Below are 112,217 nucleotides of genomic sequence, written 5' to 3' on the forward strand. Positions count from 1 at the left end.
CATTTTAGTCCTTCTCTAATTTTGGCCATATTGTCCATTACTTTTCCTGAGTGGTCGCGGTAAAAGCAACATTCCTCTTTGAGGGCGGCACTGCCTGATGTAAAAATAATAGATCTAACCCCATACCATTCTGGAGGGCGACTTCTGTCAGGGAGCTCAGTGAGTCCTGCAAATGGGAGATGGAAACCTGTACCCGCCGGAGTAGGCCTGCTGCTATTGTATGAGAGCTGTGGTCCCCATACCTACCCCTGCAGCAATCCCAACTCCCAAGAGGAGAGTAAGAGTCAGCGTGCTTAGTGGTTCCCTCTTCTGCCCGATCGACTTAGAGTAGAGGGACAGGAACTAATCCTCAGAGTGATAGGTTAAGCAAGGTAGGAGTCTGACTAGAACGCAGAACTCTTTGGACGCATTAAGGACCTGCTGGTGGACACATGCAGTTAGGCCCGTGGAGCATGCCCACCAGATTGTGGGGCACAAGGTGAGAGGTCCCATTTATGGGATTAGTGTGGTTACACAGACGCTGGTAGTGTGAGGGTACTTAGCGCACACATGTCCCCTGTGATTGATTGGAGCATCAGGGAGATTTTAGATTGCCATCTACAGACTGTAGGTTCCTCAGAAGTTGTATAGGACCCCAGGAGAGCTCCTCCTTCATAATAGGGTGGGGCAATCATGTAGCATACCCAGCAGGATTCGGTGACATTGGTGCTGGTGGTATTTAGGAATAAGAATGACTTCGGGAGCAGTTGCATGTGGCTGTCCCTGGGTCCTATAACCTTGAGTGGCATGGGGGTGGGTCCAGGGGAAGAGGAGGACATACTCTGGACCGGCCGCAAAGTGGGCCTTGGAGGAGGGGGTGGTCACACCGGGGATGGGGCAGGCCCTGGCAGCATGGGATTAGGTCCTATTGGCCAGGTTGGGGGATCCACAATTAGGAGGCTAACAGTGAACAGGAAGCCTGGGTCATATGCAGAGGCATAAAACCAGATTCCCCTTTGTACTCACGAGAGCCAGGGTGGTTGTTGCTCCTTACCTGCCTCCATAAACTGAAGCCTCAGTGGGGTGCACCATACATCACATCCGGGCACGTCCCTGCCTGTCCCTTGACTGACCGTGTAATTGGCAGTTACCCTAAGCCAATCGGTTGAGGGAGTGGGTTTCCAGTATACATTTCCAGAAGTCTCGCAGCCCCAGGACGCACAGTAGTAGTCATTTTCCCACACACACACAATAGGATTTGCCTCTCGGTCGATGGTATCCTGGGAAGGTATAGAAAAGGGTTTTATATAGCCTGGATCTCCAGAATTTATTACAACTTCCCAGCCATCCTGCATGCCCTGTACAGGCAGGGACCTGCTGTAAATCCAAGTGGGCTTCAACGTCCCATCCTGCTGCTCTGACTGCCATCTTGCAAACCTCTGGGTACAGGTCAGGCCACCATGTCTATGGGGGGGGGCATTCCTTTCGGATACTCCAGGCAACATCCCCAACTTGTGAGGAAACCTGCCAAGTCAGTTTCTTGGGGGTGTGAGGGTTGGTAAAGGGTATGGAGTCACCTGGTTAAAGAAGCAGGGCCCATACGACGAATCTTAAGCTTAAGGGGATTTTCAGTCTTCGGCTCTCCATTCAGGATGGGGATGGTGGTGGTGGCAATGGTTTGACATGGGAGGCATGGATCCAGGAGGGGATTCCTTCCACCTTCATTACCATTGGTGTGATCAGGAGCACTAGCTATGGGCCTTTCCACTGAGTCTCACGGTTTCCTGCGTGGTGATGTCTGACATAGACCGAATCTCCAACCTGGAAGCGATGTGGGAATTGCAAGTCTCCTTCCAGCGAGTAGGCCTCCTGGAGCTGCTTCCATGCTCGATTTTTGTTGTAAAGAAAAAAATCTAGAAAATGGAGGCTCCTACAAGATCTCTGAGTTGTTAATGATTGTATGCAAATTATGGGAGCCACACAACCTGGCTTAACTTCCCCTGTAGTTATTCCTCAAGACTATCATTTATTAGTTATAGACCTAGAAGATTGCTTTTTTAGCATTCCCTTGCATCCTCAGGATAGTGAGCGATTTGCACTTAGCATTCCTTCTGTTAATTTTAAAGAGACCTATAAGAGATATCAATGGGTCGCGTTGCTTCAAGGAATGGCCAATAGTCCCACTATTTGTCAAATTTACGTATCTTTGGCCATTGCCCCCATTAGAGAGAAATTTCAATCCCTGTATATTACACATTATATGGATGATATTCTTTCAGCCGGCCCAGATCCTAAGGAAGTGAATGAGGCTTTTGGGGAGTTGTGACATAATCTTCAACTAGCTGGCTTAAGAATAGCCCCAGAAAAGGTGCAACAAGAATTTCCCTATTAATACCTGGGTCATCAATTGTTATATTCTGGTATCTGTCCTCAATAGATTACTTTAAGGCTGGATAGACTGATCACCCTTAATGATTTTCAAAAATTATTGGGAGATATAAATTGGGTTCGATTTAGTTTGGCCCTAGACACTGGGAAGCTTAGAGCCTTATTTGATATTTTACAAGGCGATTCTGATCCCACTTCTCCATGCACCTTAACATCTGCTGCGCGAGAATGCATACAGCTTGTGCAAAAATGCCCCAATCTGCACATTTAAATTATATAGACTATTCTCAGAACTTGATGTTATTAGTTTTTGCTTCAGCATATTCCCCTACCGCGGTGTTTTGGCAAACTGGTCCTAAATTATGGGTGCATGAATGTGCATCCCCAGGAAAGACAGTTAGATCTTATCCACAGGTAATGCTTTCCATTATACAAAAGGCATACTGTAGTGAGATATTCACTTTGTCTCCTTCTGTGGCACTGACCACGCCCATTGGGGGGTGGAGCCATGGGCGGAAGTGACCTGTGGAAGGAGGGCTGAGGAAGAGCCTGGGAACACTCTCTTGTTGGCGGGACTCGGACAGGAGAGCATCCGGTGGAACTTGCTGGTGTTCATCTGTCTAGGTTGTAAGTTATTTCTCCCTGAATAAACATCTATTAGGCCTATTTGTTTATCCTGATCCTTATTTAACCGCAATAGCATACAAAATGAGTCTTCACGTTTTTGGCAAGATGCCAGATATAATTGTTGCTCCCTATACTCAACAACAGATACAGTGGCTTCAACAGTTTGATGAGGATTGGGCACATTTCTTGTGTTCCACACCCTGCCACTTTGATAGTCATTTTCCTTCCAATAAATTAGCTCATTTTTTTAAAAAAAAATCACCCCGTGTGTTTCCCCAGGATTATTTCACAAAATCCTTTGAAGGGAGCCAGAGATGTATTTACAGACGGCTCTTTAAATGGTTGAGCAGTAGTTGTTTCCTTTCCCATTATTAAACACTCTACACTTAAAGTGAAGTCTGCACAATTGCTGAACTAGCTGCAGTAAAATTAGCCCTTCAATATTTTTCTTTTTTTTTCTTCAACATTTTTCTGATGAGCCATTTAACTTATACACTGACAGTAAATATGTGTATCATATTGCATATATTGGCCTCCTTAGAAACTGCTGCCTATACAGCTCTGGTTTCTCGTGTATAGGAACACTTACTAGCCATACAAAGCCTACTATGGAGGAGCTCTCATCCAATTTTTGAAAGACATCTCTGAGCGCATTCTGATTTGCCCGGCCCTTTAAGTGAAGGAAATGATGTTGCTAATTTTAATACTAAAACAGATAGTGCCATCATTATGATGAGAGAGTCTGGTTATAAGGCAACCTGCAAAGCTCATACAACCTTCCACCTTAATGCAGGGTCACTTAAATCCCATTTAAAATTACTAGAGACCAAGCTATTGATATAGTTAAGAATTGTCCCGTATGTGCAGAGTTCTTACCTGTTCCACACCTTGGAGTTAACCCCCAGGGTGTCACACCTAATGATATCTGGCAGATGGATGTTACTCATGTTCCTTCCTTTGGTCGACTACAATTTGTTCATGTATCTGTGGATACCCATTCTCATCTCATATTTGCCTCTGCTCATACTGGAAAAAGGCTTAAGGATGTTAAGAGCCATTGCTTACAAGCCTTTGCTTATATGGGGATGTCCAGGCAATTAAAAATGGATAATGACCCTGCTTATACTAGTCAGGGTTTCAACTCACTTTACAAAAAAATTTTTTTTTATCTCACGTAAGACGGGCATCCCTTACAATCATCTGGGTCAGGCCATGGTGGAGCGTGCACATCACACAATTAACGCCTATCTTCATACAACAAAAAAGGGGGAATTTACAGGGTCTCCTCATAATCACCTTTCTCTTGTCCTTTATATTTAATTTTTTTTTTAACTATTGATGGTGCTGCTCAATCTGCGGCCATTTTCCCGAACGAGTGATCTCGTAGGCACCATCTGCTTTGGGACGATCGCTCTCCCACCTTAAACTCTCACTGATATTTGTCCTTGGTATCAGAGTTTCCTCCTGTCTTCCCATGTGTACTGAGGGTTCTTGGGGATGACGGGAATCAGTAAAACATACAGAGAGGGCATTTATCCCCTAACAACTTCCTCCTGGAGGGCCACCTGTTCCGTTGGTTGGTCGGTCAAGTGGTTTGTTCCCGTTTGAAAGTATGGGTTTGACAGCGGACTATACACTGTGACTTTTGGAGCCCAGCCAGCTTCTAATTATTAGAGCATTCTCTGTTTTGATCTCTTTTTCCAGGTAGGTAGAGACTTCTCGTATGTTGTCAAGCGCTATTGCCTTGCCTGCAAGAACGACGCTCAACAACAGGATTCTTCTGCAGCTATGTTTATTGCACGGCTCATTATAGCAAGTTGAGGGAAGACCCTGAGGAGGAAAAAGGGCTCTGCTTATATAGAGGAGCTGTGTCCGTTACTGATAGTTGCAGAGGAGCTGTGTCCGTTACTGACAGTTGCAGCCTGCAACGGTTGTAACGGTCACCCCATGACGTGGATCGCACATCCGCGCCTTGCTGGCTTATGGACAAGAAACTGGCACCATCTTCGGGAATGGCACTGGTGGCTCTCTACAGTATGTGTAGAGTCCCAAAGGCATATCTTGAGCCTTTGTAAAAGGTGTCCAAATCAATCATTATCTCTTCACCCCTGTTTCTGGATCTTCTTACTGGGAGTGGAGGTGCTTTTTAGAGGCACTGAACTTCCCATAGAATCTTTTCATCTCCTAAAGTTTTATTTGGTGAGCAACGCCTATCTATCTATCTATCTATATATAGAGAGAGGAGACAGAGAGATTCATTCTATAAGTTCTGCTACTCTAGAGAACCTGACTAGTACAGGGGGTATATTTCTGCTAGTTGGGCTACCTCCCCTGTCCCATACCTGCATAAACTGCTGCATGAACTGCTGTATTGGTTATTCGATCGGAGGCTTCCAAGTGAAGCTGCCATTCTTCATCTGGATGCAGTTGAAGCATCAGAACAAGACTCCCTGGGCGGCACCTGGGTTCAGATGAGTCCTCGGAGTGTTTCCCAAACTTGACATAAATCTCTCCATAGAAGGAGCTAAAGACCTCTGGCATGCATAAAAGTCTGTGCCTAACACGATGGCCTCCCACTGAGCAGTCCCATGGCTTGCAGAATCAGTGTTTCTTAGTGGCCTTGATAGTTCCAACAATGGTCAGTGGTGAGCATCCTCTGGTAAAGGTTACCATGGAGATGGCTGCTCTCCTGTCCAAGATGAAGTGCATTGCTTGGCCCTGATATCTGCTTTGGCCATGAACTCATGGCTGATCTTGACTGAGCCCACTTACTCTCAATATGAGTCTGGTCTCCTAGGTGAAAAGCCGCAGACCACAGTGGGGATTTCTTTCACTGCGGCCACTTAGACGCCTTCTTTCCTTTGGGGGTTTATCTTCCTTGGGTTTTGGTGCCCTCTTCCTGGGACATTCATTAAAGTGTCCTTTACCTTGCAGTAGGTACATGGATCCCTGTTTAATGGCCTCTGTCATCCTCCCCGCTTTTGGGTTTCTGGATGCCTAAATTTTCCCCAGCCCACAATGCGAGTGCCATCAATCCTGCCTTTTTCTCTTCCTTTTCTTTCTTTGCAGCATTATCCCGGTAAGCAATCGCTTTGCTGGTGAGGTCTACATGCTGGCCAGTATTCATGCCTGTGGCCTTATACAGTTATTAGAACATTCAGTAAACATCAGGTTCAGACTGTTGGAACAAAAGCAGCATCGGCCACTGACTGAGCCTCTGGGTATGATCTCTGTGGACAACACAAAGCCATTCGGCCAGGTTTGTGGCTCCACAAACCCCATTCCAAACTCCCTCCAGGATAGCTAGCCTCTCTCTGAGAATATCCTGGAGGTTCAGGCGTGCTGGGGTCCCATGTGGAATGTTCATCAGGAAAGGTGGTGTCAAAAGATTGCTCCAGGTTATTATTGTATGGGGGACACTTGAGTGATCATCCATTGCTGTCTAGGAAATCCTGTGCTGTCGTGGATAAATATGAATCTGGGAAATGATAGGCTGAATAGATGATTATTCGGGGAGAAATCACCTACAACAGAGACAGATGACCGCCAGCAGGTTCCCGTCCCAAGGATGCCTCCAAATGCTATCTGTCTCCGACCAGGAAGTAAGAGGGAGCTTGGTCAGTGCAACAGGTGTGGATGGGTGGGCATCTCACTACACTGTGCCATCTATTTGAGGTGAAAAGGGCAGTCAGGAGCAGTCAACGGTCTTCTCCACATGGGCGGGTGGCTATGTATAATGGTGGTCAGAAGGTCGATCATAGCTTGTAGATGCTCTGAGTATGGTGAGATACGATGCCTCTAGCTTAAGAGATCATTAGTAGAATGAGCCCGTCTGAACATTTTGTTCTCCTGGATAGTGGCTGGCCCTGGAGTTAAACACAATCAGCACAGGGATACTGGATAAGGCAGTGAGCAGCCTTCAAGGGACCTGGAACATTAGCCGCTCAAGATAGATCTTCCCCAGTGGTCTTCGGGCAAAGGGTTCTACAGAGGCACTGATATAGGTAAGTTCTCAGGTGGCGAGGGAGGATATAAGGCAGGTGTTGGGAGCGTGGGGTCCTTGACTCTATAGAGGTGGCGGTGTGCAGGAGGGGGTATCGTGGGAGGTTCAGGTCTTGATCCTCCGCCTGCATGATGGGTGACTTTTCCAGAGTGGAGACAGTCTTAAGAGATCAGGACTGCCACAGAATCTCAAGGGGGTATGGAAACAGGCAGTCTGGCAAAGTGGAGGGCCGATCCAAGAATCAATGTAAAGAAACTAGTTGGGTGGCTAGGGTCTCCAGGGCAGGAGTCCCATATTCTGCACATGGTGACCAGGGCCAGGGTCCTTTCTGTTGACATCAAAGGAGGGACCTCACTCTGGAGGGCTTCATTACTTAGTCTGTGGAGAATTCTGCTTTGAAGTTTGCCAATACCATCTGGAGCACCATAATTTGCTTTGACTGAGAGGAACCCATGGTTTGGTTTTATGTCTGAAGCACCCTGGTATCACGGTTAAATAAGGATCAGGATAAACAAATAGGCCTAATAGATGTTTATTCAGGGAGAAATAACTCACAGCCTAGACAGATGAACACCAGCAATTTCCACCGGATGCTCTCCTGTCCGAGTCCCGCCAGCAAGAGAGTGTTCCCCGGCTCTTCCTCAGACCTCCTTCCCCAGGTCACTTCCGCCCATGGCTCCACCCCCAATGGGCGTGGTCAGTGCCATAGAAGAATATCTCACTACACCTTGGGACATTTAAGATCCAGGTCCCTTGAAGGCTGTCCAGCACCCTATTGTCCAGTGCTACTGTACCCATCTTGTCAAACTCCGAGGCCAACCACTATCCAAGAGGGGGAGGCTTTCAGATCAGGCCCAGTGTCGGGAGTATATGCAGTACATTCATAGGGAGGAGTGGGAGCCCAGAGGACCCCCCCCCCCCGCTCAGTCTGGTTCCTGCCTGGTCAGCCACCTCATAGAAACCTAAGAGATTTCACCTTGGGACCTGATTTATAAATCCTTTCTTTGGAATCAAGTCCTACTTTAGAGAAGGGAATTGAATATATCTGTCCAGGTTAAGCAACCTCAACAGAACTGTTCAATGGGCTACTCTCAGACTCACAGGCTCAGAGTTTTGAGGCCGTTCTTAAGAGTATGTTTTTCCTGTTGGCCTGGTCCCACCAACACGCCAACCCCAAATACCATATTGAGTCGCTGTATTAGATATAATTCTGTTGGCCTGTTACTAGTTTCTTATCAGCTAGCTCTGTCTTAAATATTAACCCATTTCTATTAATCTAAGTATTTCCATGTGGTCTTATCTTACCGGAGAGAGGGGCTGGCTTCTTCTGTCCGTCCTCCATCTTGACTCCTCCCTACTCCTTCCTCTCTCCTCCTAGTCTCCTAGTCCCGCCTATCTTGCTTTCCTATTGGCCAACAGTGCTTTATTCATTAACCAATAAGAGAGGCATATTTACAGAATGACATCTCCCATCAGGCCGTTTCAAATGAACACACATTCCTCCAGAGTTTAACCAGTTAGTCCTCAATTTATTCCTACCGATTCCTGTTCTAGCTGGAAATCCAGAGTTCAAGATGGAAGGGATGTTGAAGCAACCTTGCAGAGTCGCTCTACCTAGGTAGGGTAAACCTTTTAGAGTGAGCGGTTGTTTTCTAGAGGTACTTTGGCCTTGAAGAATCACTGTGGAAAGCAGTGACGTGGAATTGTCTTTCTGAGGGGGAGTTGCAGCCTCCAAACGACTTTGCTTACAAGACGCCTCCCTCTGGCACACCTGGGGCTCTTGTATTATTGTGTATTGCAAGCGATACACAGTAAAGGACTGGAGTCCTGCGGGCATGGGATGCCTTCCTTTAGAGAGATATGTCGATTAGATAGGACGCCAGGAAGAGGAAATACTTTACCCCCAAAACAACTTTATATAGCAATCAATAAATATACCTTTATAGAGCTGTTTGGGGTTCAGCTCATCAGAAGCTTCAACTAGGAGTGGCCTCTTTCTTCAACGAAACCAGGCAACACAGAACACCCTGACAAAGGAGGGCTTGTTCCTGTTCCCTGAGAACTCTCCAAGGTCCATGAGCGCTTTCCCTGGGGACTGGGGATCTGCCTACATCAGGCTGTCTTACCTGGTTCTGTTGTCTGCTCCCAGATGTCATCCTCATAGTACTGAATTCCTTGGTCACAGGCTCCATAGTTCTCTTTGGCTCCCGGGAAGGAGGACCCCTGGTGCCTGAGGCTGTGGTAGGTTCTGGCACTGGAGAGGAAAGCTTATTGCACAGGCAGGCAGGACACAGCTGAAACACTTGTGCTGAGGCCTCAGGCTCAGGTTAGAGGAAGTAAGGACGGAAGCACGCAGCCATAAAGGACAGTTGCTGGGCAGTGTGAACATTTGATTACTTCCCTTCCTCTGTGCCTTGAGCTTCTGGAGATTGTGAAAGTGAGTGAAGAGCAGCCAAACAGAGCTGTCTCAACCCTGGGGAACTCTGACGGTTTTAACATGGCCGTTTGGGGGTTCTCTGCCACAGTATGCCCTTCCCTCATTCCAGCACTGTAAAACCTCAGGCTCCCACACCACAGTGCACAGTCTCTCTTCCCCATTCCCATGGTGAGATTTCCCTCCTCCCTCTTCCCATTTCAGGACAGCCTGCTTCAGTGTCAGGGGCTAGATAGGGTTAAAGGCCCTTTGGAGCCCTGTGGGTAGAACAAGGAATACTGGCTATGTCCTCTGCCGGGGTCATGTTTAGCAAGGCCAGCGATGGACTGGAGCCGGGGGCCGGGGCCTGGAGCTTGACCGTTCTCCTGTGAAGCTGAGGACAGGTGATCCAGAACTGAGATGTGAAATGTTTTTCCCACTGTGCCAGCATCTATCTTGTAATAGGAGGTTCCCCATGTCTCCCACTGTTCTGCTGTCCTATGAACTTTGCTGACTCACTTTCTGTTCCCCATCTGAGGGGACATAGGGAGCTGAATGACTAATAAATTTGTTGGCTGGGATTCTCGGCCCTTGGGGCACTTTCGAACCCAGCTAGTGTCTCTTCCCTTTCTTGCCCCTGGTCCTTTCCCTCAGAGTCCCAGCATGAACCCGGGAAGACATCCTGCATCCATTCCAAAGCCTCACAATCTAGTTAATCCTAACTTTTTAATCTAGTTGGCTTTCTTATAAATCCACTCAAGAAAATTACAGATCACCGTACTTATTAAGCAAATTAAGAATAGAGATAGTCCTTTATTACCTAGTGTCCTAGTTAGGGTTTCTATTGCTGTGAAGACGTGCCAGGACCATGGTGCGTCTTATGAATGAAAACATTTAAGTGGTGGCTGGCTTACAGTCAGAGAGAGGTCTGCCATCTTGGCAGGTAGCATGGCAGCATGCAGGCAGACGTGGAGTTGGAGAGGTGGCTGAGAGTTATGTATACATCCGTATCCAAAGGCAGCAAAAGAGATTGTAGGCCACTAGACCTGGCTTGAGCTTCTGAACCTTAAAGCCACCCCCAGTGAGAATTTCCTACAACAAGACCACACTTACTCCAATAAGGCCACACCTCCTAATAGTGCCATTTCATGCAATCTCTTAGCTGTAATCCCTGTGGGGTCATAATGAAAAAGCAGATCTCTGTAGAGTGAGGAGAAAGCAAGCAGACAACAGTCTTTGGAGAGGATAGCCAGACATGTAAGGATGGAAAAGTACAGCCTAACTCTCCAATGACCACAGGAAGCTAGAAGTTTAATTACTAAATACCTTAAATTCCAGACCCTGTCCTCAGCCAGTAAACAGGCGAAAGGTCACACTCCTTGCCGCTTATCTGACTTTGTAAACTGCTTGTGAAACCCCGCCCCAGTGACCCAACCTAACTGCTATTTGCCACCCCATCTAGGAGTCTGTGCAAATGTGGACCTCCAGGGCTATAGAAAACTGACTGGTCTATAAAAGCGCCGGGATTGGATGGTTTAAATTGATTGTCCTGCACCGCTCGGACTCTTGATGCTATGAGATGATTGATGTATGATGCGCAGGCTTTGTTGTAAACCCTATAAAAGCTGTCTCAATGCTGCACTGGGATCCTCAGGCTTCTACCCCTGCGTGGCACATGACTGTGGACCCCAGTGCACTTGGAATAAACAAGACCTCATGCATTTTGCATCAAGACTGCTTCTTGTGAGTGATTTGGGGCATCGCCTTTCCTGAGTTGGAGCGTGAAGGTCCACACGTCTTTCAGACACACCAAAGAAAATGAACTGTGGGGGCTGGAGAGATGGCTCAGCGGTTAAGAGCACTGGCTGCTCTTCCAGAGGACATGAGTTCAATTCCCAACCACCACATGGTGACTCACAACCATCTGTAATTATATCTGGTGCCCTCTTCTGGCCTGTAGGCCATTATTATGTATTATGTATACAGTACATAATAAATAAATAAATAAATAAATAAATCTTTTAAAAAAAAGAACATGTTTAAAAAAGAAAGAAAGAAAGAAAAGAAAAGAAAATGAACTGTGGTTTGAAGAGGAGGCATCTTCCTGTGACCAGCATTCCCAGAAGCATTCATAAGCATTCATACGTTCACCTGCTTGTGTAGCCCTGTCAAGGAAGTTCAGAGTCCTATAGGAAAATGGAAAACCTCGGTAAAGTTTAGTAAGCAAGTATTTTCTTCCACTGGATCAATGGGACTGAGCAGGTAGGTAAATAATGAGGAATTTTGGGGGGGGGTTCTTTGTTACTCAGAAGGCTGGGGGGGGGATGTGGCTCTTTGTAGAAAGCCATTTTTTGAAACAAAGGAGAACAAGAAGCTTTTGTTGTTGCTATGTGGAGGTTTGTTTCTTTGGGGGGTAAGTTTTGTTTTCAGAGTCTCATTTAGACTAGCTTGGCCTCTAATTTCCATATAGCTGAGCTCTGGCTGTCCTGGAACTCTCTATGTACTCAAGGCTGGCCTCGATCTCACAGAGACACGCCTGCCTCTGCCTCCTTAGTGCTGGCATTAAAGGCGGTGTGCTGCGGTGCCTGGCACACTTTGTATGTTTTATCTCATCTGATCTTCACCGTAACTCTACATTCAGGTACTATTTTAACGTTCATATATTATAGATGAGAAAATTTTTGCACAGAGCAGCTAAGTAACTGATAGTCACTCAGGTAATGAATTTAACATCTGCAGCCTATAGTGGGCCCAGTGGCATTCACTTGTAGTAAGTAACAGAAATTGGGCTCTAAGTGAAGATAGGACACCATCAGGTCAGGCTCCTGGCTGTCAAAATCTGTTTGGTGGAAAGGATTGGTTTTGCTTTTTTTATTATTATTATTTTTATTATTTGTATTAGGCCTTTTTGTGTCCATAGTGGCGCCCCTGGATTCTGAGTGGAGCGAAGTAAAGCAATGATGCCCGCTTGTGCCCTAGATGCGCCTGCCTGGACAAGGTCCTGGGCATCCAAAAAAAAAGAAAAAGAAAAAGTCTTAATCACCTTGGCAACCGACACTTCCGGAAATCCAGGCGATGCCGGAAACGACTCTTGCGCGCTTCCGGTGCCGCCGTCGTTGCCTGGCGGTGTTGGGGTGGGTGGGCCGTCCTGCACGAGGTCGCGACGGGCGGAGAGGTGCGGGCAGCACGCGGGGCGCGAGGCCGGGGTCCCTGTCCGCGGCTGCACGGCCCGGGCTCGGCCGGGGTTGCAGGGGGCGGACCCGCCGGGTGAGCGGCGCCCTCTGGACCCGGCCCCACCTGAGCTCGCACAGGCTCAGCCAGGCAGTGATGGCGAGCTCCTTTAACCCCGGCACTCCAGAGGCAGAGGCAGGATAGGCAGGGCTACACACAGAATCCCCGTCTCGGAAAAACACAAGCAACCAACCTGACAAACCAACCCTGGGGCCTCCACTGCCTGGTGTCTGGAAATACAGCACACACCCCCGTTACCCCCGAGGGTCTGGCTTTCAGATGGCATGCATAGACGGCAAAACATTTTGCACAAGCATTGTCAGCTAAGTTAACCCATCCGTCCGTTCGTTGACCATATACCTCTGTCCCCGTGTGACACATGTCGTGTGCGCACGTCTGCAAGCCAGTCCTGCCTTTTGAGTCTTCCCAGAGAGAACGGAGCGCACATCTGTGTAAACGGCAAGGAGTCCCGTTAAGAGAAGTGATCCCGAAGAGGTATGGGTGGGAAATGGTCCGTGGGATTACTGAAGGGTTACCACTGCTATCTATACCTGGAGAGACCAGAAAGACTTAAGATCTCCAAAGTTTTTATGCTGGGTGGCCCTCCAGCAGCTTGGAGGCCACGAGTAGTGAGTACACTGTTACTATGAGATACAGCAAGGAAAACAAATCCGCTGTTGTCTGGGGCAACCAGGAATACTACCTCCAAAACAAGTGACAGACCAGTAAACATAGGTCAGAAATGAAGAAAAAAGGCGGGGGGGGGGGGTGTGAGGGGGAGGGGGGAGTCCAAACAGGTAAAGTGTGTGTGTTGCTATTTTGTAGGGTGGCAGTCCCAAACTTGTACATTTCTACTAGTTGAAGTTTCGAGCCCCCACTCCCAGCGTAAGTTGATTAAAAAAATTAACACTATGTGCTACTTGAATTTCAGTACGTGCACACTACAGAACGTATTAAATAGAGGTTAAATGTGCTTTAACATCCTGTTTTCTTCACACCCTACACTGGAGGCCATCGCTATCCTTTTAACTTGGGTACGTGGGGGGAATGGTTGGAGGTTTGTGTGAAAAGCTATGAATGCTAAACGTAGGCATTTAGCTAGGTTTTATCCTGTAGGTGGCCAGAGCCACTAAAGTTTGGGAAGGGAAGTAACTTAGAGTGATTTCTCTGTTTGTTACTCTTTTGTTTTGAGCTGGGCAGAGTACTCCAGTCCTCTGATTGTTCTCTTTATGCTTCAGTAGGTGACACTTCCTGTCTTGAGTCTGAAAAAACAGCTCCTGAAGTTTGAAGGACAGACTCAATTTCAATGTGCCCGCTTCTCCGTGGGATCAGGATGACCACGGAAGGCGGCAGGACATTAGGTCTCATCCCCAGGACAGCTGTGTATCAGAAGCAGGAGGAGGGGTGCTTGAATGTGAAGCAGGAACCAGGAAGCCAGACCTTGGGACAGAGCTGCAGTTTCCAGGAGACCTCCCCTCCTGTCTGTGAAATCTTCCGGCTGCACTTCAGGCAGCTATGTTACCACGAGATGTCTGGGCCTCAGGAGGCACTGAGCCGGCTGCGGGAGCTCTGCTCCTGGTGGCTGATGCCCGAGGTCCACACGAAGGAGCAGATCGTGGAGCTGCTGGTGTTGGAGCAGTTCATGAACATCCTGCCCAGGGAGCTCCAGATGTGGGTCCAGCTCCGACACCCTGAAACCGGCGAGGAGGCTGTGGCCGTGGTGGAAGATTTCCAGAGATACCTTAGTGGCTCACGGGAGGTGAGTCTACAATGCTACGGTAGACATTCTAGACTGTCTAGATGCTTCTAGAATCCTTCTATAGACTTGGACTCGCCTGGGAAGACAAATTCTTCATTCCCCACACTGTAGGCTGGTTTTCCTTTACGATTCCCAAGTCTGCTCCACTGGTAGGTGCGAAATATTTCTGTGCTGCACGCCATAAGCAAAACTACAAATCTCAACCGTCTTAGTCACTGTCCTGTTGTGCTGAGGAGACACCGTGACCAAAGTAACTCTTACAAAGGCATTTAATCGTGGGCTTGCTTATGGTTTCAGAGATTAATCCATTATATCAGAGAGCGTGGTCACACATGGGCATACATGGTGTTGGAGAAGTAGCTGAGAGCTCCACAGTCTGAGCTAGGGAAGGTAGAGGGGATACTGGGAAACCTCAGAGCCCATCCCTGGTGGTGCTTTCTCCAACAAGACCACACTGTCTAGTCCTTTTGATCCTGTCAAATAGTGCCACTCCCGATGACTGAGCATGCAGATCTATGGGCCTATGGGGGCTGTCCTTACTCGAACCACCGTGGTCCACTCCCTGACCACCATGGGCCTGTAGCCATATCATAGTGCAAAATGCATTCAGGCCAACTTCAAAAGTCCCCACAGTCTATCACAATCGGAACAATGTTTAAAAGTTCAGAGTCTCTTCTGAGACTCAGCAGTCTCTTAACTATAACCTCACCCTTGTAAAATCAAAATCAATATGCAGGATATGTACCGCAATTTCAAAAGGGAGCACCGTGGGGAAACACTTGACTACAGCAAGACAGAAAACCAGCTGGGCAAACCTCAGACTCCGCATCTGCATGTGTAATGCCCCAGGGCTCTTCTGGTCTCCACGGCTTTCAACCTTGCTGACCGCAGCACACTTCTGTCTCTGAAATCTCCTGACGTGGGGCTCCACGACCGATTCAAATTGTCCTTGGCGCTGTCTTCCATGGTCCTACTAGGATGGCCCACTCAGCCCCGCTTAAAGCGTCCAACTGGTTTTCTAGTCCAGAGTCCCAAAGTCTTCCATATTCCTCCCATAAGCAGCATGGTCAGACCTGTCACAGCAGTACCTGAGTCCCTGGTACCGTCTGTCCAGGTCACTGTTCTGTTGCTGTGTGTGAAGAGACACCATGACCAAGGCAACGTCTGGATCTGTAGGCAGAGAGAGACAGACTGGGCCTGGCATTGTCTTTTGAAATCTCAAAGCCCACTTCCTGTGACACAGTTCCTGTGACACACTTCCTGTAATAAGGTGAAACCTCTTAATCCTTCTCATCGTTTTAAATGTATGGGGTTCGTTCTTATTCAGACCACCACAGCAGCCAAGCTCTGAATCAGGGGTGTGTGTGTGTGTGTGTGTGTGTGTGTGTGTGTGTGTGTAGGCTAGAGAACAACCTCAGGTGTTGTTCCTCGGGTGCTGCTCACCTTGGGTTTTGAGGCAGAGTCTCCCTGACCTGGGCAGCCTAGGGGATGTGACTGTATATGCCTTTCCAGGGCTGGGATTACAAGCATGCGCTATCATGCCTGACTTTTTTACATCGGTTGTCAGGACTACATGGAAAGCCCTGTGTTGACTGAGCCATCTCCCCAGGCCTGGTTTGTTCTTGTAAGCGCAGATGAAGGCTCTTGAGTATGTGGGTATGGGCAGAAGATACACTGTAATACACGGTGGTGCCCTACTTTGTGATGACTGGCAGTTAAATACCGCTGAAGTCCTAGTGCTTTACCCAGTACTCCGGCCATGGGTTTCCTTTCCTGCAACTGCCACACTGACCATCCACAGGCAACAAACCTCCTTAGAGACATTTTTCCTGCTACGTCTGCTGTCCTGCTTGTACACGAATGAGTATGGCCACCTTGGTTTTTTTGAGGCAGGCTCTCCATTACCTGGAAATGAGTGGTTAGGCCCGCTGTCTTAGTTAGTTAGGGTTTCTATTGCTGTGAGGAAACACCGTGAGCACAGCAAGTCTTGTATAAGAAAATATTTAATTGTAGTGGCCCACTTACAGTTTCAGAGGTTTAGTCCGTTATTGTCACAGCGGAAAAACAAGGCAGTGTGCAGGCAGACATGGTGCGAGAGAAGGAGCTGAGGGTTCTTCCATCCTGACTCATGGGCAACAGGAAGTGGTCTGACACACTGGGTGTTGTTTGAGCACGTATGAGACCTCAAAGCCCGCCTCCCCAATGACACACTTCCTCCAAGGCCACACCCACTCCAGCAAAGCCACACCCCCCAATAGTGCCACCCCCTTTGGGGGCCATTTATTTCAAACCACCACACTAGGTTCCTGGTCCGTGAGCCCTAGGGAGTCTGAAGTAGGCCTAAGTAGGTCTACGTAGGCCACTAGCTCTATGATTCTTAGAAGACAGGTTTTACAATGTGGCTTAATTCCTATACATGAACATATTACACACATGCATAAAAGTGGGTGGTGCCTGAGCAAAAAAGATAGCTGAAGTTGTCCTCTAGCTCAGAGATGGCTGGCGGGGAAGATTGCGAGCTTGGCAGTTAGCTAGTCGGCTTTATGGGGAGTGCTGGAAAGAGAGCCAGGTTTGGTTCTCCATTTCCTTGGCTCTTTCCTGTGTGCGGTACCTTAGAGGTCTGGGCTCTCTACCTTTAAGTATGCACTTTCGAATCCAGTTCTGTTTCCTTATCTCTAGGTTCTGCCTCCAACACAAGAACAGATGGAATCTCTGAGTGCAGTAGAACAATCTCCTACCTCAACCTGCGGTCAGGGTTCAGACCCTGCAGCCTACTTGGATGCTCTGAGTGACGTAAGAGCACACGACCTCCCTCATGGACACTTCGGTACTTATCTCCCCCGCTCTGTCCTCAAGTCAGTCTCCTTCTGTTCCCTGGGGTCAGTTTGTTTCATCAGCCCAGCTCGTACCCCACTAAAATCCCACACTACCTTTTAGCTGCCCTCCTTCCTTAGTGGCTGTATCCGTCCCCTTTGTCTACTCTCTTATCATACATGTATTTATCAAGTTTTCCTCAAGCATGTCATTGGAAACACTACTAGGTACTGGAGATATACAACATACTGTCATTGTTTTCAAGAGTTATTATCTAGGTGGCAGGAAGTCAGTCATATCCATAAAAATAAGCAACCTCAGAAGATACATTTGGATGAAGCTGGGCATGGTTGATCACATCTGTCATTCTAATATTTGGAAAGCTAAGACAAGAGAATTTCTGAGAGCTGAAGGCTAGCCTGGGCTCCTTAGTAAGTTTTGGGCTAGCCTGTGCTTCAGATTAATACCCTGTGTCAAACAAAACCCGAAACACCAACTATCACAAACAAAAGATGCACATGAATGGCATCTGTCCCCATTGTGAAAGGGGACCATTGGATTATGAGGTAGAATAGGTATAGCACACTGGAGGAACTAGCAAGAGATTTAACAGTTAAAAAGTGGGAGATGGAGGATGGGTACCTTAGTTCACGCCTTTAATCCCAGCCCTTGGGAGGCAAAAGCAGGGAGATCTCTATGAGTTTGAAGCCAGCCTGATTTACATAGCAAGCTCCAGGCCAGCCAGTGAAATCCTGTTTAAAAAAAAAAAAAATGAAGCTTGGGGCTGGAGAGATGGCTCAGTGGTTAAGAGCGCTGGCTGTTCTTCCAGAGGTCCTGAGTTCAATTCCCAGCACCCACACGGCAGCTCACAGCTGTCTGTAACTCCAGTTCTAGGGATTCTGACAACCTCAGACAAACATGGACAAAACATCAGTGAACATAAAATAAATTGTTGAAGCAAAACAAAATAACAACAACAAATGAAAGAAAAGAAAGTGAACTGGATGTTTCTAGAAACAGTGTCCCACTTGTGGCTATGGACCGGTCTGAGAGAGCAGTGAGGACTGAGAAGTAAGATGAGAGAAGATGAGAGCCAGGAAAGAAGGACCCATGGTTGAGGGAGACGGAAGCACAGAGCAGGAGGCTGGAGACCTGCTTTCCCAGGCCCAGGGCCCAGCACCTCCGTGCTGGCTCATCACCACCAGGTCCATGGGACCCAACCCCTGCCGGTCTCCACACCAGGCACAAAACACCCATACTCATAGAATAGGTAAGAGGTTTGGTTGGTTGGTTGGTTTTTTGAGACAGGGTTTCTCTGTGTATCTTTGGAGCCTGTCCTGGCACTTGCTTTGTAGACCAGGCTGGTCTCGAACTCACAGAGATCCACCTACCTCTGACTAAAGGTGTGTGCCCCCAGTGTCTGACAAGATTTTTTTTTTTTTAAGGCAGGAGGGTAAATCAGTCTTGGAAGTGGTAAGGAAATCAAGGAATGTAGTCAGAAGTAGTCAGTCACTTAGGTTGGAGAGGGGCCTGGATGGAACCTCCACTTCTGTTTGACCGAATAATATTTGTAGCACGCTTAGATGAGGCCTCTGGGAGAAGCTGAGAGCTCCCTGGATGCTGCTCGTAAATCCCACCTCCTTGGGCATGTGGGCCTTAGGGAGCGGAGGGCAGGGCTTGACCCACTGAGTTCACCTTTCACCCCAGGGCCTGCGTTTCTTGAAGTGGAGAACACCAGAGCCCGGGTAACTGTGGGGAACTCCACAGCAGCTGCTGTGCTTGGGGTGGCCAGGCCTCCAGTGAGTGTGGCTCTCTTTTTCATGATTGCATGAAGGGTGGATGTGGATGGAGCTCACCTCCAATGTACCTCAACTGGCTCCTCTGGCTCAACTGCCCGGTGCTTCCCCTGGAGCTAGGTCCCCACCCCTGGTTGTGATGGGTCCCATTTAGCAATTTTGTTCTTTTTGATGTGTCAACCCAACTCACTGCACGTTTGTTCTCTGATGCCTGTACTCCCGGAACTCTGCTCTTCTCAACAACAGAAGCTTGTCGTTCCAGGAGATTACAGCTGATAAGGACTGTCTGCAGAAAACGTGGAAAAGCCTGGCACTCAGGCGGAGTGCCCTGTACCAGATCATGATGGAGAAAATGAGCAAAGTGCGGTCTCATCCCCAGTGATGAGCAGTCTGTCCTCTATACATCATATTCACTGTGTCCTTTTCATTTGACTTGTTTTAACTTTTTACTATGAATATTTGCAAACATAAAGTAGATGTGTATGATGAACCTCCCTGCACCCATCACACAGTTTGACAGTGGTCATCATTTTCTTTATTTAATGACGACTGGTCAATGATAGGGAGCTACCTTGGGGTTTCTTGGCCATAAGTAAGAGTCCCTTGGGTTTTGGAAGTCAGGATCTTTGTGTTTGAGGGATTACAAGAACGGGGACCCGGAACAAAGCAGTCATTTTAGGTAGTGGGAAATGACTGTGTGGGGGGACTCAGCGGTGTGAGCGTGTGAGTGTACGCCAGTGCTCTGTGTGACTGCTGGAGCTGCTCTCTGGGTGTTTGTTTTTGGCGCTTTCTTTCCACTGGCACTGATTTGTGAAATCTGGAAACATAGCTGCTTCTCAGTTTTGTTTTCAGACCTCTCTTTTTGTTGTTGTAGGTTTTTGTTTGTTTGTTTGTTTTGTTTTTCAAGACAGGGTTTCCTCTGTGTAGCTTTGGAGTCTGTCCTGGAACTCACTTTATAGACCGGGCTGGCCTCGAACTCACAGAGATGTCTGCCTCTGCCTCCCTATGATGGGACTAAAGGCATGCGCCACCACCGCCCGGCTCCTTATTTAGATCTTACTCCTATTTTGCCTGGTTTGGGGGTCAGAATTTTCTTAGAGTGGATTCTGACCGACAGTGTTTAGTCTCCTCTGCGTGTAGAAAGTCATTGGCCCAGACTACAGCAGATGCTGATGACAAGCTACAGATGAACTAGACTTGGGATTTCTGGTCCCTGGCCAGCTCTAATCACCTGCCACCCCTCGGGGCATATTGAGGATTACTTGATCCAGAGTGTAGTTGTGTGAGATTCCCTCTGCAAAGCCTGAGACCCATCCTGTGATTAGCACACCCAGGACGGTAGCCAACATAACAGGAGGTGGACATGAAAGTTACTAACCTAAATATTTTAAAGTTTCATTTGCTAAAGATGTGCTAGCCTTGGCCTCATTGCAACATGATTTAAAAGAACCAATATTTTGGTATTTGTTGATAACCATGAATGACTACTACACCTTTCCCCAGATTTTGCATTTGAATCTCCAAAACTGCAGACCAGTGCTTAACCTACTTAGTTCCTTATTAGTTCAGAGACAAGATCATAAGGACATGTATCTTTTAATTTATATGTATATAGAACCAGCTTTGCCGAGTCCTAGCTCTGCTGCCCTGCTCAGCACTGCTCTGACCCATGCACACGTTTCCACTGGCATGTCACAGAAGTCAGTTTGAACTCTTACCACGTTGTCACAGTGGAAATTCTCATCAATTCATTGCTATCTTTGCTGTCTTTCTTTCTTTCCAACCTTCCCTTCCTCCCTCCCTCCCTCACCAACTCCCCCCACTCTCTTCACAGGTCTTACTTTGTAGCTCTGTCTGGCCTGAAACTCTGTAGACCAGGCTGACCTCGATCTCACAGAGATCTACCTGCCCCACCTCCCAAGAGCTGAGATTAAAGGCACCACTACACATGGTCCAACAATGTCATGGTGGAGAGGAACCTAATTCAGCATTCACTAAGAAGACAGTATCATAATCACTTTAGAAGATGATGAGACATTGTGCTATACAATCTATCTCTTTCTTTCCAGTCTTTCTCCTACCTAGGCTGTACTAGCTCAAGTTCCCTCCACCCTGACCTTTCCTCCCTATTCTCCTGTATGGGCCCTTGTCCCTCTGTGTTTTAATATCCCTGAAGAAGAAAGGGAACTATTTTCTCTCTACTTCTCAATATGTTGCCTCATTTCTTAATGATAATGTGACTTTTTTTTTTCAGCTACAAAGCGAAAAAAAAGTGAGTGAAATTGTTTTCTTCTTTCTTTTAGCAGCAGGTAAGAACAGGATGGAAAGTTGTGAGTGCACATCAAAGCATGACATTTCTAAAGGGCCAGGTTCACCTGACACATCCTCGGATGAACTCTTTGGAGTGGCCTTGGCAGAACCAGAGTCTGGCGTTATCTGTGAAGATCCTTTAGCACAGGTGGAATGGCAGCCTTCAGGTAAAGAAGAGCATGGATGAGAATGTGATTTCTTTGAGAAGAAGGATAAGAAAAATTCCACAAAGGACAGAGACAAAGAATGTGAAGATGTAGGAGAACATGCAAATCTTCCGTCTAGTTCTTTTGAGAAGCAGCGAGGGGCAAAGAGACAAAAGTTCTATCAATGTGATAAGTGTGACAAAGTTTTTAATCAGAGCTCACTCTTCCTTGGACACCAAAGAATCCACAATGGAGAGAAACACTATGAATGTAGTGAGTGTGGGAAGACTTGTCATCACAGTTCCCATCTTACGCAGCACCAGAGTCTCCATAATGGGGAGAGGCCTTATAATTGTAATGAATGTGCAGAAGCTTCCCCTCAGAGTTCCCCTCTGCTTGACCACAAGAGAACTCACACTGGGGAGAAGCATTATCAGTGCAATGAGTGTGCGGAGGCCTTCATTCAGAGTAAAAGTCTCATCCGGCATCAGGTCCTTCACACTGGAAAGCAGCCCTATGAATGTAATGCATGTGGGAAATCCTTCTGTTCCAATAGAAACCTTATTGACCACCAGAGAATCCACACTGGGGAGAAACCGTATGAATGTATTGAGTGTGGCAAGGCCTTCAGTCGGAGTAAATGTCTTACTCAGCACCAGAGTCTCCACACTGGGGAGAAGCCACACAAATGTAGTGAGTGTGGCAAAGCCTTCAGTCAGAACTCTCAGCTTATTGACCATGAACGGATTCATACTGGAGAAAAACCTTTTGAATGCAGTGAGTGTGGCAAGAAATTCAGTTTAAGTAAATGCCTTATTCGGCACCAGAGACTTCACACGGGAGAAAAGCCCTATAATTGCATCGAGTGAGGGAAATCCTTCAATCAGAACTCTCACCTCATTATACACCAGAGAATTCACACTGGTGAGAAACCTTATGAATGTAGTGAGTGTGGGAAGGTCTTCAGTTACAGTTCCAGCCTTATGGTTCATCAAAGAACCCATACTGGTGAAAAGCCCTATAAATGTAAAGTTCGCATGAAAGCCTTTAGTGACAGTTCACAGCTTATTGTGCACCAGGGAGTCCACACTGGTGAGAAGCCTTACGAATGTAGTGAGTGTGGGAAAGCCTTCACTCAGCGTTCCACTTTTAACCACCATCAGCGAACTCACAATGTGGAGAAGCCCTCGAGGCTGTTTCAGACACCATCTTAAGGCTTGGTTCCCTAAGACAGATAATAGGGAATTCTGAGTTAGTTTTGTAGGAAGAATATTCATCATATTACCTTGGAAGTATTAATCAAATGATCATTGCGTAGTGCTTTCCATTTGGCCACTAAGGTAGGAGAGTAAAAATAAATTAGTATAGTCTTTCCTTCCTCACTATTGGAAAAGTAGGAACCACATATTTTATTTACTTCTAGCATTTTATTTTTTAAACTATCTTAAAGTAAATTTTTTTTTAGTTTTGCATTCCACAATTTGTGATTTTCTTTTTTTAAAAAATATTTTTTCTTATGAAATCTCTGGATTTTCTTTCTTTTTGTTTGTTTGTTTGGTTTGTGTGTGTGTGTGTGTGTGTGTGTTTCTAGACAGGGTTTCTCTGTATTGGAACCTGTCCTGGAACTCCCTGTGTAGACCAGGTTGGCCTAGAACTCACAGAGATACCCCTGCCTCTGTCTCCCAAGTGCTGGGATTAAAGGCTTGCACCACCAACACCTGGCAAATTTGTGATTTTCAAACACAGAGATAATATCTCTACTTCATCCTAACTTCTCAATTTTATGATTTACTCAAAGACATACAAGACTCTCTTCATTTACTTTGTCCCCTCACATTTTTAATGTATGGGTATTCTACCTACATGTACGTCTGTGTACCACTTATGTGTCTGGCGCCTACGGAGGCCAGAGTAGGTCATCAGGTCCCCTGGAACTGAATTTACAGATAGTTGCCAGCCATCATGTAGACAATGGGGATCAACCCTGAGTCCTTTGGCAGAGCGGCCAATGCTCTAACGTGGCTTTTACTTAAGTGCATCATACAGGACAAGGAACCTCATTTTCTTTACTACTGTGTGTGAGGGAAAATTACTCTCCAAGACCAAGAGTAATAGATGATTATGGGCGGCCACGTGCTTTTACCTGCCAAGTCTTCTCAAAGAGCAACCAGTGCTCTCAAAGGTTGAGCCATCTGTCTAGTTCCGTGTGTCATTATTATAGTCATTATTATTATGAGGATGTTGGTCATGGGTTTGTTTCTTTTGGGGTTTTTTGTTTGTTTGGTTTGGTTTTGGATTTTTTGCCGTTTTGTTTTAAGAAGGGGGTCTCACTTTTTAACTCTGGCTACCCTGGAACTCACAATATAGCCTACGTTAACCTGCCTCTGCCTCCCGAATGCTGCAATAAAGGTGTTTGACACAAATCAAGAGATTTTTAAGTTCTGACCTATGTGGGGGCTACTGGCTTGTGCTGCCATGGCAAAGACCGCAGTTCAGTTCCCAGCACCCACAGCAGGCAGCTCACAACCCAACCACTCCAGCTCCAAGAGATCCAGCGCCCTCTTCTGGTCTCCTGAATTCAAATGCACTCAACTACACACAGACATAGTATACATAATTAAAAATAATATAAAATCCTGACCTGTGTTGGGAGATGGCTTTTGTCTAGATATTAACTTCCAAGCTGGGTGTGGTGCATGCATGCATTTAATCCTAGCACTTGGCAGACAGACAGATTTCTGTGAGTTTGAGGCCAGCCTAGCCAGGATTATGTAAAGAGACCTGTCCCAACCCTCTTCCCCACCCTCCCAAAAGGTATCAGATATCAGATGGCTACAGGTTTCCAAAACATGCTTCATCTATGCTAACAGTTCCTTCCCTCCCTCCTTTCCCTCCCTCCTTTCCCTCCTCCCTCCCTCTTCTCCTCCCCTCTCCCTCTCTCCTTCCCTCCTTCCTTCCCCCCTCCCTTCCTCCCTCTTCACTAGGTAGTAGCTACCCTGTGTTTCTTTTATATCTGCTTTTACTTAAGTGCAGCATACAGGACCTCATTTTCTTTACTACTGTGTGTGAGGGAAAATTAATAACTAAAAGATACGGGACTCATGGCAAGATGGGAAAACCAGAAAGAACGAGTGCTTCTGCCAATAGATATAGATAGCTCCTCGGCTGGAGAGTACATTCTCCCTGCCCCCCCCCCCCCTTATCTTAAAGATGAGGCCACTGAGCCTGCTGGTCCTAGAGAAAGAAAACCCCCTAACCTTGCAGGTGGCTAAACAATCCCGCCTTGTAAAAACTGTGTACTCTGTGAAATCTCTGTAACCTTGGAAACCATATGGGCTGAGACTAGCAGTCTCAAGCCTGCCTTTCCCTTTAAAAATGCTTCTTAATTGTAAGCGGGCGCCTTACTCTTCTTATACAGTGAGGTCCCAGCCCGTTCCGTTCTTAGCAATGGAAATCTTTTGCTTTTGCAGTCAGGAATCAATTCCTTGGAGGTTGAGGAAACCCGTCTAAGCACCCACCAATACATATTTTTACACGCTGCAGTAAAAGATAGTTGATCCTGGCTGTGAGGCTGTCTCCGGAAAAGGACTTTTGCTACTTCTGGGAGCCTCAATGTTAGGCAGAGAGGCTTCTCTGACCAAGTAATTGGTTTCATAGAACCTTGCCCAGGTTCCATAGAATCGCTTGTCATTAGTTGAACTCTCCAAGTCCGTCCTGCCATCCAGAAGTGGTGCTATCTGGAGGCAGATATCGCTGCATATTTTCAGGTTCCGAGCTACAAAGGAACCTGGATAACCCAGCTCTGGGGCACAGAGATGCCGAGACCTCCGGTTGCCTAGAAGGGCGTGAGGGACAGAGGGGCAAGTCGGCTGGACCACTCAGCCAGGGGTACAGAGATGCGGAGACCTCCGGGTGCCTAGAAGGGCCGCAGGCTCAAGGAAGAGGAGCAAATCGCCGCTGCAGTTCCCGGCTTTGTTCCCAGGACTGCGTGTGGTTCCGGGAGCGGTCGGCGGCAGCCAGCTGAGCATCGGGCTCCGGCGAGCGCTGCCTCCCTGGATCCCGGGGATGCCTGCCTTTGTCTAGCATCTCCTCTGCACGCTGGAGGAATGACGGGACCCGCTCAGGCTATCCGGCCTGGTCCAGCTCGCTCCAGGCTCTCCCAGGACTACCCAGCCACTGAGCGTTTGGCTGCCTTCGCCAGTCCAAGCCCAGCTGTGTCACCAGTGAGGATACTGGGATTGGGTGGAAGGGGTAGGCTTGCCCAAGAAATTCACTGATGCATTCAGCAAACACCCATCGCTTACGAGTTTGCTGGACGCTGGGGATACAGTGTATACGAGGCAGATCACCCGAAAGGGAAGATATGGAACAAGTTTAGTGGGTGACCCTGCCCTGTTCATCAAAAGGGAAACAGCATTTCCCGAGGCATAACAGAATTAAGAAGTGAATAATTAGGAAAACATCTAGGGTCCATTTAAGACTTTATGTTTAATATCGATTATTGTTATTATTACTACTGTTATCATTTGAGATAGGCTGGCTTGAAACTTGCCCTGTAGACCGGGTTGGCCTTGAACTCACACAGATCGGCCTGCCTCTGCTTCTCAAGTGCTGGGATTAAAAGCATATGTGGCCACCATGCCCAGCTACCAGACTTTTTGAAAAAAAAAAAAAAAAAAAAAAAACAAGTGATACTATTATTGTGTAATGTGTGTGCATAGGTGCCAACACTTGCGCCACAGCCTAGTGTGAAGATCAGAGAACGTCGTGTCTCTCCCTTCCACCGTGGGAAGTGAGTGACCCAAGGTCTTGTGCAGGTATGTGGACTAAGGCCACTTGCTGAGCCAAGGCACCAACCCTCTTCTAGTCAGTCTCTCTTCTTAAAGACATCATTATTTTATTCGGTGTGTGTGTGTGTGTGTGTGTGTGTGTGTGTGTGTGTGTGTGTGCACGCACATGTAGAAGTTAGAGGACAACTTTGTGGAGAATCTTAGACCAGCTTGGCAAACAGATTCACACGCTGAGCCATATGTGATGTGGGGGTGGTATGTGCACATAAGTGCAGCCACCGTCAAAGCCTGGAAGAGGGTTGGAGTTCAGGTAGTTGTGAGCCACCATGTGCAGAGTTTCTGTCCCGCCTCGTCCCACAGCTGTTTAGCCGCAGATAGACACGCAGAGGCGTATATTAACCATAACCTGCTCGGCTGATGGCTCAGGCTTGTTATTGGCTAACTCTCTTAATTATTAACCTAAGTATTAACTTACGTATTAACCTAAGTAGTATTAATCTAAGTATTTCCATGTGGTCTTGGCTTACCAGAGAATGCCTAGGGTCCTGCCTTCCCGGTGGCTACATGGCAGCTCCTCTCTTCATCCTCTCTCCAGAATTCTCCTCCTCTGGTAGCCCACGTATACTTCCTCCTTGGCTACCGGCCAATCAGTGTTTTATTCATCCACCAATAAGAGAAACATATATACCGAGGACGGCTCCCATCAAGCCACCTGCTGGACTTCAGGGGAATTCCCAGCTGGAGTGTGTTTTGCGATATGGCTCACTTCAGTTGCCCACAGAAAAGGTGAAAAGGAGTGAGTGTTTTTGATGTGTTAGAAGGAGGATTTCTTTCAGACACACAAGGCTTGATCTAGAGCAAGTCATTCCGTCTCTGGGGACCTCATTTCTTCCTCTTTAAAATGAGGATGATGGTGCTATTGTTCAGTTCTACAGGCCAGGAGGTTAACAAAAGACGGGATGCTATGCTGAGTGAATGTTTGCATGTGAGGTCTCAGAGAACTTTCATTGTATCTGTTTACAGTGACACAAAAGCCCCTCAAGAGCTTCTGCATTGAACCCAAGGAGGCAATCAGGCAGAGTTTGTGCTGGGCAGACAGGACCTTTGGAGGGAAGCTACTGTGCATGAGGATGAGGGTGAGTTACTCTCTTCTCTCCTCAATAGGCCACAGCCAGTCAGAAAAAATGGGGATCAGGATTGGAAGGAATCCTTTCCTGTCTGCTCCTTTCAATCACACACACACACACACACACACACACACACCGCTTTGTCTGTTTTGAGATAAGGCCTCAGATACCTCAGGCCACACTCACAATTGCTATGTAGCCAGGGCTGGCTTTGAACTCTGATCCTCCCGCCTCCACCTCCCAAGTGCTGGGATTATATGCTTACACTACTGTGTCTGGCAGACAGGGGGGCTTTCTTGAGGATGTTATCAGGTAAGAGAAAACACAGAAATGAGAGGGGAAACCTCTGCACCTTGAGGGATAGAGTCTGGGTGATGGGAAAGAATGATATGAAGAGGCTCAGACTTGGGTGCCATGACACTCGGAATCGGACCCTAGTGCTCCCGTTGGGTCCTGGTGCTCCCGTTGGGTCCTGGTGCTCCCGTTGGGTCCTGGTGCTCCCATTAGGTCCTGGTGCTCCCATTAGATCCTAGTGCTCCCATTGGATCCTGGTGCTCCCGGTGGATCCTGGTGCTCCCGGTGGATCCTGGTGCTCCCGGTGGATCCTAGTGCTCCCGGTGGATCCTGGTGCTCCCGGTGGATCCTGGTGCTCCCATGAGGTCCACTTTCTCTCTGCCCATTTGGATATAAGTCTCAGAGCAATTTCCTGTGAGTTTGAGGTCAGCCTTGGCTACTTAGTAAGACCCTGTCTGAAAACAAGAAACAAAAGAAAAAAATAGTCTGGTGAGCTAATAAGTCTCTTCCAGCTTCCAACATTCTGACGGTCTGTGAATAGTGTGACTGGTCAGTTTCTTAGGAAATGTTGGCTCTTGGATGATTATATTGAGATACGGTTGCTAATACTACAAATACATTGTTGTATTTATTTAGAATGTGGAGTGTTTTTGTTTTGTTTTTAAATTATTACAGCCTGGCATGGTGGTGCATGCCTTTAATCCCAGCATTTGGGAGGCAGATCTAGGTGAGTTCCAGGCTAGCCTGGTCTACTTAACAAGTTCTAGGACAGCTAGAGCTACATGACAGAAAGGCCTTCTCTCTCTCTCTGTCTCTCTCTCTCTCTCTCTCTCTCTCTCTCTCTATGCGTGTGTATGTATGATTTTATTATATATATGTGTGTGTGTATGTATGATTTTATTATATATATGGGTGTGTATGTATGTATGATTTTATTATATATGTGTGTATGTATGATTTTATTATATGTGTGTGTGTGCATGCGTGTGTGTTCACTTACATGTATGTATGTGCGCCTTGTGCATGCCTGGTGTCCACTAAGGCCAGAAGAGGTGTCTGAGCCCCTAGAACTGGAGTTACAGAAGGTTGTGAGCTGCCATGTGGGTGCTGGGAATTGAACCCAGGTCCTCTGGAAGAGCAGTCAGTGCTCTTATCTGCTGATCTATCTCCAACTCCTACAATATGGAGTCTTAAAAGGGGAAGAAGAATGATAGTTGTGGCGTGCAGTGAACTCACCTTGCACCGTCTCTGAGAGCACTCACATTAGCTAAAATCATGACCATGTTCAACGTAGCACTGCAGATAACGTTTGCTAAGCGCTCCAGGGACGGGCAGGGTATGTCACAGGCGAGTGTGGCAAGGCCCTGTTCTCTAGGGCTGTAGAGCTTAAAGTGTGCATTTGGGAGAGGGGGACACCAGCAATTGTTCTGCAAGGCCACCTCCTGTTTATATTTCACTTTTTTTAAAGCACAGAATGTTTTATGTAGTCATATATTGTATTTTTTTCTGTTAACGGTCTCAACCTCTGTTGCAGTAAGGCCTTTGTCTCTGAGGTCAGGTAGACCCTTGATTTTTTTTTTTCAGTTTAAACATCTCCCTTGTTTGTCTCTTGAGCTTTCGATTAGTAAATTTATTATTATTATTATCATTATTATTATATCTAGGAGTGGAGTGCAGCGTCCTTGGGGAAAGCCCAGCCTTTTCAGATCTTTCAATGCTTGCCTGAGTTTGTGCTTTGGGGGCTATTTGTCTAGATACCCTTAATGCCCTACTGACACCTCAGCTTTGTATCTTTCTCTCAGACACCCTGAGGGTATTTCCTATCCAAGCAAGCACAGGGTAGCATTGGTTAGATTTCCTTCTGTTCAAACCCTCAGCGTAGCTTATAGACCAATTTTTATTAAATAAAGTAAAGAATGTAGGGTGTAAGGGCACACCTCCCGTATGTTTAACTCTTCAGCCGTCAGCCTGAAAGGCAGCAGAATAAGAGGAAAGGTAGCCATGCATAGGTGTTAATGGAGTCACCGTCACTGTGCTCTCACAGTTCAGTGACTCCGCATTTGAGGCTTGCTGAGGTTACCTACACGTGCAGAGTCTCGTGTCCAGTGGATTGGAAGATCCATGTTTATTCCGGATACCTGGTTTCAGTCCCTCTTCATGGTGCTGTCCCCGACTCTCTTCACCGTCTTTTGGGACTTTACTGTTATACCTTGCATGGTCCTGGCAGAGGCTCTCTCTTTATTCTTAAACTCTGTCTCTCAATTTAGCCTTTCAGGTTTACACAGTATCGTTTTCGTAATGAATAACATGCTGAAAAACAGACACCTGAAATTAGCATAAAGAGCTGACTTCAGCCGCAGGTAAGCCCTGGAAGCTATGCTGTGTGTAGTTCAGTGTCAGTATTAGAAGGATGATGTGACCAGCCACCAAGCATCGAGAAAGAGAGAGAGAGAGAGAGAGAGAGAGAGAGAGAGAGAGAGAGAGAGAGAGGTGGGCTGGGGTTATGAGGGATGTCCTTCTGTATATATGCTTCTCTTATTGGTTGATGAATAAAACACTGATTGGCCAGTAGCCAGGCAGGAATTATAAGTGGATCTATAAGATGAGGAGATTTCTGGGCAGAGGAGGCAGAGAGAGGCCACCAGAGAGATACCATGTAGCCTCTGAAGGAGTAACAGGTCCAGGCATTCACTGGTAAACAAAGACCACATGGAAACACTTAGATTAATAGAAATGGGTTAATAAATAAGAGACAGCTAGCCAATATGAAGCCTGAGCCATTGACCAAACAGTTTATAATTAATATAAGCCTCTGTGTGTTTATTTGAGGCTAATTGGCTGTGGGACCAGGCAAGAAGGAAATTCCATCTACACTGGGACCTGGTGCCCAGACCGCTAAAAAGAGATGAAACTTTAGTAGTACCCTAAAACAATCTTAGTTGCTGTTCTGTAGTTCTGAATGTTTGCTATGTGCCAGCCACTGCATCACTGTTGCCAAGGAAGTAGTTCAGCCAGACCAGTCTGAAAATTAGGCGGTGTTTCAACTAGTGGGGCCAAGGGACCTTTCAGGGTACTTTTTCTTGGTACGAGATTATATACTTCACCCTGCCTTCCAGGTACTTTGCTTCCATTTTAGAGAGTTGGGCAAGAAGAAAGAGTAGGTTTTATATTGTTGATTGCATGTTTCGAGACTGGACCTGCTGTGTTCTTCTTCAACCCTGTCTTTAACTTTTTATTACCTTTTGTCTAACTTTTGTCACTTTTTATCATTTTGACCAGCTCTCTGCCTTTGAACACTTGCCTTTCTACGTGAGACACTGGTCTACTACATCTTGTCTTTCTTGAATAGTTCTTACAGAGAAACTAGGACTTGTACGCTTCCTCTTTCTCCAGTCAGACGGTGATATAGACTGAGGATGGTATTGATTCAAAAGAGACATTCCTGGAAAACCAGGATCACGTTTAACCCTTGAGAATTCCACATAGGTGTTGCCAAGGAAGTAAAAAAGTTAAAAGGAAACGGTAAGAGCCATTGGAATGCTCTCCAGCAGGAGAAGATGAGAAGAAAGACAAGAAAGTTCGAACATAAGGCGTCCGAAGACAGTCAATCACCCACAGAAGGGAGTGAGCGAGAATGTGAAAACGATGGTAGTCAGGGTTGTGACTCTCCGGCACATGAGAGAGCTCACAGTGAAAAGAGACGGTATGTGTGTACAGAGTGTGGGAAAGCCTTTAGTCAGAGTGCCAACCTCACCGTGCATGAGAGAATCCACACAGGAGAGAAACCGTATAAGTGTAAGGAATGCGGGAAAGCTTTCAGTCATAGCTCCAACCTTGTGGTTCATCGGAGAATCCACACTGGACTGAAGCCATACACATGTAGTGAGTGTGGCAAGTCATTCAGTGGTATGTCACATCTCAGCCGGCACCGGGGCATCCACAGCGGAGAGAAGACATTTGAATGTAAAGAGTGTGGGAAAGCCTTCAGTCGGAGTTCAGGACTTATCTCCCACCACAGAGTTCACACGGGAGAGAGGCCCTACACTTGTATTGAGTGCGGGAAAGCGTTTAGCAGGAGTTCAAACCTTACTCAACATCAGAGAATGCACAGGGGCAAAACCATTTACAAATGTAAAGAGTGTGGGAAAACCTGTGGCTCTAACACGAAGATTATGGACCATCAGAGAATTCACAGTGGAGAGAAGCCGTACGAGTGTGGCGAGTGTGGGAAGGCCTTCATCTTAAGGAAGGCCCTTAGTGAACACCAGAGACTTCATCGTAGAGAGAAACCGTATAAATGTAACGAGTGCGGGAAAGCTTTTACTTCTAATCGAAACCTCATCGATCATCAGAGGGTTCACACCGGAGAGAAGCCTTATAAATGTAACGAATGTGGGAAAACCTTCAGGCAGACATCTCAAGTGATTCTACATTTGAGAACCCATACTAAAGAGAAACCGTATAAATGTAACGAGTGTGGGAAAGCCTATCGTTATAGCTCACAGCTTATTCAGCATCAAAGAAAGCATAACAAAGAGAAAGAATCCTTATTGTTTGTGGGTCAGGTTTGATGGCCTTTCATCTAAGCATTTAGGAGGCAGAGACGGGGACATCTCTGTGAGTTCTAGACCAGCCAGGGCCACACAGTGAAACCCCCGTCTTAGAAAAAAAAGAAAAATTGGCTATAAGGCTAATCACTACTTTTCTGAAAATTAGGTTTTTAGTAACATTTAAAGTCAATTCTGCTTCTAAGAATCCATACAGGGAAAATAATAAGTGGCTAAAGTTTAACAAAGACATATTCATGCCGACGTTATCCATAGCTAAGAGGGGGAGAAAAATCACCATAGATTATTACATGTGCAGGGTGACGTAAGTGATAGTCTATTGCTTTGGAAGAAGTTTTTAATGTGTGCCATGGGGGAAATTTTGAATAAAATGGAAAGTTAAAGAATTAAATATCCAGATAAAATATTTTGCCCAGGGAAAATGGGGAAAGAGAAAAAGGGCCAAACCTAAGTTCCAATGACGATTATCTCTGGGTGATGGGTTGTAGGCGATTTCTATTTTCTTCTGCATCCTTTCCTATGCTTTCTGGATTTTCTACAATGAGAGGGTTACTTTTATATATAGGAAAAAGTATAATCTATTATAATGTAATGAGCGCACCCTCATTTTTATTCAGTGGTGGTAGGAAAAGTACCTATCATGTAGTCTTAAGATGCGCGGGATGCAGCCTAATACTTTCTACTAGCAAAACCAATGCTGCCTTTTGTTCTCTGCAGTTTTAAGGTGAGCTGACTCTGTGATCACTGTTGGTTAAAAGAACACAGCAAAGGAATCTCGGGCACCTTCTCTTCCTTGATAGTAGAATAATCATCCACGATTGACAGCTCTCTGAGCTCCATCCTCCCAGAAAATGTATAGATGATTAGGAAAGAAAAATTTCTCCTAATGAACTGCAATACACACTGTAAAGATTTGTCACTCTTACTGGTTTAATGAAACACTCATTGGCCAGTAGCCAGGCGGGAAGTATGGGCGGGGCTACCAGACGAGGAGAATTCTGGGAAGAGGAAAAGGCAGAGATGCAATGGCCATCCAGATGCAGAGGAAGCAAGATGAGAGAATGCCTTACTACTGAGAAAAGGTACCAAGCCACGTGGCTGAACGTAGATAAGAATTATAGGTAAACTTAAGTTGTAAGAGTTTGTTAGTAATAAGCTTGAGCAATAGGCCAAAGAGTTTATAATTAGTACAAGCCTCTGTGTGTTCATTTGGGACAGAAACTACCTTCAGGGACAAATCTCCATTCTAAAATGTTCAGTATAAATAAAAAACAATGCTTTCACATTGTTAGTTTTTTGTTGTTGTTGTTGTTGTTGCCGTTAGCAGGCTAACTATAATCACCTCTAATCTTATAAAATCAAAGTCGAAGCATTCTTCTTGCAGGAGGTAGTGATTCCTTCAATAAATGTTGTTTCTTGAGTCATCACCTTAACCTCGCCTTTTTGCCGCATTCTGAATGGAAAGAAATCAGCTTGAGCCACTTCAAGGAGCTGGCTGTTCTTAGAACGATGAAGTGATTGCTCCAATATAACGTCACTTCTCACAGTTACCTAAGTAGAGCTCTTGAGCCATTAGACAAAACCATTTCCCCACGCTAAGACTTACGTGGCAGAGGTGACTACAGAACACTCCATAGGACATCTTTGTGTAACAAGTATACTTCAAACTACACCCCTGCCTGGGTAGCAATTATTTCCATTGTATTTTGGGCTGCTCCAGGTTAGCAGTTTCAAGAGTTGTGAAGGTGAAGTTGGTCAGTCCAGTTGGTACAGGTCAGGGTGCAAGGCCCTTTTTCCATCACAGCAGGCCGTGAGATTTTGTGGATTCTCAGCTTGTTTGTGCTAGACTGCATGCAAGCTGGCATTGTTAGAGCCTAGTTAGCCGCAGAAACTGCCCTAAGCTGCTACCCACAATTTCCCGAGACTAGGCTGCAGTGCCCCCATCCCAGGAGTAAACCACAAACATTCCTTCCCCTTCTAATCGGTTGTCCCAGAACCCCTGGGAACACCAATCCATAGTGGTTCCGATCGAGATCCCTGATAAGCTGACAGTTTGTCACCGTGGAGAGTCCCCAACCACTTCTCCCAGTATTACATTGGATAGGACTCACAAGCTATCTCTGTGATTTTTGTCCTTTAAAGGTGGCTGCTGTTGCAGGGGTGGGTGGGGGTGTTGAGGCAGAGGCAGGTGGATCTCCATGAGTTGGAATCCAGCTTGGTCTGCAGAGCTAGTTCTAGGATAACCAGGGCTACACAGAGAAAAACAAAAAAACAAAAAACAAAAACAAACCTGGCTGCTGCCCCTGCCTCTGGAATGCAGTTTGGAGTCCGAATCCTGCCCTGATATATCAGTTTTTCTAAATAAATGTTAAGCTTGCTCAAATCCGGTGTTTGGTGGTGAATTATTCCAGGATTCTTGGACCCTAACAGCATGACTTTTCCAAGACATGTTCACAGATAAACATTCACAGCAGTGAAGAGAAGATGCTCTCTGATTCAGGTCCTGGCTCTACCAACCCCCTTTCTCCCTGAGGCTGACTTTAGGGTCCTGAGTGCTCAGTTTCAGTGAGGGTAAAAGCTTATGTAGGCAGAGGAGTACTTGGATTTCAAAGCCTTGCAAGGTAGTTGGCAGAAAAAGTATTCTAGTTTATTCCTCCTTTGTTTCCAGTATTAGGACAATATTGTCTATCTTAAAGGGTTCTTGTAAAGGAGCAAAGTATGAAAAGGGCAGACACATAACAAGCGATGTTTACATTCTAGTTTTTGTGTGTTTGCTTGATACCCTAGATGTTCTGATTGGAAATTTAGCTTAATCTAAATGTGCACTTCCCTGCCTGGAAACAGCATTGCCTCTGAGCCCACGAGTCATGGAGATTCAGCTTCCGAGAATCAGGATTGGGGTAACGGGATGTCACTGTATCTGGCAGGGTCATGATTCTGGGCTTAGTTGTCTACTTCCAGTGTTATCTGTGGGCAGCCAGGCCCTGAGAGCTGGAGGGCAGGGTAGGGCAGGAAGTGGACACTGAGGGCACAGAAGGAGGGAGGGGCCTCTGGCAGTATGCCAGGCTACTGTGGACTTGTCCCCTGAGAGCTTCTGTCATCCCAACCGCAGGGATGCTGAGGCAGGAGGATCAGGAGTCCCAGGTGGGGCTTGGGTCAGGGTGGTAGGGAGAAGGCAAGCGTGAGCTCAATAGGCTGGTTCACCACATCAGGGCTGACAATGCTTCTGCAGATGGATTTGCTTTTGTGTTTAGGGATGGGTCAGTTGTCATCCAACTTTATAACTTAACGGAACTGAAAAAGCAAATCATTATCTTTACAGAGGAATACATTTTATCACAAGTACCAAGGCTGTAAACTCAGAAAAAAACAAACAAACAAACAAAACAACAAACAAAACGTCATCCTCTGCCAAAAGGCTTTGCCAATCTGGTGATGACTATAGGTCACTACTGTGTTTCAGCCTAACAGATTAAAACTTTATCTTGGACTAGTGATAGGAAACAGGTGTCACATTGAAGGACCAAAATTAAAATTAATAAAAGTTTAAAAACTTGGGCCCTAAATCTATACAGAGAAGGGGAACTTCTAATGGTAAAGGAAAATTTAACCCGTTAAATCACGGGTGCCATGGCTGGCGCCTGAGCCCCACTCTCAGAGAAGGGGAGGTGACTATCCACCACTTATGTCAAATGTTCCTGTGTCTGCTAATTGGTTGTCATAAAGGTTTCTTGCCAGATGTAAAGATCTCCTGGCCCAGGGGATAATTGACAGACCCTGTGACTCTGTAACCCTGCAACCCTGTGCTCTAATCTTGCTCAAATGTATCTTGCTTAAGATATATAGTTACTGCTTTGCTCTGTACTTTGAAAGACCTTAAATAACCATGGAAACTCTGAAACTTGTGGCCTTCAGCTGTGGTCTGTCCCTTTAAAAGTTACCCTTTATGACTGGAGTGAGATCCAAGCTGGCCAGCTTGAACAATAAAAAGAAACCTTTGTGTTTGCGTAGGAATTGTCTGGCTCCTTGGGTTGGTCTGGGGCTCTGTGAGCCCGGCACAACACCATGTCTCATCTTAAATGGTACTGTTTTGGATTTGGGGGCTTAGGATCCTTGGATTCATAGTCTGCTCCTATGCTGTAGCCCAGTGTGTGAATCACTCAGCCTCTGCACCGTTTGCTTTGGATTGCTGCCTCATACACCTTTTTTGGGGGGAAGAAAAGTGTGGGGTTTGCTTTGATCTGCCAAGTATCGAACTGTAAGGAGCAGGTGAGATAGCTCACTTGTCAATAAAGTTGATGAAAGAGGTACGTATGGTCAGAGTACACGACATGATGTGAATCTGTTTGTGTCAGAATTACTACAAAGATGCTCATTTGTGTAAGAGGAATTTTAATTTACAACTTTAAAGAATCGATTTTTAAAATAAAGCTGGGCGGGGGAGATGCTGAGGAGATTGCTCAGAGTTTAAGAGCTCTGGCTGCTCTTCCTGAGGACCTGGGTTCAATTCCCAGCACCCACATGGCAGCTCACAACCGTCTGTAATGCCAACACACGCACACAGTCATACATGCAAGCACAACACCAATGCACATAAAAAATAAAAAGGAATCATTTAAACAAACAAACAAACAAATAAACAAACAAAGCTTGGGGCTGGAGAGCAGGCTCAGCAGTTCATATGATGTGCTTCTTCAGGGATCCGAGCACAGTTCACCCATTTAATCTCGCATACCTGTACTATGGGATACTTAACCATGAGGTAGATGGTTTCAAAGTCGTGGTGACCCTCCAGCCACAGCCTTTCAAGAGCTGGGGTCCCAGGTGCTAGATACTGTAAGATTATTTAAGTGAGTGAAGAGTCCTGTCTTGTAGCCTTGCATTTTTCCTTTCAAACACACAAAATTAAAAAGCTCTAACTGTTGTGCTGCGACGTTTATTTGGGGGCAGGGAGCAATTTTGAAATGTTTGTGGGGATTTCTGGTTTTGGTTTTGGTTAGATTTGGTTTTTGGTTTTGAGACCGGGTCTCAACCTCCAGGGCACAGAGATCCACTAGACTCTGCTTCCCAGGTGCTGGGATTAAATGGTGTGTGTGCCACACCACTTTTGGCAGATTTGAAATATTTTAAGGTGGTTGAACCTGAATATGAATGGTTGTAATTTTTCTTACGGGCCATGATGGTTACTTGGAGAACATTCTTAAGGGATACATATTGAACGCTTGAAATAAAACGTTTTGATGTTTATTATTTCTAAAACTGACCTTAATCATATATGGGAATTAAGGCAAATGTCTAGATCAATGGTAAGGCTATTCACGATCATTCCTTCAATTTTTTTCTGTACCGCTCGATATTTTGAAAATAAAAGTGTTTTCTGCAACGGTTCGGCAGCTCTGGATAGGTGCGCGCCTTCCAAGATGCCCCTGCCCTGCCCGCTAATACCCGGCCTCCCCAGTCTCGGAACTCCTGGGAAAGGCACCGCAGGGGACGACATCCCACATTCCTAGAGAGGTCGGCCTGTCGACGGGGGAGCCGGAAGCCCTTCCCGAGGCACTTCCTGTCCGGTCATTGTTCTCTGCCCGGCTGTAGCAGGGAGGCTCTGCGATCTCAGTCCGCGGAAGTGGCGCTGGCGGGCTGGGCCGCCGTGGTGAGCGGGTCTCGGCGGGCGGGGAGAGGGGCAGGATCGCCCTGCGCCGACGCTCGCTTCCCCGGGCCGGGAGGTAGCTGGGGTCGGGTCCGCCGGGCGGGCGGCGGGGGCTGCTGGCGGGGTGCAGGAGGGAGGCCTGTGCAGATGGCTCCGCCGGAATACCAACTTCGCGTGCGCGCATGGGGGAACGAGACCCCGAGGCTGTCCCGACAGGGAGGCTTAGCCCGGTCACGGGCAGAATAACCCTCCAGAATTATGATTTGGTTCGGGGGTGAAAAGCGTGGCATCGCTTGAAAATTCGGTGTGTACAATTAAGTTAGAATGAGTAGGATTACTCCACAGACTGCAGAAGGGGATTTAGCAAAAATGAGCACCCGTTTTTAGTAACAGAACCAAAGAGAAATAGGACCAAACAAACAAAAGTCAATCTCTTTATATCCAGCAAAAATAAAATAGTAAGATTATTTAACTTAGTTTTTAAAAAACAAAACAAAACCCGGTTGGCTTATCTGAGATAAGAAGGTTCTGCTAATTAGTTGTGTGCCTGACTTTATATGGTGTTTTAGAAAGCAATTTAACAATAAATATAAACCCTTAAGCTAGCGACCTCACAGTTCATTCTAAAGGAATAATGGAATAATGCAACAGGACAAAGGAATGGTTTGTACAGGAAACAACCATTACCAAACTGAGCAGTAAAGCCCGTGTTTATTAAAGAAAAGGCTGTAAACAGTACGGCTTAGTAAATTTAGAATGCTCCACCAGAATGAGGTATGTGTGTGTGTGTGTGTGTGTGTGTGTGTGTGTGTGTGTGTGTGTGTATATATGTATATGCTTTATCCTGTCTATTGAAAGACTTTTAAGGCTGTGGTAAAACAGCGAGTCAAGCAGCGGTTGTGGCTGAGGGTGTTCCTCAGTGTATGCAGGAGGCCACTGCATGAGTTCCCAGCAGTGCAGGAACAAGAGCAAAAGCCACCAGTACAGAACGGTTAGCCAGGTGCAAGTTCGGCCTGAAGTGCGCACACAGGGCACGAGGCTGTCCCCAGGGTAGTCACTAGTTACTCCACTCGTGTTTATATCCGTGTACGTGTGGGACACTTAATTTTACGTGTTATATAACCGCTTCAGAAAGATGGACAATTGTAGGCTAAGGGGGCTGGAGAGATGGGCAGCGGTTAGGAGCACTGCCTGCTCTTCCTAGGGGTTAGGGGCCCTGACTGCTCTTGCTAGAGGATCTGGGTTCAATTCCAAGCATCCACGTGGCAGCTCACAACTGTCTACAAGTCCAAGATCTGACAGTCTCACACAGACATACATACATGTAGGCAAAAACACCAATGCAAATAAAATATAAATAAATACATTATTTAAAAAAGATGAGCAATGTTAACATGAATAATTTTGTTTTAAGCCAATATTTGGTCTTACAAACATTTGGAAGATATGTCAAACAGACAAAAAGAACCTCAAAAATACTTGTAACTATATCCTTTGAGATAGTCATTTTTTTTCTCTTTAGTAATTTTTGTAGTGTCCCTTCTTAAAAAAAAAAAAAAAGAAAAAGAAAAGAAAGAAATTAGTCCAGGGGTTGGGGATGTGCTTCCATAGTAAAAAAATAAGGTATAAGGAAAATAATAATCATTATCATTGTAGTTTTCCCCTAATATTTTTCTGTATTCTTAAAAGTATTTTTTGTTGTTAGTGTTTTTTGCTTTTTTGAGACAGGGTTTCTCCATAGCTTTGGAGTCTGTTCTGGAACTTGATATGTAGACCAGGTTGGTTTCAAACTCAGAGATCTATCTACCTTTGCCTCCCGAGTGCTGGGAGTAAAGTCATGTGCCACCACTGCCCAGCTATTCTTAAAGGTTTTGCAGTTAAAATATTAATTCTTCCTCACTGATTTCGATTCCATCTCACTGTGCAGCTGTGATGGCCTAAGTAGAGGAGGCTTTTGTCTCCAGGTGCTGGGATTAAAGGGTGCAGGCAGACTGTTAACTTTTAATTAGATAAAATTTTTTGTAATCATTTGTATTTACAATCTACCCCTATCATTTGAAGGAGAACAGACAGTTACTGTTCTGCTCTGGCCCCTAGCCAGGAGCCAGTAACGTCAACTAATGGGCTAAGTGTTGTCCATACCAAGCTACATTTGGGATTAACTGTGTTTTCTGATTTTGCAGCCAACAGTACTAATCTTGGCGCTGGGAAGAGACTCAGAAGCTTAGGAGACTTGAAGATTAGATGGAGAGTGACCGAAGTTGGGTCTCCCTCTGTTTTCGAAGATCCCCCATTGAACAGAGAAGATGACTGCAGAATTGGAAAAGACCATGGGCCGAGCCTCTTGGGGCCCAGTGAAGGTGGAAAAGGAAGAGGATGAAGATAGAAGTATGAGTCCGGCATCCATTCAGCAAGTGTACTCTGAGAATGCCAAGGGCCGGGGCCCAGGGGAAAGTCCTTACTTAAGCATTGATGTATCAGAAGAGGAGGAAAAGGTAATTGACGATCTGGGGGAAAGAGAGAGAAACACAGATCTCAGAGTTTCCCAGGCACTCGACTGCCAAACCCAGATTTTTTTCCTGATGAGGGCTCCCGCCTTTATTCCTTTGGAACATAGTGAGACGTTCCCTTTGACTGCTGTATACTATCCTGTAAGTACAGTTCTATACGTCTGTGGCTCCCGCCTTTATTCCTTTGGAACATAGTGAGATGTTCCCTTTGACTGCTATATACTGTCCTGTAAGTACAGTTCTATATGTCTGTGGCTCCCATCCATTGCTGCATAGAGCTTGGGGAACTTTACCACATCTTAATACCAACACTATAGTCTGTTCTAATTAGATTCTGGGGGATACGACCTAGTGAAATGTTTCATTCAGGGTTTAACAATTCTTTCCAGTGCTTTGCCGTCGTTAATGTCTGCCACGGGTTCTCATTAAAGTATAATTTTGGTTTAGAAGGTCTTGGATGTTACTACAGATACTGTTCATCTATAGACAAATAGCTCAGGCTGACTGAATTCCTGAGTCTCCTGCATTCACTACCCATGTGCTGGGAGTAAGCGCATGGATCAGCACAGTTTGGTTTACCCTTAGTGGTTTCAAACTCACTCCAGGATCATTCAGAGTTTTCTCAGAGCTCTCTGTGAGAGTTTGGTCAGAACCCTGGTTAGTTTGATTTTTGGGGCCTAGAAAATTCTGCTGAAAAATCTTTCCAAGTGCTGCCCCCAGAGTCTCTGTTACCCAAGAATGACCTTAAAATTATGATCCTCCTGAAGTGATTTCCCATAAGCTTGGGGTACAGGTCTGTGGTCAGACACCTATTTTCTGTGGTGTGAGGCAAAGCACTATATCAGCTGAGCTCAAAGCCATGCTCTCTGCCTTTCTCAGCTAGGGCTCACTAACAAATTAGGACACATGCTGTAGAATTCAGTGAGTTAAAAATAGAGGTGGTAGGTTAGGGTTGGTGGTGTTACACACCTTTAATTCCAGTGCTTGGGAAGCAGAGGCAGGTGGATCTCTGTGAGTTCAAGGCCAGCCTGGTCTACAGTGTGAGTTCCAGGACAGCCAGGGGTACACAGAGAAACCCTGTCTCCAAAACTTTACAAAAAGAAAAAACAAATACCAACAACAACAAAAAGAACCAAGCTTCTCTTCCCAGGCATTCTGGGGAGTTGGGTTAGACTCCTGCTCAGTTTTTGTGACCTCCAGGAATGAGTTCTCATCCGCAAAGCTGTGATTACCACCATGCTTCAGTCTGTCTGTAGTGCCCTCATAAACAAACTATACCCACTTGTTTCTAGGGTCAGAAAATGTTCTGGGACATGGCAGTGGTCCTAAAAGCAACACAGGAGGCTGCTGCTGCACCCCTTGGGAGCTACTCATTACCAGGGACTCTGGCCAAGCGTGAAATCCTGGAGCCTCATGGGAACCCAACCCTCCTAGGTAAAGTTCAGCTCCCTGATCTCAGTCACATTAAAATGTGTGGGTGGTGTCTGGTTTTCCTTCTGAAATCACATAGTATGAAAAGAGCTGCCCTTATAGTTGCCACAGTGTGTGGCTCTTTTTTTTAATACAGTCTAAAGACCAAACAGGTAAATTCTAAGTTCACTTTTTAATCATGTTCGTTCCTTAGCACTTTTCATGTCTCTGCACATGTGTAAACCCATGTCTTCATGTGTTTTACTGTTATTTTTAAGTTGCAAGTAAAGGATCGTGTGCTCTGCCTGTTTTATTCTTGTTTCTTTTTGAGACGCCTCATATCCCAGCCTGGCCCTAGACTCACTGTGTAACCAAGACTGACCCTGATTTGAGTTTCTAACCGTCCTGCTTTCATCTCCCAAGTGATAGGATTACGAGCCTGCCCCACCATACCTGCTGTATGTGTGTGTGCTGGGGATTAAACCCAAGGCTTCATGCATGCTAGGCAAGCAGTTTACCAACTGAGTTACATCCTCATTCTTAAGTGTCTTTCTTTTAAAGACTTAAAAGAAAATACCTTGTGCTGGACAGATAGTTGAGTAGTTAATAACACCGGCTGCTCTTCCAGAAGACCTAGATTCAGGTCCCAGCACCACGTGGCAGCTCACAACTGCCTGTAGGTCCAGTTTCAGTGTGTCAGACACTTACATAGATACACATGCAGACAAAACACCAGTGCACATAAAATAAAAATAAATCATTAAAAATCTCTAGGGCCAATAATATAGCTCAGCAGGTAAAGATGCCCTTTGGTCTAAGTTCCATCCCGTGTACGTTAGCATGCTACCTCTATCCCCCAATAAATGTAGTTTAAAAATTCTTAAAAGGTACCTTTATCTTGGTATCATGGCCTGTAATTCCATCACCCTGGAGGCAGAGGCAGTTGGATCTCTCTTAGTTTGAGGTCAGTCTGGTCTTCATACCTGGTCCAGACTATCTAGGGCTAAATAGTAAGATCCTGTCTCAAAACAAAAATTACCTCAGTGTGTAAGGAGTTATTACAGATCATTAGTATGAAGTGATTTAAAGATTTAAAAAGTTAATTCGGGGCTATCAGATGGCTTAGTGGTAAAGGCAGTGAAAAGTGATTTAAAGATTTAAAAAGTTAATTTGGGGCTATCAGATGGCTTAGTGGTAAAGGCAGCTGTTGCCATGCTTGGTGACCTGAGTTCACCCCTTGCCGTTGTCCTCCGACCTCCACGTGCACACTGCGGTATATGTGCGCACACAACACACGCAGACAGAAATGGTTGGGGGGTTGGTAATTCTCATGTACAGAAATCAAAATAAAAAAACACAAGAAGCAGATTGAAGTGTTTAGCTTTACTGACTGTTATGGACATGAGGAATGAAAACAGTAAGGTGCTAGCCTCACTTAATTAAATCATTGATTATTTTTGCTTATTTGTTGTTTTGAGACAGGGTCTCTGTACATAGCCCTGGATGTCTTGGAACTCGTTATGTAGACCAGGCTGGCCTTGAACTCACAGATCCACCTGCCTCTGCGTTCCAAGGGCTGAGATTAAAGGTTTCTGTCACTACACTGGCACAGGACCCTGAAATCAGTCTTGATGGGCTGTGACAAGATCCTGCTTGTGCAGAAATGACCCATAAATGAGGGTCAGGAATGTTTCTGTGGGTGGGGGGGATGGGATTGCATGCTTCATATCTCAAGAGCACAAAAAGCAGATTAACGGGCCAACAAAATCAAGTCTTTTTGTTTGTTTGATTGATTGACTGACTGATTGGGTGTTTTGTGTGTGTGTGTGTGTGTGTGTGTGCCTTTTGAGCCAATGTTTCATGTAGTCCAGACTGGCCTTGCACTTTGGAACTACATGCCTCTACCTCCCGGTGTTGGAATCACAGGTGTATACTGTCATGGCCACCTGAGGTTTTTATGATTAAATTTTACTTACTCATTTACTGCATGTATATGTGTGTGTGTGCATCTGCACCACAATGCACGTACAGAGGTTAGAGGACAGTTTTGTGGAGTCAGTTCTACCCTTCCACTTTAACATGGGTACCAGAGTTGTGTAGCAAGGGCTTGTACCAGCTAAGCCATCATACAGATACCAAATCTCTTTTGAAAAAAGTCAAACAGGGAGGTTTATAGTTCAAAACGTAGAGTGCATATTTAACAAATGTGATGACGTTCATACACCAAGAGAAAGAAAAAAATGTGAAAGGAAGAAAGGTAGGTATTGATATAAAAGCCTAGTGGGGTTCTGGATGCAGGTAGTTTGCTGATAGAATGCTTGGCATTCCAAGTCTTTTGGAAGAATACTGTTCTTAACTGCTGAGCCATCTCTCCAGCCTTGGTGAGTTTTGTTTGTTTGGTTGATTTGGTTTTTTAGTTAAACTGTCTCTCTGTTTAACCCTGTTGTGGAACTTGCTCTAGACCAGGCTGGCCTCAGGCTCACAGCAATTTTCCTTCCTCTGCCATCCAAATGCTGGGATTATATGTGTATGTCACCATGCCCAGATTTTATCCTTATTTTGCTACCTAGCATTCTCACACACAAAAAGCCAAAGTTGGGAGGTCTTTTGTTTATGGATAGGGATTTTCCACATTAGCTGGTCAGTTCTGTGCTAATTCACACTAGCAGCTCGAGAAAAAAAAAGGTAAGTTGAGGCAGGGCTGGTACCCTTCATAATTGGTCAGTTGTGAGTCTTATCTTCAGGTTTCCAGTATTGTCTAGAGCTTGGGCCTGTTACTTTGGGCTAAGTGGCTGTTGTTGCTGACAGATATAAGGAGGGAAAAATTTCTTTTAACTTAGAATCAAGAGGTTTCAGTTCAGAGTGTGTAGAACATGATAGTGGGATTATGTGGAAGATGAGATGGCTTACTTCATGATGAACAGGGACCAGGGCCTCAAGTTTCCATAACTTCCCCTAAAGCACCGCTAGCTAGGGGCTAGCCATTCAGCATATGAGCTTATAGTGGCGCTCATGCTGGAACATAACAGAATCTGGTGAATGGCAGGCCATAGACACAGCTGAAGAATCTGCAGAGTGTGGTCTTCCCCTCCATGAGGTCAGTTTGTGGCGTTATTTACTGTGATGCTGTTGAGCCTGTTCTTTTTCTGCGCCAGAGGGAACATTTTTATTTTCTGTTTCTTGGTACAGGTACTGACACCAAGAAGCTGCAGTTACTGGTTCCTAAAACAGAGACAGGCGATGAAGCTGAAGAGTCCCTCGTGATTTTAGGAAGAATCCAGAAAGGTGATCTTCAAGGACCTGAGCTAGGAGAATCTTGTGAAAAGGGAAATGTATTAAAAAGGCAGAGAATAAAGAAGGAAAAAAGAGATACAAGAAAAGTCACAGTGAAAGACTGCCCATTGTCTGAAAGCTTCAGAGAAGACGAAGACCAGAAGTCTAAGAAGTCTAGGAAGAAACACAGCCTTAGTTCCGGCCCAGCTAAAAATCAGAAAATGCATCCTGGGCCAAAGCCTTTTACATGCAATGAGTGTGGGAAAGGCTTTAGTCAGAGTGCAAACCTCGTTGTACATCAACGAATCCACACAGGGGAGAAACCCTTCGAGTGTCACGAGTGTGGGAAGGCCTTCATTCAGAGTGCAAACCTTGTTGTGCATCAGAGGATCCACACTGGACAGAAACCCTATGTTTGTGCAAAATGTGGGAAGGCTTTCACTCAGAGCTCCAATCTGACTGTGCATCAGAAAATCCACTCTTTAGAAAAAACCTTTAAGTGTGGTGAATGTGAGAAGGCCTTCAGTTACAGCTCACAACTTGCTCGGCACCAGAAAGTCCACATAACTGAAAAGTGCTACGAATGCAATGAGTGTGGAAAAACATTTACTAGAAGCTCTAACCTCATTGTCCATCAGAGGATCCACACTGGGGAGAAGCCTTTCGCCTGTAACGATTGTGGCAAAGCCTTTACCCAGAGTGCAAATCTTATTGTGCATCAGCGAAGCCATACTGGTGAGAAGCCATATGAGTGTAAGGATTGTGGGAAAGCCTTTAGTTGTTTTTCCCACCTTATTGTGCATCAGAGAATTCACACTGCAGAGAAACCTTATGACTGTAGTGAATGTGGAAAAGCCTTCAGTCAGCTCTCTTGCCTTATTGTCCACCAGAGGATTCACAGTGGAGATCTCCCTTATGTGTGTAATGAGTGCGGGAAGGCCTTCACTTGTAGCTCATACCTACTCATCCATCAAAGAATCCATAATGGGGAGAAACCGTATACGTGTAACGAATGTGGTAAAGCCTTCAGACAGAGGTCCAGTCTCACTGTCCACCAGCGAACTCACACAGGAGAGAAACCCTATGAATGTGCAAAGTGTGGTGCAGCTTTCATTTCTAACTCACACCTCATGCGGCACCACAGAACCCATCTTGTTGAGTAGCAAGGAGAGTAGTTGGCCATAACCTACTGCTCCCAAATAGTAGGCACCTCTGTTTAGTCTTCCTTTGTTAAAACAAAGCCTATATTCTTTAAAATTATTTTCTGTAAGGTAAAGTAAACACAAGCATTTCGGAGGTGAATTTAAAGAAAATAAAACATCTAAAAGCCAAGGATGCAGCTTCTTTTTCTTATGCACATACTCACTGGTCCTAATGGGTTTTAAGTTACATGAGCTGGTGAGAAACAATCCTAAACTATCTGCCATTCAGCATTTTATTAAACTGAGATACACATCTTCACAGTGTATAAAAATATTATTGAACATCTTAACATAAAGATTTTCACCATCAGTTTCCCAAGACAATTATGGAAGTGGTTTTCCTGGGTTTGCTTTTTGTTTTGAGGTGTAATACTCCTGTGTAGTGCAGGGTGACCTGGTAATCCCTATGTAGTTCAGGCTAGCCTTCAACTGTGATAAATCTTCCTGCTCAGCTTCTGGAATCCTTGGCTTCATCATATGCAGTGAAGAATGAGAATTTAGTTTGACCTTTTCTTCCTATATGGCAGATGCCCATCTTAGTTGTGTTCAATGTTCTCTGATATTCCACTCCACCATAATTTTCTACCACTCCTTTAGTCCCAGCATTTAGGATGTATAGATCTGAGTTCAAGATCAGCCTAGTTAACAGGGTGAGTTCCTGGACAGCCAGAGCTCTACGGAGAAATCCATCTTTAAAAAAAAAAAAAAAAAAAAGTACCCTCCCCCCAAAAGATCATCAAAATGCAATTATTCTTCCCTTTACGTGGGAAGGCACTGTTTCAGGAGCTGGGACATTGCCATTAAACCCTCAAACTTCTGGCTCCACTGGAGGAGCCAGATAAAGCCACCGGCCTCCTAGGGTGATGTGGGAGGTGGATCTTCATTTCAAGAGTCATTATAGTCATGACAGGCAGCATTCGCTATTGGTTCCCTGATTATCCAAGCCAGTTCCCATGTTGGTGACTTCAGGTTCCATCACCTGGGCTTGAAGACAGCAGAGGGAAGCCCAAGAAAAGCTGAAGCTTTTCTGAGGTTAGCTGCCCCCCCCCACACATAATTCAAAATAAAAAAAAAAATCTCTAAAAGAGTTCTATCCAAGCATGATGATGCATTCCTTTAACCCCAGCACCAGGGGTGAGGTGGGGCAGAGGCACATGGGATCTCTGAGCTCACGGCTATACTGAGTTCTAGGTCAGTCAGTGATACATAGTGAGACCCTATCACCATTTAACAAAACAGGTTTTAAATAAACTAATTGAAAAACAGTGGAGCTGTTTGTTACATGAAAATATGTTTTTTTAAAGGATGAAACTATGCTGTGGTATTAAATTTTTTTGTTTGATTCCTTGACTACTTAAGAATTAGCTGGGCAGTAGTGGCACACACCTTTAACCCCAGCACTTGGGAGGCAGAGGTAGGCAGATCTTTGAATTCCAGACCAGCCTGATCTACAAAGTGACAGCCAGGAGTACACAGAGAAATCTTGTCTCAAAACAAAACGAAGAATAAATTAAAATAATATTTTCAAAATGTTGGATTTTGAAACAATCACTGGCTCCTTGTTTCTGAACACCTTTAACAATGGGCTGAGCTGAAGCTTCAAGCAAGCCCCCAATTAAATGCTTTCTTTTATAAGAGTTGCCTTGGTCATGGTGTCTCTTTACATCAATGAAACAGTCACTAAGACATCTGTTTATAATAATTCTCTGTGAGCTATTAGTTTTATATTTTTGAAATATGTAACTTTTAGAAAAGTCTAACCATGCAATTCTAAGAAAGAAGCAGGACAAAGAACATATACAACAATCTCAGTTTTGTTTAAAAATATAATTTACATATATACAAACCCACAAGCGGGAGGTAATAAAATGTTAACAGTAGTGAATGTTGAGCATTTCCAGTCAAAGGGGCATTGTTGGGTGGGTTTTACTTCCTGTATTTTTGAAGCTTTCTGCAATGACCCTGTAGTTCTAAGGGAAAATGTCACTTTAGGATATAGGAAAATTAATGTTTTAAAAGATACCTCGCTGCCATCAAAGGAAATCAAGTCTGCAGTATTTATACTTACTCATTTTCATCTTCATTGTCAAAAGAAAGGAGACTACTGTTTCTTATTTGCTTTTGTGAGTTCTTTCTATCTGAATTCTGCTTATTTATGTCATCTTCATTTGCTTTCTTCTTTTTGGAACTTGCTGTTAAACCTGAACTCTTTTCATCTGAAGAACGCTTAACTGGTTTTCTATACATGATTCTCCCATCAGCTGGAGGTGGTTCCTCATCTGTGACCAAAAAAAAAAAAAAAAAGCCAAAAGAGTTTCTTCTCATTATTTTGCTGGTAACAGAGTCAACAGACAAGAATGTCACATACTGTACTGGAGGATGTCCTTGAATTAATTCAGTCTGCTCTATTGCTAGTTGTGCCCTACCCAGCACACACAATCAGTCAATAAAAACTCACTATTATTAGTCCCCAGCTGACCAGTAGAGATGAAGAAGGTGATGGGATCTGAATGTGGGGCCTCCTATGCTAAGAGGTTTCTCTACCACTGGGCTGCAGTTCCAGTTTATCGGGTTGTATTTTGAAATGTGTTTGGAAACACAGTTATTTCTCCCTAAAACAATGTAACGTGTCTGGGAATAATACTAGTGCACTACATAAAGTCCTACATTTCGGGCATTGATTACACAGATCTCTGTTGACTAGTTGGCTTGTTTTGTTAATAGGATACTTTAAGTAGTGCACTAAGGGAGGTCCATTTATTGTTTATATTTCACTGACAGGGAACTTGATGCACAGAGGTGATCACTTGCTCAAGGTCACACATCTGGCACCATGGCCAATGCTTGAACCAAAGACCACATTCTTCAAACAAATCACTCTATTCACTTAAAACAAAACAAAGACCCACTTTATGTTCCTTAAAGTGTTAAAAAAAAAAAAACAAAACAAACAAAAAAACCAGACAATTTCTGGACATACCTGCTTTGGCAGCCTTTATTTCTGCCTTGATTTTCATGACTTCTTCAGCTGTTAGGTCTCCCTTTTTTAAAACCACTACTTGAGGCTGTTCATCTTCTTTGTCACTGTGATCGCCATCATCATCTGGGAGCTGAGGCTGGATTTTCTACAGAAAGTGTAAGTATAATGTGTAGGTCGCTAACCTTTAACCAAGCAACTATAATTATTAAGGTGAAATGGGTAACTATCCATGAAATGAATATGAAATGAATTAACTCCAAAGAGCTTAAGTTCAGCGCTGCAGCAAGCAGGTCGTCAGCCATTCACCCCGGGCACATTCACTTCTAGCAAGCCTGCTCAGGGTAGTGCTGAACCACCTTGGCTCTTTGTTTCTAATCGGCATTTTCCATCTCTGTCTTGTCTGAATTTGACAAAAAAACAAAACACCAAGCAAACAACCCCACCTCACCAAGCCACCGAAGTGCAGAAAATCACAGTTATTTTCTCCTACCTCTGCTCACCTAATATCCTAACAGCCTCAGTTTAGTAGCTATCTTATCAGCTGCTTTTCAAAGACACACCAATAATTATGTAAAAGCTTTTGTACATAAACAGTGCTGGGTGGGCGTTGGTGGCACAAGACTTTCTTCTTTTATCCCAGCACTCAGGAGGAAGAGGCAGGCGGGTATCTGTTGAGTTTGAAGTCAGCCTGGCCTGCAGAGCAAGTTCCAGGACAGTCTCCAAAGCAATACAGAGAAACCCTGTCTCAAAAACCAAACCAAACCAAACCAAACCAAACCAAACAACAACAACAAAAAACAATGCTGCACACATTAACTTTTGAAATGTCTCAAACAGAAACCCTGTACTCACTGTATGCATGTAACAAATGTAATATTCTATTTTCAAAAGCTAGACATCATATTTTTAATTAAAAAAGTCTTTGCATAATACTTTCTGATAAATATGGAACCACCTCAATTTTCAATTACTGCCCAACCTTTAATTGGGTGCAGCCATCTGGGTATGTGGGGAAAAAAAACCCTGCTCGACGTGGCCTTAGCCCACTTTATCCCGATCACTTTCACACCCTCTAGACTCTATAAGAGAACTTAACAGTCCGCGACCATATCCACCGCTCTGCCTCCTGTCTCTCACACTGTGTCCCGGAAGACCAACTGTTACTCACGTAGCCTTCAAGCCTACAAAGTTCAGCAGAAGCGCTTGTGAAGACAACCGCACGTCTTGTGTGAAGTGTGCAACAGGGACCACACTGCGTTCACTTCTCCCTGTCCTGAGACACGCAACCTGGGCAACAGCAGGCATTCTACTTCTGATCCCTACCCCACCCAGGACTCTGATTCCGGCCATTTAAACTAGCGGCCTCCGTTTCCTCGTCCGGAAACGGGGACGCCGCTGTCAACCACCCCGTTCACGTGAAGTGAGATCGGCAAGTGAGAAAGCCGCCGGGGCAGGAAGGCCGAATTCATAGCTACCGAGGGCTCGCTCATCTTCCGATCGGGCGCCAGAGGCCGCACCTGGGGCCCGCGCGGCTCCGAGGCGCCGGAAGCGGCGAGCCGACCGCGGCGCCACTCCCGCGGACGCACTCACCTTGGTCTCCACGGTGGGGCCTTCCCTGTAGCCGACTCGCTCCTTGAAGCGGGACAGGAAGGCCGGCTCGGCGGGCCGCACGTACGACACCTGGTTCCTCTTGCTCATGATCGCTCGCCACACTCGGCGCCCCGCGCCCCCGCGCCGACTTATGACGCGCCCCTGACGTCACCGACACGCCCCATCGGGAGGCGTGGCCCGCGGGCGGCGCCAAATTCAAATCCGCGGCCATCTTGGCGGGCGGGAGGATTCTGGCGGCAGAGGCGGTGGCGGGTCCCGGCGCGCGTCGCCATGGCCCCCGGCTGCAAAGGTAAGTCGTGCCCTCGCCCCGTGAGCGCCTCGCCGCCGGCCACTGCCGGTGTCAGCGGGGGCGGCGGCGTGCACAGCGCAGGCGCCCGGGCTCGCCCGTTCCCGGTGCAGCCGACCCTGCGGCTCCCGCACCCCCTCCCCTCGCCGCTGGCTGCCTCTCGCGTCCGTCCGCGCCCTCCACTTGGTGCTTGCTCCCGCGTTTCCGACTTTCCAAGCCTTCGTGAGTTCGCGAAGCCACAGTTGCGTTGCAGAACCCTAAATGTAGACGGATAACTGCATTTAGCATGCCCGGACACACAAGCTAATACTAAAGCACAGCAGTTGTAGTGACACACAGGCTGGCTGTAAGTTATGTGAAAGTCGTCTCTGGCGTACTTTCTTGGAGTGCTCGGCTTCCCTTTTGTCATGTGAGGTGCTGCGGTGTCTGCCCCGGGGGAAGAAATGCTATGGACAGCGTGACAAGCGTTTGGTTCCAAAAGTCACTCGAACACAAGCCCTGTCAGACAGCTAGCTGATCTAATGACAAATGGTTGAGACTATTAGGGGAGTAGCCTATTATACTGTGGATAAAGAAGCCTGGCTTAAGGGGGTCGAATTGCAGGACATGCGACCGAGAATAGGCTGTTTGAGAGGCCAGCCTTTATACTGAGGCGTTGTCTCACAAAAATAAGAAGACTTGTGATTAGTTTTGAATTTTCTGGTTAGGAATTTTGGGCTGTGGGTGATGGCTGAGAAGAAAAAAAAAAACTATGGAAAAAGGAACTGCAAGATTATAAGTAGACTAATATATATTGTCAATCTGTTTTCAGTGGCGAGAGATTGATTTAATCACCCCACCGCCACTGCATGTGAGCCCCACCTCTTGTATTGCCTGATTGTCCTTCTTAAGTTCTTTCTTTTTAGTTATGATGTGTGTGGGGGTGTTTGTGTGTGTGTGTGTGTGTGTGTGTGTGTGTGTGTGTGTAGGTGCCCTTGGAGTGGCTGGATACCCTGGAGTGTGTGTGTGTGTGTGTGTAGGTGCCCTTGGAGTGGCTGGATACCCTGGAGTGTGTGTGTGTGTGTGTGTGTGTGTGTGTGTGTGTGTAGGTGCCCTTGGAGTGGCTGGATACCCTGGAGTGTGTGTGTGTGTGTGTGTGTAGGTGCCCTTGGAGTGGCTGGATACCCTGGAGTGTGTGTGTGTGTGTGTGTGTGTGTGTGTGTGTAGGTGCCCTTGGAGTGGCTGGATACCCTGGAGTGTGTGTGTGTGTGTGTGTCTGTGTGTCTGTGTGTGTAGGTGCCCTTGGAGTGGCTGGATACCCTGGAGTGTGTGTGTGTGTGTGTGTGTGTGTGTGTGTGTGTGTGTGTGTGTAGGTGCCCTTGGAGTGGCTGGATACCCTGGAGCTGGTGTGTGTGTGGGGGGGGGGCGCTGGCATGTTTTTGTTTTGTTTTGGCTGAGTATGAAATTTGAGGATGGAATGAGGAGATGCTTGAGAAAATTGTGAAATTATACATTTGAATTTTACAATACTGCTCATGCTTGTAGCTCTTTGTCAATTGTGTTTCCTGATAGTTGTTTAATGAATCCTTTAAGTCTGTTACACCATTATCTGAACAATTCAGTGTGATCTTTTTTTCTCAGTTTAGTGTCTTTCCTTTACCACTTTCACTATTAAGGGAATTTAAGCACACAAATTGGTTCTTTGTATATTTTAAATGCACATCCTGTTTTCTATATCATTGTATTTATTATAATTCTTTTTAAAAATAGGGTCTCACATACACCAGGCTGGTGTTAAGATTTCTCTGAAACCAAAGATGATGTTGAACTTGTGATCCTTCTGTCTCTACCTCCCGGTGCTGGGAATAGAGCTATTCCTACAGTCAGTAGCTCCCTCAGCAGCAACCAGTACTCTGGTTTTTATCACCACTCGTTAGTTTTATCCATGTAAATGGTAGATACATTCTTTTTCCTTGTAATGACTTGTGAAATTTGGTGCCCGTGGGCATCCACGATAGGTAGCAGCAGCTAGGTCTTTTTCATTGCTACCTGGTGTTCCAGTAGGTAAGCATATTACAATATGTTCTGTTTTTGATGGGCAATTTGTTCTGAGTAGGTTTTTCCGACGGCCTGGGCCCATTGCCGTGCCAGCCCCAAATAACACACAGAGACACTGTATTAGATACAGTGTCTGTTATTGGCTAGCTCTGTCTTAAATATTAACCTATTTCTATTAATCTAAGTATTTCCACATGGTACGCGGAGAGAGGGCCCAGCGTACTAACCTGTTGGTCCTACATCTTGAAAACTCCTCCCTACTACTTCCCGAATCCTCCTTGTCTCCTAGTCCCACCTATCTTGCTTTCCTATTAGCCAACAGTGCCAGTAGAGAAACATGTTTACAGAATGACATCTCCCATCAGCATTTTTTTCCTCTTTCTATCTCTTTGAACTTGGGTTTCTAGGTTGAATTGTCTTGAATAAAACATCTGTGCAAAACATTAGCATGTTTCTAGATAGTCACATCTATGACCTCAAAGTTGAAAAAAATTTTACAGTGAATGTATACAGAGAATTTCCTTGTAGTGTCACAATTTTATGATATCCACGTGATGAGACTATATACTTCCGTTAACCTTTGGTCAAGAGGTAGCATAACGAGGTGGGTAATTGTAGCTGGAGGTTTCTCATCCGGCCTGGTCCCGAAGCTGCTTTTAAAATGACCACTCAAAGGCTGAATATTACTACAAACTGCTTGTCCTATTAGCACAGGCTTATTATTAACCAGCTCTTACAGCTTAAATGAATCCATTTCTCTTAGTCTATATATTACCTTGAGGCTTGTTACCTTACATCTTGCTTCTTCAGCAGCCACTGGCATCTTCCCCTGATGCCACCTTCTTTCTCCCTGTATTTCTACTTGGATTTCCTGCTTGGCTCTATTCTTCCTAGCTATTGGCCAATTCAGCTTCTTTATTAACCAATGGTAGTAAAACATATTCGTAGCATATGGGATGACATCCTCCTTCAGCTAATGGTATGGAAGATGAATTCAGAATGCCTGTGTTCAAGTCCTAATACTTCTCAAAACATCTCTTCAGACTTCAGTTAGGAATTGTGTGTCCTTTTGCTATATAAACTCTGAGGTCCCTCTGCCTCTGGAGTGATGGGACTTAAGATGTGCACTACTGGCCTCTCTGAAATTCTTCCTTTTATCTCACTGTTCATTTAGCTTTGCTTTGGGTGGAGTGGGGAGGGGATGAGAATTTTCTTTTGGGGTGTGTGTAACTTACTGAAAACTTGCCTTTTGACATCTGGTCACTTAAGGAGATCTCAGGAGATTCTGAGCTTGCTCTTTTTATGAACTTCTCCAGTTTTTGTCCCAAGGAGTCTAGCTGTATTCCTGTTCCCAAACCAAACTATTTCTCCTCAGCTCAGCCAGATAAGCAAGCTCTGTTTGGATTCTCCAGCCTGCACTGTGGTTTGTGATCCAAGGGCTCACAGGGATTCCAGAGCCTTTGCTTCCTTTTCTCAGGGATGCTTTTCTATACTGTCTGTTGTCCAATGTCTGAGAACTTGTTGCATAGTTTTTGTCCAGTTTCCTAGTTACTTTCTTTATTTCTTTCTTCTTTCTTTCTTTCTTTTTCTTTCTTTCTTTTCTTCTTTCTTTCTTTCTTTCTTTCTTTCTTTCTTTCTTTCTTTCTTTCTTTCATCCCAAACCCAGTTCCTCCCCTCTCCTCCCCATCCCACCTCCGTCCAATTTCCTAGTTGCTTGCTTGCTTATTTATTTGTTTGTTTGTTATTTATTTGCAGCCCAATCCCAGTTCCTTCTCTCTCCTCCCCATCCCACCTCCCATCTGCTCCTCAGAGAGATGAGGGTAAAGGCTCCCCTAGGATGTCAACTAAGTCTGTCCCATCACCTCATTGAGACAGGACCAAGATGCCCCCACCCCCATGTCTAGGCTTGAACAAGGCATCTCTCCATAGAGAATGGGCTCCACATAGTCAGTTTATGTGTATAGTTAGATCTTGGTCCCATTGCCAGTGGCTTCATATGGTGGCCAAGCCACACCATTGTCACCTGTATTCAGAGGTCCTTGTTCAGTCCTATGCTGGTTCCCCCGTTGACAGTGAGGAGTTGGTGATCTCTCATTAGCTCTGGTCAGCTGATTCTGTGGGTTTCCCTATCATGGTCTTGACCCCTTTTTCACATTACTGCTTACCTCTGTTGTACTCGGGGGGGGGGGGTCCAATGGTTAGTTATAGACCTCTGTATCTGCTTCCATCTGTTTCTGGAAGAGGGTTCTAGCTTCTCTGAGGTTGTAGATTGTAGGCTGGGTACCTTGCCTTATGTCTGGTATCCACTTACAAGTGAGTACATACTATATTTGTCTTTCTGGATTTGGGTTACCTCACTCAGGATGGTTTTTTTCTAGTTCTGTTCATCTGCTTGCACATTTAAAGTTGTCATTGTTTCTTACCACTGAGTAGTAGTCCATTGTGTAAAGTACCACATTTTCTTTATCCATTCTTCAGTTAAGGGACATCTAGGCTGTTTCGGGTGTTTCTAAGTTCTGGCCATTACGAATAATGTTGCTATGAACATAGATGGGCAAATGTTCTTGTGGTGAGTGTGCTGCCTTTGGGTATATGCCCCAAACTGGTATTGTAGGATCTTGAAGTAGATTGACTCCTAGTTTTCTGAGAAACCACCATACTGATTTCCACAGCAGCTATTCAAGCTTGCACTCCCACCAGCAATGGAGGAGGGTTCTTCTTACTCTACATCCTCTCCAGCATGAGCTGTCATCAGGGTTTCCCAGTTACTTAAAACAGGTAAGTAAGGGAGGTGGTGGCACACACCTTTAATTACAGCACTCAGGTGACAGGTGGATCTCTGTGAGTTCCAGGCCAGTCTGGTCTACAGAGTGGGTTCTAGGACAGCCAAGGCTCCACAGAGAAACCTTGTCTCAAAAAAAAAAAGGGGGGGGGGAGAACAAGCTTAGGCTTGTTACTAACTAGCACCTACATTTTAAATTAACCCATTCTATTCCTGTACTTCCTGCCACATCGTGGCTCACGGCTTGTTACCTCATTTTGTACACATCCTGCTTCCTCTGTGTCTGGCTGCCAATTCCTGAGAATCTGTCTTTCTTCCCAGCATCCTCTCTGCCCCCAAAATCCTGCCTAGCCATCAGCCATTCAGCTCTTTATTAAGTAATGTATATTTACAGTATATAAAAAGATTGTTCCACGGCAGAAAGGAAAGTGAGGGATGAAATGGGCGGGTAGGGACAGCTGAAGAGCTGGCCGTCTGTGTCTTTGTGCTCTGTATCTGCTCATCTGTGAATAGAGCAATACAATTACATACCTGATAACATTTATACTGTATACAAGTAATCCTGAGATCTTTTAAACTATACAAGAGGATGTGTATAGCTTATATGTAGTGACAATCATTTTAGATAAGAGACTTAAGTCATTTTGGATAAGAGACTTAAAACATCCACAGATTTGTTTGGTATCCCAGGTCCTGGAGTAAATCTCCTGTTGCTTACAAAGGAAGATTATATATGCTGTTACATGGTGTGATTGTGGTTATATTTAAGAGCTGGAAAGATAGTTTATTGGATTAAGGCACTTACCGTGAAGTTTGACCACTTAGTTCCATGTCCAGAACCCATGTGATGGAACGAAAGAACTGAGTCTTATAATTAGTCCTCTAACCCTACACACACACACACACACATGCACACACATACACACACACACAGAGATAAAAATTAAAGAAAAAATTAATAGATTAAAATTAATGTCTATGGATGTTTTGCCTTCATGTATGTATGTGCATCATGTGTGTGCAGTATCCATGGAGGCCAGAAGTGGGTATTGGATCCTTTGGGACTGTAGTCATAGACAACTGTCAGCGAACCCAGCCAGATCCTCTGGAAGAGCAGTCAGTGCTCTTAGCCACTGAGCCATCTCTCTAGCTCCCTAGTGTTAAAAGAATAAAAATTAATTAGTTAAAGGTTTTATTTGAGAAAACACAGGAAGAAATTGAGGATGCATAGTAAGAAGACGTCACAGCCAGTACAAAAGTACTAAAGTAAAGCATGTTTGAGGGGCAGCAGGAGCTGCTGAGTTGAGGAGGAGTAGGAGTTGTGGAGAAGGGTGGGAGAGCAAGGTGATGACGCTAAAACAAGTCAGGTCACACAGGTAACGGTAAGGACTGTGCCTCGTCTCTGAATGAGGTGGGATACCACTATAAGCTTTGTTCAGTTTGGAACTTTTGAGATAGGCCTTTTCCGTGTAGCTCAGGTTGGGCTCATGTTTGTAATTCTTCAGTCCCATCCTTAGGGCACAAGGTTAGAGGAGTGACTTCCTATGACACATAACAGTTGAAAGTTTATATTTTGCTATAATTTAAACATAGAGGGAAACGGAAGAATAGAACAAGTCCCCTAGGGTATAACTACAATTCAGTTGTTCACTTTAAGGACAAGATCTGAGGTATGAGTTTGGTATTTGTTACAACCAGTTTAAACCCCTAGTGGATTTACTTCCCATTTGCTCCTTCATAAAGCAGTTTAACTGATATCTTGAGTCTTTTTCCTTTTAACACAATATATAGAGGGTTTGGGGGGGTGCGGTAGGGTTTGAGACAGGGTTTCTCTGTAGCTTTGGAGCCTATCCTCTTACTAGCTCTGTAGACCAGGCTGGCCTCTTAACTAGCTGAGAGCCACATGCTTATGCCTCTCAAGTGCTGGGACTAAAGATGTGTGCCACCAGGGCCTGGCAATATCTAGGGTTTTTGTGAATGCAATTAGCACTAAACTTATCTGTGCTCTGTTGTAGATGGAATCAGCTTCTTTGAGAAGCTGTGAAGTGTATCCTGTTTATTGTGGTCTGTCTTTTTCTCTGGGCAAAAGCTCTGCCTAAGCAGTAGAGATGGGGAGAGGGTTAACAGCAGTCTTGTCTCAGTGATGCGTTCTGGGAAGGAACAGTAAATAGCCTGGGATCTTGCAGAGTTTTCTTTCTTAGTGTGGAACCATGGGGCAAGGGTGAGCAGGACACTCATCCTCAATATGCTGTGCTCAAGCAGGGGGTGGGGGGGGGTTCTGTGTTCATGAATGAGAAGTAAGCCTCAGGAATGCCTAGCTAGGAACCAAATGAGAAATCCCAGTGTCTTCCTTCCTGGAAAGGAATCTCTCCTGTTGGGAGCTGCAGAGAGAAGGATCCTGAGGTCTTGAATGTGGGCGGGGAGTCCTTGCCTCTATTAGCTAGAAGAGAAAAGAGGAGCAGTCTTGCTTCAAATGGCTTTTCTGACTGAATTTTCAAAGTTTTCTTCAGTAGATGTTCCTTTGCTCTTTGCCTTCAGAGACATTTCTAGATGTTACTTCCCACCCCACATTTCATCTGTTTGTGGGTCAGTGAAGCTTATTCCTCATGCTGTCTGTTAGCTCTGACTTTTTTATTTTATCCGTCTTTAACCTGTTTGTTTGTTTGTAAACAGAATCATTTCCCCTGCTAGGTTAACATGACAGTTGATAGGGCTAAGGGAGTAAGAGAAGGAAACACACATAGAAGATAGTAGTTTATTCCACGGTGGTGGCAGCAGTAGATTTTGAAGTTAGAATCAAGTGTTTACTGACAGGTTGGATATGAAGAGTGAGAAGGAATGGAGTTGTTTTTAGGGCCAGAGCAGTGGCTCTGGCAGACCTAATGGCTTCTCTTGGCCACCAGTCTCTAGTGTGTCAATTAAATAGATGATAGTGAAAGGCTAAGGAAGGCGATTGTTCAATATAACCTCAGAGAAGAGGGGAACGAGGAGGTCTGGTGACTCCCAAGGCTGTGTTTGGGGTCCCAGCATGAAGTTAGGGTTAAATAGAGGGCAAGAGACACTTAGAACCAAGTCAAAGTCTGCTTGCATCCATCACTGGCCCATCACTGTCTGGGTTCCAGCCTGTCCTGCAGGGTGCTCTGACAGAAGTCAGAATTCTGGATTCTCTTCTCTGGGGGCACTTACCTCTCTGTGTGGCGACGGGGCTTCAGCTTTGCCCCTTTTCCCAGCATGAGACCCTCAGAGAAGTTAAAAATTTTTAGAGGACGGAGTCCATTGTTTGTGTAGTCTGTCTGTGGTTACAGGTAAGGGAGGGGTCTGTGGTTTAAAGAGTTGTCATTTGCTGAGATGAAGCAATGTTACTGGGCACTGAGGTTCATACCCTCTGCCTCAGTTTCCCTGCCTTCCAAAAGAACGTGGGAAATAGAAATCAGTTGGGAAATTGGTCTATTTATAGTTTGGCTAAGATGGGTGTTGCAAAAGAGGAGAACCCAGTTTCTCCCCCATTGTGGCTTTGGCAGTGTCGGAATTTAACCGGTGAGATCGGGGCTGTGAGATAGTGTAGTGTCCTGGAGCCTTCCCTGGTCGAGTGTGCTGGGATCGCAGGTTGCTCCCACTCTCTGACCTTCCCCTGTCTTTCACAGCATGAAGGCACAGGTGTCTAGGGTTTAGAGCACTCTGTCCTACAGCTCCAGTCATTGTCTCTCAGGGTGGGGTCAGGATTACAGCAGCACATACGCAGTGGTGAAGAGAGCTGAGTTTTGGACTCATCTGGAAAATTGCCTACCTAACATCCAAGCGGAGATTATCAAATACCAGGACTCTAGAGGCAGACAGGGGTGAATTACTGTGTTTGTGCTCAACCAATGCTAGCGAGTCCCTGTCTCTAATTAACTAATTAATTTGGAAATCATCAATATATACCTAGCATTTAAACTCATGAGACTGAATATGGTTACCAATATAATGGAATAGAATGGGGAGGAGAATTGAGGACAAGCTTTGGATGTGGCTGTGAGGGATCTGAGAAAGGTGAGGGGTATTGTTGGGAAATTTAAGTCCTTGTCCCTCACAGCTCTCTTCCTCCCCGCCCAGCTGTGGAACTCCCGTGCTCTCAGGGTTGATCAAACAAGGTTGTTCTCATAACTTTCCGGTGTGCGGTGCCGGTGTTGACCCCAGGAGTGGGTGGTGCATGACTTCCTCCTGTGCTTATTAGCCCATCCCCTGGCTGGGGTATGTAAGCCCATTACTCTCTGTAATAAAAGGCGGCAGCTTCCTCCTCACTTCTCGTGGTGGTCTGTTAAGTGTTTCAATCCTGACACCCTCCGCCAAGCTCGGTACTCTGGCTACATGGGCATGGTAGGGTATCAATACCTGAGGGAAATTTTTCCATAATGAATTTCTTTCCTTTGTTGCTCACCAAGCGTAGGCTTTGCACTTAGTATATACATGTAATTATAATTACCTTTAACGATGTTTCTATATGAAATGGCATTGGGAGGAAAGGTGATCCGGGCGATAAAGAATTTACTCAGTTCACAAAAGACGTGCAGAGTTCTTTAGATGTGTTGCAAGAAGACGGCACTTCAGCCCCCTAGACCGGTATCTGAGAGGAAACCAAGGCAGAGCGGGTAGGAGGTTTGTAGTAGTTGAGGGGAAAGTTACTTAGTCTTGTGAGCCATTTGTGTAGGGTCCAGATTAGGATAGATAAGCAGGCACCTTACTATCTTATTATCTAGGAAATTTTATAATGTGAATGATTTTTATTGGGACTGGCCATTTGTTCAGGTACCATGTGCCATGAACTGCCTCCAGATGTCTATGTGGGATGTGGTAAGATTTTGAGGTCAGGCTCCAAGGAATTGTGGCCTAATTGCTGAGGTGAGAGTTTTGCTTTTACTTTTGTCCCTTTCTCCTTACAGATCTCTTGTCTTCTTTTTTTCTAGCTGAGTTACAAAATGTGACAAATTCTCACTCTACCCAGCCAAGGTAAGAAAAAGTCTTGTTGATGAGAAAAATTAAGGAGATTGCATACTTCCCCATACCTTCCCAATGCCCAGCAAAAGTTTGGAGGGAATGGCGTGATCATTCCTTGGGAAGACTTATTAGCACTATTGAGGGGGAGGAATAGAAAATAGGTGTTGAGCTCCTTGAAATATCTGCCTTTGGTTTTATTTGCAGTAAATGTTTGTGAAGATATCTGCTGGGAAGTAAATCTGCAAAGGGTGTGAGCTATGTGAAAATTTAAAAGGAGTAAATTTCAGTGATTAGGTCTAAGACTTGGACTCACTATAGAAACGTTACGGGCAATTTGAGATTCAGGTCTTTTTATAGTTTCCTTTCCCGGTAAATTTACCTGCTACCTTTTGTTTTGGTCTTTAGTAATGAAGGTGATGCCATCAAAGTGTTTGTGAGAATCCGCCCGCCTGCAGAGGGCACCGGATCAGCAGATGGAGAGCACAGCTTGTGCTTATCTGTACTTTCCCAGACTACTCTCCGGCTGCACTCCAAGCCAGACCCCAAGACCTTCGTCTTTGACTATGTTGCAGGCATGGACACCACTCAGGTAGTGGTCTTTGGAAACGTACCCTTCCATTTGGAATATATGAGGCTTTATTTGTTGGGATTCAATTTCCGATCACTTTTTAGCTGGGCAGATTTCAGATAAGAAAGCTAAAACTTTCATAAATATTTTTAATCTAATTTTATTAAGCAGTCATCTTTTTTGTTCTTCAAACTTTGTCCCAGAATCATACAAACCTGCTTTATGTTTCTTTTTATACACACTGATGAAGATAAATGAAGAATTCAGAGCCACTTAAAAACAGTCACTAAGTATCGTTGACTTTCCAGCTTAAGGGTTTGAGATGACTATGAGCCAGTGAAGATGGCTCAGAGGGTAAAATTACTGAGTTCAAACCCCAGAACCCACATGAAGATTGGAGGAAAGAACTTACTCCACAAAGTTGTCCTCTAAAGACTACATCTATGCCTGACCCCAACCTCCCTACAGCTTTTTAAAACGTTGCTACTATGTCAGTAACTGCCTTTCTTTTCTTGTTTTTTTTTTTCTCTTCTCTTGTGTGGGGGGGTGTGTGGGGGGGGTGTTTTCTCTTGTGTGTGGGTTTTTTTTTTTTTTTTTTTAAAGACAGAGACAGTTTCTTGAGTAGTCCTGGCTGCCCTTGTTAGTATTCAGGCATCTGTACTGCACTGCCCTTTCCTTGGTATTCTGACAGGATAGGCCTTCAGCTGTAGCCAGTAAGAACACTACCTGTGTAATTCACTACGTTCCCTTTTAAAAGGGCCCTGCTCACCCCCTCCCTCCTTCGTCTCTCTCTCTCTATCTGCCTCTCTTTTCTGCGATCTCCAGAGGCTGGTCTCCCCCTCTCCCTTCCCCCCTTTTCCCATTCCCTTTTTTTAAAAAAACCCTCCACGTAAACTCTGTCGCATGGCGTCTTTCTCTCTTGAGCTACTTTTTAAAATTACAATAGTCTGGAACTCACTCTGTAGACCAGGCGGACCTTGAACTCACAGAGATCTGATTATCTGCCTCCTGAGTGCTGGGATTAAAGGTGTGCACCCCTTCTCCACTCCCCCCCTCTGGCTGTATTTCTACCTTTTATTGTCTTTTATGGCTTAGCCGTTTTTAAGTAGATTCAACTTTCAAGTAATCATAGGCCTTAAAATCTAAGCACTCAGTTTTTGTTACATCATGAGATGTAAGTTAAGAAGTATTTTTATTTAATATGTTTGATGCTTATATTTGCAGGAGTCTATATTCTCAACAGTGGCTAAAAGCATTGTGGAGTCTTGCATGAGCGGTTATAATGGGACCATCTTTGCATAGTAAGTTGTCTGTTTACATATAAAGGTATGGTAGTGTTAGTTCCTACTTATTGCTGCATAAATAAGTCGCCCCAAACTTACTGGTGTAAAGTAACAGATTTATTTTATAAGTCTCTTAAGTCACAGTTCAACATGGGTCTTACTGGGCTACAATTAAGCTGTTACTGGAGCTTCACTCTTTCTGGAAGTTGTACAGGATACAGTTTTTCTCCCTTCCTGGCCTAGAGACCATTCACCTTACTTGGCTCAGAGCCTCTCTTTCTCTTTTCATACTAGCAGTGCAGTTACTGTCCCTGACTTTTACTCCTGACAAAGGTTTTTGGATTTTTAGAGATGTCTGTTATAGATAAGCTTGACCTGGGGAATCAAGGTGAGTGGATTGAGCTCCACCTTTGGAGAGGAGAATGATATTTGAGATTTTTCTGGAAGGGTGGTCTGTTTCTCCATTTGTTTATCTGTTTATATGATTACAGTCATGTGTATTTATATTATACTTTGGGTTGTAACCCAGTGCTGTAGTCCTTTGATACTCGTCTTGTTCCATCCTTGGCCATTGGGAGTGCTTTGAAGTTTCTGTGCCCCTTGACATACTCTGTCCTGTGGTTTTTGAGCACTTGTTTGCTATATCTGTTGTGCCCAAGTCATGAGGATCCCCAAAGACTACCATGGAGAGACAGACCCACTCACTGATGCAGATGCATAAGGTTTATTCTTCATCCAGCCATGACAGGGACCTCGTCTAGCTGGCTGACGCAGCAGCCGTCAGAGGAAGTGAGTTAGTTCCCTGTCTACTGTCAGGGTTTTAAAGGCAAATCACAGGATTGCACCAGTAGGTATGGGTTGGTTTCTGATAGGTTGACATTTGGGGAACAATCAGAGGAATTTCTCAAAGTCATATTTTGGCATGAAATACCTGTGTACCGATTATTCTCATTAGTCAGTACTGAGAGGGAACGTTCTGTGGTTTCTATGGCTTTGTCTTGTTACTTACAGGTGGTCTGTTGTACGTAGATACCAATAGTTTTCAGAACTGTATCCTGGAGACTACAGTGGAGGTTTTGTTCTCCCCTGGAGTTTCTTTGTGGCCAAACAGTTCTTTGGAACCAAGTATTTAGGAGGTTGCAGGGGCGGTCTGGAGTTTGTTTGTGTGAGTCAGAGGCCTTTTTCTGTAGCCTGTCATGGCTGCTAAAGCAGGGGGCTGAGTGAGGGTCTGGTCCCTTATTTCTCCCTAGTATGAATAAAGAGTTGAATGGGAACTTCCATTTTTTCCCCCGTGTACATTATTAGAAGTGAAGTCTTTAAATTTAGTTCATTCCTTTCAATATCATGCTACATGACTTCCCAAGTTCTTATATTTTCCCTAAACTAGTTCTAGAGCCATTACTATTCTGGTTCCTTTTATTGGAAAGTATTAATTAAAAACCAAGATCTGGCCCCTGAGATGAATTTATTATTATTAGAGAGTGACTGTCTGAGGCGTTCCCAGCAGACAGGACTAGGAAATGTATATACATGCCCCTGTGTCTGCAGAGAGAGCTGGGATCGTTTCTGTATCATCCATTAATGTAGATATCATGCTAAACATGAGTTTATACTGATTTAGCTCTAATCTAGAGACCACGGGGTTTACTCTAGCCTTTCTTCATTATTTACTACTCTTTCTGTTGGCGATAAACCTTTTACTGTCTATCATCCTATTAACTTATTCAGCCTTAGGATACAAGTAAAGCAATTTCATAATTAATATGTATTAGCTACAAAGTATTTATATGCATCTCCCCCCCCCCTTCTAAAAAATATTTATTTATTGTGTATCAGTATTCCTCCTGCATGTGTGCTTGCAGGCCAGAAGAGGGCACCCAATGTCATTACAGATGGTTGTGAGCCACCTTGTGGCTTTCTGGGAATTGAACTCAGGCCCTCTGGGTGAGCAGTCAACTGCTCTTAAACCCTGAGCCATCTCTCCAGCCCCCAGCTCCCCTTTTATGTGCCCTATAGTACCATGAAGACTAGTCTGCAGGGATAAGGCTTTCGGATCATTCCAGCTCACCGGTCTCTGGACCCTGTTCTAGAGTGCATGGTGTCTTCAGCAATAGGGACTTAACATCTCTTGGAGGGCAACCAAGGGCAACAGCAATAGAATCTATGCTCTTGGATAGCCTTGCCCAACAATTCAAAGAGGTCTTCTGCTGTCTGGTATTGGGATTTCTGTTAGGTGGTCTTTGACCCAGATGAGAAAAGAAAATTACACACACACACACACACACACACACGTTGTTACATGTATTTTAGTCTTTTGTAAGTAAATAATTATCCTTATGACTTTGTCAGACATCCTTATTGTTATTTTACTTTCTTCTCTCCTTCTATATTTGCCTCCACCCTGCTCCCCAAAGAGAATAATTTCCTAAATCAGACCACTTGTACTCCTCTGTTCCGTCTCCCCTGGTCCCCATCCCTCTGTCCTGGCAGTGATCCCGTTTTATTCTCCTGGTCTCTGCAGACTGCGCTCGCATCTGAAGATTTGAAGCTAGGAGTATTTAAATGTTTTCTCTTAAGGCACAAGGTAGAAAGCTGTTCTATTATGTCTTCCCATAGCAGCAGGGGTTTTTTCCATAGATTATTTTGAATGATGAAATCTAAAATGACTTTGAAGTAGCCAAAATTGCCACAGATTGCATATCTTTAACTGTTTTCCTTGGAGACTCTGTAGGCTGGCTTGTTTGTCCATTTGTTTATTTGAGGTGGGGGGGGTCTCTCTGTGCAGCTCTGGCTGTCGAGGAACTTAACACATAGACCTTGAACTTACTGAACTCTGCCTCTGCCTCCTGAGGGCTGGGATTAAAGGCATGCACTCCTATGTCCAGCTCTGTAGGAATGTTTAATTTCAGGTTCATTCATTAATATATTCATTCAAATCCCTTTTGATGTTTGTGGGTGGAGCTTGGAGATAAGTGAGTGATTTATATTGGTTGAGTAATCACACAGGTCTCAGAGACCCTGCCTGCTTCTGCCTCACACTAGTGTTAAAGGCGTGTGCCACCATGTGTCGCCTTTAAACTTATGTTAAAATAAAGACACTTAATGTCTTTTCAAAGCAGAGAACTTCAAAGTTACTACATTATTTAGCAAAAATTAGAAACAGTCTGCTTATTCTGTTTGAATAAATTATGCTAGAAGAATTTGTATCCATAAAATACTATTGTAGCTATTTATAAAAAATGAAGTGGGCATCTGTTTACTGACTGAGATATCTGAGGTGCAATTAATTTTTTAAATTGTATGTACATATATGTATGTGTGTGTACATATAACATATATGTTATTTAACTGAGGTACAATTAATTAAGGGTAAAGAAGGTTGCAGTTTCGAGAGAATCATCTCATCACATCCTAGTAGACCACACTAAATTAGAAGGGTAGTCTGAATTTTATGTGTGGAAATAACACATAAAATTTTCTGTTTTTTCAGTGGGCAGACTGGCTCTGGGAAGACATTCACTATGATGGGTAAGTATAGACCAGTGTTTGCTGGCTAAGTGCAGTTTCTGTGATGACCACTTGGAACATGTTTTAGGGAATGGCATTATTTCTTTGTGTGATGTTGCTTTCATAAAAATAGGTATGTTTTCTATGTTTTTACCAGGTTGTGAATTCCCAGATAGTCAATTTGTGAATCCTGATTATAGCTATGTTCCTTAGCTCAATGCTTGGCATAGACTAGGTATAGTTTGGGTGCTAGACACAATGTGTGTGTCTGTGTGTGTGTGTTCATAGACATATATAATCGCACACATACACATGTGTATATATGTCTACATAAACACTACCAAGGTCCAGATTCCAGATTCTGTGATTGTTTTCCTCATTGTGTCTGCTTGCTTTGGTACCTCTATAGATGGCATTTTATAGAATAATAACGTAAGATCACTCATTTATCTAATGTTATTTTTTTTCTTTACATGTTATGCATGTAATCTCTAAAGATTACAAATAAACAGCATGTGGTAGCATTACTTGGCCACTGAAAAATACCCTGAAAACAGTGTGCCACGAGTCTGTGGCGATGATTACTGTGTCCTCCCTACTGGTGTGGTTTTTACTGCTTAATTTGAAAAAATAATAGCAAATCCTAATTTTTAGCACTAACTACGGTGCTTGATGTGCAACCGTAATTTATTTGCAGACTTTCAGTTCTTACAACAGCTCTCTGGTTATTGACATGATCATCCCCATTCTGTAGCTGAAAATTCTGAAGTGTGTGTGGGACCCATGGTGTGGGTCCATGGCTTAGAGGACAGATCAGTCAGAATTTTAGTTACTTATCTCTCGCTGTTGAAGGGCCATCATGGCGAAGACAACTTATAAAATAGTTAATCAGGGCTTGCAGTTCTAGAGGGTGAGTCCATGATTGATTGGCAACAGGCAGACAGGTATGGCACTGGATCAGCATCTGAGACCTCACATCTGATCCAAAAGCAGGAGGCCTAGAGAGTTCATTAACTGAGAATGCTGTGGGCTTTTGAAACCTCAGAGCCCATCACCAGTGACACACCTCTGTGACACGAAAAGTAAATGACCCAGAGACAGAGACTGGTTTTCAAGGTGGAAGATCAGGGAAGCAAAGCCTGCTTCCCTGGAATCTGGAATCTGGACCTTGGCCACCAGCTCTCACCTCTAGCTCAGGCTGGAAGGGCTGATCCATACACAAACTCTTCATCAAATCTCAAACTGCTGCCTCTCCTCAGCGAGGCTGGAGAGCAAATGTCTAATACTGAATACTGAAGACCCTGCTTCTATCTTTTATACGATTCTAGTGCTGGGAGTAAAGATGTGAGCTAGAATTCTCTTTTAGACTGATTCACTTTTGTGTAGATCTGGGTGGCCTTGAACTCACAGAAGTCCATCTCCCTCTTAATCCTGAGCCTAGGAGTAACGGTGTGTACCACCACCACCTAGCTTCTGGCTGCTGGGATTAAAGGTGTGTGCCTGGCTTCTATGGCTTGTGGATGACTTTGCTTTCTGAACCCTCAGGCAAGCTTTAATGAATCATAAATAATATATCACTACACACCTCCTCCAACAAGGCCACACCCCCAATCCTTTTCAAACCGTTCCACTAACAGCAGACTAAGCATTCAGATATAGAAGCCTCTGAGAGACAATTTCATTCAAACCATCACAGTCTGTGAAAACAAAAGTCACATGCATAAACAGAGTACAATCATGTCAGTACCTGACAGTTGAAAGATGTTAAGCTTAGCATGGGGATAGATTACACCTATTTAGAATTGGGTGGGGGCTACTGTGGGCCTTCCCTTCAGTCTCACTAATGGACAGTTTTATTATTTAGTCTTTCACAGATGGAAATGTAATTTGCTTGAAACAGAACTAGGAACTTGATTATACCATGTATTATTTTAAATCTGTATAAACTGCCTTGTTTTTGTTTTATTTTTCCTCAGGACCATCAGACTCTGATAATTTTTCTCATAATCTGAGAGGAGTAATCCCACGAAGTTTTGAATATTTGTTTTCCTTAATTGATCGTGAAAAAGAAAAGGTAAAGCTTACCGTAAAAATAAAATGCTGGGAGGCTGGAGAGATGGCTCAGCCATGAAGAGCCACTGGCTGCTGTTCTAGAGGACCTGCATTCAATTCCCAGCATTCACATGGCAGCTCACAACAGTCTAACTCCTGGGGTTCTGATGCCTTCTTTTAGCTTCTGTGGGCACTCGACATGCACGTGGTGCAGACACACATGTAGGCAAGACACTCATTGATAAATTAAAAACAAAACTTTTAAATGAAAAAATAAAATGTTCATAGAATGTTTGCCTGGGAGCCCCTGGGTTTGATCCCCAGCACTGGAAAAGCTGAGTGTGTTGGTACACACCTGTAACCGGATCACGCTGGAAGCGGGAGGATTGGAGTTTCCATGTCGTCATAAGCTCCAAGCCATGGTAATATATAGAGAGTGTTCAGGGCTAGCTCGATTGCTAGTGAACAAAAGAACTGATTGTTTCTGGTGCTCTCAGAGACTGAGAGAAAAGTGTATAGGAAATCTCAGCCAAGGAAAATAAAGTGCCGTGACTTAAATGAGTGATGTCCCCCATAGCCTCGGGCATTTAAAGTCTTGGCCCCCACTTGGTTGCACTTCTTGGGGCCATGTTGGCAGGAGTGTGTCATTGGAAGTGGTCTTTAGTCTCGGCACCGTTCTCTGCTTCGTGCTTGGGCTGCGATTTGGGCCCTCGGCTTCTTTCTCCGCTGCCAGTTGTCCCCGCCCCCCAGGGACTCTAGCCCTTGGGAGCCCTTCCTTCTACAAGGGGTGGGGTTTTATCACAGCAATAGAAAGTAGTTGATACATCGAGATACACTAAAAGTCCCATCATGTAGCTGTCCCCAGGCTTAAAGGTGTGCATGAGCCCTCAGGGTGCGCAACATTAACGGCGGCCCCATCCTTGCACCTTACTGCCATCTTGCTTTGTGGATTATGACCCCATCATTTGAGAGCACCATCTTTTCCCTCTCTCTGGTTCCTAGGTTGGACCATTCTCATGACTGCACTTAAATTTTTAGCTTGGTAGATTCCGAGGTTAAGAATCTGTGGTGGTACTTTATGTACTTATGTACCAAGGAAATTGCTAAGTAACATTGGCTTACTATTTACTCCTTTGCAAAATTACCCCTAGTATGCAATTAGACTTACAAAGTGCATGGCAGTAAAATAATTGAATTTAATATCACGTGTTTCTTTGGTTTACAGTTTTTAAATTTACTTTTATTAATATTGGATGTTTTGTTGGCATGCCTGAGCCCAAGGGCAGAAGATCCCATTGGATCCCCTGGGACTGGAGTTAGAGATGGTTGTGAGCCTCCATGTGGATGTTGAGAATCTACTGAGGGTCCTCTGGAAAAGCAGTCAAGTGCTCCTAACCACTGACCCATCTCTCCAGCCTCTAGCTGGTTTATGTTTTGTTTTTTAAAACAAAAAAATGACAAGATTAGGTTTATGAGTGTTTTATCTGCACAAAAGTGTACCATGTGTTTATGGTGCTTGTAGAGGCCAGAAGAAGGTAACAGATAAAGAATTTGTGTGTAAATATCTGTGCAGGTGCTGAGAACCACGTCCAAGTTTTTTATAAGAGCAACAAGTGCTTTTCACAACTGAGCCTCTCCCCAGCCCCAACTTCTTTTTTTTCCTTTAGGGTAAATTAATTTCAATCTTAGAGAATTTTTTCTGGGCTTATGATATGGTTCAGTGGATAAAGAGACTTGTCACCAAGCCTCATGGCTTGAGTTTGGGACCCAGATGACAGAAGGAGATAACTGACTCCCAAAAGTTAGCCTCTGATCTACACATACATGCTATGTGTGTACGTACATGCCTGTACATACAAACAATGCATAAATGTTAAAATTATGGAAACCGGCTTGAATTGCTCGATTCCCATCTCTAAGAGCAGCTCTGTGGTACCCATCCAAACTGCACTTCTGGGATTTCAGTGATGGTGCTTAAAGGTTCAATAATGGTCTGAAATTAGCCTTCCAGATTATTCTCACTGGCCTTTCGAGGTTTTACATGATATTAAAGCATAACAGGAGAGCATACCTGAAGTAGCTCCTGGAACCTCAGGACCAGGGTGCTGATTGTAGTTTTTTCTTTCCTAGGCTGGGGCGGGAAAGACCTTCCTGTGCAAGTGCTCCTTCATCGAGGTGTACAACGAGCAGATCTACGACCTGCTGGACTCGGCGTCGGTTGGGCTGTACCTGAGGGAGCACATAAAGAAGGGTGTCTTTGTGGTTGGTGCAGTGGAGCAGGCCGTGACCTCAGCGGCTGAGGCCTATCAGGTACCCTGCCATGAGGAGGGTGCGTTTGACCTCCAGTCAACAAGCACACCTTCAACGTACCCTCGCCTTCAAAGAGTCAGGGTTTCATAAAGGCACAGCACAAACTCCTGTGAACTTACTGTGCAGCCCAACTGTTGTAATCCTCTCGCCTCGGCCTCCAGGTACCGAGATTTCAAGTAGGTGTTACTACACCCAGCCAATAGCTGGTTTTTATAGCACGTTTCTCTCTAAATCAGTCACCATATCACCTACCTCTTTATTTTTGTTTTATGTACACTGGTGTTTTGCCTTCATGCATGTCTGTGTGAAGGTGTTGGATTCCCTGGTTGTGAGCTGCCATGTGGGTGCTGGGAATTGAACCTGGGTCCTGGAAGATAGCTAGTGCCATCTCTCCAACCCCTCATCTTCCTCTTAAAACCAAGAATGTCTGTTAAAATTTTGTTATAAGATTTCTCTACTGGCATTGGTGGAAACTGCCACTACTCAACACATTAGCATGATAAGGCACTCAGAATTTTTAGTGCTTTGTGGGGAGTTTTGTTTTGTATTTTCACCTTTGTGGGGGTTTTTAAGTTTAGTTTTTAAGTCAGGGTTTCTCTGTGTAACACAACCCTGGCTGTTCTGGAGCTCACTTTGTGGATCAGGCTTGAAAGGAACAGTATTTGGCTCAGGATCCCCAAGACCAAGTTCTCAGCACAAAGAGATTTATTTGCCCCAGAGAGACAAAGGCAGGGACTAAGAGAAAGATAGGAGGTAGAGGACAATGGCGAAGGGAAAAGGAACCAGGGAGACGGTGAAGGGATGTTTGCCCCAGAGAAGGGACCTAAGGACTGCTTCTGAATAGAGAGGAGTCAGATGTGGTCCAGAGGAAAATGGCAGTTTACAAAGGTAGAGGGAGAAAGCCCATGTTAGGATGAGATGTTTAATTTTATTGCATTTTATGCCAAGTACTACAAGTACTATGGTGATTTGCGTGTCTGTGTGTGTGTGTGTATACATATACATACATATACATATGCACACACAATGTATATACAGTTTTGTGTATATGCATATATACACATATTGTGTACACACATATACACACACAGAGTTAATTTTCAATGTAGTCTTTGAAAGTAACTTCATCCTTACCCATCGTGACTGTTCTCCCAAGTTGTATTTCTCAGGTCATCGGCATCACCTAAAGGCCTGTTATGAATCTTAGCTTAGGCGAAGTATGGTAGTGCACTCTTTTAATTCCGAGAGGCAAAGGCAAATGCATCTCTGTGAGTTTGAGGCCAGACTAGTCTACACAGAGAGTTCCAGAGCGGTTAGAGTTATACAGAGAGACCTTGTCACAAGCCACGACTTGCCATCTCTCCTCCCCAAAAGAAGACAACCTTGCCTAAGGTTTGACATTCCCGGCATTCTTCCAAATTAATGCCTCATTTCACCCCTCACGTGATGTTGAATCGCAATCTAACTTCTAGTAACATCCCAAGGTGGGAATATGTATATTGAACTTAGATATTCTGCCCTGTGAGGTTTGTGTCCTCATGTTCTTTTTTGTTCTGTTTTAAGGCCGGGTTTTCTAAGTAGCTCTGGCTGCCCTGGAACTCAGTTTGTAGACCAGGCTGGCCTTGAACTCACAAAGATTCATCTGCCTCTCCTCGCAGTGCTGGCATTAAAGGCATGCATCACTATGCCTTGCTCTCCATGCTTACTTTTAAATACAATAGCAGAGCTTTATATTTATAGCCACATCTTATAAATAGTAGAATTAGGGTTTGAACTTGCCTAGCTGAGTGCCTGTGGTCTGAACATTGATGTGTGTGTTTTCTTGTCAGAATGGAAAGAAAAAAGAAAACTTCCCTTGCAGGGGAGAAAGCTAACTAAAGATAACTCAAAATGTTTCTTTTTGATTTTGAGTTTTTACTATCTAAGCTGAAGAGGGGACACACATCGATAATCACAACACTGTGGAGGTAGAAGCAGAAGGATGAACGCTAGCTTGAAGTACTAGTGAGCTCCAGGGCAGCCTGGGGCACCCCGTCTCTCTCTGTGACATGAAGAAGGGAAGGGAATAACTCCCGGATGGGATGGGCCGTGACCTCACCATTCTTCATAGCTCCCCTCTGATTCCCTGTCTAAACATATAAAGACCTAGAACTTGTGATAATATAAATTCTCAGAAAGCCAATTAACAACAGAAAAGCTGGGACTGTTCCTACCCCATTCCAAAGGGAAATCACTATGCTGTAAAGGTGGATAATTACCTATGTGTTACTATCTTTCATATTGCAGTGAGAGATTATTAAGGGCTCATTTTGTGTTTTGAGTTTGTCTTAGGTGTACCTGTTGTGGCTTCTTGTAATATAGTTTCCTTTTTCCCTAGGTCTTATCTAGAGGGTGGAGGAATAGGCGTGTAGCATCGACATCTATGAACAGAGAGTCCTCCAGGTCTCATGCAGTCTTTACAATCACAGTGGAATCAATGGAGAAAAGCAGCGAGGCTGTGAACATTCGGACCTCTCTACTCAACCTGGTGGATTTAGCAGGGTCTGAGAGGCAGAAAGATACCCATGCCGAAGGGATGAGGTTGAAGGTAGGAAGGAAATTATGGCCTTCATATTTCAGTGTGAATTCTTACCAAAAATCGATGCCACACAAAGTATAGTGAAGACCTCAGAAGAAATGAAAATTGTCCCTGCTCAAAAGGAGCAAAGGTTTAATGAGGTCATGATGGTAAACATAAATGAGACAGGACAAGTCTGTCAGGAGGGGACAAGAGGAGGAAAACTGGAGGAGAAGTGACTTCTGAGTAGTTGTCTCCTAGAAACCATGGTTTGGTTTAGGAGAGAGAAACAGGGAACACCCACCTTGCAGAGTAAATGAGCATTGGATATTTCAGTGTGTATCCATGAGTAAATCAATTATAGAGCAAGGAAGCCCAGGTCAGTTAGGATCAGTAGTGCCAGGCCAGGTTTGTACTCAGCCTTTAAACCCCTGGAAAACATTTGAAAAGTTTAGAGCAAATGTGTAGCTTCAGGTAGAAAGCCTATTTTATAACCCTTAGATCCGTTTTTAAAAACGCACTTAGATCCATTGAGCCTCCACTGCCAGAGTCGAGAGGAGAGCAGTCATGTATAGCCTAGCCTGAGCTATTATTGGCAGTGGGACACAAGTCTGGTGTGGTGTGTATTGTGAGTGTGACGTAGTTTAGCAATGTGACCTAAGAGAGAGGAATCGGAAGTGGGAGAGAGAGAGGAGCCTGCTGAGCTTGCAGTCAGCAAGAGGCTCATGTTTCTGTCAAGAAAGGAACATGTTTCTACCAGTACTCCTTGACTTGTAGTGCTGTTCCCTCCAAAGGAACCTGGTTAAGATGAAAAATCCTAAATCAGAAGTACATTCAACGTATCTAACCTGCTAAACGTCCCAGCTCATTAAGGTTCCAAGCTGTCTGGAGCTGCAGCTTGCTGCTGCTGGGAGTAAGGAGAGAATGTTCTATCACATTTCATTCGCTAGAAGAAATAAAAATTCAAATCCCAAGTCTAGGGCATTTGTAGCATTCTCCAGTTAGAGTGTACGTGTAATAGGAAATGAAGATAGTTGAACATAGTGTTTTAGTTTAGAAGTTGTTTTTCGTTTTGCCTCTCCTGTACTTCACTTTTCCCAATTCCACAGGAAGCCGGTAACATAAACCGATCACTGAGTTGCCTGGGCCAGGTCATCACTGCACTCGTTGATGTGGGCAATGGAAAACAGAGGCATATCTGCTACAGAGACTCCAAACTCACCTTCTTACTTCGGGTAAAGATTATTGCTGGTTACTAGGACTTACAGGGGAAGTTTTCTTCACCCATTTTATTTTCTGGAAAAGATATGAGGATTCACAATCTAAAACATATACCATTTATGTCATTAAACAGGATTCCCTTGGTGGTAATGCCAAAACATCCATAATTGCAAATGTTCATCCAGGATCCAGGTGTTTTGGGGAAACACTGTCAACACTTAATTTTGCTCAAAGAGCCAAGCTGATTAAAAACAAGGTAAAATGCTAGAGTATTTAATATAGCAAGTAAATTAGAAAAATACTTGCACATACTTTTTTGTGATCACCCTAATGTTACCACTAATCTTACCTCTGTAGTAGTTTGTCTTGGTTGTACTTTGGTCTTCTTCCTTCCCTTCCTCCCCTCCCTTTTTTCTTAAGGCAGTTTTCCTTTTGCTGTTGGGATGGGGAAAAATTAGCCCAAGGCATGCTAGTAGAGTTGGTGCGTGCAGATGTGTTTGCCTTCATGTGCCCACCCTGTGCCCATCTGTTATATATATGGTAACATAGAGCAATGCTGTGAAGATGTCTTGATAATGTTGAAACTTGCCTTTTAAGTTGTGTACATCTCCCCATATTCTTTTTTAAAATAGATATATAAGAAGTGTCTTTAATGTTGGTATGCTCCACAGGTCAGGAAGCTCTTCATGTAAAGTACTGGTTGATGAACTTCTTAATGCTTCATGTCACCTACTCAGCACTGCCTTTGCAGTAAGAAAGCAGCCATAGGCAGTATGTAAACGGTGGTAGCTGCGATGCCCCACCACAGCTTGGCACACAGAAGCAGCATTCCATATTTTGCCTGTGAATGGCACTTTACGTTACTTAGTACAGACTGTCAAAGGACCAACAAGACACCTCATCATTCTGGAGAGCTGAACACTCATTTGGTTCCAGACGAAATAACTGTGCCATGAGTTGGTAGATTAATTCCTTCCCTTTTCAAGGAGAAAACTGGGCATCTTATCCCCAGGTTGTCAGCAGCATGAGGTAGACCTTCTTGCTCCTTCCCCTGAGTGGGAAGAGCATGAGTCTTGTCTTTTACCTTATCTCTTTGGGCATCATCCCCTGCTCACATGAATGTTACCATTATGAAGAGGAAGCATCAGTAGAACTTCCTGACTCTGCCTTGGCTTACCAGAAGTCTTTTGAGTGTAGAACCGTGTTAATGATTACAGTTATGATGTCACTGATACAATAGTGACATCAGAAAGCCTCATAATGAGGCTGGTTATATGAATCAGAAGCAGTTGGAAATGACTTTTAAGCACGAACAACAAAGCCAGCAGCTGTGTAGTAGGTGCTCCCAATGGTAAGCCCTCTTCAGCCCGTAGGCACGAAGGTGTCTAGGACTTGTTTAATGATGAACTGTTTCGCTCTTTCCAGGTGGGCAGGGTGAACCCCAAACAAGAACACAGTGGCCTTGAGCTGTCAGAGTGTTGAGTATTTCATAGCTGGGCCTCTGGTCTGTCTGGCAGTTAGCTGTTGGCATTTGTTATTACCCTTCTGTTTTATGAGTCTTTTTGAAAATTATCTAATTGGTTAAACTTATATTGTTTGTTTGTTTGTTTGAGACAGGGTTTCTCTGTGTAGCCCTGGCTGTCCTGGAACTCACTCTGTAGACCAGGCTGGCCTCAGACTCAGAGACCCACCTGCCTCTGCCTCCTGAGTGCTGGGGTCTGATACTACCACCTGTGAATAAACTTTACTTTTAAAGCAGCTTTACATTTATAGCAGAATTGAACAGAAGGTACAGAATGATTCCCCACACATGTGGCCCCCTCACTACTGACACCCCATGACAGAGCGATGCATTTGTTGGTAGCTTTTTTTTTTTGAGGTTGTCTTGAACAAGACATCTTAAAGAAGTTTAAGACACTGTTTAGTCACTACAGTGACATTTGTTTGTAACCTTTTAAAGGCCATTTAAAACATTACTTTACGAAAGTGAAGGTGACATTTGGTATGGTGGTAGAACCGAAATGGACTCCAAAACCAATCCCTGCTTCCAGGCCAGCTTTAGAAACACAGTATCTCTCTCTGTAGAGGGCAGTCTCTGCTCAGGCTAGTCCTGTTGGGAATTATTACACCCTTCTAGGCCAGGCTCTGTCACCAAAAGCTGCTTACTATACAGAGGGAAATGACCTTGCTGAGACGTTTGATTCCCTTGTTTGGAAAGGAAGGCGGGGTTTTTAAGTCAGGCAGTACACTCAAATCTGAAGGCGGCTGGCCTAAGATGGCCTAGACTGATCCAACAGACAGGATCAGTGAGAGCCCGGTGAGGAGGGATTGGCGAGGGGAAGAGAGCCCATCTACGCTGCTTGGGTTCTGATTATTGGTATATAGGCACAGGAGGCAGGAACTTAACTGCCCTCTCAGAGTACTCATACCAAACAAATAAAAGCAGGATTGTACAACTTGAAGAGCAGTCTCTCAGTGTTTACTAATTCATGTCTAGGCTGTGGTAAATGAAGACACCCAAGGAAATGTCAGCCAGCTGCAAGCTGAAGTGAAGAGGCTCAAAGAACAACTCTCTCAGTTTACTTCTCGGGAGATAATACCAGAAAGCCTACTGGACAGAGGTAGGAGGAGCTCATTGCCCTTATCCTGGGACAGGTCCAGGACTTGTGCTGTGAAGGTAGGCAGTTGGTCAGAGCACAGTAAGGCTTGCTTTCCTCATTTTGCCTGTGTAAGAGTATAGATATTTGGATCTGATGTTTTGTGGGGTTTTGTAAGGGGAATCATTTAGGAAAACTGAATTATTTTTCCTGTTTAACTGATTTCATTTGACCATTCCCAACATTCTGTCTAAGCACATACAATTTATTTATGTTCATTAGGACAGATAATGTTTCTTTAAAAGAGTAGCTAGTAGCTGCCTATTGTGACACTCACCTTTCTTCCTTAATCCCACCATTGGGGAGGGGGAGGCAGGTGGCTCTCTGAGTTCAGGACAGCCAAGGCTGCACAGAGAGACCATGTTTTTCAAAAACAGAGGTGCAAACAAACAAAAGAATAGCTAGTAGGATATAGAGTATTGATTACACTAAGCACAGTTTCTACCCAACTCCCAGAACTTGGGAAGATGAGGCAAGGTGTGAGATTTTACTAGCCAGGCTACAGAATGAGTTTTAGGACAGCCTATACTACAGAGCTACCGACTAAGACACTCGATAAATTAGAGTTTACCTTAGATTTCAAGAGGCCCTTGTGGCTTTCCTCCAGGTTTCGTGTGTGTGTGTGTGTGTGTGTGTGTGTGTACATATATGTGTGTATGTATGAGTGTATGTATGTGTGTGTATACGTATGTATGAGAGTATATGTATGTATGTATGTATGTGTGTACATATATATGTATATATATGTATGTATGAGGGTATTTATATATGTGTGTATGTATGAATGTATGTATATATGTGTGTGCATATATATGTATGTGTGTATGTATGAGTGTATGTGTATGTATGTGTGTACATATATATGTATATGTGTGTGTATATGTATGTATAAGTGTATGTATGGGTGTATGTATATATGTATGAGTGTATGTATATATGTGTGTACATATATATGTATGTGTGTGTATGTATGTATATATGAGTGTATGTATATACACTCATGCCTAAGCTAGCTCTGGTGGTTCATGCCTATAATTCCAGCCTTTGAGAGGATTAGACAGGCTTGCCCTGAGTTCAAGGCCAGCCTAGCCTACAGTTTTAGAAACAACCCATTTCTCTTTTTTTCACCACATGTATTTGTGCTGAGTAAATGAAGAGGAGCATGTTTTCCTTGTAGAGAGCCCATTTGCTGAGTTAGTGTGAAGCTGGCAACCGATAATGAGAGTGCACTCCTTTCGATCAGTTGGCGGAAATATTTTAGTTTTCAGAAATGAACTTGTTTCTCCCTTTCCCTTTTTAGACAGAGAGAAGACTAATTACATAGAACATTTCCTGGAAGCAATGCTATTCTTTAAGAAGTCTGAACAGGAAAAGAAGGTAGGAAATTGATTTAGGAAAAGGGATTCAGGACATCTTGGTTAGCTTTCATTAGAGTGACACTCATGGTACCAGATGTATAAGGAGAGGCTTCTTACCTTTGAGTTTAGGGTCGGTACTTACTCCCTGCTGGCTTTATAAGGGTTGAGGAAAGCTGGATTGCTTCTCATGTTTAACTGAATCCTGAATTTCTTTAGTCTCTGATAGAAAAAGTTACCCAACTAGAAGACCTCACCCTCAAAAAGGAAAAGTTTATTCAGTCTAATAAAATGATTGTGAAGTTCCGAGAGGACCAAATAATGCGTCTGGAGAGGCTCCAGAAGGAGGCACGAGGAAGCTTCCTGCCGGAGGAACAGGACCGTCTGCTGTCAGAGCTGAGGGATGAGATTCAGACTCTTCGAGAGCAGGTGAGTGCAGTCCTGCTATGTTTCCAGGAAGGCACTCTAAAGCAGTATCAAGTGTTCATGTGACTCGCTCTCTAATGCAGTGGAAAGTGCCTTGAGGGAACTTGACTGGCCATGTGAGCTGCCCAGTTTCTTTTCCCCTTAAGCTGAAGACAAAAAGACAGACCAGTGATTTGTACTCTGCTGAAGCTGTCATTGCCCCAGTCCCTGTAGAGTTGAGCATATTGAAGGTCTTGTCCCTCGAGAGGATGAGTAGGTAGCAGAGGCACCATGTATGTTTAATACATGTCCAATCAATAGGATAAATATTTTTACTCACTTTTATTTTATATATTTTCTAGCACTTTGCCAGTTAAGGTGTTGTGGAATGCAGTTCAGTCTTAGTGATAGGCATTTCCCCCTTCTCCCTTCTTTTTTTAAACATTTATTTACCTGTATTTTACATGTGTGGGTGTTTTGCTTGCACGTATGTCTGAGTACTGTGTGCATGCCTGGTGCCTGAGGAAGCCAGCAGAGGGTGTTGGATCTCCTGGAACTGGACTTAGAGCCACATGGGTGCTGGAAGTTAAACCCTGGTCCTCTCTTAACTGTTGAGACATCTCACTGTCCTCTTAATTTTTATTTATTTATTTTCCTGTGTGGGGGGGGGGGGGTCAAACCCAGAGCCTTTTGCATGCTAGGCTCTTGCTGTGCGCCTGAGCTACATCCTCAAGTGTGTTAATTCCCTTTGTGAAGAGGTTCTCCTATTGCACACTTCTGGGCTTCCATCGTAGGTGGCTTGGGTGGAAGTTGCAAGCAAATTAATGTAAACATATTTGAATATGTCCACCATTACTGAGCCATTTTCTATGGAGGCTGCAGTAGAGTACAGCTGGGATTGCTGTGTTGTGAATGGCTGTTAGAGAGGCCAGTTAATACATGAAGTGTGTGGTTTCTCTCAACGTCACAGGTGGAGCACCACCCCAGGGTTGCAAAGTACGCTATGGAAAACCACTCCCTCAGGGAAGAGAACAGGAGACTGAAATTATTGGAGCCTGTGAAAAGAGCCCGTGAAATAGATGCCCAGGCTATTGCAAGACTAGAAAAGGCTTTCTCTGAAGTGTCTTGCAAAGAGAAAAACGACAAAGGTAAGAAGTGATTGTTGTGAGAAGGGACTGTGGAGCAATGACTTGAGTGGGTGAAAGCTCCAGCTGCTCTTCCAGAGGACCCAAGTTCAATCCCGGGTACCCATGCGGGAGCTCACAACTGTCGGTAACTCCATTCTCACAGGGAGTCTGGCTTTCCTGGGCACTAGCAATACATGTGGTGCACAGACACACTTGCAGGAAAAACACCCACACACATAGGATTAAAAAAATAATAATAAACAAAAAAGTAAGAAATGAGTCTGTAGGACTGGAAAAATAATGTCAGTAAGGTGCTCGCTGTGTAAACATGGGGACCTGAGTTCTTAGAACTCACCTTAAAAAGGTGGACTTGTAATCCCAGCACTGGGGAGGCTGAGACAGGTTGTGTTAGCTCCCGCCAGCCTGCCTCGCCCTAGGAGTTGGTGACCTGCCCCCAGATGCTGCTCATTTCCGCCATAGCTACAGCTTTTGAACTTCCCTCTTTGACACGCGCACCCAATAAAAGCGCTGCCCTCACAGTTTTCTCTTGCTCTCTTGCCTGTCCTGTCTGTCTGTCTGTCTGCCTGTCTGCCTCTCTTGTGTCACCTTTTTCTCTCTTCCCTCCCCCAATAAACCTCCTGTGAGTTCTCTTATCGGCCCACCCTGGCCAAACCAACACAGGTACCAGTTTTCTGCCTGTTTTATCCTTTTGGGTTGATCCTGGGATTCTCTAGCTAACCAGGCTAGCCCCTTAGGAAAACCCTTAAGCCAACTAGAGACCTCCTCTCAGAAAAGCAAAGAGGGAAAGTCAAGGTGGTGGCTTCTGAGGAAAAACACTCCGGGCTGATTTCTTTCTGGCGTGTGCACAGCTCACACACAGAGAAAGAGGAGAGAACATTTATAGCGAGGTGTATACCCCTGGAATCCAAACACTCAGGCGGCTGAGTAATAATGAGTTCAGGTTAATCTGGGCTTTGAAGTGAGTGAGACCCATGCCCACCTCTGAAAACAAACCAGAAAGGAAAAAGAGAATTCAAAGCAGGGCTGGAGACACAGCTAAGTGGTTAAGAGCAACGCCTTCAATCCCAGCACACGAGGCAGAGGCAGGCAGATCTCTGTGAGTCGAGGCCAGCCTGGTCTGCAGAGTGAGTTCCAGGACAGCTAGAGCTGTTACACAGAGCAACCCTGTCACAAAAATAAACAAACAACAACAAAAAACCCCAACAAACAAAAAGACCTAAGTTCTAAGGCTGGGATTGTAAATTGAAGATCAGCCTCTGCTATATAATGTTTCAAATGTTTCAAAACAATAAACATTTGCAGTATAGGCTTTTCACTTGTTCTTTTCAACCTGGTGGGTTAATTTATTGCAAATGCGTGTATTTCTTTATCTACCATGTTTTCTTTTCCCACTTCACAAAATAATAAATTATTCAGGCTAATCACTATACCAAGGAAATGCCTGTAATATTTGTTGTTTTGATACAAGATTTATTCAGATACTAATTTTTATATGTGATCATAGCCAAAGGCTAAAAAAGTGATAACAGTTTTTATTCAGTGTGCTAGCTTTCCATTCCTGTGACAGAATATCTGGGGGGGGGGGGAGATCGACTTAAAGGTTGATTTATTTGGTCTGAAATTTCAGGGAATTCTGTCCATCCTTTCCAGCTCTATTTTCATGTCTGTGGTAAGGCAGAACTTTGTGGCAGGGAACACCAATGCTGCTCAGCTCATAAAACAGAGAGATTTAGCCAGCCACAGGTCAGAGCCCTAAAATCTAATCAATGCCCATGAAAACAAACTAGAACAGCTCCACTAGGGTCATTTTAAATCCAGATCATAATGGGAATTTTCATGTTTGAAGCATAGGAAATTGTAAGTTTTTTACTATTCAAACATAGTTGAAATGTTTGTCAGTTTCCTTAATGTCTGTGCAGTGTGAGAAAGGTCAATGGGTCAGATTCAAGTTTCTCCAGTGTTTAGTTCTGCTATTCTGATTACAATGTACATACTCTGTAGAGTGATTATTTCACTCACTCTATAGATCAAGCCAGTCTTGAACTCAGACATGTGGCTGCCTCTGCTCAGCTTTTTTGTTTTGTTGGTTTGGTTTTGGTCTGGTTTGATTTGGTTTGGTTTCTTCATCTTGGTTTTTACATTTCCCTTGTCTAAGCCTTCTATTATTCTGTTATGACTTAGTTAAAGTAGATTCACAGTTATTTGGGTGTGGAGAAACTCAATTTTATATGCACGGTTAGGAATATAGTTTTACCAGTTTTCTCTTCTAATTGGTTGCCTGTTCGCTCACAGTGGCTAGTAGCACCAATTTTTACAAGTTCTGCTGTGCAAGTGTTTCCCTGTCTATCACCATGCATGTTGCTCATTGGTCTCCCTTAGTTCTTTTTCCTAGGGAGCAGCATGTTGCCTTAATTACACTTCCCCACCCTGTGGTCTCTGCCTCTCGAACACAACTTTGAGTGCCCTTGCGGGCACACTGCCGCATCCTGTGTCTCGTCTGGCATCCGTGTTCTCCCACTTGTCCTCCTTGTGCCTCAAGACAAACTCGGAAGAGAGCCCAGACGCCTGCTGTTGCTGGGCAGTGGTGGCACACACCTTTAGAGCCTGCACTTGCAGGGCAGAGGCAGATGGTCTCATTGAGTTCAAAGCTAGCCTGCTCTACAGAGTGAGTTCATGGACAGCAGGGCTGTTACACAGGACTGTTTCGAGACTAGGGAAACCCTGTCTTGATAAACCAAAAAAAGAAAAGTGTCTTGTTATTTTTGTCTTTCAAAGACTGACGTGGTCCCCTTCTTAATAGGTCTGCAAGGATTTTCTCCCAAAGCACCGAAAGAACCAAATTCCTTCACAAACTCTGAGAAGTTAAAATCACAACTCCTGCAAATTCAGACAGAGCTGAATAATTCAAAACAAGAATATGAGGAGTTCAAAGAGCTAACTCGGTAAAGTGCAAACACACATGCCCAACACCTGTTTCCTTAATTCTTTCTATTAGTAATCAGTAATCTGGCATGCTACTTTAAAATGACGTTTTCTTCCAGCATCTGACTTGTTTTGTTCCACAGAAAAAGCACTTTTTTCTTGTAGCTTTTTCCTATAGATTTGATAGTAGATCATACAAATGTGGGCTTGCTTTTTTGTTTGATCTTGACACGTTTTCTCGGTATCTTTGGACCTGTACTGGAACTCAGTAGACCAGGCTGGCCTCAAGTCACAGAGATGCCTGCATCCTGAGTGCTGGGACTAGAGGCATGCGCTGCCACTGCCCGGCTTCATACAAATGTTTTAAGCAGTATTTGCCTGTTGAGTGTTAAGTTCATCTCATCTCTTTACCAGATTTAAATCATAGTTCCAGACTGAATCAAGATTTTTTGTTTGTTTGTTTGTTTTTAGAAATTAAGGATTTATTAATACTGTTACTTGGTGCTCGTTGTGTGAAGGATAAGCTATGTTGATGCTATAACCGAAGTTAACCCTAACCTAAAATGTAGAGAAGTCTCAGTTTTGTAAGTGACAGTATACTGGCTTGAACTTGAGCTCTACACGAGCATAAATTGCAATGTACTTAGAAATGTTTGACGTTGCCCATCACTTGAAGGAACTAAGTCTTAACAACATCTATTAGGAAAAAACAGCTAGAACTGGAATCTGAGCTTCAGTCTTTGCAAAAAGCAAACCTCAATCTCGAAAACCTTTTGGAAGCAACGAAAGCCTGCAAGCGTCAAGAAGTTTCTCAGCTGAATAAAATACACGCTGAAACACTTAAGGTGGGTAATTGGTGCAGCTATTCAAATTGGTCCTATCTCTTTTATTAGTAAAGATTATTTTCAAATACAGATGGCAGAACACCTTAGGGTTGTGATAGACTTCAGTGACAAGGCCAAGGAGGAGGAATAAAACATTTGGAATCAAATTCTAATTTGTCTTTAACCTTTAACTTTAGACAGTGTTTCTCAACATCAGAATCTTTCCCTCCCTCCCTTCCTTCCATCCTACCCTCTCCCTTTCCCCTCCCCCCTGTTCTGTTCTTTTCTTTGAGGCAGGGTCTCGTGATAGCTTTGGCTGTTGTCAAACTCACCCTGTAACCTACATTGTCCTGGAACTTTTGACTCTCCTATCAGTACTTGGATTACAGGAATGTGCCCTGTACCATGTACCATGTACCATGCACCATGCCCAGCTTTGCAATTCGCTATTTTTTTTTTAACACTCCAAGATGGGTCGTAGGGCAGTTGTGGAGGTGCAGAACTTTAGGAGGAGGCAGAGGCAAGCATCACAAAATCTGTGATTATAGTAATATATCACCATACCCAGCTTCAAGTTCCATTTTTTTTTTTAAATTTTATTATGACTTACATGCACCTATATTGACTGATGGGTTTATTTCCATTTGGTAATTTCTTTTCTTTTTTTTCCAGGGTGGGTGGGGTTTTGAGACAGGGTTTCTTTGTATTGCTTTAGAGCCTGTCCTGGAATTCTGTCTGTACACCAGGCTGGCCTGGAACTCACAGAGATCCTCCTGCCTCTGCCTCCCAAGTGCTGGGACTTAAGGTGTGCACGCCAACGCCTAGCTCATTTGGTCATTTCTATCCAATGCTTTTTTTACTTATTTATTTTTTGATAAACTGAATACAAATTTTTTTCCTATTCATAAAATCTCTATATTTTTTCTTTTGTATTAATGACTCTTTCCACAATCATTGCTCTGCAGATAATTACCACTCCGACCAAGGCTTATCAACTCAGTTCTAGAATGCTACCAAAATTAAGCCCAGAGGTGGGGAGCTTTGGTTTTCTGCACACACAGAATCCTAGCAGTTCAGATAACGATATATTAAATGAACCAGTGCCACTTGAGATGACTGAACAAGCTTTGGAGGCTGTTTCTGAAGAGCTTCGAACTGTGCAGGTAATACTTTAATTTTAGAAAAAAATTAATAGAATGTTCATTGAAATAAAATTTGCCTATTAGTTTAACACCCTATATAGTTTTTTGTTTTGCTTTTCCTGACAGGATTTCTCTGTGTAGCTGTCCTGGCTGTCCTGGAACTCACTCTGTAGACCAGAGTAGTCTCAAACTCACAGAGATTGGCCCACCTCTGCCTCCTGAGTGCTAGGATTAAAAGTTGCGTGCTATCATTACCCAACAACTCCCTATAATTTTTATGTTTACATATGTAAAGATTTCTGGTTTTTTTTTTTTTTTTTCTGAGCAAATTATTATATAGATCAAATTTTAGGGAGGTTTTAATGTATTTGAAATAATTTGAGGTTTGATTACATTGGGATCCCTCTAGTTAACTAAATTTTATCCCTTTGTCTATAAAAATTGGAGTGGATATCCCAAATTGGAAGTCTTTCCTATTGTAGGCCCAAGAGGCCCTTATGGTAAAATAACCCCATGCAGCTCTGAGGAAGCTCTTCAAAAGATGTTAGAGATGGGGCTGGAGAGATGCTCAGTGGTTAAGGACACAGACTGCTCTTCCAGAGGACCCAGGTTCAACTCCCAGCACCCACCAACATGGCTTCTCACAGCTCTCTGCTGTTTCAGTTCTGGGTACCCAGTGCCTTCACGTAGACATCCATGTAAGCAAAACACCACAGCACATAAAATAAATTATTTTTAAAGAGGAATTATAAACAAGCCCCTAGAGGGCTCAATGGTTAAGTCTAAAGTTTAAAAGTTCTCTAGAGGCCTCTAATTTTCTTCATGCATACACTTTATATACATATGTGTATACATGTGTACATGTTTACCCACCAAGCCAGCTTTCCAGTCTCCATATCCATGTCCTGTGTTTGTTTCTTTATTTATTCATACTCTTTTTTGTTTTGTTTTATTTTTGGAGGCATGGTTTCTCTGTGTAGACCAAGCTGATCTTGAATTCAGAGATCTGCCTGCCTCTGCCTCCCTAGTACTGTGATTAAATCCATGTTCTGTCACGCCTGGCTAGGGCTCTGTAATTTAATTCAGGGTTGAATATTAACCACCTTTGTTTGTGTTTGAATTTATCCATTTTGATATTCACAAATGTAATTTTGAAACACGGGCATGATCAGAATAACCTTTTGAAGATTTCTGGCTCCGGCCTTCCTTCCTTTGTTATGTTTGCTCCTGTAAGGGTTTAGTTTATTTCATCTCTTTAATCAAAAAGAGTATGGCAAGAGAGTTCTCTGAGCAGTGAGGCTGCTTTTCTAGAGGACCTAGGTTCAGTTTGCAGCACCCACCTACTGACTTGACACTTCCTGTAATTCTAGTTGCAGATGGTCTAGCCCCCTCTTCTGGTACCTGCGGGCACTGGGCATGCAGTTGGTACCCACACATACCTTCAAACAAAATACCCCTACATAAAACGTTTTTTTAATTAATAGTTTAAAATTTCTATTAGAGGCATTTTTGGTGACTGAAATGTGTCCAATGCAGGAACAACTGAGTGTTCTTCAAGTCAAGATGGATGAAGAAGTACATAAGAACCTGAGACTTCAACAGAGTGTTGACAAACTAGAGCACCATTCTGCACAAATGCAAGAGGTGAGGGTGGCAGCGAGGCCTCAGACAGTGCCGAAATATCCTCAGGCGTCCTGAGAGATGAGGGTATTCCTCCCTGGGACTCCTTCCCACTCTTGAAGTTCTTTTCATTTTTCCTTAATATATTTTCACTCTGATCCCATCTCCCTTCCCCCCAAGAAAAACCCAACAGTGCCAGATGACAACTCTCTTACCAGGCACTAGCCAATGCTTTGCTCTTCCCTGATAGTGACAGACATTCATCATAAGGTATACAAGTGGACTGTTTGTCCACACAGTCCTGTACCGATCTTGGATTGTGTCTGTCGTCTTCATTATAGTTCTGCTTGTTTTGTTTTGTCTTGTCCTTGACATTAGATACAGAAACGAATGATTTGCATTGTTTTGCCATACTTGTCCAGTATTTTCACTGTTTCCCACAGCTTTTTTCATCAGAAAGGAGTGATTGGGCCAAACAGCAGCAAGACCATCTTGATAAGGTGAATGACCTTGAGAAACAACTCCAGGACGCTCAGGCTAAGAATGACTGTAAGTTTGCACAGTGAGGACAGCCTAGCTCAGCATCTTTTTTCATCATTTAGATGAACTTTTTTTTCTATTCTAAGGGATTGCTTATTTTGTTTGTTGTTAGATAATTGCTCTTGGTAAAGCTATAATAAATAAAATGGGTTATAAGATATAATTTTCTTCAAGATTACTCACAAATAAATGTTACAAATGTTTACTTAAAGTTTAAGAGCTGGGAGATGACTCCATTGTCTCACAAGCTTGAGGGCCTGAAATTGGAACCTAGAACCCACACTAAAAACCTGGGTATGTTGTCACACACGAATCCCAGTGAGTTCAAGATAGGGGGCAAAAAGGAGCAGATCCCAGAGTCACTGGACAGGTCATCTGGTCCCCTTAGTAAAGCTCTCAGCCAGCGAAAGAGTGTCTCAAAACAAAAAAAGGAAAACACGTGAGCAGTTTACGAACATTTAAATCCGCACACACACATACATGGTCAAGCATACATGTACAAACACATGCACACACAAAGCATACACTGTGCTTTAAAAATGAAGTGTCTTCACTTTGCACGCTGAGTTCCATTAATATTGACAAAGCGAAGCATAAATTGTTTATGTACATTTCGCACTTTCTCTAGATTATTTTTCCCTTCATTAAAGCATTTTCAGGTAAGCTGGGAAACTCAGCACTTAGTAGTTGAAGTCAGGACATTCAGAAGTTCAAAGTCCTCATTGGCCACCCAGCAAGTTAGAGATCAGCCTGGGACACAGGAGACCCTGTCTCCAAAATATTTTCAGTAGTTTGTAGTGAAACTAGAAAATAACTTAATCTGGCTTTCAGCTGGAGTTTCCTTTTGAGACTAGAAGTGTTTAACCCATGTTGAGAAGCTCTGGTGTGTTACCCAAGCGTCTTCAATAGCTGAGAGTACCCTGCTTCAGAGAGGTTAAGTATCACGCGGTTTTCTTTATGTTAATAGTTCTGTTGCATGTTCTACAGGAAAGCATTCTTAAAATGTCAAGTTTCCTAAAATCGAGGAACAGATGTTAGTGCCGCCTGTTAGTAGTGCACAGCTGAATCCCATCACTCAGGAAGGTGAGGAGCTCAGGGCTATCCTGGCTGTGCAGTAAGAATAAGGCCAGCCTGGGGCAAAGGGAATGGAGGTGCAGCCATGACCTAAGGAAAGGAAGAAAGGGAAAATCGTGTTGTTTATTGCTCGGGTGTTGTTTGACCTTGCAGGGGTAAGGTCACGTTCATTTGCCTGTTTCATAAATGACGAGGTTGCATTTATCTGCTTCCTTTATACAAAGGACTGGTAAGGGGACCTGTTGAGACCTTGATTTCTTTTGTTTTCCAGTTTTGAAATGTGAGGTACATGACTTGCGAATTGTTCTTCATTCTGCTGACAAAGAGCTGTCTCTGGTGAAACTGGAGTATAGCACCTTCAAAGAGAATCAGGAGAAGGAACTAAGCCAGCTTTCCGAAAGGCATGTGCAGGTTCAGCTTCAGCTGGACAACACCAGGTAGAGCTGTCCTGTTGTTCAAGGTGCCTGTTTGGTGGTTCTCAATGCTACGTGAAACGTGGAAGTATAAGCCCAACACACATTGCATAAGCCAACAACAGTGTTATTTGTTAATAATTTATCCCAAGCAAGTGTTTTCTGTTATCCAATTGGCTTCACTACAAACTGGCCTTTTTTTTTTTTTTTTTTTTTTAAGTTTATTGCTTTGTTACTGTTTGTTTTTATTTTTCTAAGACAGGATCTCACTGTGTAGCTTTGGCTGGCCTGGAACTCATTCTGTTTCCAAAATGCTGGTATTAAAGGAGTGTGCTGCCACATCTGACCTAACCTCATGAAACCTTAATTTCCTTAGTTTATTTGTGAGACTAAAACTAGGTGAAAAGGGTAAAGAATCTACCGAGCTGTGTATTTAAATGCTACTACAGCCTCACCAGCCCCAAATAACTCACAGAGACACTGTATCAATGATAAAACTATTGGCCTGTTACTAGCATTTCTTATTGGCTACCTCTGTCTTAAATATTAACTCATTCTTACCAATCTATTTCCACGTGGTCTCATCTCACCAGAGAAAGGGTCAGACCTTTCTTCTCCCATGGCCTACATCTTGACTCCTCCTACTCCCAGAATCCTCCTTGTCTCCTAGTCCCGCCTATCTTGTCTTCCTATTTGCCAACAGGGTTTTATTCATTAACCAATAAGAGGAACATATTTACAGAGTGACATCTCCCATCATTATCCTAGCCTTTAAAATAAACTGGTCAAAATGTAATTATTCTTGTCTTTGGTTCTACAGTGAGCCACCTACTGGCCTGCTTATTCTCTGACACTGCCAGCTGTTCATGCTCCTGAGTGGCAGGGCACGTCATTGCTCTTTGTTTCTTACTAATTTTTGTTACGTGTCAGCATTCTTCACAACATGAACACATGCACAGGTTCCCTCTCTCCCTAATTCTCATCTTTCAGCAGCCACTTCATGGTCCTTTGTAATCTGCTGCTTCCGCCCCGCCCTTCAGTGTGCACAGGATATGGGGATATGGTTCTGCATCTGGTTAGCTGTGTATAAGCCAAGACATCTGTTTTGCATAGTTCAGAGATGAGATTATTGGCTTTTTTTTGGGGGGGGGGGGAGTGACTGCTGGATGCTGCACGTGACGCAGTGCGTTGGGGAAAGGAGCAAGGGGCAATGTAACCGAACAAGCAGCAAGCAGTTTGCTGAGATGTCATACTCTCTCTTGATTAGGAAGGAGCCATATTTTCCATCATAAAAACTGTTTCCCTAGAGTTAGACTTTGTTGTAATTGGCTGGGGTTGGATTATTGAGAAGACATGGGAATTCATGAAAGGCTGGTACCTGGCTAGAAACACTCAAATGAGCCTCATCCCCCATTGTGAGCTAGCTAGAAAGCTGCCAGTCAGTTAACCACATGAGCAAGGATGTGGAAGAGGTGCTTTGGGCTAACACTCCTCTTCCATCCACATCTTCTGGTTTAGTGGCCCTCACATGAGTACCAAGGGGCCGTTCACACAAGACCATGACAGCCCTCTGACCAATGTAAGTGGTTTGTGATAGAAAAACTTGAACTTCATAAAAACAAATGTTTGTACTTTCTGTTTCAAAATATCTTACTGTTTAAGATTAGAAAACGAAAAGCTTCTTGAGAGCCAAGCCTGCATACAGGATTCCTACGATAACTTGCAAGAAGTGATGAAATTTGAAATTGACCAACTTTCAAAAAATCTCCAGAGCTGCAAACAAGAAAATGAAACTTTGAAGTCTGATCTGCATGTAAGTGATGAACATTGTTATAACTGGTGGATGTGTCCTGGATCTCTGGTTCCTGTCCTGTGTCCTCTGACTTCCTGTACCAACCACAATGGTTAGTATTTGTTAACTGCCTGATGCTCATAACTGTTGCTTCAAACCTAATCTACAACTGTCTTTTAGAATTTGATGGAGCTTTTTGAGGCAGAAAAGGAACGCAACAACAAATTGTCATTACAATTTGAAGAAGATAAAGAAAATAGCTCTAAGTGAGTGCGGTTCATTCTTCCCATTGAGTAGAATATTGTTCAGTACTACATTCTTTATCTTGCTTTGGGGAACTTTAGGGTCTCGCTGTCTTGCATAGGCTGGCCTTAACCCTGAATTCCTGCTGCCTGGGTCTCCCATGTGCTGGGTATATAGTCACGTACCACCGAGTACAGCTTTCAGCTTGTGCTTTTCTTATTAACACGCTATGGACAGCTATTTGCAGTTGGGAATGCAGCTGACTAGCTGATCGCAAATAGAGTCAGGGCCATTTGTAAGTAAGTCACAGTATGAATTAATTATATGACAAATTATCCTTTTGTTTTGATTTTTTATTTATTATTGAAACGGGGTCTACCTATGAAGTCCTGGATGACCTGGGACTCAAGAGTCCCACCTGCCTGCCTGTGCTTCCTGAGTGCTGAGATTAGTGTACACCACACCAGGCTTCTGACTACCCTTTTATTATTGGGGGGCTAGGGGTGACTTTCATTTCTATATCTATCCATTTTTTTTCTGTTCTTCCCTATCCCCCCAGACTCTCATTAAGTCTCTCCTCCCTCCAAGTTGTGTCAGTGAGTCTCTGAGTAATCTCATGATCACACTAGGAGAGTAACTTGTCATTTGGCCCTGAATCGCAGCGAAGGTAGAGCATGTCCCTACTTCAGATATAGACAACTAACATTGGGTCATGCCCAGTGAGCCAGGTCTCTGCTGTGGGCGCTAGAGTACATCGATGAATGAGGCATCCCTGTGGCCATGGACTTCACATTCTGTCCCAGACAGATGGCAGTAAATGCTGAGCGCTGTGTGTTGATTTAGCAAATACCAAACACTGAAGAAAAGTAAAGAGTTGTGGCAAAAAAAATAACTCCTTCCTTAGTCGTCGACAAATACACTGACATTTCTGACCCCGTGGGAATATGCTGAGTACCCCATGATTTGCTGAGTAGACTTCATTTTGTGGCATCTGTTTCCTCCTGGGTGTGCACACTCCATTCACTTTTTCCTAATTCTTCTTTTCCAGAGAAATCTTAAAGGTTGTTGAGGCTGTGCGTCAGGAGAAACAGAGAGAGATGGTGAAATGTGAGCACCAGGTCAGCCTCTTGTCTGTAACTTCTATTCCTGAATCTAAAAAGCAAGTGTTTCAGCTTTCAGTGTTAGAAATCTCTAATAAAGAGACTGGACTTTTGACTTAGGTTTTTGTTGTTGTTGTTGTTAAGATTTAAATTTAGGCTTCTCCCCCTGAGGTACATCCCTAGACCTTGTTTGTTTGCTTCTCAGACAGGGTCTTTCTCTGTAATCCTGGCTGGATTGGAACTTGCTGTGTAGACCAAATTTGGCCACCTTTGGTTTTTTGAGGCAGAGTCACACTATGGCTACCCTGAAATTCACTTTATAACCCTTGTTTTCCCTGAACTCAAGATCCTCCTGGTCCTGCCTTCCAAGTGCTAGGACTGTGGCAAATAGCATGGCATCTAGCTATTTGTTAATATTTTGAATTTTCATTTACTATTGTTGTATGACACCACACCCAGTGTGTGTGTGTGTGTAAGTAAATCAGAGGACAACTGTGTCCTGAGTCATCTCACCAGACCCCCTTCTATTATTTTTAATTCTTTCTGACTCCCAGGTGGCTATAATAATAGCTGCCAGAGCTTACTTAGTGGACACCACAAAACCAGTCCAGGCCTTGTCAGAGCAGATTCTATGATGTGCAGAGCAGGTATTTATCAGCTTGTTTTGTTGTTGTTTTTCAGTATGTGTGGTTTAATTATTTTCTAAAACTTACTTGTTTTTCTCCACAGATGGCAAAAGTACAGAAACTAGAAGAAAGCTTGCTTGCTACTGAAAATGTGATCCGTTCTCTGGAGAAGTCTAGAGATTCTGACAAGGTAGATAATGTTTGAGTTTCTTGCTTGTGCACTTTGTTCCTTATTTTTATTGTTGTTGGTATTTGTTTGATTTTAGAGCCCTGGTTTCTCTATGTAGCCTGAGCTGGCATCATTCCTGTCCCCTGATCATTTCTTACCTCCAGGATGACTTAGAAACTGTCTGGTCCATGTGCATTTAGACTTTGTTGTTGTTGTTGTTGTTGAGACAAGGTCTCACTATATAGTCTTGAGTGGAACTTACTATGTGGACCAGGCTGACCTCAAACTCACAGAGCTGCACCTGTCTCTGCCTCCCTAGCACTAAGATAAAAGCTGTGTGCCACCGTGTCCAGCATACCCTGCTCCTTTAGACAGCTTATGTCACACCCTTGTCCTTTCAACCAGAATGCTGACATTACTCTGACCCTTTTCCACTGACTGAGTTCATGGTACAGAGTCTCAAATCCTTGTCATTGACTTTGTCCAAATATAAAGTGAGCATAATGGTAGATACCTAGCATATCAGCTGTTAGGAGACCGAGATAAGAAGGGCAGTAGCTACATAAAGATTCGGAAGTTAACTGAAACCCTGTCTCGAAAAAAAAAAGTTGTGGAAGGTAGAGCATTACATACTTTGCTAAAGTAAATTGACTTCATTTTTTTTTTGCCATTAGGAAGCAGAAATGGTTGATGTGTTAGTTACTTACTTATTGATGTGACCAAACAACTCCCCAGAAAATCTGTAATAGAAGAGATTTATTCTGACTCTTGAGGGTCGAGGCATGGTTCCATGTTGGTAGGAGCTCTTTGAAGCTGCTCACTGCACATCACTATGGGAGGCACAGCGAGCTTGGGTAGGACCTGGACTGCCTGTAACCCTGGTTGCCCCTTCCTCTGACGTGCTCAACAAGCTCCCAGAACAGCACCACTAGCTGGGGTTCAAATGTTCAAACAAGACTGTGAGGAACATTTCACACCCAGCCTGTAACACTTCATCGTTTAAAATCATCTCCACCATGTTACCATGTCACTGGGTTTGAAGATGCCGGTTTTTTTTGTTTTTGTTTTTGTCCTTGGCAGGAACTTGTCGCTAATCTCATGAACCAAATCCAGGAGTTAAGAACATCAGCCGGTGAAAAAGCAGAGACCATAGACACCCTGAAGCAAGAACTGCAGGACATGAATGTGAGTTCTGCCTGTCACAGGATGCCAAGCAGGGTGCGCAGTCACAAGCTCTTCAGGGGGCTGTCCCGAGCTTCACTGTAGAAGCTAGCTCCCAGAGGTCTTGTGCAATGTGCAGTGTGCACACTTGTGGACGGCAGCATTTCTGCCTCTCTGCACCAGCCAGGAACCATTGATTAGAAACCAACTGGACATTGCCAGTTACGGCTAAAGTGGGTTCCTTAATTGCCTCAAGAAAACAGGACATGTTTTAGTTATATTTTAGGTGTTTGTGGTATAGAGCTGTGCCCCTGATCTGAGACTCAATACCTTTTCCTGGAGTAGCTGTTTCTTAAGTTGAATGTTGATGCTTCCCCCTTGGTTTGGGCACAGGTGAAGATTCTCCTCTGCATCTGGTCTGCTCCAACATGGGGCAAAGCAAGCTCCATGTTTACCTAACACCTTTAGAACTCTCCCGTTTTTCATTGTCATATATGCTAGTCATTATTAACAAGGGCTGGAGAGATGGTCTAGTGACAAGAGCAACTGCTGCTCTTCCAGAGGGTTTGGCCCCTTGCCCACATTGGGAATCTCACAACCACCTATCACTCCAGCTGCATGGGATTTGATGCTCTCTGTGGGTACCAACACGCACGCACACATGCACACAGAAAACAGACATGGAGAGATGGCTCAGTGGTTAAGAGCGCTGGCTGCTCTTCCAGGGGTCCTGAATTCAATTCCCAGCAACCTCATGGTGGCTCACAACCATCTGAAATGAGATCTGATTCCCTCTTCTGGCCTGCAGGCATATGCAGACAAAACACTGTATACATAATAAATACGTAAATCTTCAAAAATAAATAAACAAACAAAACAGCCACCAGGTGATGCTGAATTAGCTTGTTAATCTGGTCCTGGGCTTGGAACTAAGATCTCGTCTAAGTTGCTTTGGTGTGCAGACAAGCACAAGTCCAGCTGAAAGCTCCTGTGCTGTCTTTATTTCCTAAAGTGCAAATACAACACAGCTGTGGCTGACAGAGAAGAGAGCAGAGAGTTGATCAGGAAACAGGAAGTGGATATCCTGGAGCTGAAAGAAAGTCTCAGACTGAGAATCCTCTCAGAGGATATTGAGGTAGGTATTGTTAACGTGACGCTCTTCTCTTTCCCTCCCTCCGTGCTTTCCTTTTTTCTTTGAGACAGGATCCTCTCTGGATCCCGTCTGCCCTGGAACTCACTATCTCCGCCTGCCTCTGCTTTACATTTCTATTTTCTTTTGTGCCGAATTACTTGGCCGTATGTTTATTTGTGTAAGGATATTTTAATGGGTAACTAGAAGATTCTTTTTAAAAGGAGTAATTGATACTTGGGGCCTGACAAGAAGACTCAGAGGGTAAAGTTACTTCGCACCGAAAATGACCATCTGATTATAATTCCCGGAACCTGCGGTGGAAGGAAGGAGGGGACTGTTCTACTTTTAAAAAATCAACAGTGAAAATCGTTAAGTCCTCCTATTCACAAAAGTAAAAGAATGTATCAGAATCTTAAGGAGAAAAATTAGCAATTTTTAGGATGTCAGATAGTCCACATGATGTAAAGGAAGGCTTGAAAAAGAAAATATAGAATTATTGTAGACATAAAAATTTGTGTAATTCAAATCCCAACTTTTAAAAACCGATGAGAGCTGGGCATGGTGGTGTTTGTCTTTAATCCCACTACTTGGGGAACCAACGTAGGTCTTTATATAATAGGGTCAACCAGGGTTACACAGTGAGACCTGTGTGTTGGGGGAGGGGTTACATGTGGAGGCTGGAGATCAACCTCAGGTTTCATTTTTTTAGGCACCATCAACCCTGTTTTTTGAGATTTTTTGTTGGTTTGTTTGTTTTTGGAGACAAGGTTTTTCTGTGTAGTTTTGCCCTGTCCTGGCACTCACTCTGTAGACCAGATAAATGCTTACTGTGCCTTGAACCTGATTTTGCTAGGCCTTCCAGCCTGTGAGCCTGAGCGAGGCATGGTCTTGTGTACCTCCCTGGGGCCGGGATTAGAGACAGGCTATTATGCCCAGCCTTTGACGATGTTAGGAACCAAACTCCAGTCTTCATGATCACGCTAGTTTCCTTTCTGTTGCTGTGATAAAACACTGATTGCAAACAAGTTAGACAGGACAGTTTCTGTTTGTCATACACTTCACATCACAATCTATCATTGAGGGAAGTCAGGGAGGAACCTGAATCAGAAACCGTAGAGGAATGCTGCTTGATGGCTCACCCCTGGCTAACTCAAAGGCTCATGGTTAGTTAGCTAGCATGCCTAGTGGTGGCACTTCCCTACTGAGCTCACCCGAAGACATGTCCACGGCAATCTAATGCAAGCAGTTCTCCGGTTGAGGCTTTTCTCTTAGATGACTCTGTTGTATCAAATTAACAAGATGTAATGGGAAGATTTTATTGACTGAGCTTCTTTCCAGCCCCTTGTGTCTTCTTTTTTCTATTTATCTATCTGTTTGTTTTTAAAGACACCCCCCCCCCCCAATTATATGTGTGTATGCAGTACTCTTAGAGGCTAGAAGGCGGCTTTGGATCTAGAGCTAGGTTTATCGTGCTGATGAGACGCTTGATGTGGTCAGCTGGGAACCAAACTTTAGTCCTCTTCAAGAACAGCGTCTTTAAAAAACGGTGTGCATGTGTCCCTGTGGGAAGGGAGGATGAGCAGATTCTGCTCTGATATTGTCATTAACCGTACTGTGTAAGTAGGAATTACATATGCAGCCATTAGAAATTCTTTCCGTTACCTGATTCTCTGAGTCTTCAGTGGCTGTTGCCATGGTGAACTGTTGCAGTCCCTCTCTGATTGCCTGGGCTGGAGACATTTTTAACAGCTATTTACCTTCTAGGACATAAAAACCCAGAGTCAGGTTGAGGATATGGCTCTGGGGATAAAGTGCTTCCTGCATAAGCATGAAGACCCATGTTTGGACCCTCGGCCAATGTAAAAGCTGGGCTTAGCAGCCTGAGTCTGTAACCATAGAATGTAGCACTAGTGGGCAGAGGCAGACAGATCGCGGGTGCTTGCTGGCCAGCCAGTCTAGCCAAAATGGTTTATTCCAGGTTCAGTAAGAGATCTTGTCACACACAAAATAATGTCACACACAAAATAAGGTGGAGAAGAATAAAGATGCCTGACATGACCTCTGACATCTGTACACATCACATAGGCATGTATACACATACACACGTATGTGTGCAAATATTATGTGTGCACATACAAGCCCATAAAACTCAGTTAGTGGGACATTAAATAAGCACTTCACCTTGAATGTTCTGCATAAAAAGGTCAACTCTAAAGCCCTGAGTGGGATGCTGCCTAGCCTCACACAGCAGACTGAACCTGCTGAAGTCTGTAGCAGCTGCTTAAGTTGTCTTGGAATGACAAAGGGGGAAATTTTAAAGATTTTTATATACAGCTTTCCTAATGTGAAAAAAAATTGTGTTGATTTGTGAAACAAATGACATAGTTAAGAAATATTTCCTGTGGGACATTGTCCCCAACAGAGGGACATGCTGTGTGAAGATCTGGCCCATGCCACTGAGCAGCTGAACATGCTCACGGAGGCCTCCAAAAAGCACTCTGGGCTACTGCAATCTGCCCAGGAAGAGCTGACCAAGAAGGAGGCGCTGATCCAGGAGCTTCAACACAAGGTGAGTGGCATACTGAGCCATGCGGATGCCAGCCCGGAATCATATATGACATCTAAGAACCCTCTCTTCTTGCTGTTGTTTGAGGTGGGGTCTCACCTTGCACGGGGTTGGCTTTGGGTTCCTGGTTCTCTCTCCTCCACCTCCCAGAGCACTGAGGACATAGGCACATGCCACCACACCAAGAACAAATATCTTCTTAAATAACAAATGATTGGGTAATGCATGAGGCTCATATTGATGGGCCGTGCTGCAAAGAGTTAAAACAGTCTTGCTTTGTAGCTCTGGCTTGCCTAGTGCTCAGTAGGCAGCCAAGACTGTCCTGATATTCTATAATTCAGGCTGTCCTCAAAGTCATGGTAATCCTCCTGCCTCCACCCCTGAATTCTGGGATTACAGACACCAGGCACCTCCCCTGCCACAATATGTGTGTGCATTGATTCAATCGAGTTGGTTAATATATTCACTACCGCCTTTCCTGGTTTGAACTACACTTCATACATTACTTTTGGTTGTGCATTAGGTCTCAAAGACTTGCTTCTGTCTGAATTTGGTAGGCTTTGATGGACACCTCCCATCCAGGACTCTAACTCCCCAGTCTTTGGTGACTACTATCCTACTCAATACCTCTGAGTTAGGCTGTTTTGGATTCCACATAGAAGCTAGATCATTGTGTTTCTCCACTGGGCTTCTATCAAGTATGTGACGTTTTATTGCAGATGACAGAGTTTGCCTTGTCTTACAGGCTGGCCAGTGTTCTTTTATATCTAGGTATCTACTTGTTTCTGTTCGTGTGCTGGTGGACCATTAGGGTTACTATGCACTTTGGCTATTGTGAACAAGGGTGTAGTTAACATAGGGATGCAGCCCTCTCAAGTGTTCTACACAAGCTGGGGAGATGGTTCAGTTCATAGAGCCCTGCAGTTTGTATTTACATAACTCACATAGTAGCTAGGTAGGCATGGCGGCCTGCTTATAACCTTACATGCAGGAAGCAGAGGCAGGGAATCCCTAGCATGCTGACTGGCTGAAGCAGTGAACGGAGAAACTGCTTCCGTAACAGTTGGCCTCCACAGGTCATACACACATGTGAGCACACACATACACAGTTTCATTTCCTTCACGTGTAGACCCAGAACTGAGTTCTAGTTTGTTTTGGGGACGAGCTTCCCCCTTCTGTGGGTTTGTGGCATACTAACAGCATGTTCTCGACTAGTGCACGCCTTTCATCTTCACAGAGATAGAACCCTGGCATTGTGATTTGCTTTTCTCTGATGGTTGGCAGTGGGGGAGCTGCTCTTTTCTAATTGCACTGTGTGTTCTGAATTATTTTCTAATCTGTGACCTGTGATCTGTTCAATTTGCCCAGTTAAACCTAAAGAAGGAGGAGGTAGAGCACAAGAAGAATGAATATAACTTCAAAATGAGACAGCTAGAGCATGTGATGGGCTCTGCTACTGAGCACCCACAGGTACTTTTCCCAAAAAGTGCATTTCAGAGTGATCAGTTTTTCAAATGAGAAAAGTGTGTCGATAATTAATGTAATTCCTTGTAATTTTAAAGAAGAAGCTCTTCATTAACACCCCCTATCAGCCTTCTGCTTTGTAAAGCCTTTGTTTAACTTGGATAGGAATTAAAATAATATGCTAGATGGCTTTTCTCTGCATACCCTGCTCTCTAGCGGCCTGTCATATACACGGCAGTGCTCATCTTATCCGTTAGGGATAGATGACAACTGAAATCTTCATAGCGTCACAGATTCAAGCATTTGGATGAAGTATGATTTCTGTTTCAGAGTCCCAAAACGCCACCCCATTTTCAGCCCCATTTGGCAAAACTCCTAGAAACACAGGAACAAGAGATAGAAGATGGACGGGCCTCTAAGACTTTTTTGCAGCACCTTGTAACAAAGCTGAATGAAGACAGAGAAGTGAAAAATGCTGAAATCCTCAGGATGAAGGTACGGGATTTTTTCTTTTTTTTTTTTTTTTTTTTTTTTTTTTTTTTTTTTTTTTTTTTTTTTTTTTCCCTTTTCCAGTGAACTTTACTTTTAAAAGCCAGCAATTTGTTCCTAGCTGCTAACGATCCAAGTTCAAAAGGCCAGAGCTTCTTCATAGTCTTCCTCCCAGCCTTGACCCCTTGCAGTGTAGTTTGTTGTCCCTGGGAGCTCCTAGTTTCCTTTCCTTCCTTTGTAAAGCTTTTCAGTGCACACTTACTTGAGTCTGTAAGCGTCCTTCCCCTGCCTTGTGTCATGAGCAGTGATAAGAGACCTGGAGTCCCCGAACTCCTGAATCTTTGCCAGCTCATTAGCTACAGCATATTATCTCAACACAGTTATAGATGTGTGCTGTGCATGTATGTGTTAGGTACGTGTGCTTGCGGAGGCCAGAGGTCAACATCACATGTGTTTCTTATCACTGTCCACCTCAGAGCAGGCACTGTACTGACTGGGCCATCTTCCCAACCTCTCGGTGTAGTTTTAGATTTAACTTTTGTTCTTTCCTTCTCTCCTCTTCTTTCCCTGGCTTTTTGAGTGTGTGTGTGTGTGTGTGTCTCCATATGATGCAGTGTGTGTGTGTGTGTGTCTCCATATGATGCAGTGTGTGTGGGTTTTGTGTGTGTTCAATGCAGCAGAGTTTAACTGAACCAAACACTCTACAGGGCTCTGTTCTACCACCTCCATTGTAAAGAGCATTGGAATTATAAACGTGTGCTGCTGCACCAGGTTTCAGTAGGATCTGGGGGTTCAAGCTCAGGTCCTCACTCTTAGGTGTGACCTAAGTCATCTCCCCAGCCTCCTTACGTCTTCTTGAGATAGGATCTCACTTTATAGCTATATAACCCAGGTTGGCTTTGAACTCATGACCCTCTTTTCCTTAGCCTCCTGAGTGCTGGGGTGACATGCCTGGCAATAAGTGAGGATCTGATCTGAGCGTGTGCTGAAAGTGTTTAAGGTGGTGAGCTTGTCACACACTGCTTAATCCAGGAACACTCAGTGTGAAGGAATACCTGTGTTAGTCACAACCTTTTCTGTGGGGGTGGTGACATGGGGTCTCACTTCACAGGTCTGGCTGTCCTGGAATCCTTATGTCCAGCAAACTGCCCGCCTTTGCCTCCAAAGTGCTGGAGTTAAAGGTGTGTGCCACCACACCAGCTTCAGTCACAACCTTGAGAAGCCAAACAGCACCCATCCTGATGTCTCTTCTGAAAAGTTTTTCGGTGTATTCTCAGGATCAGTTGTGTGAGATGGAAAGTCTGCGCCTGGAGTCTCAGCAATTACAGGAGAAAAATTGGCTCCTGCAAAGTCAGCTGGATGCGGTTAGGAGGCAGGACAGTGGGTGAGTAAGAGCCGCAAGGTTCACAGCAGCACTCGGCCTGCCTGCATATCCTTAAGTGAATGAGGTTAATATGGCTCTGGGATTAGAGGCGTGCGCTACTACCGCTTGGCCAAAATAATTTTAAAGGGTCATAGCATTAAGAAAGTTGAGGTCCATTCTGACGCTTGCAGTCTGTAGTCTGCCCGCCTGTTTCCCATGTGCTCCACGCCTTGCCTGTCTAAAGTACTTTATTTCACTTTTTTTCCTTGATTTTTGTTTTTTGGGGTTTTTTTAGGGGGGGCAAGTAATGCTTGTATATCAAACTCTAAAATACTTAATGTCTGGATCTTATTTTATGTAAACAGATGTTTTGTCTGAATGTGTTTCTGTAACCATTGTGTGCCTGGTGTCTAGGGAGGCCAGAAAGGAGTGTTGGGTTCCTTGGAACTGGAGTTAGAAGCCATTGTGAATTACCATGTGGAAGCAGCAAGTGCTTTGAGCCACCGCTCCAGCCCCATTGTCTGGATCTTGACCTAAAAAAAGTTTTCCTGACCTTGATTCAGGACATAAACAGCACACTCTTACCTGACCTTGAGGGACCTTGACATTTGAGTCTCATGACCCGTTTTGACTAGGCTGCAGATGTGAAGGAAGAAGAGCGTCTTCCTGTGCTAAGCCTTACTTAATGCTCTGTTGCTCACAGAGGTTCCTAGCGAAGCACACAGCATTCAGGCAGGCTCTCCAGTGAGATCCTGCTGGCCCACTGAATTACATTTACTTTCCTAACCCAGGAAAAACTTGCAGAGATGCACGTGCCATCCAGACTGTAGTCCTTGATTTGTGGTGGAGCATTTGTTTTCTGTGAAGAGATCCATGTTGTATGTTCAGGTAGCCCCTGCTGTTTGCATACATGTGAAGCCAGAGTGGCCCTCAGAAACTGTTAGCTAACTAAATACCCGAGAAAGGGAGGAATCGGGTTCCAAGAGGCCCGGACTACCAGAGGGATCCAGGCAACCCTCCCTACCCTTGAAGAACCCTCTGCCCCTTTTATTCACGGTTGATCTTCGAGTTGCTACTTTGAGCTAAACTTCTGCACTAACTCTTCCCCCAAGCCTTGGTTAGGTGTCTTCACTCTGCCAGTCTTGCTTTTACAGTGGTAAGATTCAGCCCTGAGTTCCGGGGAGGCCCTATTTATCCCCGTCTGTGGATCACGCTGAGTAACGTATTTATCCCATCACTGATTAACTGTACTAACTTAATCAGCACAGTTAGTTTTACCAAAGCTACGGATAACCAGGTCAATTAACCCTTGAATGTACTTGACAGTGTTTCCCTGTCCACTCCCTCATCTATGCAGCAATCAGAGTCACCCAGACAGTCAACAGCTGAAGAACGAACACCAAGAGGAGATTGCCAAAGAAAGACTTGCTAAAGTATGGCTTAACATTTTGCTTTTGCAAGTACTGTCTTTACTGTATTCCCACTGATTATGTTTGCTGTGGGTATTAACGTATTAATGTGTGTCTGCCAGTCAGGCACCTGCACACCTGCTTCCGGGACGTGGGAGGCTGGCACAGAGAAGTGGCCATAAGTCTGAGGCCCAGCCATAGACAGAAACAACAAAGGGAAGACTGTACCTGCCTTTGTGCTTCTGTAGTGCAGGGGCTCCACATTTCCCATGTGCAGCCGTATACTTAGAACCAAGTGTGGTGTCTCCTGTGCACAGTGCACAGATGCTTGTGAACCGGTACCTTTTGTGTATGGGACATACGTGGAAGGGGACATGGGCTTGGTTTTCTTAGCACAAAGGAAAATGGAGTTTTTCTTCTCTGTGTTCATCTTAGTAAAGGTCTAAAGAACCTGACCACCTTCTTCTTTTTAATTATAGAATAAACTTATTGAAGAAACCCTGAAAATGAAAGCAGAGTAAGTGTCTATATTTCAAATCTTTTTCTTGTTTTTAGTATTTCTAAACTATTGCGGGGATGTGCACGCACACCATGCCAAGTGCGCGGAGGTCTGAGCACAGTGGAGTAGTTCTCTTCTTCCACACTGGGCTGTAGACAGAGGTCAGCGGGATAAAGGTCACCAGGGGTTACCTGCTGAGCCATCTTGCCAGGCCTAGTTCTTTTGTCATTGTTTTTAATCTCACGCGATTGTGTTTTGCTTTGCCTGTGTTTATGTTTGTGTGTGGTGTGTGTGCTTAGTACCTGCAGAGGTCAGACGAGGGCATCGGGTCCCCTGAAACATGAGTTACCAGGCTATGGACTGTCCTGTGGGTAAAAGTCTCCTCTGAAGGGAAAATACATCCATAAGGTAGCTCCTTCCCTTCTGTGGTCTATGTGAATGGAACTTTTGTGTGCGCGTGTGTGTGCGTAGGTATGCACACATATCACAGATGCCTGCAGATCCTCTGCAGCTAGTTACAAGCATTTGCATCCTGCCCTTTATGGATGCTTGGAACGGGGCACCAGTTCTCTGCCACAACAAGTGCCCTTAGCTGCTGAGCCGTCTCTCCAAGCCCCAAAATTATTTTTGATGCTATCTGCTCAATAGGATTTTCATGTAAAGCCACTTTTAACAAAGAGTAGCACATGGGCAGTCGTTATTTTTCTTGAGTTGCTGAGGGGTTTTCTCCTCGTGGGGAGTAGGAGCAGTTTAACAGGCTTGCAGCCAGTAGTGGTTAAGTTAGTGTACAGCATGGTCAACAGCCCAGATGGGTCTGTGGAACTGCGGCAAGTCTGGATATATCCTTCAGGACTTGTCACTGAATGGCATGGATTTCTTGTGGAGACAGAAGTCCTCAGTGATGTGTGGTCCTGGAAGCACTCAGAGCTCACATTGTGCCGTGGGCACACACACATTTTCTTCAGTGCTGCAGGAAACTAGCTATTAGACTGCAGTAACATAGGCAGAATTGTTTAATTTCATGTGGTTGGGACTTGGTGATACCATCAGGAACTGAGACTTTCCCATTATTCTGCTTTTGGTACTGTCGGCTACAATGTACCTACTGTAGCTGCAATGTCTTGCCTTCATAGGGTGGCAGCGGCTGCTCTTTGAGGTCTCATCATGTAGCCCAGGCTAGCCTAGACCAGACATCCTCAGGGCTTAGAAAACCAGTGTCCAGTAAAGACAAGATGTGCTCACCATGCCCAGCTTAGGCCAGGTGACATCCTCTGCTGGGATGTGAAGGGACTGGTTTTCTTTCCCCTCATAAAATTGAGCTTCATAAACAAGAACCAGGTGTCTTTGTCTCCTTCTCATTGTCTCGATACAGTACTGACAAATAAAGAAAGGAGGGTCTATTTTGATTTACAGTTCCAGAGGGAAACAGACCATTCGTGGTCGGGAATGCCACAGTGGCAACAGCAGGAAGCTGGCTGTCACACTGCAGTTTCAGTCAGGAAACAGAAAGCAGGAGTGTGCTTGGGCAATGAAACTTGACGGGGCAGAGGCAGGTGGGTCTCTTGAGTTCAAGGCTACCCTGGGCTACATAGAGAGACCTGTCTTAAACAGAGCAGAAACCCTCAAGGCATGGGCCCTAGAGGGATGTATTTCATACAGAAGGTCTCCACTGCCTTCCAAACTAGCGCCAGTCAGCTAGGAACCAAGTGTTAAAAATGCATGAGTCCATGGGAAGTTTTCACATTCAAGCCACAGCACCCGACGACGACTGGACAGCAAGGTAGCCATGGGTAGCATCTGAGCTTTTTATCCAACCAGAGCAGAGGCAGAGCACTTGCCTACATTGTCTCTGTGGGTATTGCTGAGCATGCTCTGGAAACACATCGCCTAGACTGAGCTGGCCTGTGGGAAGGCTCAGATCTGTGTGTCATCTTTGTTTCCAATACAAAGTATCCCACAGAAAGGAGGTGAAATCCTATGCTTTTTAATTGAGTCGTATAAAATGGGTAAACTAAAGCACATACACCTGAGGAAAGAATGAATGTTCCATTGTCTGAAGTTCGGTTTTTAAATCAGAAATCATCGCTCTGAGATTGGAGACACTTCAAGCCTACAGACTGAATGATACCTTATTTCTGTCTCCACTTGGGCAAGTAGAGTTTCGAGCTAAATTTTTATTATTTGAGAAGAGTTTGAAGCCAGGCATTGTAGAATATGCCAAGGCCCCAGTGCTTGTGTAGGTGAGGTAGACCATCCTCAGCTACATGGTGACTTTAGAGGACAGCCTGGGCTACACAAGAGCACTGCTCTGAGTGATAATAAAACTGTTTAATGAGTTTTTCTCAGGGTTAAACTATCGACCTAACAAAGCAATCACATATTCAGTACTGTCCCTCTATCGTGTTGAGGAGCTTGGGGTCCCAGAGCCTGGACCAATGTCAGGAGCGTGCTCGCCCCTAGGTCCGTCCTAGTCCTAGCCCACCCCCACAAGGCAGGGTTTCTCTGTGTAAGCCTTGGCTGTCCTGGAACTTGGACTGTAGACCAGGCCAGCCTTGTGCTCAAAGATCCACCTGCCTCTGCCTCTCAAGGGCTCAGATTAAAGGCGTGCTACCACCACGCAGCAAGCCTATCTTCTCTTGCCAGCTGTTCAGGAGACCTGAAGATGAGTGATACTTTGAATCCTAACCCTGAACTTAGAAGGAAAAACCTAGTTTGAGTCCTGTTTTATTATATTTTCTTGAAATATACCATAAAGTAATGCTGTTGTTCTTCCAGGTTAGAAGAAGTCCAAAGTGCCCTTCAGAGTAAGGAGAAGGTCTGTCACAGAATGAGTGAGGAAGTTGAGCGAACCAGAACTTTGGAGTCTAGAGCATTTCAGGAAAAGGAGCAGCTGCGGTCAAAACTGGAAGAAATGTATGAAGAGAGAGACAGAACTTTCCAGGTGTGCTGGGTAGAATGCTTGAATACATAGTTAACAAAAACCACACCTGTGGTTCCGTTTCCCTAGTGTTCGGAGTGCCCACAGACGTTTGCTCACCTCGGTTGGTGCTTTTGAAAGGGGATACATAATGTGACCTTCCGATCCTTGGATTGACAGGAAATGGAAATGTTGAGAAAGCAACTAGAGTATCTTGCTGAGGAAAATGGAAAGTTGGTAGGTCATCAAAACCTACATCAGAAGATTCAGTATGTAGTGCGCCTCAAGAAGGAAAACGTCAGGCTTGCTGAGGTAAACGGAAGACTGCTCTGAATAAGCTGATTGTGGTTTTAAAGCAATTGTTTTAATGAATTGGTCATTGCTACTGTACTTTTTTGTTTTTTGAAACAGGGTCACACTCTGTAATCTCATACCTTTAATTTGAATATATACAGAATCAAGGAAATAATTTCTATAAATAATTAGAAACTTAATTTTCTTCTCTTTTTAAATTACAGGAGACAGAAAAGTTGCGCGCTGAAAATGTATTTTTGAAAGAAAAGAAAAAGAATGAATTCTAAAGACCCAGCCAGCTCCTTACACATCAGTTTGTTTACACTGGTTCTTTAAAAACACTGTACTTGCCCAAGTGATAGAGCCAGACTAAAGACCTTAATTATGAATCATGCTACGCGGTGATCCTCAGTACTCTGATAGATGCTCTGCATGCAAACACAGCAGGCTGTTAAGAGGGTAACAGTGCATTTAAAATAAAGGTCTAAAGCTGAGGTTTGTGGTGAATGTTGGTCATGTTCTATTCTCCTCAGATCTACCTTTGATAAACTTGGTGAGAATTTATTTGATTTTGTAGCAAACTTGTTCATACTGGTTTGTTTGTTTGTTTATAACTGTTGTCGTGAGCATTTTTTACATGTCTAATTTTTCAAATAAAAAATTTTAAAAGCCAATTTTAAAATGTGTGTGACTATTTTGCCTACATGTATGTCCGTGTACTACATGTGTGCCTGGTATCCTTGGAGGTCAGAAGAAGGGGTCAGATTTCCTAGAAGTAGTTACTGATGGTTGGGTTCAGGGAAACCAATGCAAAACTATGCAAAAACAAGTGCTCATAACCTAGTTTTGAGGTTTTTGATGAGGATCATAGGGTCTCCTGTGATCCAGGTTTGCCTTGAACTCACTGTGTAGGCAAAGAAGCCCTTGAATTCCTGCTCCTTCTGCCTCTATATTCAGAGTCCTGGGTTTTTAGGTATACACCATTACACCCAGATTATTAGTTAGGTTTTGACTTTGGATACACAAATAAAATAAATCAACCCTCTAGCTTTACTTGGTCTTAGTTTGCTCTAAAATCACTAATTTTGGGGGCCTCACAGATAGACCATTCCCCCCTATTTCTCAACCTCTGCCAAAACATGAAGACCCTTTCTGCTAAAAGCACGGTGATAATCTTCTAATCTCTGGGATGAAAATCCTGACAAGAAACTTAGGTTTGCTTCAGCTTTACTTGTCTGTTCTTGCCACATTGTAAGATCTCTCCACTATGAAATGGAGTAGCACAAGGAGGCCTCAACTCCTTCATCTGCAAAGTGGGATGGTTTATACCACATACAACTAACTGGGATATTTTTATATGTGTATCTGTGTTCAGGTGTGTGCACATGTGTGCAGGTGCCCATGGAGATCAGCAAAAAGCACTGGCTCCCCTGGATCGAGGAAGGGGTTGCTCTGAGCTGCCCACACAGGTAGCTAGCTGGGAAGCCACCAGCCCCCAATAATCCATCCTTTATTTTAGCCACAAGACCACCTGCAATGTGGCATGTTAAGAATGTCTACGAAAAGTTCTTAACAGAAAACAGCATGCTAAACGAGGAGTGGGCTGTGAAATTATTTTTGTTTTATCAAACTCCCATACATATGTATTGTTTGTATTTTATGTAGTCTACGAAGAGATCTTGATACATAGCCCTGGCTGGCCTAGGACTATGTAGGTGAGGCTGTTCTGGAACTCACAGAGGTCCACTTGTCTCTGCCTCCTGAGGTGCGCCCCTCACCAGGCCCACTATACACTTGAGCATCTTGCTTTTTAAGGAAATGTACCCCCAACATACACACACTGCCATGGATTGAACTCAGGACTTTCCATGTGTTAGGGAAGCACTAAGCTAGGTCCCTGACAACCCCCCCTCCCTTTTTTTTTAAGTCCTAGGCTAGCCTAGTACTTGCAAAGTTAGCCAGGCTGGCCTCGAACTCATAGTAATCCTGCCTCAGCCTCAGGAGTGCTAGGATTAACGGTGTAATATTACTGACAGTAGGTGATGCGTTTTAGTATTTTGGGTAACTTAAGATGGATTTAGAAGTGATGTGGTTCTGGTGGTCCCAGCAGTGACTAATAAATGGTGTTTCCTCAGCACTTTCCCCAAGCAGTGGTTTGTCTCAAGCTGCGTGTCTGCAGAGCTGTCCCCTGCATCGCCTGGGGTCGAGAGGCTGCTGGAGCATCCCTACGATGCAGACTGGCATTGGGATCTGCAAAGCCAGGAGGCAGCATTCTCGGTGCCCATCCATGCCAAGTGGCAGCAGGTATGGAACTGCAGACCACAGCATTCTCGGCAGCAGGTTCCCCTCAGCCCAACGTTCCCTTCCGTGGCGCATGGTCCTCACCAGCAGACTCCTCCATCAGCGCCAGGCTCGCTTGGGCTGCAGGCCGTCCTCAGTCAGGGGTTTGTGTGGGCTGCAGGTTCTGGGCCCCAGGTTCCTACAGCAGCAGCAGATTCGCCGCCTCCTCCTCCTTTGCACGCTCTCCTCCCGCTCCGCCCCCGGCTCCGCCCCCCGGCTCCGCCCTCCCGGGCTCACGGAGGGCTGGCAGCCGGCGGCGGCGGGCGATCGGGCCTCATGGCGGCCGGGCCGCCGTCCTCAGGTGCTGCAGTGTCTGCATCCGCTTACCCCGACGCACCGGTGGAGCTCCCCGCTCGCCTCCGGGCCGGCGCCATGCGGTGCCGCTTCTGGGGCGTGGTCAACTGTCTGTGCGCCGGCGCGTTCGGGGCGCTGGCCGCCGCCGCCGCCAAGCTGGCCTTCGGCAGCCAGGTGCAGCCCAGGGCGGTCCGATCGGCGAGGCCGGGGAGGGGTGGGGAGGGGTAGGGGTGGGGAGGGGTAGGGTGGAGGAGGACCGCGGTCCGGGCCTCCTCCTGAGTGCACCGAGGGGCTGGGCTGATTGATGGCCCTGGCACCTGTGCTGTCTTGAGTCTTCCTACACGGGCTGGGCTCAGCAGCAGCTGAGAGGTCAGCCCTGGCCTTTAGATTTCAGGCGTCTTAGAGTTGCAGGTTCCAAGCTCGAGGGCCACACATAACCCTTTGGGTGTTCCTCTGGGCAGAAGTGGTCCAGGGTGAAGACCATGGAAGTTTTGTGTTTTTTGGTTTTTTGTTTTTTGGGGTTTTTTAAAAATCTTTCCCCATAGCGATCAGGCTTTCGTTATCCATCGTGTGAGCAGGTTGCTCCTGACCCCTTAACGATGCCCTTTTGTAAGTCTTCCCTTTCCAAAAGACTACGGAGCTACAACAAATTTGAGGTCTACAGGGAAGAAAACTATCTCACACACACACACACACACACACACACACACACACACACACACACCGTCACCGAGGTCTGCACATCCTTCATAGGAGACTCCTAGAGATCCCCGGCCTTGCAAGGCTCTGCCCACGGTGGTTGTGGCTACAGTAACACTTTCTCCTGCAGGTGAATTTTGGCTTGCGTGTCTTAGGGCTTATTGCCATGGCAAGTACCAATTCTCTGATGTGGACCTTCTTTAGCCGCGGCCTCAGTTTCTCTATGTCCTCAGCCATTGCATCCGTCACCGTGACGTTTTCAAACATAGTCAGCTCGGTGAGTAGCCTGGTGACCTTGTCCTTGCTCAGGGCTCTGGGTGAGTTGTCCTTGGGGAGGTCCCTGCTTTTTCAGGTTCAGGAAATGACAGGAAGTTAAGCAGAGGTTGGGCTGGTGCCAGTCAAGGAGCAGTTAAAGCAAAACTTAGGAAATGAAATCTTGAGTGTCATTCTGTGCCAACAGCAGCTACAGGAAGTCCCTTGGCGTGTCTCTCATGAGTCTGGGAACTCGGCATTAGCTACGGCGGTAGATGGGATTAGCGCAGGTTCTTTGCATATGTCCAGGGCCTGCAAAGTCCAGTAACCCAGTCAGTCCTGAAGTGGATGGAAGATGGCTGAGTTTGGTTTTAGGATTACTGGCCCCGCCTACTGGCCTTTGCTGGGCCTCATTGCTCAGCTCAGGTAACCCCTGACCTCCACAGAGGAGACAGAAGTACCTGCATTGATCTGATGAAGGTGGTAGCCGTATATGATACATGAAATAGCAGAGTTTGGCCTCTGACCGCCTCAGGGAAAAAGACGCCACTAAGGAATGCTAGAGCCTACCAGGGTAGGCCAAGTCCCTTACAGCTGTCTCTCCCACAGGCCATCTTGGGCTACTTGCTGTATGGAGAGTGCCAGGAGGTCCTGTGGTGGGGAGGGGTGTTCCTCATCCTCTGTGGGCTCACCCTGATCCACAGGAACTTCCCGGCTACCTGGGAGGCAAGCAAGCAGCAGCGACACCATCGGGTTGGATAGTCACACGGTAAAGATGGCCGTGACGCCCAGCACTGGGTTGACCAACAAGTAGGACTGCTTCCAGGGTTGCCTGGGAGTACAGCCTTGGACCATCCACCACGAGGAGATGCCAGACCAACCACAGGCCTCTGACCATCTCACAGCCTAGAGAGTCGAAGCATTGGCTCCCGTAAGAGGAAGATAACCACCACAGCACAGGTCCTTCAGCCTGGCACAGTGCTTTGATGCTTGGGCTGCCTTAGGAAACCCTGGAAGACTCTGGGATCTTGCCCAGCAAGATGTCAGGTATCTGAGAAGTGTGGTTATGGTTCTTCTACCTGACAGTGGCCCTTCATAAATCCCAGACTGAGTAGCTGGCGGGGCTCCCTTAAGTTACAAACGAGCAAACAGGTGTCAGGTCACGCCTATGAACGCACCGCAAAAGAAGGAAACTTGGGCTAATAAATACTCATTTGTAAGTTAAGGCTTACACTGGGTGTGGAATCTTACTTCTTTCTAACTTGGGGGGTAAAGTAGCTGAGTTCTCAGGACGGGTAGTGGAACATGTGGAGTACATGTGGATACCGCGCGCCTCTGTGTCCATCGTCAGCGGTGCCCTGTGCTTCTTCCCAAACCAGGACCCAACACGTGGAGGTTTTTCTCCCATACTCGGCTGGACAGGTGACGGGAAGAGCATACCGGCGACACAGTTAGCTTCCCTGTTCCCGCCAGCCGGGACCTCGCCTCTCCTCAACACTCTCACAGGAGTTGCTACCTTGGCGACAACTTTTCCCTTCCTACACACTGGAGTCCCCAGTGGCCAGGCATCTAGTATGGAAAACTCTGCAAGTTCACAGGATGCAGTTGTGCTGTGTGCCTGTGTGTTTGCTCTCTCCTCAGCCTTAGACTCTCCCACTTGCCGCACTCCCGGCAACAACCTGTGCTGCTAGTTCCAAACGCCTTTAAACACTGTGGGAGCCAAGGCACAGCTGTCGTTTTGCTTAGTCCACTTTGACGTATTAAAACCTGACCACTCCGTCAGGAAGATGCTCGGGTGTTCTCATGTTAGGCGAGGAAACCAAGTCTCGGGAGCAGGGGGAGTAACTTGTCCAACATCACACAGCTCGTGAGTCCTTCAGAGAGTGTCAGTCCAGTCTGTTTTTCTCCAAGCCTCATTCTTAATCTTCAGCACAATCTTGCCTCCTACACCAGCAAATCAAGACCAGAGAGACCCAGTGTAAAGAAGCTGTCAAGTCTCAGAACCTCGTCACGGTCGCCTTCCCCGTGTGATGGTCTATTCTGATCCTGTCTCTCTACCAGCGAGAAAGAGGAAAGCCACTCAAGGCCCCATAAAGTGTGTTCCCTTGTGGGCCAGGCACAGATCTAGACCAAGCATGAGGGCTGGAGAAATGGCTCAACGGTTAAGAGCACTTGGTGTTTTTGCAGAGGTTCTGGGTTCGGTTCCTACACCCACACAATGATTTACAACCATCTGAACTCTTAGTCTAGCACATCTGATGCCCTCTTCTTACCTCTGCTAACACCAGACACATACATGCACAGACAAAACAGTTGTGCATAGGGGGCTGGAGAGACTGCTCAGAGAGTTAGGAGCACTGGCTGTTCTTGCAGAGGTCCTGTGTTCAATTCCCAGCAAATACATGCTGGCTCACAGCCATCTATGATGAGACCTGATTCCTCCTTCTGGCATGCTTGCAGACAGAACGCTGTATACATAATAAACAAATGTTTTTAAAAAAAAAAACAGTTATGCTTGTAAAATAGGCCTTTAAAAAAGCATTGAAGGTTGCTGAGAGCCACTGGTATGGTCTCTCTAGGCATGCCATCATCACATAGGTCAGAAGTCTATCTTGGCCCATGCACTGCCCAGAAGGGACTCTGCCTCCCATCTAGACACCTGCTGAGTGCATAACAGGTGCTTGATACTGGCTAGTCTACAGATGTGGAAAAACAGATCAAGGTCTTTTTCTACGGGGAGGATGAATTGTTCCCTGGAAAGCAGAAATGTGTGCCTCTGGAATCTCCTGAGCAGACGGCTGGCAATGTTCACATCTTTGTTGGAGAGGGTGGTTCTTCTGCAGAAAGAA

General features: G+C 44.8%; 6 protein-coding genes across 8 annotated transcripts; 5 read left to right on the forward strand and 1 right to left on the reverse strand.

The window, feature by feature from the left end:
- The first annotated feature begins 13,974 nt into the window (after window positions 1-13,974).
- Window positions 13,975-22,680, forward strand: Zkscan7 (zinc finger with KRAB and SCAN domains 7). The gene is given in 5 exon segments (XM_051173346.1): window positions 13,975-14,400; window positions 17,080-17,227; window positions 18,922-19,013; window positions 19,273-19,371; window positions 21,529-22,680. Coding segments are annotated over 5 exon segments (1,917 nt in total).
- An 8,554-nt stretch (window positions 22,681-31,234) lies between these two features.
- Window positions 31,235-32,248, forward strand: LOC127235561 (zinc finger protein 660). Its single transcript, XM_051202898.1, has one exon. The coding sequence runs from the start codon at window positions 31,235-31,237 to the stop codon at window positions 32,246-32,248; it is 1,014 nt and encodes a 337-aa protein (XP_051058855.1).
- Window positions 32,249-40,104: 7,856 nt separating this feature from the next.
- On the forward strand, window positions 40,105-46,454 carry Znf35 (zinc finger protein 35). Its single transcript, XM_051202886.1, has 3 exons — window positions 40,105-40,387; window positions 41,695-41,836; window positions 45,002-46,454. The coding sequence occupies exons 1-3, from the start codon at window positions 40,199-40,201 to the stop codon at window positions 46,246-46,248; spliced, it is 1,578 nt and encodes a 525-aa protein (XP_051058843.1). The 5' UTR covers window positions 40,105-40,198; the 3' UTR covers window positions 46,249-46,454.
- Kiaa1143 (KIAA1143 ortholog) lies at window positions 40,258-50,980 on the reverse strand. 3 transcript variants are annotated; one of them, XM_051202908.1, is made up of 4 exons: window positions 50,858-50,980; window positions 49,268-49,412; window positions 48,356-48,566; window positions 40,258-40,399 (listed from the first exon to the last, which is right to left on the reverse strand). In XM_051202908.1, exons 1-4 carry the CDS (start codon window positions 50,963-50,965, stop codon window positions 40,351-40,353), a joined length of 513 nt encoding a protein of 170 aa, XP_051058865.1. In that variant the 5' UTR covers window positions 50,966-50,980; the 3' UTR covers window positions 40,258-40,350. The 3 variants fall into 3 exon arrangements, with proteins under 3 accessions (XP_051058865.1, XP_051058874.1, XP_051058882.1); XM_051202917.1 differs by lacking the exon at window positions 40,258-40,399 and adding an exon at window positions 47,197-47,271; XM_051202925.1 differs by lacking the exon at window positions 40,258-40,399 and having other exon boundaries at window positions 48,096-48,566.
- Window positions 50,981-51,140: 160 nt separating this feature from the next.
- On the forward strand, window positions 51,141-106,120 carry Kif15 (kinesin family member 15). Its single transcript, XM_051202937.1, has 35 exons — window positions 51,141-51,167; window positions 60,930-60,972; window positions 61,366-61,549; window positions 62,753-62,829; window positions 66,302-66,339; window positions 68,295-68,392; window positions 70,501-70,680; window positions 73,058-73,267; window positions 74,347-74,472; window positions 74,592-74,714; window positions 76,956-77,079; window positions 78,416-78,492; window positions 78,690-78,899; window positions 79,846-80,023; window positions 82,824-82,965; window positions 83,649-83,790; window positions 84,735-84,932; window positions 86,448-86,555; window positions 86,975-87,080; window positions 88,417-88,582; window positions 90,221-90,371; window positions 90,531-90,616; window positions 91,642-91,711; window positions 92,423-92,509; window positions 93,569-93,673; window positions 94,662-94,784; window positions 97,204-97,350; window positions 98,717-98,818; window positions 99,143-99,307; window positions 100,579-100,685; window positions 102,022-102,097; window positions 102,553-102,590; window positions 105,348-105,513; window positions 105,670-105,801; window positions 106,008-106,120. Exons 1-35 carry the CDS (start codon window positions 51,149-51,151, stop codon window positions 106,068-106,070), a joined length of 4,167 nt encoding a protein of 1,388 aa, XP_051058894.1. The 5' UTR covers window positions 51,141-51,148; the 3' UTR covers window positions 106,071-106,120.
- Window positions 106,121-108,373: 2,253 nt separating this feature from the next.
- On the forward strand, window positions 108,374-110,568 carry Tmem42 (transmembrane protein 42). Its single transcript, XM_051173703.1, has 3 exons — window positions 108,374-108,591; window positions 109,247-109,393; window positions 109,978-110,568. Exons 1-3 carry the CDS (start codon window positions 108,400-108,402, stop codon window positions 110,128-110,130), a joined length of 492 nt encoding a protein of 163 aa, XP_051029660.1. The 5' UTR covers window positions 108,374-108,399; the 3' UTR covers window positions 110,131-110,568.
- The last annotated feature ends 1,649 nt before the right edge of the window (window positions 110,569-112,217 follow it).

Source organism: Phodopus roborovskii, unplaced genomic scaffold (assembly GCF_943737965.1).
Source record: "Phodopus roborovskii unplaced genomic scaffold, PHOROB, whole genome shotgun sequence".
Classification (NCBI taxonomy): domain Eukaryota; kingdom Metazoa; phylum Chordata; class Mammalia; order Rodentia; family Cricetidae; genus Phodopus; species Phodopus roborovskii.

Coding starts and splice junctions, on each gene's coding strand:
- LOC127235561 (XM_051202898.1), top strand. CDS start 31,235: ATGAGAAGAAAGACAAGAAAGTTCGAACATAAGGCGTCCGAAGACAGT.
- Znf35 (XM_051202886.1), top strand. CDS start 40,199: ATGACTGCAGAATTGGAAAAGACCATGGGCCGAGCCTCTTGGGGCCCA. Junction 40,388..41,694: donor TATCAGAAGAGGAGGAAAAG/GTAATTGACGAT, acceptor ACTTGTTTCTAG/GGTCAGAAAATGTTCTGGGA. Junction 41,837..45,001: donor TGGGAACCCAACCCTCCTAG/GTAAAGTTCAGC, acceptor TTCTTGGTACAG/GTACTGACACCAAGAAGCTG.
- Kiaa1143 (XM_051202908.1), bottom strand. CDS start 50,965: ATGAGCAAGAGGAACCAGGTGTCGTACGTGCGGCCCGCCGAGCCGGCC. Junction 49,413..50,857: donor GCCCCACCGTGGAGACCAAG/GTGAGTGCGTCC, acceptor CACTTTCTGTAG/AAAATCCAGCCTCAGCTCCC. Junction 40,400..48,355: donor GACAATGAAGATGAAAATGA/GTAAGTATAAAT, acceptor TCTTTCCCCCAG/ATCGTCAATTACCTTTTCCT.
- Kif15 (XM_051202937.1), top strand. Junction 80,024..82,823: donor CAAAGAGAAAAACGACAAAG/GTAAGAAGTGAT, acceptor CCTTCTTAATAG/GTCTGCAAGGATTTTCTCCC. Junction 102,591..105,347: donor ACCCTGAAAATGAAAGCAGA/GTAAGTGTCTAT, acceptor TTGTTCTTCCAG/GTTAGAAGAAGTCCAAAGTG.
- Tmem42 (XM_051173703.1), top strand. CDS start 108,400: ATGGCGGCCGGGCCGCCGTCCTCAGGTGCTGCAGTGTCTGCATCCGCT. Junction 108,592..109,246: donor AGCTGGCCTTCGGCAGCCAG/GTGCAGCCCAGG, acceptor TTTCTCCTGCAG/GTGAATTTTGGCTTGCGTGT. Junction 109,394..109,977: donor TTTCAAACATAGTCAGCTCG/GTGAGTAGCCTG, acceptor TCTCTCCCACAG/GCCATCTTGGGCTACTTGCT.